The sequence below is a fragment of the Centroberyx affinis genome, unplaced genomic scaffold (genome assembly GCF_046629955.1).
Source record: "Centroberyx affinis isolate AG114_WGS23_722 - 3 ecotype Tasmania unplaced genomic scaffold, CSIRO-AGI_Caff_v1 ptg002746l_1, whole genome shotgun sequence".
NCBI classification, from domain to species: domain Eukaryota; kingdom Metazoa; phylum Chordata; class Actinopteri; order Beryciformes; family Berycidae; genus Centroberyx; species Centroberyx affinis.
In genome coordinates, this window is record NW_027280910.1 from 251264 (window position 1) to 390949 (window position 139686).

Sequence of the window (139686 nt, forward strand, 5' to 3'; positions counted from 1 at the left end):
ACAGTAAAACATTAAGCATACAAACACTAAATCAGTGGTTACCATCCTATGGAATGGGGTTTAATTAGAAGGAAAATGAATTATATTAAAGAGAGAAAAAGAAATTAGTAGTGTGGTGTAATTAAACCAGTCTCATGCTTTGTTTCTACTAAATGCACAAAAGAAAACGTCATTAAATCCTGCGTCCGCTGGGTCTCACTGGTGTAACAGACATGAAATGTGTGTTCGATTGATGCAAACACCGGTCGGCCTTTCTCCTACAGACGTGGATTCTAGCAGGAGTGAGTTTGGGAGGCCCTGAGGAGAACAGATAGGGAACCACTGATCACAAGGACAGCAAGTGAGAGACTGACTTCACACTCTCCATGTCTTTTGAGAACGGTCTCTGGTAGCTCAGGTGTGAACCAGCCGCTTTATTTATCCTTCACCCTCTGCCTCGTGGAGACAGAATGGTTATCTGCACCGCCATTAACCTGCTGCATAATTATTTACTCTTGTATAACTCATGTTCTCATGTATATCGGCTACATACAGTATGTACATAGTGACTTGGCCTCCAGCTATACTAAACAATCACAGCAGTGTCTGATAATCCTCTGACAGCATTGGAAATATATGGAGAGAGAATAGTGCCAGCAGAGATTGTATTTGAATACATTTGCATTTGTCATGCTCATAAGGAACCGTTGAGCTCAAACAATGACTTTGTTTGAATAAATGAATTCAAAAGTTTAATCCGTAAGGAAACTGAATGCAATGGTTTCAAATTGAATGTGATTCTTTTATTGAATTTAGCTTTTAACTATATTTTCATATTCAGTTTTCGCAATTCAGGTTAAGCTCTCTGAGACACATATTTGGGGGCTTAGGAAAAGCAAACAGGCGATGATTCAATCCAACTTGGTCTATTAGTCAGCTAGTTTTCACAAGGTAGTTGAAAAAACAGAATTTAAATTGAGAAAAATGAATTTGAAATTATACACTACCAGTCAAAAGTTTGGACATGTGCATTTTTCTTTCTTTTTTTTTTTTTTTTTACTATTTTTCACATTTTAGAATAATAGTAAAGACAACAAAACTATGAAATAACATAGGTGGAATTATGCAGTGACCAAAAAAGTGTTAAACAAATCAAAACTATCTTATATTTTAGATTCTTTAAAGTAGCCGCCCTTTGATGGAAGCCCCTTTCGTTGATGGAAAGGCAAAGGCTTTGGAAAGAAATCAAGCATTTAAGCATAAGCCTTTAGATCAAAATGGCTTTAAGATAATGAAAAACATAGTACATTCAATCAGGTGTGTCCAAACTTTTGACTGGTAGTTCAGTTTAAAGTTAAATTCATTAATCACCATATTCAATTCCAGGCCATTGCATTAAATTTCAAATTGTGCATCACAAATCCAATTTTTGAATTCATTTATGGCACCAAAGTCTTTCCACAGTTAGAGGTACAGTATGTCAGTACTCATGTGAAGTGGTTCCTATAACAAAACACAGAAACTGCTCTCAACATTAGCGGAGTCATCGTAGCATCTTACTGAACTGAGTGTCCTGCCCCTTGTGACTTACGCTGATGTTGGTGGAGGGCGCCGCCTCCATCCGGCTGCGCTGCTCCCGGGTGTCGTTCAGCGGACAGTCTCCGGGCGCCCGGCACCAGAACACCTGCCGGTACGACTTCCTGAAGTTCTCCGACAGGAAGGCGTAGATGATGGGGTTGACGGAGGAGTTGCTGTAGGCCAAGCAGTGGGCCACCATCCTGAACACGAAGGAGGCCTGGTTGAGGGGGAAGGAGCCGAACTCCACCCACAGGTGGACGATGTGGTGGGGCAGCCAGGACAGACAGAAGACCACGACCACCACGAAGACCGTCTGGGCCGTCTGTGGGGGAAAAGATGATGCCGGTTTATATGGAACAATACAACGTGTAAGGGAATACAAGAGACAGAGGCAACACTTTATGTGGATCAGGGTCAGGGCCATTCATGAACTGAACTGAGAATGCATGGGAAGGTCCAGTGCATTTCCTGGAGTTGGAACTGGAAATGGAATTGCACCCAGCTCTAAGGAAATAGAATTGGAATTGAATTGGAATGTAGAATGTGAATTTAATTGGAATGACAGAAGACAGAATTGAATTCCATTAAATTCCATAAAATTCCACTTCTAAGTGAGAGTTTGTCTTGACTCGCTAAACATTGTAAACAAAAAAACATGGAATTTCACTGAATTTCACTGAATTAAAATTCAACATCCTGAAATTCCAATTCAATCCCAATCCCAGTTTCCTGTAAGTTTTTTCAAATTCCAACTCCAATTCCTCAGTTGAATTGAACTGGAATTGATGATTGATTAATTCATGAACTGACCCCGACCCTGATGTGGACAGTCCAACGTTGATACTCAACTATCAGGTGACAAAAAGTAGATGCTTAACAAAGAGACACTTGCTGCATCTCTACAGTCTGTGTAACCCTAAATCTGACCTTAGCCTAACCCAACACTAATATTAACCCTTGTCCAGACATCAAATATATATATTATATACTGCCTTTCACACTAGCTTCACCGACACTCAGTAGACTTTTTACTGACACATTATAGCCACTTGATAGGAAGTTGAGTATCAGCATTGGACTATCTGGTAACACTTTACAATGGCCTTATTCCAGTGTATTAACCTGTGTATTAACCTGTATTAACCTGTATTAACCTAGGTTAATACACTGGAATAAGGCTATTGAAAAGTGTTATGACGATCCAAATAAAGTGTAACTGAGACAGAAAGAATTGCTCCTACTGACCTTCTTTTTGGAAGTCTCAGATTTTTTGGATATGTTCTTCAGCTTTTTGTGCAAATGGTTTAAAACCTGCAACAGATAGGTAAGAGGCGTCATGATGGGGCTTGTTTGATTATTCTAAATAAGTGACCTAACTTAGTTAACCTTACTATATTCTGTTCTTTCTGTCTCCATTTTGTAGATTTGAAAAGATCTTAATAACACTGATTGCAACAAGGGGACTTTTCTTTCTCTCCACGATTTAACGCAAAGCAGTCAGTCAACACTATGCCAGTGTTTCTGTATGTTCACACCATCAGACTTAAACACTTTAAACAGTCATTTCAGATTTATGAATGGACAAACAACTCTCCAATCAACTATACAATAATTGTCACTGAAAAATCAACACTTATTAACACAGGAAATTTTGATTTTAGGCATCATGACTTAATTTTCTTGTCATCTAAATTTGCTGTGTTGCGTGGATTTGGTCCAATCCAATTGAACCAAAATCCTGCAGATTTTGCTGTGCGCACTTAATCCTGAAGCATGCGAACCCACCTTTGCGTAACAGACAGATATCAGAGACAGAGGCAGGAGGTAACCAAAAACAAAGGTGCACACCACGTAGACCTTCCTGTGCTGGTCCGGCCAGTCCTCCCAGCAGAAGGTGGTGTTGTCTTTTCCGTCCACGATGCTCTGGTAGTGAGCCACCGGAGCTGCCATGACCAGAGACAAGACCCAGATCAGCAGCACCCCGAGCAAGGCGTGCCTCCCCACCCGTATCGAGGAGGACTTCCTGGCGTGGACGATGGCCACGTAACGGTCCACGGACATCGCCGACAGAGTAAAGATACTGACCAGCATGGAAACTGTGAAGAAGTAGTGGATGAACTTGCAGATGAAAGCCCCGAGAACCCATGTGGGCAGCATGTAGATGGTGGACTGGAAGGGGACGCAGAAGAGCAGGTAGGACAGGTCGGCCACGCTGAGGTTGAGGATGAAGATGTTGGTCGTGCTCCTCGGCTGGCCGGGCTTACTGCGCGCCAGCACAGTGATCACCAGCGTGTTCCCGAGCACACCGAGGATGAAAATGAGTCCAAATATGAGAAGGGAAATAAAGTTATCTATGCCCATTCCCAATAAAAGTTTACCTGGCAGCCTCACGGTGTTGGTATTCAGCGGTTGGCTCTGGTTATCAATCAGCAAGTCCATCTTCTCAGGTGACTAATCAATCTAAAGGAAAAGTCACATGTCGCCATTGAAGAAGCTTCGCCTTCACATGAATCTCAGTTTGTGACTGAAGCCTCATCTTGCACAGCTCTTCTCCAGGGGTTTCTCCTCGGTGAAGGTTGGACAGAGCCGATACATGTGCAGGATACTCCCTGCCTTCCCAAGCGACGTCACCATGCTGTGCGCATCGCATCCCACCAATAGCCTACCTGTCCAGCGCCCTGCAGGCATTAAATAGGAGTAAAGAGCACCGCGCTCTTACACTGCAAAAAAACATACATATTAACAAGTCACTTAATCTAACATTGAGTCTTAGTTTTCTTAAAACAAGTGAAAAAAAATCTGTCAAAGGGGGAGATAATTCAATTTTTTCTTCAATCCAACTTGTTTCAAGATTTTTTTTTAAATCATGTATCTTTTTCTTGATTGTAGTGATGCGATCTGCGTTATTCTGCCTCGTTTCAAGACACTTCTAGAAAAACCCTGGAATTATTTCACCCCACTGGCAGAAGGTTTCACTTGTTTGAAGAAGAAAAAAAAGATTTCAAGACTGAAACTTAAAAAACTTGTGAAGAGACCTTTTTTTTTGCAGTGTGAATCCCTCTATCTGCCTGTCAGGATCAAACAAAAACCTTTGCATTTCTCTAACAGCCCGGCCGTGTAGTCCCGTCATGAATTTGACAACCACTGTATGAAAATGTCATCCGTCATTTGCGGTCCATACTACTTTATTACATTTGATATATCCGCTATCGAAAAATCTTTATCAATAATTATGATAGGGACTTAAAATGTGTCTGTTGTAGGCTACTCACTGAGTTTAATGTCTCGTACTTTATGGTATTTTTATATCTCCTATGATGCCCATATAATATTCCAATAGGGGCTTATAGTGTTGCTGTGATACTTGTATAGTATCCTTCTAAAAATTTATAATAGGATTGCTGTTGGGTTTTTTTCCCCATAAGAGTCGAACAAATGCAGAATATAGACTCAGCTGGAAAATGGTTTGAAGTTCCTTGATCACCTTTTCTCACCTTTTCTCCTAATGTTATTGATCTCCTCCTTCCACAGCGACCAACAAACAGCTATAGCCTATTTATCATTATGCAAGCATGCGAGTTTCGGACAAGACCAGTACCGGGAGATTTGCTCGGGGGATAACCATCTGGAAATGACGACAGAGATGATGCGGACCCTATGTAACCCGAGAACAGACCCTGATGTTATCTGCAGGTCCAGCTGTCCTCAGACCAAGTGCGGACATTTGAAGTTTTTATTGTTTATGCGCATATGGTTTTTCTTTTTTTCTTTTTTCTTTTTTTTTTTTGCCCGGGTTAATCAGGTAACTGCTGCGGGAGCTACATGTGAAAAATCAGAAAAAAACATGATGATGATGATGATGATGATGATGAGAAAACAAAATAGAAGACAATTAGAATCTCTACTCCTGCTTAGCCTTTCTGAAATTTAATAGTAGTCATTATATCACTTCCATCATCAGGTTATTATACTTTTTTTTTTGGAGCGTGGCAGTTGTTTTGTAATTGGCACCTGAGCTCGTGCCCTGAAGCACCCTCAAGTTTCCATGGCGACTCCTCTAACTCCATCGACCCGCGGTGTTATCCCTCTTTCTGCCGAGAAGAAGAAGGAGGGCAGGCAGGCAGGCAGGCAGGCACACGTTTCTCTGAAGCCTCGAGACAGCATCCAATTCCCTCAATGTGCTTCAAGAGTGGGGGAAAAAAAAAATCATATTGTCAATTATTCGCTCAGCGTCTTGACTCTGAAACTAGAAACTATGAACTCCTTGATGTGAGGAATAGCACCAGTCGAGAAGAGAATAAGTTTAGTCTCATTTAATTTTTCAGCGGTGTGAATTAATTCAGCACCGCGGACAGCTCCCCCGTCAACCTGCACAATTCAATTTCAACTTCGTGTCAGCCAGAGAGACTCTTTCCTAATTTCCTTAAAGAATGAGATCTCCAGCAGCCACTTTAGAGCTTTGCCTCCTTTCTTTTTGGTTTTAGCAGCGGGTTTCTCTTTTAAAGCCTGTAAATGGTGATTCTGCTGCTTGCAAACCTCCAATGCCTGGATCATGGACTACTCTACTTTGTTTTAATATAGCCTACTGTATATTTTCATCTCTTGTAAAGGGTCTGAGTATGTAAAGCTTTATAAATAAAACGTAGTAGGCTATTATTATTATTTACTCTGTTATTACCCAAATAGGCTGTGTTTGTAATGGGATACAAGCTCTAAAATCAATTTGATGTTGAATTATAAACAGAAGCTTTCTCTCTATTGGGGAACTGTCCGTTTATATGAGGGCAATCCAAATAGTAAGACTATCTGCACAAACAAATCTCTTCTTTGTAGTGAGAGTAAGAAGTCATTAAAGGAGAAGTCAAGACGCCATTAAAGGACTCTAAGCTGTTGTTCAGTATAGGCTAAACTCTTAAAGCAGGCAGTCAAGAGGCTCTCACAGCTGATTAGGTACAGTATATCACATTGTCACAACACAAAACCAGTGCCATTACATAGTTTTTTTCCCCCCAGAACCTCCACGATTTTCTTTACCATCAGTAAGTAAAGACATAAGGAGATAAGCTGCTTTTCCTCCCAGGTGGTCAGTCCATTAGCTCAGGCTGGAGTCGGACCTGTTGTTACCATGACACTGAGCCAGGAGGTCAGACCGCAGCAGCAGCAGCACACCCATTCCCCCAATCATTTGAAATAGGCTCGCCTCTTGTGTTTTTGCCTCCTGTTTTTTCATCTTGTGTAAGATTACCTACCTTTACATGTGTGGGCATTCATGTGGTTTGGCACACATTTCTGTGTAAAGTTCCATCTGTCTTTAGTTGCATCTCTGCTTGTTTTCTAGTTCTGTTTATTTCATGTATTACCTATGTTTTACTTGTTCCTTTTTTTTTATTCAACTTTATTTTCTCTATGTAATTGTGTATTCTCTCTATTGTGTATTCTCTCTATGTAAAGGAATATTTGACTCTTGAAACTTCCTTCATTAACACTGAACTTGGGAAATAAGCTTTTAGTTTTTATGCACCAGACAAGTGGAACAGGTTGCAGGAATTGCTGAAACTAAAACAGATGGTTTCACTCAATCATTTTAAGCTTTTATTGAAGGATATGGTAACAGTGGAGTGCTCCTGTTTCTATTGATCTGCAAAGATTCTTTGTGTTATATGTATATGTATGGCTTTCTGTATTTTCTATATATTGTGTTGTTATATTGTGTTTTTCTTTTTCTCTGTGATGCTTTATTGTTATTGTATTGTATCAGGGCGTCATTGTAAAAGAGGGCACCCGCTCTCAATTGACCACCCTGAATAAATAAAGGTAAATAATAAATAATAAAAATTGTGGTACTGTTTCTTTGTGTTGTATTGTATGTAAAGCACTTTGTAGAAATTGTTTTTTAGAAAAGTGCTATACAAATAAAGTTATTATGATTATTAATCCCTATGTCACAGCACAGTGCAGTACCTAAACCCAACAGTAGAGGGAGTGAGGGAGGTTTGCCTCTGCACCTTCTTAACTGGGTTCAGCTGCACAAAGCGCTCCCTTCAGCCTGCGCTCCCACCTGCCCACTGCCATTTTTCAACTCATGGCAATATAATTTACCTTTCATAAGTGACACGTTGTGCTATGAAGGGCAAAGACAAACATGTGTGTTGTCAGATGCTGTTTGGAGCCAGAGGCGATGTCTTTTTAAACTTTTATTTACCCACGGACATTTGCTGGGTGTGTATGCTCAATGTCAGCAGCATCAATTGTTCAGTTACACACATTCACACAAACTGGGGGCTGCCCAGTACAATCTGTTGGCCACTGAGCTGCTCCACTGAAGTATATGGGGATTAAACCATTTGAATGGCAGATGAGGTGGGGATTAAGGTTATTCAGTCACATACACTCCCAGTCACAAGCTCACTTTGATACACATGTAACATAGATGGAAATATGGCCTTCAGCAGGGAGAGGACTGAGACACGAGACAAAAATCAATGGGGTTAACATGGCTGCTTATAAAGTATTATGCCAAAATACTAATTATCATAAGGGCTGGCAACATGTAATTTTTACTTCTGCAGGTTTTAATGAGGATATCTGAGGTTAAAATCAACCGACTGGTTCTACATGTCACAGGCAAACACTACTTCAGCTGGAAAGTTCATTATTAAAACTACTGGGGATAAGAGCATTTCCTAAGAAGAGACTGGATTGCAAGTAAATAAATACATAATGCATGGTGCCCTTTTATCTAAGAAAAAAATGGAAAAAGCTTGACACATTTTGTCAGGAGTCCTTGTCAGAAGTTTGAAGTAGCTTTGGCGACACCCCCTTTTGTTTATCTCATCTGCAGTCAGGTGAACGGTGTCAGGTGTTGGCCTGCATCTGAAAGACACTGCGATTAATGCAGTGAAACAAGAAGGGTTCCAGTGTATAAGTGCCTCGAAAAAAGAAAAACAGTGCAAACATTTGTCAAAGACTGTTGTTGAAACGCTGTTCTTTGGGAGCTGCAGTTACACAACAAAAGAGATTTTTAATCAAACGATTTTCTATCATTGTAAACAAGCAGACTCTCATGAAAGCCTCGTTTGAAGCAACAAGCCTGGCGCTCCAAAGATTACATCAGACAACACATCACATAAAGTTGATTGTCAACTGATGTGTCAAATTACAACTTCGTCTGCTCTATACTCAGTTCAAGTGTATCCCTCCCAAACCACGAAGAGATGAGATTCTCACCTCAGGAGGAAACACCAACAGTGATTCTGTTTCAAAACTCCTTTAAAGTTAGAAAGCTTGTGTGTGACTCTTTGTAACCCCGGATGACCTCTTCGCCTATAGATGACAGCATCGCTATGATCACCAGCACCATGATGACACCATGCAGCGGACGCTCAGGCCAAGAAAAGCCTCCCTGCTTCCTCATTTTTATGAAACAACATCTAATTGTATTGGACTATACATTTGGATTTGATCAACGGTGATAAATAGTCGGGATGTTTTCAAGTCAAAAGTGTTGTTTAAAGACTTTGTGTAATGCTGATTTGCTGTGGCATTTTGTGTCTTGATTGTCTCTGAAAATTCCCATTGTTTGAACTAATAGGATCAGCTGTAAGATGTGAGGTTTTTTTTTCCCACAGTGCGTCCTCAGACTGATCCTCTTGGCTGGTAAACAACTCAATGCAAATGTCTCTGTGGTGGAAAGCCAATGATTCCATCAACATTTGGCAGGAGCCGTGGTACAGGGCCCGAGCATAATGCTATCACTTGTTTAGCATCACAACAATATCATGCTCTCTTGTTTCAAACTCAGGGCCACAGGATATTTTTTCGAGGCGCTGCTGCTGTAAATGAAGGATTGTTGCAAAACTGGAGAGTGAAAAATGTCTTTCAGGGGTGTTTTTGTGGTTTTAAATGTAGTCAAAAAACAGCTACACACTGATGGTGTTTAAGCAGTTTTGAGCTCAATATTGAGAGGACACCTCAGACTTTTTCTTTCACTGGATACTACTAATTTAAAAAAGAAAAAAAGGGGAACACACATATTAATCTTTTCTTAGCCTACTTAGAGTTAATCTCAGCTCAAATCTAGTCATCTAAAACTGTTCCATTCAGTATCAAACTAATTCTACAGGGACACACAGAGGACTTCTAGGACTTATAAAAAGTGCTGCAATTATCTGCACTAATTGAGTCCAACCAAACTGTCTCATGTGTTCATTTTCTCCACATGTGATGGAACAGAGGAGGGCTTTCTTCCCCGGTGCCTCCCTGGTGGGTTCCTCTCTCCACAATGCCCAGTGAAGTAGCAGATATTCAGCTGCCTCTCTAGGTGGGTGTCTTGGTCTAGATCAACATTCCTGCCGGGGTTCAAGGATATCTCCCGTGTTTGTGTCCCACAGCTCTCTTCCATGGCCGCTATTGTTTCCACCGCGCTCCGCCTCGACCTCCCGGCCCCCAGGAACAAATCCAAGAGTCTTCTGGACACGAGGGCACAGGCAGTGTGGTCAGCCCACGCTCCGCATTCCTGCACCCTATCTCCGTCAGGTGTGTGGGCGCTGCGCTGAGCTGCGTCCCTATAGGCCGAACAGATGGAGCACTGTGTGCGTGGCAGAGCGGACAAACATGTCTCCCTCCCCGTGTCACCGCATTTATAGAGGAAACCGTCCTGCCATTTTGGCTCCATCTAGGCCGCATACTATGGTATGGAGGCACATGTTGAGATGAAGGACTGCACCCACCCGCTCAGCATCGAGTTCAAAAGGCCTCGAGTAGCTTCACTTTTACGATGGGATTTGTGTTTTTTCCTCTGACTTGGCTTTTCCTCTGTGGCTGGTTTATACTGAATGAGCTGAATTTGAGCCAAGTGAAGATAAATGCTTTCATATTAGCGTCTACATCATGGACAAGCAGAGAGCAGCTGGTTGGCCTGGTGCTCAGCAGACCTGGGTCAAATGTTTCACCCCATTAAGAATATGAGCAATGCTAATGAAGTTTAAAGTGAGCGATGTTAAAGGAGAATGCCGGTGTCATTTAGAGTTATGGCCCATTTATACAGCTAGTTTACATTGGGACAATCATTTTGCAATGCAATTAGATTTTTTTAACCTTTAGGCTACTCATTTTTCATAGCTTAAAAAACACAAGCCTTACTGTGTCAAACCAGCTTGAAAATAACTGCTGTCCTGGCTAACACCCTAAATAAGAAGACATAGATGTGACAATAAAGTGTGCAAGGCGACATGTTTTTGCGGCATCATTTCCAAGCAGAAACTTCCATTCCTTCTCAGGTGATTGACAGTCAGCAGAGCGTAGTGCTGATGTGAAAACACTCAACTCAACACAATGAAATAACGATAAACCAGAACCTCGCCAAAACCAAATTAAGGCTTCATGTTAACTGTGATGGATTATCTAGCTCAGGCAATTTTCAAGTCTGTGGAAGTTGTTTTTTCAAACTGCACAAGAACGAATGGCAGCAAATGGCTTCTTCTGACAGGAGAAAAACAAGCGCTGATATCTCCAACTATGCTGATTATGTGCAGACACCAGAAATAATGTGAAGGAAGTGATGTGAGGAAGGAAAACTAGACAACTGGCACAATTATCATTAAGCTAAAAGTGTTACCATGACATATAGCAGTGCAGTGAGTTTCTTAAAGTGATGTTTCACTTTGGCAGAACATGTTCTTTTTTTAGTTTTCATTTCACTTTTTTTTTTAAATTTTTTAGCACATACTATATCTCTATGGGAGTTCATGAAGGGTCAGCCACCAAAGCCAGCCACTCTGGAGGCTCAGACAAGAATATTTTCTTACTTTCAAAAGCTGGGAAAGCAGATCAAGGTAAAATTATTCATTTTGTGTCCCAGATCACACTTCAATTCCCAGGCCGTCTCTGTATCCACATAAACCCTGTGGGCCTGGGATCGAGTCCAACCAGAACCGTCTCTCCTGTGTCTCCTGCTTTCGTAATAAAGGAAAACAAAACCCTTGTTCTACTGGACTGTCCACTCTCCTTTGTCCTGTTTTGTCTCAATCCAACACTTTGAAATTTGTGTTTTGGGATTCACATTTTTCTTGATCTATCCCCAGATGTTATTTCAGCTCCTCATTTCCTCTGATGATTTAGAGCTTCACAGTCTGATCTAAGTTTGACTTGATTCTTAGTTTTAATTTCCCCCGTTTAGTATACTGATCTGGGATCATAGCATTAAAAACATATTTATGTTCTAAAATGAGAGATCCATAATTTTCTTTTATTTTTTTCTCTCTTGACTGCTGGCATGAAAGTGAAGCACATTCTGGTTAGTTAGTATTGAAGTTAGTAGTCATCTTTATATATTTGTTTATAGAATAGTTTTTTTGAGGACAGAATCATTTATGTTTTTCAAATATTGCTTGATTATTTTCATGTAGCAATTTTTTTCCCCAAAAAGGATATATATTGTTTTGTAATGAAAGCCTTCATATATATTTCTACCTCTGAAATGTCTTTGGGGGACTCTGTTTGCTCTCACCCTGTTCATCTGTTTTCATTTGCTATGTGTTCAGCTTTGAAAATAGATTCATGTGTGGCCTCACTCCTCCACATTTCAGTTGAAATCAGTTGAACTTTTCTCTAAAAGTTACTCTCTGACTTGAAATAAGAGGCAGCTACAACAAAAGGCATCTGTTCCAAAATATTAATATTCTGATGCATGGGTGTTTTCTAACACAACTTACCCTGCAACAGATCCTGCTTTGTTCCTTGGCTGCTGCAGCCACTCTGGATAAAACAACACATCCAGGACTTCTCTCTTTATGTGGCACAAAGGAAAATTAAAGAAAAACTCACAGCAAATCTCACGCATACAAACTTTCTTGGATATTTGGACTGAAGCACCCAAGATGAAAGATGAAAGAAATCCTACACATCGCTCTCACAACAACAATAAAAAAATGGTTTCGGATCAATAAATAATGTTATATTCCACGTCCAGTATGCATGTTTGCCTTCACTGTCCATCTTAGATTTAATCAAAACAACATAAACAGGTGATTTTATTTGGTGCAAGGTCAAAATTCAAGTTCCTTTGAAGTTCCCTGGGTCATGACCTTGCTGTAATAGCTGGTATGGTATGGTGTGGGTTTCATTGAATTTCAGTATGAAAACAGAGAAATGCAGACATTCCAGACATGCAAGCTAACCATAAGTCTTCACTCTGTTTTTTTTTATTACTGTACAACCACAGACACTTGGACCGTGTTCACAGGCTTTGACATCTTTCACACAATAGGCATTTCCTATCTTCTACTCCATTCCATATGTTAATCCGGCCGACTGTACATCCAATTTAAATACAATCCATTAGGAAGATATATGAGCCATCTCAACAATGGCCTCACAGTGCGGCGGGTTGCTTTGCATCAGGGTGTGAGTTCAGGCTCATAGATAACCCTTGTTGTCCCTGCGGCCCGGGTGAGGCAGATGGGGAGAGGAACAATGGCCGGCCCATGCAGAGGGCGGCAGTGACTGACTCCACAGGCACTGAAGGTCCAAAGAATGCCTGGAGCCGAGCCAGAGCCGCGGACCCCCCCCCCCCTCAATCCCCCCTCCCCCCCCACCGCTGCTGCAACAGCCGCCGCCTACCCCCACCTGACCCTCCTCATCTCCCATGGTGCCCCGGGACCGGCAGACGACACCTTCAAAGACGGCCCCTCTGCGTCAGACGGGCAGCAAACCATCCCTGAAGAGGCACAGCCGGGTGTTGGCACTGTGGGCTTTGGATTGGCTTGGAAGAGGAGTACCAGGAGCGCAGAGTGTGGTAGATACAGCAGACACAGAGCGGTCAGCCCCACCCAACTGCACCCACAGATAGCATGGCCACGGCGAGCACCTCAGGGCAAGGCGCCTTCGGGCTGGGCAGGAAAAAGAAGAACCCTGGCCTCATGGATCAGATTAGCAGCTTCTTTGGAGGGGACAAAAAGAAGAGGAGCAAGGTGAGCATCTGGGCAACACTTATTTAAAGGGATAGTTCAGGTTGTTAAGAAGTCTTATTTGGCTTTGACTGGATCTTTAAGACCATCCACAACAAACAAACAAATACAAAAACACATAAAACAGTCTTTTTTTAAGATATTGGAAGCAGAATGCTAGTGGAAGTCAGTAGGGCTAAAAATAATTTCTAACACAAATCTTATTTTATTGTTGATGTTTGGAAGGTGCTACATGTGTTTTTATTTTTAGACACATGATTTTCTTTTAGCTCCTTGGCTTCCACTAAAATAGTGATACAAGTGCTTTCTGGATTGATTGAAATGACTCCAGGAAATGACTCCAAGTAAGATAAACTTGTTGAAAAGTTGGAGCTGAACTTAAAACACATTCTTAATTACAGTAACATGCTGGGGGAGGGGAGTCATACAGACTCACACACTCACATCAAGGAGCTGCTCAGGTTTAGTGCCTTGCTAAAGGGCTTTTTGGCGGAGTTGCTGATGGAGCACTTTCCCTATCCAGAAACTCAGAGATTTGAATTGGAAACCTTCTCATAGCAAGACATTCAGGCAACTAGCAGCTGGCCAGTGGTTTGTATCTGTGGATTTGAGTGTGAAGCGAGGTGCTGCATGATAGTAAAGCAGCGTGCTGCTGGAAAAAATTGATTCATGCAAAGAAAACCTTCCCTAAAGATTTAAAAAGTAATCTTATTAATTTCCTTTGGCCAAACTAGCATTCATGGTGAATCAATCAATTACAAGACCATAGACTGGGATCCATTAGTGGTTGTAATTTTAGTGGTTGTAATTTTAGATAATGAATTTTAAGGGGCTGCTTTAGTAATATAGATGTGTTGCTGATGCCAATCACTTGCACTAACATCCTTAAATATATTAACTGTTCATTTCATAAAATGACTTATGTTTGCTGTTTGTCACAGCAATAAGACCTGCCACTCAATTCAAAAGATTTTAATCTCCACTCAAAGATTTGATCTCCAGTTATTGTCCAGGTCAGATCTTTCTTTCTTTTCAAAACTGTTCTGAATCTGAGCTAAATTAGGAATATTTAATCTCACTCAGTATGTCAGCTTTGCTCCCTATGTCTCCTTTGGCATATCGTATTTTGAATCCTCCAGCAACACTCCAATAAACACCCACTGAGATGTTATGGCCGAGTGTAAGTCTAAGCTAAGTATAGGTGCAGTGCCAGCGCAGTGTTGGTGAGTTTAGTATCTGATGTGTGATAAGTGCTGGTATGAAGAAGGCTGGTCCTGAGACAACTGACAAGCTGCTGTGATGGGAGGAGCCCACATGATAACCCTGAAGCCACCCGCTGCCACTCAAACCCCTTTCATCTAGCACCCAAGCCTGCTGTGTAGGCACTCACTCTAGCACCAGGGATATCAGATCTGTGACAGTTCAGATTCTGTGTAGTGGAAAATGTTACTTATTTTAGCAGTTATACTAAGATAAACACCAGATCCAGACCAGAATCCCAGGTTTCTGTTATGCACTGTAATGTATATATGGGAATATGGGCTTGCATGAAGATAGGTCTCCACATATCTACAGCTTTATCGTTTTAGTTTGGTCTATTTCCATTAATAAAACATAAAGAAAAGTGATAGAAAATACACAGTGATTGAGAAAAGAAATGTCTGTCTCTTTCACTTACTGGCAGACTACAGCATGTGAATGAATGGCCTCTGCTTTGGTGGTAGAGATGGTTAAATGTGTGAGATTGTAATGAAGCAGAAGTTGAAGTCTGGGTTAGCTGTGATTTCACACCCAAAGAGAAGGGACCTGTGAAAGACTGGCTTCACACTGAAGTGGTGTGATGGTGATGAAGAGTCAGCCATTTCCACTATATCCACACTATCGCTGTAGACACTCTGACGACATCCTTCTTCTTGAATTGATTTAAAATGGCAGCTATCCAACTTTCTAGCTTTTACATCATGTGTGATGAAATAAGTTCTTAATTGTACTTTCATTTTGTTTCTTTCTCTGGGACTTTGAGAGTCTTGATGCATTAAAAAAGGTAATTTGGGACCAAATTTAAGGAAAGCATGAATTAAAAAAGCTTACTCAGAGGTAATGACCAAGGAGGTTTTATAATGACAGGCTCATGCTTTTCTATCACAAATATTCCAGTACATGAAGATTTATCAATACTTTAAAGCTATACTGCACATGAGGGACTAAAATCCTGATTCCATGATGCACATACATAACATTTATTATTATTTTGCATCGTGTCATACCATCCTATGCAAAATGTTCACAGTTGCCTGACCTGTGTTGACCCTTGCAGGGGTCGTTCCGGGGTCACCTGGCCACCTCACCCCAGCAGTCCTCCTCCCGCCGCCGGGCCAACGAAAACGCTGTTGTGCATTTCTTCAGAAGCATTGTAAGTGTCTTGGATTAAGTTAAAAGCCTCAAAATGATCAGGTTTAATATTGTGTAGCGAGAGGAGATAATGTGCATGTCTTTACAATTATGTATTTAACTTAAACCGTGGACATAAAGTCATTTTTGTCATATGATGTTATGAGTTTTACTCTGTGAAAACTTTCAAATTTCTGGACTTATGAACTTGGTTGATTTTGATGTATTACTCTGAAACTGCCATGAGTTGCATCAGTCAGAATAGAGAATAGATCTGGCGTAAGTTGTCACAGTGTTTTCTTTTGATTTGTTTTGGAGCTAACTTTTGGCATCATTAGCATGACAGTGTTTCACAAACAGCACCCTAAACTGTTTTGCTCAGCTCCCTTGCTGATTACAATACTGCATGACTAACTCATTTACACTGATAACGGAAAGGGAAGTTGGAGAATTTTAATCAGAAACTCAAACTAAACCATTTATATTTCATTCAAAATGGAGTTTGTTGGTGTATATTTCCTGCCCTGTGCAATCAATCACACTGTTGTTGTTGCTTGGTGTTTCTCAGGTATCCTCTCCTCGTCCTAAGTCCAGGGTGAGTCTCATTTTCCACAATATTTGTTTTGCCAATCACTCCAGAGGTGTAGAGTTGCAGAGTTACAATGCAGAGTTGCAGAGTTACAATGCAGAGTTGCATCGTGTGGTGAAGTGATCATCACCTTTAGCTTTTATCAATCTGTCCTCTGAATGTTTTTTTTTTTATTAGGTGGTACATGGCATCACCCCTATGTGATTTTGTGCAATACTAATGCTTTCCATCATAATTACCAATGCCAGCTTTCAACAGCTGCAGTTTTGTATGACTTTTCATTATAACCAGGGATGTAGTGGAGCGTAAACCCACTTTACTTGAAACTTAAATGCATAGTTTACCTCATAGCAAGTACAGTAGTATTGGACTGCTGTAATTTTTATTTTGTAGAGTTTGTTTTAAGATAATCACCAACTGGAGGTCAGAGTTTACCCACCTTTTTATTTACCACTACATCCCTGCTGATAATGCCACCTAATCCCTATAAATGATGGATTCTCAGATGTGTGGTAGCTACATTCTCAATTTGCAAAGAGGCGGATGCTGGTACCAGTTCACTCTCCCTCTGAATCATCTCATCTCATCTCATCAAAACACTGTCTGTTTCTCTTTCATGTCCAGTGGAGGGAAGTCTTGGGCTTGGTACGTCACGCAATCTTCCTTCTCAGATTGAACAAAATCCCTGTGCTGACTTCACCGCTCTGTGTGTAACCACAGTACAATGATCCCCTAAGAAAGCGTCTCCAGAGAGCTCCTTTGCAATGTTTCGGCTCCTTTGTCTGCACCTGTTACCTAACCTGTACACTCTCCTGGCTCTGTTGCTTTTTCTGTCTCTGTCTTTTTTTGTGTCACTGCTTCACGTCTTTTATATCTGAGCCAGTGGAATCACGCTTCTCTGAACAGCAGATGCTGATTCACATCCGTTCGAACATATTAGCTGAAAGGCAAAACTTATTCTCCATCAAATCAGTTTCATTCACTGACAGATTGATTGAATGGTTCATTCATTCATTTAAACCATGTTTTCTTACTCTGTCATTAGTCATCAGATCATAATTGAAACAGACAGGCATCAGCTTATTGGTAAATTTATTATATTTCAATTCCCTCCCCCTCTGCTTCAATCCAGAGCGACTCGCTGCTTCTGGATGACTTTGAAACGGCTCAACTTTTTATGAACCACAGCCGGTAAACATTTTCTCTCAGGAACTCTTGGCCTGCATCACACTCCTCCTTTTCCTCCTCCGCCTCATTATCCTCCTACTCTTCTTCTTCTTTCTCTCGCCTATGCTTTTCTATAATCTCTCCATCCCTCTGTGCCAGCGATGACTCACTAATCCATTTGTTTTGGTTTCCCACCTCCTTGGTGTCTTCTTCGTTTGTCCAGAGAGCGAGCTGTTCTGCTGTTTGTGTGTCAGAGATTTGGCCCTGATCCTGGTCCTGGTCCATGTCATGTCCTTTGTGTCGGTCAGAACAATGTGAACTACAGCATGTGTTTGTAATCCATTCTCTTTCCCCTAAAGGTTGCTGTTATCTGAATCTGGTCCTTTCATATTCTCATATATTTCCCTCCTTTCCTGTCTCATTCATGTTACTCTCCCACAATAACAGATCACAGAATAGAGTCAGCTGTTTCTTCCATACAGTACTGCTGCTGTTGTGGAGAAACCACATACCTGCAATTGTGTTGTTTTTCTTTAACTTACCTGTAATGAAAGTTAGGTTAGGTTGTGGTCACTTATGTACTGAGCGAATTTCATGACCCTTAGACCTTTGAAACCTGTTAAAAACTCATAATATCATTTCAAAAGTACATTCAGTTCAGTTCAATTCACTTTTATCGTCCACCTGGGAAATTCAGCTAGCAGCAAGACACAATAAAAACTCAGTGACAAAACACAGATGCAATACAAATACAAATACAAAAAGGTCGATCCCAATGCAATTTAAAAGAATGAATGGTGAGTAAAGAGATATTTGTGCAAAACGTGCATAAAGTGCAAAATTTTGTGCATTACTGACAAAATAAGCATTTTTTTTCTTCATTCCTGAAAGACATACTTTTTGTAGGTGTGTGTTTTTTGTCCGACAACAGCAATACTTTCCTTTTCTGATTGGTATTCTGAGCACAGTGTAACAAAGCATTTAAAATCAATTAGCCTATACGCTGTTTAGCATTTTGTTAGTCTAACAACTCTGTGACGACCTTGGGTCAAATGTGTCTCATCTTACAAAAGCCAAAGCAGGCCATCGTTGTAAATTGAATTGAACCTTCTGGTTAAGGGTTATACAAAGCAACAACAGGTCCTGGTTTCAGGTCCAGCCTTTCTCCACCTGTGCTTATAAAGCATCTTGTTGTAGGCCTCGTCGCCGCGTGTTGAGAGCACCAAGTCGCCCCTCAGACGACGCAGAGACCAAAGCACACTGTCCAGACTCTTCAACCTGGTGAGCTCACCTGACGTTTGACTCCTCCTTTCCCCAAAAATTACTTTTCACCTGTAAAGAATGGACCTGACAAATATTGTCTCTTATCTGTGTTTGCCTGAATGCAACAGTGATGCTATCATCAGAGATCAGTGAGTAGTATTATGTGCAGTAGCCGTAACTATAATGATTCATCATTTCAGTTCATGTAGTCTTCATTCAGCTAATTTACTATTAGAGATACAGCATCAACATGCTTTTACAACAACCTATCATCGTAATAAATTAACAAGCTTATGTGCAACATTGGCACACTGGGTAATACCACATGTAAACCATAACTTCACTTCAGTTTCTCATTTACATATTCATTGATACTGCATTATTTCTGTGCATGTTGTCTACCTCAACCCTCTTGAGGCTTCATCTTCAGTGAGGATGATCCTCCTGAATCCCAATAAATGTGAAGTATTCGACAATCACAGTCAAATTCTTTAAACTAAATCATCAACTTGTAACATAGTTTTCACTCAAATCCAGATTGCTGTTGGACGCCATCATTAGTGATAGAAGATGACTGTTTTTGTCAGTCACCTTATCCTCCTCCTCCTCCTCACTCTTCTCTCTCCAGGGAGAAACCAAGTCCCGCCCCCCCCCTAAACGCTGGAGCACCATCTTCTAAGCTCTCCGCCGAGGACCAAACCACAGATCCAATACAGATGGGAGACGAGGACGAGGGAGAGGAAGGAGATCTGCAAGTGGCGGACTCACAACCTCGAGAAATGTTAACCCACTAACACACGTCTCCTATATTTTTGAGGCAGTGACACGACATCGGCGCAGTAATATCCAGTCTGCTGGGATGCAGGCGGTCACTGAGGGGGAGAACTGTACATGTACATGCCAATATACTCGCCGTAGTTGTCTTTTAATCCTAATTCTGAGGATGCGTTCTCTAGATCTTTGTCGTTATGTAGCTGTTTAAGGCTTTCAGGGGTTTGGTCATGCTATAGCAAAAACACTCTACTGTAAAATCTAGTTCTCACCTCACCCATCCCAGTATCTTGGTCTGATGGTGCTAGTGTCTGCTGTCTGCTGTTCAAGGTTTGTTCATGGCAGGTGTTTGTTTTTCTATTTGTCTCCTATTGTCTGCATTTTGTACACGAATGATGCTTTATAAGCCCTGCTGCCTTTTTTGGAAACGCTACTCACAAACCCCACACCTTTCGTTCCGTGTGTCGGCATCTGTGTGAAATCTGGACTGAGAGTGTTGTTGTGGTTGTTGTTGCTGTTGTTGTTGTTGTGCGTGAGTGACAAGTATGTTGCAAAGAAATGCATTTGAAAATACAACTGGAAAAACCTATATGTTAAGTAGTATGGACTCTAATATTGTTTTACGTAACAGTTTTTGTTTAGTTATGCCTCAGTGTAATTAATGAACATGTATAGTATGATGCTATTCAAGTCTATCAAGTGAATGAAATAAAAAGCCCTTTCTAAGTGCACTTAGTGTTATATAATTGAAAAAAAAAGTCCTAAATACAACTGGTCTGCTTTCTCATCTATGTGTTGCATCTATCTAATTTATTGCAACTGATTTGTTTGCATGATAAATTGTGTTAGTTTGAAGTTTTAATGTCATTCACGTTTTATTTAGAAAATGATAAACAAAAGGTTTGTTTTATCCGATGGTCAGATGGTAAGTTGATCAAAGGTCATAGCGGAAGCGGCTAGGTGGCATCAGGAGTTCGGTACTGAAGGACAGCATGTGACTTGCAAATTTGTCAATTTTATTTTGTGCATAATTAATTATATTGCCACTCTTGTTTGTACATGAGCTGTGTGTATGTTCACTGTAGTTGAGTAGTCAATAAAAGAATTATTAAGATGTTTTTCTGCGGTTGCTGGCATGTGGTGGTGCTATAGGGATAGGAACTGATACTTAGAAAACTGAGTGTTGTGTTTCCTCATAATGTAAAACTCTGTTTTGTATTGTTCGGCCTAACTTGAAATAAACATCTTTTGTCTTCTCTTAGAAGAGCTGTTACATGTTTTTAAAATCTGACAGAATTATATATTTTGGCCATATATTCTTATCTTTATTACATATACATGTTTTTCATTTTGAAGATTCAGCTGACTGATAAGATGCTACAGTGAATGCAGACAGCATAATAAACTTGCAGTTCCAAGATCAATCTTATAAGAAATAATAAAGCGTGCAGTGGTCGAAGCCAGTGTCCAGACGAGATGAGTTTTCAGGTTACAGTGGAAAATAAGGAGTGACTCTTATTATTCCCGTCATAAAACTCATCTCATCCAGAACATTATATCTTCTCTAAGAACCATATCTTCCATATAGCAAAACAGTCTTTTTCATACCTATCAAACTTGAATATTAACTGAGCAAAGATTACATTTGCTAACATTTACTCAAATCATTATTCCGTCAGGTGATACAAACTCTCAACAAAGCTTTTCAAACTAAATGTACACTCTGATGTTTATGACTATGGAGAACCTGGACACTGTAATATCATCACTGGACTGAATAACTAAAGAGGGAGAAACAGAAAACACCTATCTGCCTCCAACCATCACTGAAAAAACTCCCACTTACCCTTGCAATATCCCCTAAGGGCCAATCATACAGAATATCTCCAAACAATAATCCAATATCAGAGTGTTATAGACTTTGCCCTACATGGAAGTGAACAACAAACAAGAGTGAGTCATCCTCATTAGATTCCCCTGTCAATACTTAAGAGTGGGAAAAACAACGTTCACATCATTAGAAATACTGCTGAGACAGAACTTTTCAAGGACAACTGCCCCTAAAACCACAATTAGCACGGCCGCCTCCCCAGCATGCATTGTTCCTCAGATAATTGGCTCCATGGCTCAAAATCCGCAATCATACAAAGGGAGGTAACAGGCAATTTTCCTATACATGACACATTTTATTATTCAGATAAAGGGCTAAATATACACTGAGCCTTTATCTAGATGGTTCTTCTTGACTCTCTCATGATTATGGGCCCAAAATGTCGGCCATACAAAAATATCATGGATTAAATGAGATGTATATCAGTACTGTATATATGATTGGAATGATAGATTAAAATCTCAAAAGGAAAATTCCTTTGTTGAGCGATACTAGCTCCTAGACGGATGATCCTTTCAACACAAACCATCATGTTCTTCACAAGATTTCTAGACAATTTAAGCATTCTTTTAACCCACATCATCCCCCTGATATGAATTTCACCCAATAAATCCCGACACCCAACATCTGCTGTGCAATTCCACTTCCGACACCAACTCCTGTCTCAATTCGTATGCTTAAACATACTATACCTAATAGGACCTTTGTTCCTTGTTATGCCTTATTGTACAGTTGCTCTTTGATCGCTACATCCTCATATTTTCCTTTGAAGTGGAAATCTATATAGGCTTTTCCCCTGAATGCAGCTGAATACATCAAAACACAGGCCATTATCTCTCTCCACCTTTCAGGCTCACTGTGGTGTTTACAGCTGGTGCTGGGGGCGGTCTTCAAATGCGTTGAAAACCTTTTGCACAATTAAAACCTGTTATTTTCTGGAAATATCAATGAACAGGATGCTGCAGTGTTGAGCAACAGAGACCTCTTGTGCCCCATTAAAGTTCTGCAAAGCAACAATTCTAGAATGGACCACACTGTTCTAGAATGAACCACACTGTTCTAGAATGAATCAGAAAAGTCAAAACTCCTTTTATTATTATCATATCAAGATTTCCTTCTTCTTATATAATGTGAAGAGACACCAATATGGCACTAAAAAACATTTTTTCATACTCACATTTTTTTTCTAATGCAGGTGAATCGCATTTTCAAATAACTTATGTGCAAAATGCAACTTCACTTTATTTAGACCCAAGAAGTACATTCACAACACTGCTCCTTTTCAGATGTACAGTCTACAGCATCACTTACACATCAGCCCAACCGGGCCTACATGACACTGCACAAAATAAAAAGGTTCACGTGAAGCAAGAAATATGATTGTTCCTTTTTTCAAAATGCTCATGACATTCAAAATACTCATAAAGTGAATAAAACAAGATAGGTTCTAAATTGTATGGCTGCTTACAAAGAAGTATGCATTGATTTGTCTGCAGACTACTGAACCTTTCAGTTACATCGTTATGTACTCATGTACATACAAAGTAAGTGCTGTAAACCTCTGCGTCACACAAGTCATCGATTTCAGCTAAAACTCTCACTCGCCTCCTGTTTAAAAACATGGCTATCCAGATTTCGTGACTGAGTTCTTAGCTCGTCCACAATCCCAGACACGCTCCCCAACAAACCCCCCATCCCATCTTCCATCTCCCCGTGAAAATCCACTTCCTCCACTTTCACCTGCCCTCCCGTTGCGAGAAAAGCCTCCCCTTCGTCAAATCCATAACCGTAGCCGTCGTCCACGTCTGCCGCCGCCGCACTCGCGTTGTTACTGTTGGTCGAGGAGCTGGAAGCAAGTCTCTCGCATCGGGCCTGATGCCGCAGGAAGCTGTCCCTCCAAATTACTTTCTTTCCGCACAGGCCGCACTCGTAGGGCCGCAGCCCTCCGTGGGTCTTAAGGTGCTTGGTCAGGTGGTGCTTCATCTTGAAGGACTTGGTACAAACGGGACAGCCGAAGGGCCGCAGATTGAGGTGCTGCATCTTGACGTGGCGGTCTCGCATGCTCTTCAGGGTGTAGGCTTTGCCGCAGTGGCAGAAGTGAACTTTGCCCGTGTAGGGGGCGCCGGCGAGGGAGAGCGAGGATGACGAGGACGGGGTCGGGGGCGAAGAGGAGGGCGGGAACGCGGCAGAGGACGGGGACAGGTGGCGACTGGAGGTGGGGGTTAAGGAACCGGCCTGGCCCATGTTGGTGGAGGGCCAGTTCACCTCCGAGCCCGCCATGGTGAAGTTACTGTCATCGGGAGACGCAGGCACTAAAGGCCTCTGGGAAACCTGCCCCGTGCCGTCTTCGATCTCGTCATAGGTGTCTCCACCAAAGGTCCCTTCTGTGAAACGTTCAAAGTCCACGTCCTCCTCATCGTCATCTTCGTCCTCGTCCTTTCTGTAGCCGCCGCCGCCGCCACCCGCTCCATCCTGCGGCCTCGGCTCTTGTTGAGACCAGGGACTCGCCTGCCACTGCAGCCGGGTTGAAGGCGTGGGAGCCGGACAGGAAGGGCCGGGAACTCCTTCGTTTGTTTGACAAGCGTGGACTGCGGGCAAACCAGAGGAGGGATCACCTCCTCCCAAGTCCCTCTGCTCTTTCTCCTTGGTCTCCTCTGCACTCACTTTCCCCACGGTCTGTCCTGCTTCTTCATTCTCATTTGCACCTGGGTGGAAAGCTCCTGGAGAAATGCAAAACGCAAACCCAAGAAGGTAAATTCATACAGATATTCCATCAAAATATGCAAGAGAGAAAACACAGCAGGGAGAAAATTTGTGACCCAAAATGGAAAAACAGGCACACTGTGGGAGATTATGTAATGAATCAACACATTATTTTGCTTTTATTATTATTAATGAATGAATGAAAAACACATTTTAATCAAACTTTTTCTAATATAAACTGGAGAGTGGAGATAAATGAGCCAGGTTCATGCTGTTTGGTCACATATAGATAGATAGATAGATAGATAGATAGATAGATATGCTGTATATAGGGTATATGTTTACAGTGAAGCGAGGCAGGTGTTTCTTACCAGAGTGTCCCATTTGTGGTAACCCTCCCTTCTTCTCCACCACCTCTTCTCCTATTCCTTCATCTGCCTCAATCCCTCTCTTCTCAATTCTCCTCTTCTCTTGAGTCTCATCACTCTCCCCGGTCTCTCTACTCCTATCAAGCAGTCTCTCTGAGCTCACAGGTGCTCCCCGCTGTTGAAATCTGACTTTCTGCTTTAATGCCTCGCCACCTGGGAACCCCCCGTGATGCCTGCTATTGTGGCCAGGTCCATCATGACCAAAGTGGCTAGCTTTGGCGTGGCTGGATATCCACGCCTCTTCACAGCTAGAGTAATCACTCTCTGCATAGCCGGGGAGGGTGTCCAGTTGAGAGTCCGCTAAGTGCTGGGCTGATGAGGGCCTCGGGCGGCCCCATCTAGGAAACTGCTGCGGCCTTCTCCACGTAGCCAAGGGAGGCAGGGCGTCGGGCTTCCTCTCCTTCCTTCTCCCCTCCCTCTCCACGTACAAGCAGTCGGTGCTGCTGGGGGACTGCTGTCGAGAGGAAGTGCCGGGGTGAGCCGCGGCGGCCGCCTCTCCGGGGGCGCTTTCTGCTGAGGGCCGGGGCCTCTTCAGGATCTCAGTACACTTGTCCACAATGTGCCACATCTGGAGGAAACTGGCCACGGTGACGTAGTTGACAATGTCATCATGCACAATGCTCAGCTGGCCCGTGTAGGCAGAACTCAGGACACTCTCAAAGGCCACCGGGTCCATAACTGAAGGTAGGGACACAGTTGTAACATTCTTCAGTAACACCTGTTGAGTGATGAGAACAAAGCAGAGTTTTGAACATCTGGACAGAATGTGGGGCGATTGAATACAAAACTGGCCACAAAACAAAAAAAGAACCGCATCACCTCAGATGGTAGATTTGGAAAGTTCTTTTTTGTAACTTTTCAAACCACTTGATCATGTCAGTGTCCATATCGCACACTGATATAACCTGGCCCACCTGGTCATGGAAGTAAGGCGAGGAGGCAGCGAGCACACAGCGGTGGGCCCGAAACACCTGCCCTTGCACCTGGATGGAGAGGTCGCACAGCCGGCCCTCCTCCCGCTGGCGGTTCAGGTTGTCCAGGACAGCTGCACGGGCACCGGGGAAACAAACCTGGACGATCAAACCAGGTGGAGCGGAAGAAGCACTGCAGGTCTGATCCATGATCACACAGATCTATAGGAAAGATGAAGTTATTATAAAGTGCAAAATTATATATTTTCTTTTTTTCTGGATAAGGATGGTTGATTACTCTAAAAACATCTGTCCTTTGCGCAAAGTTTGTACAGTATGTGTGACTATTGCTGTCTGTGCAATGTGCAGAGTATAGCTACTGCTGTGCTGAACTTTCCATGTGAATCAGAAGACCAGCTGGCTGGTACTTGATTTCACCTGATGATCACTAGCATATCTAGCTAACATTAGCCATCTTTGACACGACATTCAAACTCGGCCCATCATTGAACTGTTATCGTTATAAAGAGTATAATTTAACATGAAGGCTGGTTGTTGCTACCCATGCACAGAAAACACAGCAATGTCCTTATGTGACTGCTCGACTATTTTTGTCCAACCTAGCACTGGAAGTTACCTAGCATACTAGCCACCTAGCGTTAGCTTCTAGCTAACATTAGCAAATACGCTTCCTCAACCCCAACAGTCATAACGTTAGCTAGTGGTTAGCTTAGTTACTTTACCTTTGTTATGTCGGTACGTCGAGCTTTTTACTGTAATGTGCAGCGTTACTGGCTATTTGCAGTTAAACATTATTATTTAGGAAGACAATATACGAAGTGCCATCGTTTGGCTCGTGTAAATAAGCAAGCTAGCAAAGGCTAATGTTACAGCTTGCCCGTAGGCGTTGCTAATGCTAGCTGGTTGACACTAGCTACACAGCATCAGCATCTTCACACATTACATGAGTGGGTGTTTGGTGTGAAAGTTGGGTGGAAGTGTTAAATGGCATTACAGCTGCCTCATAGGCCTGCTACGTTATTCTGGAATAGCATTAAAATCTGCATATGTGTTCATGTGCGCACAATCGAGCAATTATGATTTATACGACCCAACTTTTATTCTCAAAAACATGGCATGAATTTGATCACCCCGCCCCTCCGGAGTTCAGTTAAAGGGACAGTTCACGCAATATCGGTGCATCGAAATCACTTCTACCACAAAAAGCTCTTTCTTTTGTCGTCGGGAGTGCTTTCGCGTCAGGGCAGGCCCCTTCGCAGTTTCCAGTCAGCCAAATGTAATACAAAGGAGTGAATTTGGAGATACTGGCAGTAAACCAGCCGACAGACGGGAGGCCGGCGCTGCACCGGAGCTCGTCCTCTGCTCTGCCACACAGGCGTTTTACCGCAGTGCATCTGCAGAATCTGTGATCTGAGCGGCAGAGGTGCTGCTGCGGGAGCTGGCTCTGTCGCGGACAACAAGGGGAGATTCAGGAGACGGACAACAGCATGTCAACGTTTTTATTTTCGGTGTTTTTGGGCTGATTTCAAACCTTTACGGGCCCGTGTACGCTCGCGCAGTTTGATCTGCAATGCCAGCACGGCCGAAGCATCTCTTCTACGAGCCCGGGGTCATTAGATAGGTGAAATTAATATTTCCACATTCAGCTGGCATCGCCGAGTAAATAATTGCTCGATCAGAGGAGAGGACAGACAATTTTTTTTTTTTTTTTGCCGAAGACACGACTCACCTCGAGGAAAGGAGGCCTTTAATTCAGGACAGTAGGCTTTAATTTCAATGATTCAAGTTATTGATTAAGGATAATCATCTTTAGACCATTAGATTGGCCTATAATAAATACTGGTAGCGTATAAAAGGTAGCCCATTAAAGCATGCAATTAATTATTTATGCAGTAGCATGCGAGTTAGCTAATGCAGAACTTCAGTAAGGCGTAAGCAGGTTCATGTTGGCATGTTACACATGACGATTATATAAACACATTTTTAAATCTATAATAACCTTGTGCGTCCTTGCTGTCCCTGTAACTTGCCAACATAAAAGAGACGTCCCAATTTGATATCTGTCTCTAGAGCATGTGGCCCCAGGCAGGTCTAATGATTGCTCAGTGCATTTGATATTTGGACCTCAGGGAAATAGATAATCACATCTCAGGGTGTAGATCTGGGAACACTGTGAGTCACCAGATACTCTGATTATTTCATATGCGACTTGCTAATTAAAAGCAAAAACCGCTTGGATATATTGCTTCAGTGGAGATAGATCGGAGGCCTGTCTCAAAGCAGCGGTAAGCAGACCACTAGGCAATAAACACTGTAACCAACAATAAACTGTTGCTGGCTTGAGCCAAAGAGCTGAGGCACTATCAGTGGTTCCATAGGAGTCTTAGGATATCACATACAAATTTAGGGGTATAAGGGAAGCCTATAGATATATAGATATTTACATATATATTTTGCACTTTTAATGCACGTTTGGCTTCACTACTTGTAAGCTGCCAGTTGCTTGACCTAGGCATACATATATGGTACTAGCTTGCACTTTACTGGTCTATGGTGTCTTGCACAAACTCCGGTCTTCCTAAAATCAAAAAGTAAACCTTTGCAAATATCAGTTTGATTATTGTAGACTTGGACGTGCTCAGCTTATGATAAGATAAAAGGGTCTTTAAAGCCTCGGCAGCATCTGTTGGAGCTCCACAAAAGGAGTCTCACACCGCAGAGTTTGTGGTAAATTTTGTAATTTTTGAGGCCCATCGTCCCACAAATCAGCCACGCGAACATCTGGTGACATGGCAGCTGTACACCTGCTGCTGCTTTCCCTGCTGTGCGCCCTTTTTGGTGAGTTGAGTCGATTCTTGGATAGATCATATTAACCAAGACCTGAGAATATAAACTCTAAAGTGTCTCTTTCTCTCTCCCTGTCTGTGAACAGTGACCCGGTGCCATGGGGCCTGTGCAGAAGTGGATTCGGACACGGAGGCAGTGGCGGGCAAGGGCTTCAAACTGGGCTGCATCTCCTGCAAGATGAGGAGCGAGGTGGAGGGCTCTGCCACCGTCGACTGGTACTTCAGGGCCAAAGGAGAGGCCGACTTTTTTCACGTGAGTGCAAATCCACCTTTGCTCAGGTGTGCTTTACCCTGACGCCTGCACAAAACATAGCTGACACAACAGACTGTGACGTAAAGGAGAGAACAGTGCTTCTTCAAGGAGTTAGGGCTGTGCACGTGTCCTCAAAACAAACCCGTCCTACACCACATTCCCTTAACACACCACTTACTTGTATATGCACGCACATACAGTCCAGTGCACACTAGAAATGGGACGATCTGCTTATCTCACAATATGACTCCATACGCGATATGGGGTTCACAAATCAATACAACCACGATACGATGTAATAAATAAAAGTTCAATGACAACAAAGTCTGACTGACTGAATTATGTTTATTTCTGAGCCACAAATCTTCCCAGCGATGATATTGGCTTGCTAGAATGTAAACAACAATGTAAAAATGTAATTGCAAAGTGCAAATAATATAGTTTAAATGGAGAGCTTGAGAAATTGTGATGGTCAAGCATCTCATTTGCGATTACTACAGCAGAATAAAATGGAGCTAATATTGCGATTCATTTTTCTGCCCCACGATACGTATTGTCACATATTTGTATTGTATTTGATTTATTGAATTTCAATATATTGTCCCATCCCTAGTGCGCACCCAAGCTCTCTCTCTGTCTCTATCTCTCTCCCTCTTTCTCTCACTCACACACACACATACACACACACGCTCTCATACACACATGCAGTCCCCTCTCACATGATATCGCCCAGTGCTGAGGTCAGCGTGAGGTTCACGTAGAATCAATCCTGACATTTTAGACCTCAGAGATCATTAGAGCTGCGGGGACGGACGGAGAGAGAGAGAGAGAGAGAGAGAGAGAGCGAGCGGCACACAGCTGTGTTGACCTTGTACAGGAGGAGCCTCTCTTCACCACTGAAGTGCATCCCGTCATAATGACAACTAGCTGCATGTATGTTTCAACGTAGCGCCGTCCAACACAAATATGTAAAGAGTTTCGAGTTTCATGCCAAAGCGAGAGTGAAAAAACAAGTGGTACCGGATCTGACAAAAAGACTGATGGCATAGAAGTAATCCTATTGAAGGTATCGAATGTGACTCACGATGCCTTTTGTTTTGTTTGTCCTTGTTGTGGGTGCACAGGTACAAAAACCCAATAGGCTTAACAATGCAGGCAACAAATCAAAACTCTTCACAAGATCATGTTCTTCTTGACATATTTATTGTATAAAGGCCCGCACTAGGTCTTCATCAGTGCAATACCTTAGAAGTAAACAGAAGTAAAACATGCTGCGGTAACATATGTATGAGTCACTTCAAGACCTTTGTCACCAAAATATCGACAAGTTTGAGGATTTGATCATGTGGCTTTTTGAGATTTTAGTGATGAAATCTTCTCAAAGTTGATACTGTATGTAAGCAGTCTGGAATGAAACCTCTAGAGCTGCAACAATTAATCGATTAGTTGTCAACTATTAGGCAAGGCAAGGCAAGGCAAGTTTATTTATATAGCACATTTCAGCAACAAGGCAATTCAAAGTGCTTCACAAAAACATTAAAAGCATCGAGACAAAATGAAAATGATAAAATTCATATAAAAGACCAAGAAAAATTAAGTTCATTAAACTAATAATTAAATTAATCGGCAACTATTTTGATAATCGATTAATCGGTTTGAGTAATTTTTTAAGAAAAATAAGTCAAAATTCTCTGATTCCAGCTTCTTAAATGTGAATATTTCCTGGTTTCTTTACTCCTCTATGACAGTAAACTGAATATCTTTGGGTTGTGGACAAAACAAGACATTTGAGGACGTCATCTTGGGCTTTTGGAAACACTGATCGACATTTTTCACCATTTTCTGACATTTTATAGACCAAACAACTAATCGATTAATCGAGAAAATAATCAACAGATTAATCGACAATTAAAATAATCGTTAGTTACAGCTTTATATGGCGATAAGAACAGATCATCTCCCATGCATACTGTATGTGTGTGTGTGTCTGTGTGAGTCTGTGTGTATCTGTTCTTCCATCCATCCATTAATTCCCCATACCCACGTATTCCTTTTGAGGGTCACAGGGAGGCTGGAGCCTATCCCAGCATGCATTGGGCGTAAGGCAAATACGAAACCTGATACTGTCTTCCGTACACCAGCCTTGTGCATAACCCTGCTGTCCCTGTGCCACCAGATATACAACTACGACGAGGACGGCCCCACCATTAAAGACGAGCGCTTTGAGGACCGCGTGGACTGGAACGGGAGCAAGAGGAGCCACGACATCCAAGATGCGTCTATATATCTCTTAAACGTCACCTTCAACGACTCTGGCACTTACCGCTGCTACTTCAACCGCATCCTCTCCTATCAGTACTATGAGTACCAGACGATCGTCAGCAAGGTTGTGCACCTCACTGTGGTGGCTAAAGGTACGGTGGAGTTGGCTGTGCTGCACCACAACTAACCGTGTTGTTTGTGATAGGAGCATCGACCGCAGCAGTAGTAAGATTTACGAACACGGCCTGGAAAAATCCAAAGCATTCCATTCCAAAGTGAGATCCCCACCCTTGTAATCATCTTCTCTTACAAAGTGATTGCTGGCATCCTAGGAAAGCACTTTATGGCTTCCCAGCAAGTATTTGATGGACGGCGATGTGCAGGAATGTTTCATGACCACCCAAACAAGCACAACATTTTCACGATATGATGTTTTGGCGCAGTAAAAATCAAAACAGCTTTGCAAACTGGTTTTAACAGATATCAGAAAGGTATTCAGGTCCCGCATTCACAAAACGATGCAGGTAGCAGATTTGGACGACGTCTATTCAACATCAAAATGTTTGCCGGGTTACTACTGAAGTTCCAAGTCATCTTAAGACCTTTTACTACAAGGATAGAATCAGCTGTGTTTTTGAGATACTGGCTGATGAGTTTGAGCTTTGTTCTGCTGACGGTTCTCAAGAAATTCCTCAACTGCTGCATCCTGTGTCTCTGGACTCGCTGTTCTTCACAGAAAACAAATCCATCCTTTGTGTTCGCGTTTCCTGTTTTCCTGGATGAATGTTGCTGAAATGCCAAATGGTTTCTGCATAGTAAGTGTCTTGTCAAATGCTGCGTCTGTGCTGTTATCTGATTCGTTGATTTCTTCCCCCCCCACCCCCCCCACCCACCCCCCACCCCCCTCCTCCCCTCTGCGCAGCCACCAGAGGAACGGCCTCCATCGTGTCCGAGGTGATGATGTACGTGTCGATCATCGGCCTCCAGCTCTGGCTCCTCATAGAGATGATATACTGCTACAGGAAAATCTCAGCGGCGGGAGAGGAAGCGTTACGAGAAGCCGCGTAAATATTCATTCCATACGGTTATAAACATGTAGGCTGTTGTCACGTGGAAACCTTGCAACTCCAGTTTTGGTGATTTGGTTTTAACTTCAATTGAGAATTCTACCACCTCATGGGCTAATTAAATCCTTTTCAAAACCCATAGAAAAAAGTAAAAAATGCACGTCGGTCAAGCTAAAGACAAGGCTGTATTTCTTAGTTCTTGAAAAGCTGACATTTTAGAGATACAAGGTTTTTACCCAACAGTAAGAAAGCTCTTTTAAAAGGATGTGTGTGTGTTGTCAAGCTTGGAACAACACACATCTGTGCTACTCTTCAACACAACGTATGTCATGTTGTGTCGGTATGTGTTTTTATTAACATACTGTATATCGTGTTGGAAACTGACTCCCAAACTAGACATACAGATGTTTAAAATGACACGTTGTTTTTAAGAGAAAGTGCAGATTTTCCCTGAATGCTGCCTTTGTATTCTCATGTCTTTGTGTTGAATGCGTACTATAATTTAAACTGTGTTGACTTTATCATTATCTCCCTTGGGTGTTGCCTCCTTGTCTCTCCTCTTCTTCACCCCCGTCCACTTACCCCACTTATTTTTAGGCTTATCACTGTTTCCATTCTGTTTTGTGTGTTGTCACTTGTGTCTCTTTGTCTAACCTCTCACGCTCCCTCCTTCTACCTGTCGTGTTTTCATCCTGTCATCCTCCTCCCTAGTCAAAACCAAAACCTCCCTCCTGTAAGTCAAAAAGGAATAAAGACTCGTTGGTTGTCTCACAGCTATACCTTTCTTTGTTTTTACATTATTCCACTATCATAATAGCATGTCAATGTGTTAAGCTCAGAATTTCAAATTTCTGATAACTATTCTATTGTTTTTTTTCCTTCCAGAAATGCTGAATACTTAGCGATAGCCTCGGAAAGTAAAGATAACTGTGCAGGAGTGCAGGTTGGAGAATAGCCCAGGTATGTTGATGATGTCTTGGTGGGAATGCATATTAAGAGTTTCATTCCAAAATGGGATATCCGCCATTTAAAAAAACAAAAAAAAACAACAAAAAAAACAAAGCCACCTCCTCTTACAAAATGATTTCTATCACAAACACAAAAGAAATTATGACACTTTTTAAAGGAAAGCGGGTAAAATAAGTCGTTGACTTTTGAAATTATAACACATTTACAGACTAGATTATCAATATTTTAGAGGTATTTAATGATGAATATTAGGTAATGTTCTTTTTCCCAATGGAGTATATAACATTTTGGAATGACACTTTATGCATACTGTATCTAATTTAAATTGTATTCAACTATTTTTTATATTTGCATACTAGACTATCTGTAAATATTGTGGTTTAGAAAATGTGCCATTAAATTCACTAATGTGCATCGTCTTTTTCTTCAGGTTTCATCCTTGGACTGAAAAAAACCTCTTCCATCCTTTGGATTGCATGAAGACAAACTTGGAAAAAAAATCTTTCTCTCAAGTCTCTGTTACCGTTTTCCATGACACTGAACACAAATGGATATGATGACATACAAAGAGAGCATGGTACCAGCACTGTATATATACACTTGCGCGCAAAAGCATGTCCTGCACTTCTATTATAAACCATTATGCATCAATGAGCCTCATTGTTTAAAAGCATATGCGTACAGTATTTCTTTAAGTGTATGTAGTACTACATTTATATAAAAATATAAGTGGTACTGTGGGAGTCTGTTTGACTCCTTGGGATTGTGAACGAAAGCTTTTTACCGAATCACCATCTAATGTATGAATAAGACACACTAACAACATGTATTGTAAGGTTATTGATAAGGTTATTGATGAAATAGAATGTGATAGACTATGATAGACTGTCTTTCCAGTTTAATTAGTCTTGCTAGTTGTACATTCAATGAGATCTTATGATGTACTAATAAAAACAGAGAAAACGTGATGGAGAGTTCCTCTTTTGATGACAACAACACACATGATTTTTGCTTTGATTTGGCTGTTTTTAATATTTGAGTGTTGAACAATTGCATTGGGAAAAGTGCAAGAATAAAGGGGATTTGCTGTTATCACATAAATCTCATCAATCATAACAATGCAAACTTCTTCCAATCGATATGAAATGTATTATTTTCCAGATAGCTGAAGCAACCGCCATGTGAAGGGGGTCGGCTTGGTAGTGATAACGGCTTTCACATAAAAAAGAAAAACACTCCCAGAGAATCCGTCATGAAAAGGGATAATACAGATTTATAGCCTCAGGGTCAAAACAATCAACCATCCAGTCAGTGTGTAACAGCCAACTCCCAGATTTAAAGACCGCACTCTTCCAGGATCCACAGAAACCTCTCATCATAAACCAAGTCAAGGCTATACTAACTCACTGCCTAAAATCTTTGATTCATGTTCTCCCATCTCCTCAACAGCTGGCGCTCCTACAGTCGTAGCACACAGTCAGTGTCAGGATACTGAGGCAGGTTGAGCTGGTACTTCTTCTCCAAGGCGGGCGGCACAAAGCGGCCTCCCAGGAAGTGGTATCGTCCTCTGAACAGGGAGGCGGACTTCTTGGGTGCAGTGAGAGAGATGAGCATGTCAGGCTGCAGGCCGTCTGCACTGCCTTGCTCCACATCCCAGCCTGGAACAACACACACAGGATATTACAGTCCCACAGAAAGCATGGTGAAAGTGCACAAACTTGGGAAAAAATGGAATATAGAAACAACACATTTTTCATTACTTCTCCTCATTATAATGATGGATATAGTTGCTTTCCAAATAACTGATCGGTGTAAAAAATAAAAAAAAGACATATAATCACATTTTAGGTATTTAACTGATGCTCCTATCCAGAGCAACTTACAATGAGTGCAATAAGCTAAGTCACCTTTATTGATATAGTGTTTTACAGCACACAAAGCCAGTGTGTATGGTGTGTACCAAAGTAGAAAAGTAAAGTAGTAAAGTAAGACTTAAACTTGCTAGATTTCTGAGTGTACAAGTAACAAATGGTAGGAGTGCATTTTCCTGTGGTGGAAATCTGCCTGATTCCCCTTGTTAAGTGTTTTTTTCGTGATCAAATATTTTTTATTCAGGGATATTACAAAACAACATAGAGTCACTGGACATACAGTCACAAGAACCCTTGTAACGTGTTGAGGGGGAGGTGCAGGACCCACCTGAGGGGATGTCGATGCTCGCTACGGGCGCTGTGGTCTTCTTCAGCACATCCAGGATGGAGCCAAACGGCTCTCTCACTGCCCCCTTGAAGCTAAAGCCAAAGATGGCGTCTATCACCAGGTTGTAAGCCTCATCAATCACTGCAGCCTGGGAAGACATTTTCATCCACATCAATAAAGCAGTCGCTTAGCTGCACAGCCTCAAACTTCTGTAAACTGCAAACATCTGCTAATCTGTTAATCTGATAACCAACACACTAAATCTTTCATTATTATCTATATTATATGTTCTTTTGTTGTAATTACATTTACACACTTTCTATTTGTTCTGTTCTTATCTATATTGTATTCTGTGCTGCTGCAATGACCCAGTTTCCCCCGCAGCGATCATTAAAGTTTCATCTAATCTAATCTAAACTGAAAGATAGAAAATAACTGAGTTAGACTGCATGGGTCTAAGAGTGTGGAGGCATTTCTTCGCTTATCCACTTCCTCCATCAGCTAAGCCGAGCTGCAGCCGGGCAAGCTGGAGACACTCAGCATACTCACAGAGCTTTAAGTAACCGACGTGCACACTCATAAACACAATACACCAAAGAGCTTCCTTCGCCACTGTGGAAAACGCTGCTGCATAACTGATTACACATCAAACCTCAGGCATCTCAGTCAGGAAGGGGATCTCCATTTTCTCACACTGCGTGGTCAAACCCTGGAACAGCGGTTTGTTTGGTCTCTTTGGGTACAGGATGGTGGGCTCGTAACCCTGCAGGGAGACACACAACACCAGCGGAAAATATCAGTGAACTATAAAGTTAATAAATACGACAAACGTCACCTTAAATGTAATCTATCTGAAACATATTGCTCAGGTTTCCATTGCAAATGAAAAGAAGTTGTTCACTGATCAGTTTGGTTGAATGAAGCTTAAAACAAGTTACTTATAGGTGGCTTCAGAAGAAAACACTGCCTTTGCTGCGGTCTCAATAGAGAGCTAGGATCAGAAATAAACGGGGGCTCAGAGCAAAAAATGCCCCTGAAAGTCTATAAAATGGCTGTGAAATTAAAAATGAGGGAGCAAAAAAGGCCCCAGTAATGAGGAGAACTTTCTTGTTTTTCACCCTGTTCATATTTTATATTTTATATTTCATATATTCAGGTGTGACTGTGACTACAGCTCCTTGCAGGCCACCGTAGTTGATCTGATTCTGATCAGATTCTTAAAGTGTGTTCTGGGAGAGAAAAATGGAGAGAAAAATTGAGTGGTTTTAGATCAAACAAGGACAGATCCTGTACAGACCCCCAAAGCCACTTAATAGTTTTTGGAGTTTTATTTTAAAACGTAGCACTTAAAAAAGTGAGGGGAAAATAAAGGGAGAGAGAGCACTTTCAACTACAAATCAGGGGAAAGTTTATTTTGACTGTCTTACAGTACCATTATACATGCTCACATTATGTTCATTGGAAGCAGGACCAAAGGGAGGGCCATGCCCATTTTACATACATAAAAAGGAATATTAAAATGTATTTTACCTCCAACTATGTTGAGCAGCAGAACACGGAGGCCCTAAACAGCGAATACTCCACAGAAGACCATTGAAGTGAGCATTTTAAAGCTGTTTTTCCAAACATCTCCTCCAGGGGGAGCAGAGCCCCAGGTCAGTTTTGTGTTGGTTAGTTTAATTTGATCAGAGTGACAACCTTACTAATAATAGGAATGTTCATCTTTGCAGTGTTAGTTTCAACTGTGTATTGTGAGCAAAAGGTGTTTTTGTTACAGTCAGTGAGGTCATTGATCCCAAGTTTAACTATTCCAATTATATTTGTCATGATCTACACTTATTGTAAACAAGGGTTAAACACACACTATTTCAAACCGCTCCTCTTCCTGGTATGAAGCACCCAATAACCCCTCCCTCTTCTTCCTTCTCTCAAACACCAGTGAGCTGGTTCCATTCTGTTCAGATATGTCCTGTTCCCTCCCCTTTCACAGATCTGCCAGTTTAAAGATGGGTGTAAACAACATGTTGTGCAAGTGCAAGAGCTGACAAGCCCATTTACTGCAGATCAGCAAATTAACATGAAGAAAAGGAATAGATTTTTGGTTTGGAACCGAGCGCAACTTTTATCTCTTGTGAGAAAGTGAAACTACCTGACACACTGTCAGTGAGAAGTGAAATGGCGCAGCGAGGAATTCAGCTGGACGGGGTAAAATTCTGCTGTTCGATCTGTCTGGATCTACTGAAGGATCCGGTGACTATTCCCTGTGGGCACAGCTACTGCATGAGCTGTATTAAAAGCTGCTGGGATGGACAGGATCAGAAGAAAATCCACAGCTGCCCCCAGTGCAGACAGACCTTCACACCACGGCCTGCGCTGGTGAAAAACACCATGTTAGCAGAGTTGGTGGAGGAACTGAAGAAGACCGGACTCCAAGTGCCTCCTCCTGATCGCTGCTATGCAGGACCTGGAGATGTGGCCTGTGATGTCTGCACTGGGAGAAAGCTCAAAGCCCTCAAGTCCTGCCTGGTGTGTCTGGTCTCTTACTGTGAGCAGCACCTCCAGCATCACTATGATGTAGCTCCATTAAAGAAACACCAGCTGGTCGAAGCCACCATGATGCTTCAGGAGAGCTTCTGCTCTCGTCATGACGAGGTGATGAAGATGTTCTGCCGTACTGATCAGCAGTGTATCTGTTACCTCTGCTCCGTGGGTGAACATAAAGGCCACGACACAGTCTCAGCTGCAGCAGAAAGGACCAAGAGGCAGAAAGAGCTCGGGGTGAGTCGGCAAAAAATCAACCAGAGAATCCAGGACAGAGAGAGAGACGTGAAGGTGCTTCAACGGGAGGTGAAGGCTATGAATCTTTCTGCTGATAAAGCAGTGAAGGAGAGCGAGAAGAACTTCACGGAGCTGGTCCGCTTCATTGAAAAAAGACGCTCTGATGTGAAGGAGCAGATCAGATCCCAGCAGAAAGAGGAAGCGAGTCGGGTCGAAGAACTTCAGGAGAAGCTGAAGCGGGAGATCGCCGAGCTGAGGAGGAAAGACGCTGAGCTGGAGCGGCTCTCACGCACAGAGGATCACATCCATTTTCTACACAGTTACCCCTCGCTGTCACGTCTCAGTGGATCTACAGACTTACCCTGCACCAATACCCGTCCTCTGCGCTACTTTGAGGATGTGACTGCGGCTGTGTCAAAGGCCAGAGAGAAACTACAGGGCATTCTCACAGAGGAATGGCCTAAGATCTCATTGAAAGTGACTGAAGTGGATGTTTTACTGCCACAACCAAGAGAGCCCAAGACCAGAGCCGAACTCTTACAATATTCACGTCAAATCACACTGGATCCAAACACAGCCCACACACGTCTGTCATTATCTGAGGGGAACAGCAAAGCAACATGTACGAGAAAGCAACAGTTATATTCTAGTCCCCGAAACGGATTCGTTGAATGGTGTCAGGTCCTGAGTAGAGAGGGTCTGACTGGACATTGTTACTGGGAGGTGGAGTGGAGCGGGTGGGGAGTTTCAATAGCAGTCGCATATAAGGATGTAAGCAGAAAAGGGGATGAAGGTCGACTTGGATACAATGACAAGTCTTGGGCACTGGATTACTTCAACAACAGTTATCATTTCAAACATAACAGTATCACAACTCCCATCCCAGGCCCTCTGTCCTCCAGAGTCGGAGTGTACCTGGATCACAGGGCAGGTATTCTGTCCTTCTACAGCGTCTCTGAAACCATGACTCTCCTCCACAGAGTCCAGACCAGATTCACTCAGCCTCTCCATCCTGGATTTTGGCTTCGTTACAATGAAAGCACTGCCGAGTTGTGTAAGCCCAAGTAGACAGCAGTCATTAAAGCCGCAACGTGTGAGATTCTGTTTTAATTTGCTTTTTTTTTTTGTCTCCATCTTTGTTGCTCGGTGCTCATTGCTGTCGTGTTTCCGCACTGCACTTCCCAGAGATCACCTGTCAATCAAACAGTGTGGGCGGAGCATGGATTTCCTGTTGATGAAGTTTGAGTTTCTGTAGGTGTCGTTTTTTTCTTTGTCTGTTCAGCCATGGTGGCTCTCGCTGCTCATGCTAACTACCCAGTTCTTCTTCTAGTTGATTTGATTTGAATTAATTTATTTGATCATTTTAAAAAGAAGTTACATATATGCAATATAATGTAATGCACCTGGTTAAAAAACAAATCGAGAATAAAACACAAGAAAGTCCAAGAATTATTTCCTTATTTTATTCCAAACAATCCGTAACCTGTTGTATGGTCTATATAGTTTTTATCTTTGTTGCATATTTGTATTGTTGCTATAATATTTTCTGCTGTTTCTGTTCCACTGTATGGGCTTTAATGGAGCAGCACTTGAAGTCTTCCTGTTATTATAGCTGAATAGTTGTTAATATGTTGAGTTTGTTCCCGACACTTTGTAATTTTGTTAAGAAAATTGAACTACAAATGTAATCATTAATATTATTATAATCAATAGGGAGAGCACTCATTGTTTTCATCCACAGTGCTGACATACTGGTTTAACAGATTGATTGTGTGGATGAAGTGAATATGTAGATGGAAAGATTGAACCAGTCTTTTACCAGGTTTTGGTAACTGGATGTGTGAACAAAGTGAATGTTTGCAAATATGAATAAAGTTTTTTTTCCTCCCAAAAATGAATAAGGTTTTTCTTCTGTATTCTGTGTTTCCCATTGTAATGCTAGTGTTGTAGTGTGTATGTGATATTATGAGTTTATTATTGTGGCTATTTGATGTTGTGCAACACCTTTGGTGTTTATTGTATGCTGACTTTGGCCTTAAGTTGTTATTCTGCATTGGATCAGAGCCACCAGCCTGGCTGTGTGGTCATTAAACTGAATTGCATTGAATTGATTCATCTCAGGCAGTCTATCAAAGCTGCTAGAAATAATGTGAAATTTATATGACAGTATAACCGAGCCAATTTCCCCCTAAAACACAACAAAGTGCAGAGATATTGTTCTGTACTTTACACAATCTGAATCTGAGTGTTTTCCATATGATATTCATGGAGGATACAGTTATGCTGTGGAAAACAAGCACAGATCCTGTACAGACCCACGACGCGTGTGTTCAATTCAATTCAATGCACTGAAGCATCACGACACGGTTATCTGTTAAATAATTCCACTAACGTCACTTAGATACCACAGGTAACAACGTTACCTAATGTTAAAGTTTACAGGGCAACGGAAGACGTGGATGTATGTAAATTAACGGCAGAGAGTGGGGCTCAGTGTGTGTGGGAGCAATGCTCGGCTAGCGCAACACGTTTATCGGTTAAATTACCTATTCCACCAACATCACATACCACAGGTAATAACGTGACCTACCGTTAAGGTTTGCAGGACAGAAGAAGATGTGGATGTCTGTAAATTGACGGTGAAGAGTGCGGCTCTGTGTGGGATTCAATATGGTATTATCAGTGTATGAGACTGAATGTGACATTTAGCCCATAGGCGAGAGGCCATCTCTATAGTCACTAAGCATTAGCTGACTGACTGACTGACAGACAGACTGACAGACTGACTGACTGACTGATGCAGCCTCAAGCAGTAGAAAATGTCTCTGATTGATACGGTTTATGTGATGGTATGTTAGATTTAAAATAATACAAATCTTATTGGTAGAAAGCGAGTGTTTATTTGCCAACATGCAACGCAAATGCTTTATTTCGTAGTTCAATAAAATCTAAAAATCAGATCAAGGGGGTGAAAAATGCCCCTGTGAAGTGTATCCACATCCAAAATCTTGACCAGGGGGGTTTGATACAAAAGCCGAGGTAATAAAATAGAAGATACCTGCAACTGGTTCAATGCTACCTTAGTGGTTTAATCAGCAACGGTTTGTCAAAATGTTGCTAAATAAACTAGTGGAGCATTAATCCAGCGTGCTCTATCTTTTTTCCCCATTTCCTTGACACTGAGAAAGTGTCACACAGGTGTCAGAGAGTGAAGTGCAGTAGGAAGACTCACAAAGAGTTTAAGATGTCGGGCACAGACCAGGCCATCGCCTCCGTTGTTCCCTGGTCCACAAATCACAAGCAGCGTAGGTCTGGCCTTGACCAGAGAACTGGCTGGATAGGCCTGGAAGACAGAAGAGACATCAATACAATATCAATACAACACCGCACCACAACCTTTATCTGACCAGGCAAGGTGACTACATGATTTTACTTAGCAGACACCTGGAGGAACAGTTGCTAGGGAAGCAGGTTGATGTCTTCTCAATATACAAAACATCTTCTCAATAAAATCATTATAAGCAAAGACAGAATTCAAGATACACTACAGATACACTAGTTGCACACATACACAATACATCCATCGTTTTTGCTCATAATGTCAGTTATACAGTGTCGTCTTAATTAGGGCTGTGCAAAAAAATCGATACAGCTGAGTATTGCAATATTTTTTTCCATGATACTGTATCGATTTTCCAGCCCCTCGTATCGATAGATAAAAAAAAAAAAAATCATGTTTTAAACGGATTTAAAATGTCCTTAAATTTCCCTCAAATCCCTTTGAATTAAATAGTTTTGACTCAATTTGTCCGCTGAGTTATCAAAATAATGTGATGTATATATTAGACTACCCAGGTGGTACACAGCAAGTTGTATTTTCAGCTCTATTTTTAAATTAATTTTAAATTTTCAGTAAATTATGTAGAGTATTGCAATGTATCGTGATACAATCGTATTGTGACCCATGTATCGTGATGCGTATCGTATCGTGAGGTCCTTGCCAATACCCAGCCTTAGTCTTAATGCAAAATTCCACAACTTTTCCATGACTTTCCATAACTAAGTCGGAATGCACCCATGACCCATCCCACCCATTTCTTCCTGGTTTGTTAATGTTTGTTTTTCAGCTCAGAAAAGTTCTACAGGAGTAAACAGTCACAACAGTTGGGTTTCCAGTACAGTTAGGCTTGCTGTGGAGGAGTTGCCATACTAAAAACAGCTGAAAACCACCATCCGATGCAAAGAATGTGTGAAACAAGTTGTAAAATGCTTTCTGGCATATTGCTGTAAAATGACCCATTGGTAAAAGTCCCTAATATTCCATGACGTCCCCAGAGAATCCATCAAATCCCCTGACTTTTCCTGTCCGAGAATACCTCACTTAAAATTCAGTGATACCCCAGAAATCCCCTGACCAGTGGGAACCCTGTTTTTATCCTGATTATGAGTGCTGACCTCATGATGAAGCAAAACACACACAGCCTCTCTGCAGCACTATTGGGAGAATCATTCCTATTTCAAAATAAGAGCCCTTATATCATCATCTCACCCTGGTGATGGCTGTGGCACAGCTGAGCCCGGCCAGCTCCATCAGCTGGTCCACACTGAAGCCGTATTCAGTGAAGAGCTCCTCGTCGATGTGCTGGGCCTCCTCCTGCCTGTGGAACAACTGCAGGTCAGTCCACATACTGTTTACACACACATGCAGTCAAGCTCACACATCATCCATGGACACAAGCAGGCTGAACAACGGGCACACACACGCTCATTTTTCTCTCTTGTTCTCTCTCATTTGTACACACACATGCACACACAACTAGTGCTGAAACGATTAGTCCATTAATCAATTAGATGATCGACAGAAAATGTAATTGATTATAATTTTGATAATAAATTAACTGTTTTAAGTAAAACTACCAAACATTTGCTGGTTACAGCTTCACAAATGCTAAGATTTGCTGCTGTTCTCTGTTTCATATCATTCTAAAATTAATATTTGGGTTTTTTTTGGCTGCTGGTCAGACTAAATAAGCAAGTTTAAGAATCACTCTGGTAACTTATTATATAGATTAATATCATTATTATTATATATAGATTATATATAGATTTGACAAACTATGTTGAAAAACTAATCGATAATGAAAATAACAATTAGTTGCAGCCCTACACACGACACTATCTCTCTCGCCCATATATTTCTCTATGCGGCTCATACTGCTCAATGTACAAGGGATAAATAAAGCCTTTACCCGAGGTGTTTGATGGTCTGGGCCATGGTGGATGCTTGTCTGCTGGTGAAACACTCCTTCTTGTGGTTACTTGCTGCAGCGGTCAGAGGACATGACCCTGTCCGGGCGAGGACTGCTGAGGCCCGAGAGCTCACCAGGAAGCCGATCCCAAACAGAGTCCGCAGACTCAACATCCAGATGGATCAGAAACCTGCAACAGAGCAGAGAGACTGCAGTGATCTAGCTGAACAGAGGGAAGTCTAGACCTTACATCGGTTACATCGGTTTATTAAGAGAACCATACACAGGCTGTTGTATGGCAGAAGTCTACTCCAAACGTGCACCTTTTACTTTTAATTAGGGCAGGGCAATAAGTCAATATTATCATTTGTCATTTTTCAATAGAATCATATCGTGATACACAATTCTGCTGTCTAAATTAATAATAAAGAATAACTACTAGTTTAAATCTCTCACAAAATTAGATCTAAAACAAATTAGGGAACATTATTTTAAAGTTTGAGTTTTGTTGTACTTCATAATACCATCCAGTTCAATGAGAAGAACATCAATTCAAGTACTTCATGTAAGTAGTGAATACATCTTACATGAAGTTATACATCAATACTAAAAAAAAATGTGTTATATTATTGTGGTATTCATTTTAACCATATCGCCCAGCTCTACATGTATGAACTTTAGTGAACTCTCTGTCCCACAAGAGAGAGCAGTGAAGGCTGAGTGAACACCAGGCCTGCACCAGGCCAAACACTGGACCACCCTGTCCCACACAGACAGGACAGGACAGCCTAATGACTAATGACTAACCCTAATGGCTGACAGGCTTCACCACCTCTTCACTACTAGAATGACTGACAACTGACATTTCTGAAGGAACAGAAGTAGCAACAACTCCTCAGGTCGCTCCAACATTATATGGACGACAGAATGACACGTGTGTAAATATAAGAGGCTTTTTGAGTTTTGTGAATAAGCACAATACATTCAAAACGCAGCAAAACCAAAACACATTAATGGGGTCAGACACAGCCGGACAGCAGGCTAGTGTATTGACCTGCTAACGCACTTTTGTGACAAATGATTTTGTGTGATTAACACTCACCAAACGTTACTTGTTCCTGATTACAACTTTTAAATGCACCTTGGCCCGTATAAATAAAGCAATGATATGACTTACAAATCAAAAAAAATATGCTTAAATAAGGCGTGGGGGGCGTGCAGCAACACTTGAACTTCAGTGTTTATGTCAGCTACTGAGAGTACTTCCTGGTTTGAAAAAAAAGAAAAAGACTGATTTCAAAGTAAAAGTCCTCTGTCTATCGCCTATCCAGCAGACTGGTGGCGCCATGCGGAGGATTTGAGCTGTGTTTGCATCGTGGAGATGGATGGAGGTGCATATTGTAGGGCAGTGATTCTCAACCTTTTTCAAATCAAGGACCCCTAATTTAGTCCACATTAGGGACCCCCATTTGATGAAATTTTGTCTCTCAGACCAAATCTGAGAATATTTTTATTGTTTGATTTGATTTTCTCCATAATCCCATGACTATCTGTGTTGTAGGTAGAGAGATAACAGTGAAAATAGTATTTTCTTCTAGATTCTCTAATTGTGTTAACTTCTTGTAAATGAAATAATTCTGAAGTAACAATTCATCAGTTTGCTGGGAACCCCCTGGAACCCCCTCAAGGACCCCTGGTGCTCCCCGGACCACACGTTGAGAACCACTGTTGTAGGGAGTCTATAATCAAAATATAAAGATTGCATTTGTCTATTGTGGCAGACATCTGAAAAAAAAATCGTCAACACTGTTATGCTTGATGGTGTTCAACAATAAAATGTATTTTGTTTCAAATGAAGTTGGCGTTTTGTGCTTTGTGTGATACTCTGGAATAAACATGTCTAATGCTGACGTTGTAACTGTCAAATGTCATTATAACTTTGCTATGCTATGAGGACAGAGCAAATAGATTATCCTACAAGTAATCAAATAACATCTTTATCAAACCATTAGTACTGCATAAGACAAAGGAGGCAAATTTCTGAAAACACGAGTCAGCTTTATTGATATCAGCAAAAATATACAATTCAAGGCTACTTCAGTTCTGTAGCAAGGTTGGGGCCAATTTACCTTTAACTGAGAGACTGGATCTTATGCTAAATGTGATTTACTTTCAGTCTACTTTCAATTTAAATGCACTTTTCAAACTGAGTGAACTGAAAGTGAACTGGCCCCAACCCTGCTGAGTCAGTCGATATAGTGATGTGGAGAGAAAAAGGGAAATGCTGCTGCTAATAAATGGAGGATAATGAAATAAACCTGATAAAACTGATATAACTAGAAGGCAAGAAAGTATTTTTTTTTTATCTACCAGCCACAGTAGCTGTGGATATACAGTATATAGAAAAAAAAACAATGCAGCTGTCAAATACTCAAAGTGGCTGGTAAATAAAGTCATCATTCACCAACAAACAATTCAATGGTCTGACTGATTCAAAGCTCTTAATCACCATTTAAATTTAAGAAAATATCTCATAAGCATGCCTATGTACATTATAAAAAATGCATAACCTTTTATTGCATACATTATCTTGAAAATAATTCAAAAGTATATGAATTTGAAGTATTTTAATTGTAATTGAGTTTAAGTGCTGCAGCATGGATCCTCGGCCTCACATGATCGGGCAGCTCTCCACTCTGACTCCACTCTGAGAGAGGAAGGAAAAACAGAGTTAGTGACTATAAACAAAAACATAATATCGTATTTACTGTTGTTTGAGTGTAATATTGGAATAGTTTTGTTCCAAAATGAGACACCCTAACCCAAAAAATGCTTACTTTTTAAAGGACAATAGATAACTTTCCCAAGTTGATAAAGTGATAACATAACACAAACTAGTAAAACAAATATAAAACAAATCCACTGTATTTTAGTAATTTTAGTAAGGATAATGAATTTCTACTGATGATAATAATCTTTGCCCAAATGGATATATAGCATTTGGAAATAAAACTCTTCAATTTTGTAGTGTAAAATATTGAAAAGTTGATTTATTGATCTTATTATGTCATTAGAAAAACAAAGCTGTCACTACTGCTACTTCTCCTTACAGCCAAAGGTGCATGAACTAGAAAAACGTAGAAATGAAGAACAAATTCAGCTCTTGGAGGAAAACACTGGTCCAGAAAAACCAGAAAACCTTCATCAGGGGTTACATTTTCATGACAATGAGACAATGGATCTTAAATGCCTTTCCAAAAATAAGTGAGAAGCCATTTTGCAAAGGTATTTAAGAGCTAATGTTTCTTTATCATGCAACCCTGCTGAAGGCTTTCTGCCAAAACATTAGATTTTAAGTACCAATAAAGTCTTTCTTCAAACATCAGCCTCAAAAACTAGCTGAATTTTTTCCTTCCTTTCTAATTATGTCATGAAAACCGAATGCACTGCCCTCATTTAGTCATATTTCCGCTGTGTGTGTGTGTGTGCAGCGGCTCCCACCTTGCGGGGCGTGCTGGTGCTGATCACGTAGGAGTGAGGCAGCAAACCCTCGGAGATCCCGCCGCTGCGGAAGGAGCGGGAGGCCGAGGACACGGAGCAGTTGCTGGACTTTTCTGAAGGAAGGCCGCAGGAACCGCACACCACCGTCCGGCTCCGCAGGTTGTACTCACTGTCCCCGCAGGTGCTGTGGGCCACCTGGAAATAAAAGAGAGAGAGAGAGAGAGAGAGAGAGAGAGAGATTCAGCAGCAGTTGCTATCAGTGCATTTGTTGAGGAAAATCTTTCAATGCAGCAACAAGTATGGGGCTGAACTCATAGGGTTAGGGGTTTGATTGTCACTAAGGTCACTAATGCTAAATATGAATGCACTCTACTACTAAATAATACTAAGTAGGGCTTGATAGCTGCTATGTTGTGCCGATATTCGTCAAATTTATCTTCAAATTTGACCATTTTCATGACCAAGTATTCAGCGTTTCCCCATAATTATTATTGTCAGAGTGGAAAAGCCTCTGAAGCAGCATTTAGACCATTATGGGACACTAATAACAAAATGTGCAAAGAAAATAAAATGTCATTGTCATGTCATGTCATGTCATGTCATGTCATGTCATTGTCATGTCATGTCATGTCATGTCATGTCATGTCATGTCATGTAATTTCTCTTACCATGTCATCATCATCCTCTTCAAACTGGGTACGAGTGACCTTCCTCATTGCCATTTCCTGGATAAAAACAGAACAGTCAGGACGTTTATCACAAGATACGATGCTGTAAAACATTAGAGTACTATTCCAAGATTATATTTAGAGTTTCTTTGTTCATTTGTGATCCTTTATAGCTCAATGGAAAGACCATTACACTGGCAATGTGGCCCTCATGGTGCTATAAGGCACTTAGGATAAATGTATCCAGCAAATATGTTGTGTTATCTATTTAGAAGAATATGTTGCTTCAGTTATGTTATGTATCTATTTTAAAAATATATGTTTCTTCAGCTGATAGATAAATGAAATACCTCTCCACTGGCGCTGATCAGTGTGGTCTGGAAAACGTCTCCGGTGCCCCAGGAGGGCTGGTTCTTCCACAGCAGGTCAGAGGGAGGGTTGTGGCTTCCACCGGCACCAGAGGCCCAGATCTTTGACCACCATGCAAAACAGATGAAGTATCTATAACTGTAGTTCATCACTGTGTGGGTTTAATAATGCTGCTGATTACAGGTGCTGCTTACCGTGACCTTCTGGCCCGCCTTTAAGGTGAATTTAGCGGGGAACTTGAAGGTAATGGCTGCGCCAGATCCCACCTGCCGCTTCACCTGCCAGTTCCCCAGATTCTGGTCCTGTAGGAAAAATACGATGGTTGAATAAGTTGTTCTAGTCGATAAGGTAATTCGATAAGTTTATTTTAAGTGTTGATAAATCCACAAAATAGCTGGATAAATCTGGGCAGGGTTAAGTCAGTGAGAAATGCAGCAGCTTCAGCAGCTATTGTATTAATGACGGGGCCTTAAAGCTGCATTTGGCAACTTTGCCTGTTGGTGGCTCCAAATGGCAGCGAAAGGAAACTGTTTGAAAAAAATCTGACTTGAATACCAAGAAATCATGTAAGGTTTCATGTTTTGCTCTTCCTGTGAGCAGAGAAGTGTCCATACCTGACACCAGAATGTAATTTGGGCAAATAGGGTGAATCTACAGGGTTTTAAATAGGGGGGATGGGACACTCTTCTCTATTGCAGCCTCTCTTGGTGATTTAGGCTGATAAGACGGTTGTATTTTTACATAAAAATCTCACCTAGTGTAGCTTTAATGAATGTACCTCCCCCCAGACTGCAGCATAGAGCTGCTCAAGGGCAAACAGTGTTTATACTGGGAAACAAAGCAAGTGTTCTGCCACAATACCCTCAATAAATAAAGGGAAATTTAAACCTGGATGTCTCAAACACATCTCCCTCCCACTATATTCCCTTCTCTCACCTCATCTGCTTTGTTGCTGAGCCTGACGTATTTCCCGTCCTGGTCCACCTCGTCCACGGTGACGCGCCCGCTGGCCGAGGCCTGCTGGGTGATGCGTGTCCGGGCCACGGCGCCGCCTGCGAAGCTGGACGCCTCGCTGTCGGTGTCGTTGGGGCGGCGCCTCTTGGCGGAGGAACTCTGAGCGCTGCAGTGGACCGTACGGGAATGTATCCCCGAGGAAGAGGAACGACCTCCTGTCCCTCTGCCGGGGGGCGGGCTGGGGGACAGACGCAGCCTGCAGGGAAAAGACATGATGAGCCGTGAGAGGGAGAAGGTGCTGATTTATTGGGGAGAGGGGGAGAGGCAGACACAGAAAATGGACAACCTTGAATGAAATATCTAAGATGTAGATTTCTTATCAGCCTCCTCCAATTGTGTACAAGGTTATGATCCTGTGTGTATATCAGGTATGATCAGATGCAATGTTAGTACTGTGTACCTCTTTCCTAAACTTCTTAAACTCTTTCACTCCAGAACTTGAGTAAATTCACTGGGACCCAACATGCCAGCAGAAACAAGCCCATGACTCATTTTGAACCAGAGTTTGTTCTAATCTATACACATATTAGGCATTTTAATTGATAATCTGTGAGAGTTTAGTTTTTTTTTAATTTTGTCTCCATCTTTGTTGCTAAGCGTTCATTGCTATGGTGTTTCTGCACTGCACTTCACCTGCCAATCAAACAGTGCAACATCTTTTTCCTTGGATTTTCTGTTGATGCAGTTTGAGTTTCTGTAGGTGGCGCTCTTTTCTTCATCTGTTCAGCTATGCTGGCTATCACTGCTCATGCTAACTACCCAGTTCTTCTTCTATTAACTCCAAATAAACTGCTGTTGCCGCTGCCAGAAACATAAAAAAACATCACTTTGGGTAGGGAAAACACCTACCAGACTCCGGGTGTTTAGAAGAGCAAATGTAAAAGCTTTCATGACCTTGGTACAGGTTGAATCACTATTGTGTTATTTAAATCGGCAACAGAGAGTAGCAAAACAGACATTTATTCATATGAAAATGTCACAGATTATTACTTTAATTGACTATCCAGAGCAGCTCACAGTGAGAGAGCAGTAGGGGTTAGGCACCTCGTACAAAGACACCTCAACAGGACAAATGGCTTTCAGTGGATGCACACTGGCTGCTGCAGGGATCAAACCTGTGATCTTTAGATTACGGGACGCTCTCTAACCACTAGGCCACATACCTCTGCTCCTCTCCCTCCAGCAGCTTCCTGTAGGCACATATCTCCATATCCAGGGCCAGCTTGACATCCAGGAGCTCCTGGTACTCGTCCAGCTGCTGCTGCATCCGCTGCCTCATCTCAGCCATCTCTCTGTCTTTGTCTCCCAGCAGGCGGCGCGTGGTGTCCCGCTCCCGGGACAACGCCTCCTCCAGGTCCCGTATCTTCGCCTCGCGGGCTGCCAACTGGGTCACACAGAGGAATCACACAGTTACTGTTGGTTCAGAGTCCGTTTTACTGGCCAGGCAAGTTTGCACATACAAAAATTAGACCTGGTGGGCTGCTCATGTAGATCACATTAAACACAACACAAATTTATGAAAAGTAGTAGTATATTAGTATATAACTGACTCATAAAAAAGTAGTATACAAATTGTTGAAAATAGAAATTTAGGAAATAGATAGGAAACTAAGGAGGTCAGTATTAGAAAAAAAAAAACAAGAAAAAAAACCAAACAGAGATATATACAGATCCAGAGAATATTGCACTGGGCTTGAAAAAAAAGAAAAGAAAAAAGCTGGACTCATAGGTTGGAATGGTATAAATGGAGTATAAATATTTATAAATATATAACTATACAGCCAGAACAGAGTTGAGTATATAAGAACTGACTATAGAATAGTGGATGCCAGTGTTATTATTAAATGGACTTCACTGTTTGGATCTAACTACTTAACATCACCCAACATCAGCTACTCTAGCTGTTGGTCAGAAAAGCACATTTGTTATCATAAACAAAATGAAAATTGAGGCAATCAAAAGACTCAAGTGAAAACTCTGGAGCAAAAAGGGCGTAACTGCACTCAACAGCTTTTAATAGAATATATATTTTCTGAATCTTAACCTCTGTAAAAGTATGATTGGTTCCTATGTTATGTTTTGAATAAAAAAGCAAATGCAATCAAGTGAAGTTTTGATTTTGCTCGGCTGTAAAATTAGAAAAATGGTTAGGGTTCATACTGTAGCCTACATCTCTTTTCCTCTAAACCCTCATGTGAGGCATTTTGGCTAAAAGCATCTACCAAATGGCTTCAGCTATGAGAAGAACATGAATGTGAACCATATGTAACCATCTAATATTGTTTGAAATACCTGTTTCTGCAGCTGGCTGAGCTGAGAGGATGCAGACTCCAGGCGGATCCGTGTCTGCTGCAGCTCCTCATGTGCGGCTCCGACCAGGTGGCTGCTCCGGTCCGCCGACTGACGGGCGTTCTCCAGCTGACAGACACAAACAGACAGCAGGGCATGAGGGGCATGAAACCTCCACTCTAACCTGAATCTTCAGCTCCAAGCTCATTTGGCTTTATTAGTGTCAGTTTGTGGAACTGCCTCCCTCTGCAAATCAAAAACTGTCCAACCAAAGCTGTTTAAAAAGGAAGTGGGAATATTATTTTTGAACAAATTGAGACATGGCAGTATTAGGAAAACTAGTGCTAGTGCCATATGTATCCTATGATATACATGTTGATGATCTTTTGATTGTGTTTTTATACTGTTTTGTGTTGAATGTCAATTTATTGTTATTTTGTCTTCTATTGAGGACCACAGTGGAAATAAGTGTTTAAAGTAACACTTTCTTGTGTTATCCTCTGGAGTCAAACATACATGAATTGTTTGTATGTCATGCATTTTTATAAACTCAAATTAAATCAAATCCCTAGTGTCCTAGCTGGGATGGCTGGCCATGTCCCCTGCATACCTGAGTCATGTAGTATTTGAAACTTTTCATGATTTGTAGCCGACATAGGTGCCACATCAGTGCAGTTTGCCACATAGAAAAATACAATTAATGCCAGAAATATTAGATAATCACATCAAGTGTTGGTGAATTTAGCATACAGCATGTCATTGCTTTGTGGTTGATTTTTCCTGTTGTGGTAATCCCCACTAGTCTGGCACTCTACTCAGGCACCCAGATCAGTACTATTGCTCTGATGTACTTCAGAAGATCCCTTGGCACACATAGAGAATGGATGGTTAATAATGAAGACACATGGCCTTTTGCTCAATAAGATCTGCAAAGGCAAAGTTTGTTGATAAATATTTCACAACCGTGCCTTTTCCCCAGACAAACTGAATAGTTAAAGTTCAGCTTTTTACTTTATACCTACATTCAATTTAATAGATTACCTTGGAATTGTAGGTCTTCTCAATCTCGTCCTTGTACATTTTAATCTGCAGTTCATGCTGGCTTCGCATCTCCATCAGAGCCTCAGCCAGCTTGCTTTCAAAGTCTTGCTGGTGGCCGTTATCCAGCTCAACCATACGAGACTCGTGGCGCCGCTTCGTCTCCCGCAGCTCCTGTTGGACAGTCACCAACAAACTCATTGTCACTCACAACTACAATTACCTAGATCAGTGACTCTCAACCGTTTTCATGTCAAGGACCCCTAATTTAGTCCACATTTGGGCCCCGGACCCCCATTTGATAACATTTTGTCTCTCAAACCCAAATCTGAGAGTATTTTTATTGTTAGATATGATTTTGTCCAGAATCCCATGACTGTCTGTATTGGAGGTAGAGAGATAACAGTGCAACTATGACCAAAACAGTCATTCTTCTATATTCTCTAATTGTGTTAACTTCTTGTAAGTTAAATAATGCTGAAGTTTTACAGTTTTTCAATTTGCTGGGGACCCCCTGGAACTCCCTCAAGGACCCCTGGTGGTCCCCGGACCCCCCGTTGAGAACCACTGACCTAGATTATAACATAACATCTTGAAATAAGATTAACAAAACAGAACTTCATTTCATGTTATAGATGATAATAACTTTAATCCAGGAGTCTGACCTCTGAGTAGAGGTTCTTCTGAAAGTCCAGCTCCTCTTTGAGCGTCTGGATGCGATTCTCTCCATCCACCCTCCGCAGCATCTCGTCCTGCAGCTGCTTCCTGGCATCGCCCAAACCGCTCTCCAGCTAGGAAAGGCAACAGAAGCTGACTATTAGTACGAAGCAATGCACAAAAGTATGCAGTGAGTGAGTAGGGAGATCGGTGAACATTCACTTATACAGACAAACACAGGAATACACACAACATAAGAATTCACAAACTAAAAAACTAGAAAAGACATTGTTGTTGTCATGTTGAAACTTCATTATTTCAATTTTGGTGATTTACATGTTTCAGCTTCAATTGAAGGTCTTCTATGGGTTGAGAAAATTAAAAACCCCATTAGATAAACTCAAAAATGCATGGCGGAAAAGGTAAAAACAAAGCTCTTTTTCTTAGCTCCTAAAAAGTTGAGATGTGGGAGATACAAGGTTTTCATCTGACAGTGATGATATGAGGGATTACATGGCTTTTTATAGGTTAAGAAAATTCTACCGGCCTTGCTCTTATGAAACCATTTCAAAACGCCATTGGATAAACTCAAAAATGCCTAGTGGAAAAGGGAAAAACAAAGCTCTTTTTCTTAGTTCCCGACAAGTGGAGATTTGGGAGATACAAGGTTTTCACCGGACAGCAACGATATGACAAAGACAGTGGGGGATTATGAGGGAGAGCCGAACTCAAACAGCGACACTGGAAAGCTGGTGATCTTTGTGAGCTGATGGCAGGATGGATGGAGTCCAGATGTGTTTCCACTGAGGTTTAAATGGAGCGCGGGTCGACTTTACCTTGGCCACCTGGGTCTTCAGGTCCCTGTTCTCCACCTCGAGGGTGCGCTTCTCTCCCAGGGCCGTGGTCAAAGACGCATCCTTAGAGTTCAGCAGGGCCTCCACGTCTTTGAGCCTCAGGAGCGCTGCCGCCAAATCTGACTCCTTTTTTGTGTTCCTGGGGAGAGAGGCAGGGGCTCAGAGTGACTGGGCATGTCAGGATATGTACTTGTATAAAGTTGTAGAGTATTGCAGGATATTTTAGACTTGGATAGAACAAGGATGTGGTATGCATTCCATAATAATAACACATATATTTTGCTCTTCAATTTAAAACCAAATGGAAATCAGATTACTACAGTTTCCTTTACACGGTCTGATGAAATGAATATGGGTTATTTTTGGACAAGGATGTAGCCTGGATGAAGAAAAAAGAGGGGAAAGGCCTTGGTGTTTCCATGTGTGTGAGTGAGTCATAGGCCACAGCGATCTGCATCCAATCTGATGTGTCTGGTAGCCACAACCACAACCGCTGCTGTTTAGCTGAGACGCTGCTATGGCAACAGCCTGGCGTTGCCAAACACACAGCGGCCGCCATCTCAATATTTATGGAAAAATAATGAAAGCGAGAGCGCAACCCTCTAAACACTGCCACGTATTGTGCGCATAATGATTACTTTGGTGAAGGAGGAGAAACAGAGGAACGGGAAAGTGTTAGTCATCGGGCTCTGGATGTGGCAGCAGGGGAAGAAGCTTGGGATGGAAGTTGAATGTCAAACTGCAGTGAGCAATGAGGAGGGCATGCTAGCAAGGGAGGAGGCCTGGGAGGAGGCCCGGGCGGGGCGGCGGAGCGCACAGCGTCAGCAGAAGTTTCACAAGCAGCAGAAGCAGGACTAATGAATAAGTCTGTGGATATGGATGCATCAAAAACCCTCTGATTCACGCATAATAAACAGAGAAACCATATTATGCTCGGGTTTAGCTGAATAAGATTTGGTGGAAGATACGGTTGGGAAAAAAAAGGGAGATTTCAGAGGCTTGCAGGCAGCACTTCCCTCACATGGTCACCACAAACTATGTGGATCATCTGTGTCTTTTCATTTTGGTTAGAAAGGGCACATCAGGCCAATTCATTTTTGACCAAAACTTTTTATGTTCTTGGGGGCGGACTCCACTTTGCTCTGTAACGCGCTCTCGCATAACAAAACTGCAGAAGAAATAATCGTGGCTCTTGAAAGCCAGTCTGAATTACAGTCAGACGGTCAGTCCATGCTTTCCAAGGAGGCACGGAAACTTTGAGTCTAATTCTGAAGAGACCGCATCCCACACACACACACACACACACAGACACAGGGGTGCTAGTAGGAATTCTGGGGGCTCTAACATGATGTGACTCTGGGCCCCCCCACCACCTCAATCCATGTCATTTAGTACTATATCACCTTGCCTGTCTGAAGAACCCCTTCTTTTTTAGCCCCGCCCCCTTCCCCTCACAACTCACAATTAGACGCATCTAAATCAGGACTGGAGTGGTGCGCTGCGGTCTACCTGGCTTTAAGCTCCTTGTAGTCCTCTCGCACCTTGCCCAGCTCCAGCTGCAGCCGAGCGCGCTCCTTGGCGACGGAGTCCAAGGTCTGGCGGGCGTCGGCCAGCTCGGCCTCGTAGGCGGCCTTCAGACCCGTCAGCTCGCGGCTGATCTCCGTCTCGGACTCGGTGATGCGCAGACGCAGGCCGGCGTTCTCGGCCTCCAGAGAGCGCACCTTGTCGATGTAGACGGCCAGGCGGTCGTTGAGGTTGCACAGGTCCTCCTTCTCCTGCAGCCTGGTGATGCGGTTGGGGGACAGTGGGGTGCCTGCACCCCGGGGAGTGTTCTTCTGACTGGGTGTCGCCATGGCACCTATGGGCTATCTTTGTAGAAGCATAAACATCATTATTAATGCTCTGTCATGAGACTCAGAATCATAGTCAATTTGTTTTCCAAGCACAATAAATGTACAGGATCTTGTCTTGCTGGTGTTGGTGCACAGACATACTGACAACTTACATAGTAATGCAGTGTAAAGTCAGTGCAATAATAATCGGACTTCACATATGGTGCAAAAAGACAATAAGGACATAAAATAGATAGTAGACTACATTTCACATCACCGCCATAATTCAAAAAGAATCCAGAAAACAATGATGAAAAACTTTTCTAACTTTCCCCTTAAAACTATTCTTTTCTTTTTGAGAGAAAGTGTATGTTATATATAGTATATATATATGTATATCTATAAGTTATGCACTCTCATATGGTTATGACAAAGTGATAACAGCAAGCTTACAGGAGAATAGGAAACATATTTCTCTGTAAAATGATGCATGATTTTCAGAAAGCGATACAGCATACAGCACAGTTCAATAACGAGATACTCTTTCAGGCACGATTCATCGGTGTGACGTGATATTTATAAACAGCATCTGACAATTTGTAAACGTTCTGTCGACTGCCTTGATTGGAATGACATAAGAAATACAAAAGGCATTAACAATGGAAAGACATGGGAGGGGTTATCAACTCCACCCGAAATGAGAGCAATGTCCCTGTACATAAGATGCCACATGGACAGAGATATTTACCTTTTTAAAGAAGGTCTAAAGTAGAAAAAGACGATTCCCTGAGGATATTAGAAGATCTTTCTGATATTTTTCAGTTGTCCTGTGATCTTTGTGTTCCTCTCACTCCTCCGACAGTGTTCAGTCTGTTACTGTACTGCCTGAAAATCCATCTGAGTGCCCATATAGGAAAGAATGAGATGGGAGGAGAAGGAGAGGAGAGAGAGGTTGGCCTCAAGTTTGGCATAGGTGGTAGTCAGTCGCTCTCTCTCTCTTGCTCTCTCTCTCTCTCTCTCTCTCTCCTCATCCCTGGCCCTCTGTAATGAGTGTGCAGTCTCAAAGAATGACTGGTACTGTAGCCAAGAAATCCCCAAGAAATACCACATGATACCATAGAAAGAATATACAAATTGTAAGTAAATCTTTTGCCTGAAAGTTTAATTGGACTCATTTGCCCAAACCACACTGCTCACACTTCTCCAGTAAGTTAAGATGATGTTATGTAAAATGATTTATGTGTAGTTTCATTTTGATGTGTATAATGTTCACTGATGATTGATTTGTATTCTATTCTACTTTTTACATTCTAGTTTCTGTAGTTTCTAGTTAGATTCCATTTTATTCTAGTTTCTGTTCTATATGCCATAATGGCTTTACAGTGTAAATCAAAACATAAATATGACTTTGGCTAAATGTAATGTGCATTATGTTTCGATGTAAATAATGTGTTGTATTCTGGACATTCTATTCTATTCTATTCAAAACATAAATATGGTTGCTTGTAAATATGGCTGATGTGTAATTCAGGAGTGACAAAGCTGTTTTAGTCAGTTGTTGTCATCACAAAAACAGTTCAGCAGAGTGTGTGAGAGGACTGGTGTGACTCAGCCTGTCATGGGAAATCACGCTACTGCTACTTTGCAATGCAAGGGAACTCGGAGGATAATAAAAAAAAACATATTTTGTGAATCGAATCAACTATTTACAAAGAAACCCTTCTGATCTCATAGTTTGGTTGGTTTGTCTGATACAAATTCCACTGAAGGCATCAGCATAGTGATACAACGAGACTCAACATCACCTCCTAATGGCAGGATATCATGGAAAGGTTTCAGTTGCAGAAATGGCAACATGTTCTCAAACTGTTCTCCAACTCGATTTGTAATTAAATAAAATTTACATCAAGGGATTTTAATGCGAGTTTGAGGCGCTATTAGTGTTGGCAAACCAACATGGTCATAAAATACAATGGATTAATGCGGAGTGCGTGTGCTATGCGCTGGTTTATGGCACGGCAGAGGCAGTTTTTGTCATGTGGTTTGTGGGAAAACCCGTATTGGATCTCTGTGGTCACCTGGGCTAAAGACTTGAAAAAAGCGCTGTTTGAGACTGGCGATGTGACTGGTAAATAAATACACCTGGGTAAGACTGGCCGAAAATACCAATAACACAGCTTCAATCAATAATAGACAAACAATCCATGCGTATCAATGCTTTTAATAGTACAATAAACCAAGATCAAAGCATGACAATTCGTTTACAACCAACAACTCTTGCAACCCAAGAGTCACGTGAATGGTACATGACAAGCTCGTGGAATTGGTAAAAAAGCAAGAAAGCAGCAAACTCCTTAAAAAAAAATAAAACACAATTTACAGTTTTCACACAGTAATCTACCCAATAGTCCACTCCATGTCTTATTAGGCGCAACTCTGGTCTGCGGCTCTGCGCGGATAAACAGCAGCTGTGCGCCGAGGCCGTTGGGGAACAATAAGGAAACCGAGAAGAGGGAGAAAAAAAAACACAGGCAAAGATATACCCGATTTAAAAAAAAAATACCCGTCGATTTGTGCATCCAGCGAGAACATATCCGTCTGATTTGAACAAAACTACCGAGCTTCACCTCGCCGCTCGAGCCCCACCGCCTCCATCTATCTAACCGCATAAACAGCGAAAAGAGAGAGGAGAGATTTTTTTTTTTTTTTTTTACGCACAGACGCAGACGGATCCCTCCTGGTCTGCATCGGTCTCCATTTTACCTCCTTGCCCGGCCGCTACCTCACGTGTCCTGGACTGTCTTTCTCACATGACCCGTGTGTTTGTCCCCGTGATCAGCACTTCCATCTCCGTATATCAGTGTCGTTGAATATCGCCGTTTTTTAAAAACCCGCAAACCTTCATGGATATGCTCGAACAGAGTCTGGACAGCTCGACGAGGTGAGGCTGCTTCCTGCTCGCCATGGCTCCCCCGGCCTGGCCCGACAAAGTCACCATTTTCTCCCTGCAACGCAATGCAATATTAAGCTGTGTGGTGTGAATAACTTTTATTTATTTTTTATTTTTTTTGTTGCATTGTTTTCTTCCCACCCCGGTTGATCAATGAATGTGCAGCACGCGCGGGGTTGCTGTGCTGTATTTTGCTTTCATCTGCCCGCACGAGGGTATTTGTCGCAAAAAAAATAAGCGCCTTTTGTAGAGTTGTAACATTACGTGTGCTATGTTGCATACAAGCAAAGGCAAATGCACGGCAGCAATTTGCGTTTCTTTTCATGGGTAGCTAATATCTGAATGCATTTGGCGCTCTAATTCCGTATTAAATATGAATATTACTAATAATACTAACATACTAAAATAATGCTTTATCCCAGCTAGGAAGGGCGTAGCTGTGAGTATTTTAAGTGTAGATATTAGGGAATTTTGCCTCTCCAAGTGTGGCCGGTCAAACCACACACACACCTGGATTTTAATTCTCAAATACTGGAAACTTCTCCTCCTGAAAGTTGCACCGGGCAAACCTGAATTCTGTCACACTTCCACGCACATTTTTGCTTATTACTTTACTTATTCCATATTCCTATATTATCTCGTCGTCCCGCCGCATGGGGGCGCTGCTGAGCCCCAAGTTAGCTGATTTTCAGAGCTTGAGGTATAGGTTACAACACTGCTGATGATTGATGTGGATTTGTATTATTGAGGGCAGGTTTGAAATTGTCTTATTTTTCCTCCTCATTTTCAGTCACGAGAAACAGGAAACAGAAGAGGTTGTCCAGTTACAGGAAGGTAAGAACCGAATTTCTTCTTCTCCAACTAAGTGGAAAAAGAACAATCTACTTCTATTTTGAAAATAAAATCTGCAATTCAAGTAAAGACAGTACTCCTGCAACACAAAGACATTAAAGTAATAATTGCTTACTCCTGCTACAATATCGTTGTCCAGTTCCTTCTTTGAGCACACTGTGAACGTGTCTGCGGTCTTTTCCTCTGTGCTCACATCTGTTTTTTTATGGTCTCAGCCTTGAAACATGCACATGTGTGTGTTGTAGGAGAAGCAGTGGGGACGGAGGAGCAGACTGCAGTGACCATCGCCAGTGTCCAGCAGGCTGCCTTCGCCGACCACAATGTCCAGTACCAGTTCCGCACAGAGAACAGCGGTGGACAGGTGAGCAGCAACTTTCATTTGTTTTTGTTTTTTGTTTTTTTTATTTATTTATTTATTTTTTGACATTTTGATACAACGTGTTTTAATGGTGCAGTCGCTCCTGCACTGTCTCTAACAGCTGGAGTAGTAGCAGTAGTAGTAGTAGTGGTATTAGTAGTAGACTAGTAGTGGTGGCAGTAGTATTTGTAGCATTAATAGCAGAGTAGTAATAGTAATATTAATAGAAGTAATATTAGTAGTAGTAATAGTATTAGTAGCAGTAGTGGTGGTGATAGTAGTATTTGTAGCATTCATGGTAGTAGTAGAGTAGTAATAGTATTAGTAATATTAATAGTAGTAATATTGGCAGTAGTAATATTAGCAGGAGAAATAGTACTAGTACCAGCATTAGTAGTAGTAGTAGTACCATTAGTAGTAGTAGAATTAATAGTGGTAGTAGCAGTAATAGTGGTGGTAATATATAATATATGATAATACAGTACTGTGCAAAAGTCTTAGGCATATGTCAAATATATCCATAAAGCGAAGATGCTTTCAAAACTAATGAAATGAAAGGTTTCTGAATATCAAAAATTTACAATAAACGGCAGCCTACTGACACGTACTGTATATAATAATATATTAGTAGCATTAATAGTATTAGTATTAGCAGTACTATTAGTAACATTATTATTATTAGTATCAGCAGTAGCAGGATTAATAGTAGTAGTATTAGCAGTAGTAATAGTAGTAGTAGTAGTAGTACTAGTTGTAGTAGGATCACAAGCCTCCAACCAATCATTGTGCCACAGTCATTCTCATATCATCCAATCACATCCTTTCTAACCCAGCATTTAAACTGTCACGTTCGTGTTTCTGGTATCATCTGTTTCTCTGGTATCTCCCCACCACCTCAGCTCCTCTCAGTCTTATTAAAGGCAGGCGGTGTCTCATACAGCCTCTGTCTCATTAATCTTATTTATCGCCCCGCTGCCTGCAAGTCAAACCAGCCCACAGCTTCATTCTGCCCTGCACCTAATTTCACCCTCCTCATGTGTGTTATCAGGTGATAACAAGAAGCTCAGTGTTGTGAGTAGTAGAGTAACAGCTCGCTATAATTATTTTCTGCCTGTCTCCTGCCTCTTAGCGAGCACTTCTCTATTATACATACAGATTTCAAGAATATTTTTTTGATGTCTGTTGTCTGGGCAGTTATGTTTTGGCTCTTGTACTTACTTTGTGCTTACTTTGACTGCTTGTAATTTTGGCAATCTAGGAAGTGAAGTTAATTTTACTGTTGAAATGTGAGTTTCTCTGTATAAGAGTGTCAGATAATTATGTAAATTGTATTAGGCCATTCACACCAAGCATGTTCGGAGCGGTTTATCAAAACTCTGAAGTGTTTAATCCTTTAGATTTGGGAAGGTGAGAACAATGCAGTTCAAATCTCAGGTGGCACCAAGGAACCACACAGAGACACTTGACACATAAAAATGCAAGTCTCTGTTCTCTGTGGTGTGATTTGTTAGAAGTGAGAACTTAATACGAACCAACTACATGAAACGACTTAAAGACACAAGGTTTTATGGGTATAAGGAGAAAGATGTTGACATCTGATAGCCAGCAGCTACTCGTGCTCGGAAAGCCTAGCATAACAAAACAAATGAAACTTGGGAGTTCAGATGAGGTGAAAAGCCTCCTCAATATCTTTGCCGAGGAATGAATGTGGTGTAAACATCAGAGAGGGTCAATGAGGGGAAAAAAGAGCAGACGAGTCCTTCATGCTTGGCTGAAGTTACAGGGACTGGAATTGGATTTGCCGCCAAAATCTCTTAACCTTGCAGGAATGACGAGTTGCCAAAACTCTGTCTAGTAAACAAGCTACTCGTCAGTCCATGTGACTTCTGTTTACACGCCCTGGTTTGCTTGTAACTGGGCAGTGTGAACCTAAACGAACCGAGTACAAAAATACCAAAGAACACAAACTGTACTGTAGGTGTGATCCTACCCTTGAGTGTTAAACCCCCCCCTCCCCCCCCCCCCTCTGCCCGTCCTCAGGTGACCTATCGGGTCGTCCAGGTGACAGACGACCAGATAGAGGCGGCGGCAGATGGAACCGGAGCCGTCAGCGTCGTCTCCACCGCCGCGTTCGCTGGAGCCCCTCAGGCGGTGGCACAGGTCAGGAAATATTATACTCTATTATACCAAATATACTAGTAAATATACTCTAGTATTAAGACATTTGTAACTGTCCAGTTTTTTTGTATTGTGTATTGAGTGTACGGCTGGGCAATATATCGATATTATATAGATATCGTGATATGAGACTAGATATCGTCTTAGATTTTGGATATCGTAATATTGTGATATGGCATAAGTGTTGTCTTGTCCTGGTTTTAAAGGCTGCATTACAGTAAAGTGATGTCATTTTCTGAACTTACCAGACTGTTCTAGCTGTTCTATTATTTGCCTTTACCCACTTAGTCATTATATCCACATTACTGATGATTATTTATCAAAAATCTCATTGTGTAAATATTTTGTGAAAGCACCAGTAGACATCCCTACAATATTGTCGCAATATCGATATCGAGGTATTTGGTCAAAAATATTGTGATATTTGATTTTGTCCAGATCGCCCAGCCCTAATTGAGTGGTGCTTGCACACAGAGAAGAGCTTTAGTGTTGAAGCTATTATGATCTGCTCTGATTTTATAAATAATTGAACATACAAAAATCTGGAATTGAAGCAAGCCTTAAAGCTACAATATGCAACTTTTCACCTTGAGGCAGGAAGTGTGTCGTCAGTCCCGCCCTCCTCCCCCTCAGTCGGTCATGTTTACACTCCAACACCTGTCACTCATCTTGATGAGCTGTCATCTAGCCTGAGGCTGAGGCAAGCGGCATCAGTGAAGCCACAGCAGGCGCTGAAGGAGCAGACGGCCAACACAGCCATTCTGCAGTTTAAAATAAAAACTAATGCCATGTTCATCGTGTTTTTGAACGGGCTTTTGTCTGCCACGTGTTCAGCTTCACTGTTCTTTAGTTTCTTGCTTACTGGCTGTGACTTTTCTGTTCTGTGGCTGCTAGCCTCAACTTGGTAGCCACAACCAGCTCACCACTGGCCTCACCCACACGATTCAACCGCAGAAAGTGGTTTATGCCCCAAATTGTCTCAAACATCATTCACCAGCCACTTTCAGGCAAACAAGGATTTAGGCATGAACACAGAGACAGACACCGACCAATGTATCCTGTTTATTTATTGTTATTTTAATGTGAAAAGTTGCATATTGCTGCTTTAAAGTCCCCATGAATTGAACTCTCATTTCTTTTACTTCCTGGAAAACAGAGTATCTTTAATGGTGACCTCATGCTGCACCAGTAGGCGTAAATATACATTTCTAACCAATAAAACCATCAGATTTTGGAACAATCCTGCCCCTCTGCACCCCTCCCATCAAATAAAATTCCTTTCCTCTCCTCTTTTTCCATTGGTTTAGGAAGTAAAGATGCCATTCCATGGGGTCTGTAACATGTTTTAGTGCAGAGCATTGTTCTTCATTTGATGGTGTTTTGACTTGTCCCCGACTCCCTGTGCTGCCAGGCTGTCATCCAGAACCCCTTCAGTAACGGAGGCAGTCCTGCAGGGGAGACTGTGGGCGGAGAGACGCGTTTCGCCTATTTCCCCGCCGCCACCGTCAGCGATGGAACAGCCACGGCCGTGTCGGTGCAGGCCACCGCCGACCCGACGCTCACACAGGCAGGAGGTGAGGAGGCGACGGCGGGTCTGAGCCAAAATCAGATCTCCACCGCTTGTGGGGGGGAAGTGGTCAAGTTATTTCAAACGATGCAGTCTTTGGTGGGCAAAATTATAATACTTTCACAGGCTGGATCTTCTATTTTGAAAACACTGAATGATGAACTTCTAATGATTTTTAGCAAAATGCATAAATTCTGTTTAATGCTAAATACATATTGAATGTCTTTATGCATCTTTATCATAATTTGTTGACTGGGTTATTACTTTTTTTTCTTTTTCAGTGTTTCTTGTAGAGCTGTAACGATTAATCAATTAGTTGTCAACTATTAAATTAATTGCCAACTATTTTGATAATCGATTAATCGTTTTGAGTAATTTTTTAAGAAAAATAAGTCAAAATTCTCTGATTCCAGCTTCTTAAATGTGAATATTTTCTGGTTTCTTTACTCCTCTATGACAGTAAACTGAATATCTTTGGGTTGTGGACAAAACAAGACATTTGAGGACGTCATCTTGGGCTTTGGGAAACACTGATCCACATTTTTCACCATTTTCTGACATTTTATAGACCAAACAACTAATCGATTAATCAAGAAAATAATCAACAGATTAATCGACAATGAAAATAATCGTTAGTTGCAGCCCTAGTTTCTCGATTCACAGTTTCCCTTTTTTATTTTTTAAAGAGAAATTACTGTTTTTCTGCCTTTTCTTGCATCTCTGTGTCCTTGTCTGCATCTCTGACTGGTTAAAATAAAATCCAATAATGTAAATTTCAAACCTCACTAAAGCATCGCTGTGTTCTCCCTTCAAACGCAGGTCAGTTTTACGTGATGATGAGCCCCCCTGACGTGCTGCAGACCACGACGCCTCGCACCATCGCACCACGCACGCACACCTACACTGCGTGAGTATGATAAGATACTTCACACATCCTGTCCAGTTCATTCAACATTTCCATACCGCCACAATGCCTCTCCATACGGCTGGCCGACTTCTCATCCCCACCCCTCCCCCCCTGCAAACTCCACAGTGGATTGGATATTCCTTTACCTCTTCCTTCCCGTTTTGGCATGATTGGTTTGTGATTGTGTGTACAAATGAAGAAGAAAAAAAAAAAAAAAAAAAGCAACAATATTCATCATTCAAAAGATTCGACATTTGAAAAACGAAATCTGTCCCACTTACCTGCCATCCCCAGAGACCTTGGTGAAAGCGAGATGTTGCAGCATGGCAGTTCAAACTGGTGAGAAGATCTTTCACATCCCATAAGAAGAAGCACCCCCCCGCCCCCATCATGTGTGGTAGAGACAGACCTTTGGTGACTCGCTAGTCGTGACCAGTGCTAGGTGTTGTTCAGCGTCCCTGTGTGGTGATTTTTCATGTTTAGAGCCACTGGCTGCGTTTACATGCACGGAGTAACCCGGCTGTTACGATTACTAACGATTAGTCAGTTGACAGAAAATTGAAAGATTATAATTTTGATTTAATTGTTTTAGTCATTTATCAACATTTATCAAGTAAAAATACCAAACTTTTGCTGGTTACAGCTTCACAAATGCTAAGATTTTCTTGCTTTTCTCCATTTCATATCATTATAAAATGAAAACGTAGTTTTTTTTAGCTGCTGGAAACTTGTGATGGCCATTTTATATATAGACTAAATGACTAATCGATTAATCAAAAAAATATGATGAAATATTATGAAAATAGTTGTTAGCTGCAGCCCTAACAGCTAAATACAGCTAAATATCTTATTCAGGTTAAGCTGTTAACATGCACCTTTAATATTCTGTGATCGAGTCTCCCTGTGAATAAACCAGATAACAATAATATAATAATATTCCTGTCTAAATGTGTCATTGGACAGCTGCCAGCTCCCTCCTCCCTGTGTGACTGATGTTACTTCTACTTCTACAGGGGAGGAGATGTTTATGTCTGTATTGAGAGAAATAGTACCATGTTTTCTGTGGACATGAAGTTGTATCCAAAACACTGAGAGTCTGAGTTTGTGCAGATGGCAGAAGCCAGAAGTGAAAGGAGTAAGATGTTTGCATGACTCAGCAATTCAGTTAATATCAGAGTAGGCCAGACATGTTAACCGGTTTATTCTGAATCATGGCGTTTACATGCGTCTACCTCAAACCGGGTCACTTGAGTAACTGGGTTAGGAACAGTGGTCTTCGTGCATGTAAGCAAAGCCAGTTTTGGGCCAGTGGTCAACCAGTGGATTCATCATCAGTCAGATGGGTCTTTTGTTTCGATGCCTTTGACGACTCATAAACATATGAGATTTGTTTTAAATTTGGATCCTAGTTTAGGTGTAACAGAGTCACAGATTTGATGTAGTTAATAATATTTATGATCTCACTTCATGTAGAAATCAGACAGTCTTTTTTTTATTTCAAATTTCAATGTCTTTTTGAGTCGTGGCCTCAACGTAATAAAGAGAAAGTCAGCCTCTCCAATGTTGTTTTCCTCTTGCTGTCTCTCTGCAGGAAGATGGATGGTCCGCGGGCGCCAAGGGATGAGAGGCGAAGAGCACAGCACAATGAAGGTATATGGTCACTGGTATTGTGAATCACTGGAAATAATTATGTCTTAATCATATTATCCCTTTGTTTTAGCTGATTGTTCGTATATTTGTTCTTTTTTCATTTACAACCCCATGTAAAATGCTATACAGATGGGTATTATTGATGCATATTTGGGGGCATGAAAGAGATGCATTTGTTTGTTTGTGCATTTAATATAAAATGGCTCTTTTAAAAGTTATATTTTCTATTATCACAAAAGATACATGAAGCACAGCTTTGACAGTGAAACCACAGGCTTCTTTCTCTCTCTGCAGTGGAGAGACGGAGGAGAGACAAGATCAACAACTGGATCGTCACCCTGTCAAAAATCATCCCCGACTGCAACATAGACAGCAGTAAAACCGGAGCAGTGAGTGTAATACAGACCTTAATGCCTCTGACATCACATGCTTTTTCTGATGACATTCAAAACCATCCTCCTAAAAAAAACCCCATTAAATTTCCAAAACGTCCCTGAAAACAGTCCATTTATTAAAAAAAAAAAAAAAAAAATGACGTATGACTACAGTAACACTTGTCATTTTTATGAGATTTCTGCTTCTAAACATGAGATTTTATTAGATCACTGTGTGTCCACACTCGGCCTAAAAGTGGCGAGTCTCCTGTGACTATTTATTTAAATCAGTTTATTTAAATCTGTGTCTGCATTATTTTCCCTCTCCATCCCCATATACAATATTCTTGTTTCAATGCACATTGCAACACACATTGTAATGAGTAATTTTGAACTCAGTTGATAATTCAGTATTGCTTTCTGTTCCTCAGAGTAAAGGAGGCATCCTGTCCAAAGCTTGTGACTACATCCGGGAGCTGCGGCAGAGCAACCAGCGGCTGCAGGAGAGCTACAAAGAGGTGGAGAGAGTCCAGGTGGACAACGAGCTGCTGAGACAACAGGTTAACCTCCCATGCTCCTCTACCAGTGATTTATTGCACTCTTGGCTAGTTTTATATGTTTAACTTCTTATTTTGGGCAACGGAACACAAAATTTAGAGAAGCAGGCCTGTGACCAGAAGGTTGCTGGTTAAATATCCCCCAGATTAGCAGGAAAAAGCCTGGGCAGGGAATGTGAATAAACCAAGACTTGAGCCAAGACTTTAAAGGAAGATTCCACCCTAAAACACTTTAACACTGTTAGAAAAACAGCTACCTTGCATTTCTGGGCCCATTTTGTTGTTCAGAGGGTGGATTTTTGACGTCACGTTGAGATATTTCCGGTGCAAAAATGTAATAGTATAGCAGACGTTTAATATCAGAAATATTTTCAGCAATCTAAAATATCAGCTTATCTAGTTTTTCCTAGTGTCTAATAGGGATGGGAGGGATGGGACGGTATAATTGTCTCATAATACGATTCAATACGCAGTATGGGCAATTCAATACAATCACGATACAATGTAATAAATAAAAGTTCAGTGACAACAAAGTCTGGCTGTGCCGAATTTTGTTTATTTCTGAGCCACAGATCTTTCTAGCGATGGTACTGGCTCGCTAGAACGTAAACAACAATTTAACAATGTCATTACAAAGAGCAAATAATATAATTTGGATGGAGAGCTTGTGAAACTGTGATGGGCAAGCCGTCTCATTTGAGATTACTACAGCAGAGTAAAATATAGCTCATGTCACGATTCATTTTTCTGCCTCATGATGTATTGAGAATGAATTTTGATATATTGTCCCATTGTCCCCCTTAGTGTCTAATAATCTGTTTTGTGGTTTTCTAGATCGAGGAGCTGAAGAACGACAACGCACTGCTTCGAGCGCAGCTACAGCAGCATGGCGTAGAAGTCAACGGGGATGCAACACCACAGTGATTGTGGACTGATGGACTAGACACACACAAGGTCACAAACACAACGTCGCGTACTCCCACCCACCCGAACAATACGAGGAAAAGAAAACTGAAAGGAAGAAGAAAAAAAAAGAGAGAGAGAGAGAGAGAGCCAATTTGCATCTGAAATTGGACCACAAACACACACACACACACACACACACACACACACACACACAAGGCTGGAGAAGAGAAGAACATTGAAGGACTGCAAACTGACAAGACCTCTTCCACCTCCGGCTGTTCAAAGGCCACAATGCTGAAACTCATAACTCTGTAGCTTACTGAACCTCTCACCTCTGCTTCAAGGAATACCAACCTCCTCACACCCACCCAACGCTCGCACCAAGCTTTCTGTTTTTGTTTTGTTTTTTTTGTTTAAATTATGAACCTACTAGGGAGGCTTCACTTCAACAAAAAACGTCTTTCAGAATTCACCGTTTTTGTTCTACTGCAGTTCTGTTTTCCTTACGCTTTCTTTGACATTTGCTGTGTTCGAAACTACTAAGTGTGACATGAATGAAAACCCATACCCTTTTTTTTTGTTTTGTCCTTTTTTAATTTATTAGTCTTCAATGAACATGTATGCAGAAAGAAAAAAACTTGCAGTAGAGAGAAGTGCAAAAACAGATAGCTGAATTTTTGCATTTCCTCCCCCCTCTAATAAACGACGAACAAATAAGTAAATCAGGTACTTTGATCCATTGTCATCACTGTTACCAAGGCTAGTTTTACTGTCATAGGACCATGTGTGTGTGTGTGTCTGTGTGTGTGTGTGTGTGTGTGTGTATAGTTGACCGCTGTACAGTTTGGCGTTACTTTTTCCAACGTCTGCCTCTCAACATTGACACTCCCAAGCGCCCGGCGGAGCTCACACGCTTTATAAACATGGTCCAATGTCAGTATATTCAACAACGATAATACTTCCCTGGCAGTCAAAGTGCAAGGAGCTTTGATGAGACAGGCACGGAGGTTTTATTTTTTAGTGCAAGGCCTTAATAGAAGCCTGCTGGGAGACTTTAGGTGTTAACATAGCTCAGGTAATTGGGACAGCGCACTGGCAGTGGTTCCCAAACTCATCGAAGTCTTCACATAGAGTTTAGATCTCTTTTTGTGTCCCCCCCCCCCACCCCCACCCCCATTAGGTGCAATGTGTAGAGAGTTCCCAGACGACTTTCAACATGTGAATCGTTTTTATCGGGCATTAAATCATGGTTTGTTTGTATATCTGCTTATTGTTAAAGGTCACGTCAGGTGATGTAATGCACTGAATTGGAGCGGAGAGCTTTTTTTTTTTTTTCTGTCCTGAGGTTCAGTCGTGTGTCTGCTGCTCTCAGCTTGAGGCCGAACTCTTACGGCTCGCCAGTCCAATCGCATTCTAGTGGAGACCTGAGGTAGCATTGTAGATGATGATGATGATGATGATGATGATGGCGATGATGATGATGTTCACAGTTTTCTCCGTTATTTTTGTTTAAGTTTGGGAACCCTTGCTGCTCATGATGTAAAGACAGAAGATTGCAGAAGGACCATGGTCAGGAATGTGCTGAGGGTGATTTGGATCTGAGTGATGATAGTTGTAACTAACCAGCTTTTGTCTACACTGAAAGCGACCGCAGCATGGAATCTAACCACTGGCATGACTAATTCTGATACTACAATAAAACAGCAATGTTTATACCCGAGCGTTGTTTATTATTGAAGATGCCTTCATTATATTATGCTTCTTTAGAGCTGCTCAGTGGCAGAAGAACAGCAGAAGAGTGTAGTTTAACACAGTGGTTCTCAACGTAGGATCCGGGGACCACCAGGGGTCCTTGAGGGGGTTCCAGGGGGTACCCAGCAAATTGATGAATTGTTAAGCTTTCACCATTATTTAATTTACAAGAAGTTAACACAATTAGAGGATGTAGAAGAATGACTGTTTTGGTCATAGTTTCACTGTTATCTCTCTACCTACAATACAGACAGTCATGGAATTCTGGACAAAATCATATCTAACAATAAACATGTTCTCAGATTTGGGTCTGAGAGACAAAATCTCATCAAATGGGGGTCCGTGGCTCTGATGTGGACTAAATTAGGGGTCCTTGATATGAATAGGGTTGAGAATCACTGGTTTAACGGAGCAGCTGCCTGTTGTGAATGTGAAAAGCAGGGGCGGAAAAAGGCATGAAGGGTTAGCAAATCTTCCCTGCATTAATAAAATTACAAATGGTTGTCTGTCCTTAAACAAAAAACAGAAGGGACTAGAAGTGAAGGAGTGCTGGATTGGGTCCTTAGAAGAACAGGCCAATGCATGGGAAGCCTTTGTAGGTAAACCTTAAGATCCAGTCTAAACCAGTAAGTCCCAGCACAAAAAATAACCTGTCCATGGCACTCTGTCTCAGTGACTATATTTACATGGACAGCAATAATCTGAGTATTGGCCTTATCCTAAATAATGCAATGTTCTGATTAAGCTGTTTACATTGCTTGCTTATAGAACTAACCATATTCCCGTTTACATCCTACGGAGCAAAGTCTGATTAAAAGGACAAAGGAGACAGACAGTTTAAGCCTTTATTGAAAACTTCATGATATCCATTTCCCTCAAAATCCTGGGCATGGTGACAGCTTCATCCTCACCCCAAAAATCTTGGAACTTCTTTTTTCTAGTGTCAGTCAAGTTCGCAAATGTGATTACCAAGCTTATCCCTGCCCATGTAAGATGCCTTTATTTCACATGGAAAGAACAGATTATAAACACATTACACCAACATGTTGTGGCCTAGTCTGGCCTTCATCAGGGAAAGGCATTTTAATTTATACAAGACAGAGTGGTAGTAGTTTACAGACTTCCCATGCCCGTACATTGACCTATTTTGTATTTTATTGTCTGTGTATGCTGGTTGACATTTGTCTATAATTCACATTTGACCTTTCTCAACAGAAACTTCACATGCTGGATGTGGCCGCTCTCTTAGACATACTGGCTGTTGTGTTGACTAAGCAATCAGTGAATTCATTATACTTTTTTATAAATTGTGGGCGCATATAATAAACTAATAACAAATGAACCGAGTGCACCGTTGAGCCAACATAACCGACTGTACCCTTCGCAGCACACGCAGGCCACTATAAAGTGATGTTATCTGTGTTTACATGCACTCCGGCTGCATAGGAGCGCTGGTGCGTTTGCGTGGAGCGGATGGCCGGGACGGGCAGCTCATTATTACTGACAGGATATGGCCAGAGGACGGTTATCACTCAGCGGGACGCCGCCTTGTTTGAAGTCCCCAAGACCTGAGAGAGGGACACAGTGCTGTGTAATCTCTGTGTTTGCACTTCCGCCTGTCCTTGTTTATAACATTAAATTAGCCTGGCAGGAGACGATCTCTCACACCTGCCCCAGTCTGAACAGCCCTTGGGTTTAATTGCTTTATCCCAAGACTCTACAAAACACTCATCCTTGATTAATCAATTTCATTGCAATTTGAGATATAAGCAGGAAGGTAGTGGAGTGTAAAGCCACCCAAACTCAGTCCAAACTCAGTCTAGTCAAACCCACATTAACCTGATATAAATACAGTTATATTTATAAGTATATTTAATTATTATAAATCTAATTTTCATTCCAAAACACTTCATATCCATAGGAAAAAATTGGAAAGTCATCAGTCATATTTCAAAAGCACTGATTCTATCCTCAAAAACAGCTATTTTGGAAGCAAAGGTCTTAAGATGACTCATAAATTTGATAATAACCCATAATATACTGAGTTTTCATTTCATTTTGTAATGGCCGGCTTCATTTGTTTTCCAACTTGTTTACTTATGTCTAGACTGGTGGTTGCTCATCTTATCGTGTTCATCAACTGGAACTCATTGTTTACCTAACATTTTACTTTATTTACTGTTACATCACTGGCTCATAACTCAGTAGTACATTTTTATTGGATGTCAGCATCCTGTGAGTTACATAATGTGTGTCTTGGCAGGACTTGTGTTGACTGTATGTCATGCTTTCAGTCTTCTGCAGCAAAGGGATATCCTAAATATATTTTATATCTTTAATCCCATGGTTTGTGACAGGAACTGACATCTTCAGGCATACAAACCCATCAATATTCTCCCTTTAAACTGCACATCTGAAATGATTTTAAGGCATATAATGCAAACATGCATGGGTTTTCCACATTTACAGCTGTCAACGTTAAAAGTACAGATTTCAAGGTTTCTGAAAATATCTACGTATAATGTCATGTTAGCTAACAGGGAAACCATTGAATTTCTGCTTTGAAGCGCTCTAGCTCGAAGAAAACACTAGAATGAGCAGATAAAATATGTGCATCAATGTAGGACATAGGTGACACTTTTCTTATCTTGGAATCTCAGGAAAGTTTAAACAGTCAAGACTTTTAGGCAGAGGTGTGACCAAGTCAACTTTCCTCAAGTCCCAAGTCAGTGTCAAGTCTTGAGGCACAAGTCTCAAGTCTAAATGTAGATTACCAAGCCAAGTCAGAACAAGTCAAGAGTATCAATTTAATATCTTAAAGAAAACGAAATATCTAGGACTTTTCAAAGCAATATGGTTTTAATAGGATAAAAACTTGGTAAGAGCATCATGAGTTTGATTTCTATAATCAGTTTCAGCTTCGATAAATTCAATCATTCCATACAAATTCAGAAAACAGAATTTAAATTCAGTCGTCTGCTAGAACAAATCTCATCACTTTCAATCTGAGTCATTTACACAAACACAAGATCTCAAGTCAAGACTTTAGAAACCTTTTCAAGTCATCAAAGTACAAGTCCCAAGTCACCAGAACCCAAGTCAAGTCAAGTCTCCCGTAATTCCTCGAGTCATGTGTCATGTGACTCGAGTCCCCACCTCTATTTTTAGGGAAACTGGCCCATTGACATGTTAATTGCATTTCATTGTCCCCCACCAAAGGGGGGACTATGGATTGGTCTCCGTCCGTTAGTTCGTTCATTCGTTCGTTAGTCACACTGTAACGTTGACTTTGTGCCACTAGGGGGCGGTGTTGACAATGAATGGGGACTCAGTGGTAAAGCAATACAGTTAAAGTTATCATAGGTAACATAATAGTCTACACACGCTACACACTTGGAGACATCAGACTGGGTTGATGTGTTGAAGTGAGAGTCAATGGAGGATTTTTGGGCAAACCTCTAACCACAAGACACTGTAGTTATTGTACAGTTGTTGGACTGTTGTACTCATATTGCACTCATCACTGCACTACCACTGTGCCGTCAGTGTTGACTGCTTATATCATATTACCACTTACCTACTGTGCAATACCATATATCACTTATCGTTTAGCATTTATATTATTCATAACACTCACGCTCCTGATGTTGTATGTTATATTGTATATTGTATTATAAATTGTATTGTAGTGTACATTGTGTAATGTACGGATTGTATTTATTGCGTATTGTAGTTCTTATATTTTGTACTGTATTGAGTAAAAACAGGACAATTACAGTTACATTTCAAGATATAACTTGTAAGCCTAATTCTGAGGAGAGTAGGCAACAGAAATATATGGTCAATCTGTCCTTTAATTGTCCCATACGAACATGCTTATACAATTTCACTCATATTTCAAGTACACTCAGCAATCACTGACTGACCCAAGGGTGGAACTACATCACTGGTGGGGGACAACATGTTTACTATTTGCTCGTTTGCTTTCGGACTGTGGCAATGAAAGCATCACCATTTAATGTTTCATACTAAAGTTGCTTGTCAGGACACTAGTGAAACAGTGATGGGTACATCTGGAAATTCCCATGTCAGTTTCTCTAGTTAAAATGGAATAACAGCTGCTTCCCCTTCGTTATGTCCATCATATTTACATGAAATAAACAAACACACTTTCTCAGAACATACATAAATGGACCATTTCTCCAAAACTTTCAAGGCGGGGCTTCTTCCTTGTACTTGTCAGTCTTGGAGGGTCCCGGGTGCGGACAGCAGTGAGCGCCTCCACACCTCAGGATGTGCAGCTTCGCCACGACGCTCCTGCAGCAGTGACTCAGCATGCTCCGGACGGCCGCCGAGGAGAAGTAGAAGATGAAGGGATCCAGGCAGGCGTTGAAGGTGCTGGAGAGCAGCGCCACGTCCCTCCACTTCTCGCTGTCCTTCCGCACGAACCCCACCACATGGGAGGCGTTGTAAGGGCCGAAGCAGACGGCGAACACCAGCAGGGTGCCGAGGGCCAGACCGATGGCCCGCAGCCGCCGCCGCCTGCTGATGTTTGGGAGCCGGGACAGGATGAGGATGAAGTTGACGTAGCAGAAGCAGCAGATGAGGAAGGGGATGCAGAAGAGGACCAGGAAGAGCTCCAGGCGCACCGGCAGCAGGATCTTGAGCTCGTCCTCGCTGAATTCCAGGTAGCAGGTGGACGGAGGGAGGAAAGGGGCGGCGGTGGCGTTGGCGTCTTCGTTGTCACCGGGCGCCCCTTTGACCCACTGGGAGAAAGGCACGATGTAGACGATGCTGAGGTTCAGGGAGGACACCACCCAGAACAGGACGCTGGCCACCACGGCGTAGCGCGGCCTGCGGCACAGGGAGTACCTGATGGGGAAGGCCACGCCCAGGTAGCGCTCCACGCTCACGGCCGTCAGCAGCAGGGTGCTGTTGTAGATGGTGGCGTAGAAGAGGAAGCCGGTGAAGGGGCAGAGGAAGTAGGGCAGGCTCCAGGTCATGCCGTCCGAGGCCTCCTTCATCTTAAAGGGCAGGAAGGCGAGGAAGATGAGGTCGGAGATGGTGAGGTTGAGGAGCAGGATGTCTATGGGCGCAGCCTTGCGCCGCACTTTGCGACAGAAGGTGCAGAATGCCAGGATGTTGGCGGGGACCCCCATCAGGAAGGTGAGGATGTAGACGGAAAGCAGCAGGTGGCTGTTTGGCATGGCGACTCCTCCACCAGTTACTGACTCACCAAGACTCACAAACACTGGACAGAGGAGAACATTACTGGTGATTCATTAAAGCAAAGCATCCCAGATATCAGCCCCAGAATGAGATAATGACTGATCCCTATCTCTATGCAACAAGAAACAGATCATCTGGAACTTCAGATTTTAAAGGGGATGGATTTTTATTTTACTTAGGAAGTCTTTTCCATCCACCCAGAAAGCCCTTTTGTCAGTGTTTGTTGGCATTTAAAATAGTGAAGACAGAGGTTGTTACCGTTCCTTAGCAATGCCAGTGAAAGTCAGTGGTAATAAAAACTGAAAAATTCCATTAAGTGCAAGCCCTAAATATTTCACAATATAACTCACCATGTAAAAGCATTTAAATATGATTCCTCAAAGAAATTGTTTTCTACAAGCTTTACTAGCAAAGATTACAAACTTTTGCTTCTTATATCTCAATAACCAAAACCTGGCACAGCACACAGACTTTTTTGGATGGAGTAGAAAAAACTGATACTTGACAGTTTTTTTTTAAAAAAGCTTGACCTATGCTTTAATAGAAAATGCACAGGATTAAATAAATACAGGGATTGTCAGGTTATACCCTCTAATTTAATGTACCATACTGAAGGTACCTTGGCAGCACTGACAAGTAGAGAGTGTAAATCTAGATAAAACAGGATACATTTTTCTCATCACAAAATGTGACATTTTTCTCAAAACCATAAGAAAAATCAGTGTTCTATCATGAAAAAGCAACATGATAAAGCCTTCTAATTGGTTTTGATGGTGGTTCAATATATTCATATTATTCATGACTAAACAAGGAGACCTACAGCACCGTGAAACAGGAGCCTCATCAAAAATGACAAATAAAAGAAATCCCATGAAATGAAGCAATGAAACAAATCCACTGACATTGTTGAAGGGAAGAGAAGTGAAACATGTCCCTTAATGAGCTCATTATCAACAACGATGACTGACTCACCTCTGTCAGGCTTGAAACACCAGGATCTCCATCACTGAGCAGCGGTCCTGTCTGATCCTGCAGCTCGCCGGCAGCATGCTTTGTGTTCTGGCAGCACATTGTTTGATCAAATCAGAAGACTCCCCTTCATTTGCATGTCCTACTGAATAACTGCTATCTTGCCTCAGGTAGCGGAAATTTAATAAGCTTCTGGCACAATCTTTGTTCTCCGTGCTCTCCAAACATGATCTCCCAGCAACCACTTCAATGTTCTGCGTGATTTACGTGGAAATGTGTCGCAATAACTACTGGATTTGTGTGAAAGGCCTTGACAGACACAAAGGGAAGGGCAGATGTTACATGATTTACAGAAATAAGAGAGGATATAGAGGCTTTATCCTTCTATATTCCCCACCAGAGGGCAGAGTAGAATTTAATAGGTCAGGTTTAAAAAAATTAAGCTTGTACTTTATATTGGGAACAATACTATAGACAGTAAGTACAGGCTATGCAGGGAGAGTTCAAATTAAGTGCTGGAGCCTCCATCATATATCAGTGTGATCTGCTAATGATGAAGTCCACAGTAATGAAGTTATATAAAAGCAATGATGTGTTTTATTAATACTGATTGAATAGTCTGCATGCATAAGAGAAAATCCAAGAAAAACAATCCATCACATATCAGTGTTTGTGATTTGCTATTGATAAAGTCCAAAGTAATGAAGTTCTATAAAAGCAGTGATGTGTATTATTGATAAGGATTGTATAGTCTGCAGGTTTAACAGAAAATCCAAGAAAAACAATGGAAAAATATATAAAAACATAATTCTAAATATGAACGGATGCTCTATATCTGCAAGATTACCCATATGAACTATACATTCAACCTGATACAGTCATCCAGTTTTTATTTCACATGACTAGAAATGCTCAAAATATCCAAAATACCCAAATCTACAAAGTATTTAATTTTGGCACATGTACATAACATGAAACCACATTTTATGTCAGTGCAGTGGCTCGTAGATTCATAATTTCAAAAGCGAATTGGATTTTTTTGCTGCAGCAATAGTTTTTGCAGTAGAAAAGATTGACTGAACACAGGCTGTCTTACCTGCCAAAGAGCTTGGTATAGAAGTGCCAGACTCTCCAGGTTTGGCAGGTGGTGAGTTCAAGTCCGGCCAGCGTAGATGAAACCGTGACACATGGGCTAGAGGAACAGACTGGTCCAGATCACACCGGTCCACCGTGTTTCTCTCAAAACCCCACCCACCAACCCCGCTTTAATGTCGTCTCACTGAACAACAATGTTCTCAAAAACAAGACTATCATCATCACTGTCCACTGTAGTGAGGTGTTTACTGAATTATCCCTGGCACAGCACACAGACTGAAAGCTCCAAATCTGTTTATCAAGTGCTTGGAAATGTCATCAACAGTCATATAAAGGGATGAAGTGGGGGGTAAACACACTTCAACTCAGTTTATTCACCTTTATGAAATAAAGTTTAGCCACCTTTTCAGGGTTCATATGCATCTTCATGGTCTAAATTCATGGTATACAGTATAGAAAGTTACATAAAAATAAGGACCTTTCAGGAAAATAAACCATAAATTTGTAACATTCTGAATATCGACATATATAAATATATTTGTTTGTGTTTTTTGTTGTTCAGTTTGTGTTGATCATAGTCTGGGGTTCATAGCTTTTCCACCTTTGCATTTGACACGTCACAGGAAGACTGGACAATATAAAGAGATGCCGGCCAATGAGAAAGCTGCATCCTCGGGGGTGGGACGGGGGTGTGGTGCATCATCACAGGGCCATAAAGAGATTTCATTATATTCAAATGAAGTTTATGAATGGCTTTTTGTTCTGAAATTGATGTTCTACTGTATTTGTCATGTCAGGATGGTTATCATACTTGTTTACTCTTGATGTCTGGACTAACATCTCACCAAGCAGAAAGTGACATTAAAGCATCTCTCTCTCCACTATGACACCTGAAATTATATGGAAGACTATGAATGCCAAGCACACAACATTTACCTGTTTGACTGTTCTTTGCATTTCATTCTTTAAAAAAAGTCATGATGTTGGCCTCCCATATTCTATCACTGCTGTACTGTACAGCATGGAGACTGTTATCCTACTCTACTGGAACAGTGACCATGTTGCGCCATCTAGTAGCCACATGTTAACTTATCACTTTTTAGCTGAAGGTGCACAAAGTGTAAACTGGTAAGTTCACCAGGAAAGAGAGCATGCACGAGTCATTAAGTTAAAAATTAGAAAGTTTTATAGGCATACTAGATAAGGCAAATAAAAACAGAACAAAACAGAAAATTATTAGTTTGTAGATTGGCTTTGGAAATAAAAATAAAAAACATTATAGTATTCATGTTTCAGCAGAAAAAATGTGTCCAAGGCACTCTTTCCATACAAAAAGTAAAAAGCCTTTATTATTCATTTACTAATGCATAGCAAGCATGTTTAAAAAAGTTTAAAAAGCACCAACGCGTTGTGGCACATATATAGCCTTTGTCAGGGTGCAAGCTGTGAAAGAGTAACAGGTGCCATCTCTATTCAATGAGCACCTCTCCATACTACACTGAAACCAAGGCAGCGTTCCTCTTTAGCAAACTATTATAGTATTCATTCATTTGGTTTTGGTGATGAGCAGTTTTCTTTACAACAGAATAGTGCTCAAATATCAGACACATCTATATATTTGAGATGATGGAAGTGAGAAAACTGCACATTCACACCCTGCAAAACCTGCTCGTTAAGTTAATTGTGGTCTCCAAATGTTCGGCAGAGATGTGCAATATCTATTTCACTTCTCATATGCAAAAACCTTTTCAACTCTTATCTGTGTTTTTCACTTTTCTCAGTTTAGATAGAATTAGGGTTCATGAAACCCATTCAAAACTCTTTGCATAATTTCCAAAATCTGTCTTCAATGTGAAAATAAGTTTGCATTTTACTTTTTGAAAAGTCAAGATTGTCATCTAATAGTAGCAGCTCCTCTCAGAGTCACTGAAGAAACATAAGGTCACTGAAGAAACATTTGTCATATGACAAATTCATTGTCATATGACAATGACATATGAGTCATTGCATTTCCTTAGTATATGATTGAAATGATTTACTCACCTAAATACATTTCAAGCTGTGGATTGTTATTTAGTTACAAAACTGACCGTTGTGTTTCACTGATATATTTCTAGCAGAATGTAACTATGTGTAGTGTAGCCAACAGGAGGTTTGAAAAAATCATTACACTCAAAAGTGTATCAACAGTTGTCTTATGGAGATCGTGTTTCACCTCATGGATTAATTATCAATTTTTATTCTATGCATAAACAGAGAACCCACACAGTACATTTGAACAATTTATATTTTATTAAGATTTTATCATTATTTTACAAAATAAACAGAGTTAACGTCAGAAAGCTAATGACTGAGTTTAGAAACCAATCAATTCATGTAGAAACAGGTTTTTATTGAAACTTCCAAACTTCCGTTGGCTGTTTACCCTGCAAACCCCAGATACACACTTTAAATCTGTAGTTCAGTGGAAAACCTAAAATATTTAATTTGAAAACTGAAAATTTCCACTGATCTGTTCAAAACTAATCCTGGTTGTTTGATTACTGACTTTCAGAAAGATCACCTCTTCTGTTTCAAACACATTCAAAGTGACTCACAGACAAAACTATTGAATTACGTTTCTTCTAATTATTGACTGACAAGTTGGCAACACATTCAACCACTCCCAGTGTACAAAACACTCGTGAAATATTCCATGATGAGACACTTCTTGTTATCAGCGTAAACCACTGAGACAGCAGGATATTTCAATTCTGTACAGACCGATTTTATCAACATCTTTCTCTTTGGGAACATTTGGACCAAAGAGAAAAGGCAGGTTATAGCACTGTGAGGAAGTTATTCTGCTTTGAAATGAGAGAGGCAGAGAGATTATTTTAAAAGTTGTCAGTTCAGCTGCCAGGAGGGAGTTCACTGGATGTGAAGCAGATAGCAGGGGCACTGCTAGAATTTCTGGGGCTGCTAGTAAAACACACACCCCTTCTACAGTTAGGGCCGCATGAAGTCCCCCCCTGTCTTCTGTCATGCTGTTCACAAATGTTTTGTTTCATCTTCATTCCTCCTTTTGACTTTGTCACAGCTGTTTTAGCTGGATCCCCCCTCACTGTGACGTTACTCCTGACTTACTTTAGTCAGCTCGGCCCCCGGCTGGCTTTTCTCAGACAGCGTAGGAATCGCCCTGACGTTTACGATAGTGTCCTGCATGCCGGTATTACGTCGACGTCGAAACCTCTCTGTCCTGCTTAATCGACTCGACCGCCCGCAGATCGTTCCCATGATGCCCCGCGACATTGCCGGCGACAGCATCAGCATGATCACGGGCTCCAGGAAAACGTTACAGGAGCTCGTCAGGATAGCGTCTCTCCTCCACCCGATATTTTTCCACAACACAAACCCGACAACGTGAGAGGCGTTGTAGGGCGCGTAGCACACCACATACATAGCCAGCGTGGAGAGAGCCACCGCCAGGACCCTCCTCTTCCCCACGGCGGGCAGGTTGGAGCGCCACACCAGGGTCACGCAGCGCAGCGTGCAGAAGGCCGTCACCACCAGGGGCAGCAGGAAGAGCAGGACGGCCATCTCCAGGCGCAGCGGCAGCAGCACGGCCAGCTGGGAGGCGTTGAAGTGGTCGTAGCAGGCCGAGGCGTCGCCACTGATGGACGAGACAAAGTGGGCCCCTCCTTCTGCCACCAGGGCGAAGCCGAGGTGGAGGAAGACCAAGGCCCACAAGGCGGCGCTGATGAAGCAAGAGATGCGAGCGCGGCGGTATCGCTTGTAGCTAATGGGGAAGGCGATGCTGAGGTAGCGGCCCACCGTCACGGCGGTGAGGAAGAGGCAGCTGCCGTACAGCGAGGAGAAGAGGAAGAAGCTGTAAACGGGGCAGACGGGCACCGGCAGCCTCCAGTCCTGGAGGAAGGTCTCCAGCGCCTTGACGGGCAGCCAGGCCACCAGCGCCAGGTTGGCCAGGCACAGGTTGAGGGCGTAGACCACGTTGGGCGTGGCGCCGCGCTTGCGGGCCTTCCGCACGTACACGAAGAGCACCAGCAGGTTGGCGGGAAGGCCCAGCAGGAAGGTGAAGCAGTAGACGGACAGAGCGACGCAGTCATCGACGTCCACGAGCATCTCTTCACTTCAGGTCATGGATACAAGTCAGAGGCACGAGAAGCTCAGCACACAGGTGGATCCAAATCACCATGACAAGGAGAAGAGGTGAGAGGAAAGCCAAAAAAGCAGACAATAAACACAGGGCGTACTGTTCCTTCTTCTTCCCTCCTCTCCCTTTATAAACTGCATCTTCTGAAAGGCAGATTCTCCATTAGAAGCAGCAAGATCCTTTTCCAACCAGGTGAGCAAGCTGCTGCTGCTGCTGCTGCTGCTGAGCCGGGCGTCTCCCTCCCACATGTTCAGCCTCAACACTGACGAGAGCCAGCACCCGGAGGCAGCATCTCAGGTGACATGGAGGCGGTGGCGGTGATGTGATGTGGGCATGGAGGGGGCGAGGCGCACACGACATCATGACAGAGAGGCAGATAAGGAGAGATATCCACTCATGCAGAAGTAGGAGGGCATTTAGGAGGCACCAGGCTGCCTTAATTGCCCTCTCAATGGAGGGCAACACACAGATAGCATCTGGGCCCTTTAGTGAAATGATTCAGAATAATTCGGCCTGTCAGGAAGCGCGTGGCCATCCCGTTAAAGCCCAGCCAGTCTAAATGAACTGGAGGGCCGGGCAGTAAAGTCATAAAGTGCTGAAGCTGATGGTCAGTGCGAGGGAGAGGAAGGGCCGGGCTTCGGGATATGGTGACTTGTTTGTGGGTTTTATAGTAACAGAGTTTCTTTGTGTGTGTGTGTGTGTGTGTGTGTGTGTGTGTGTGTGTGTTGTGAAAAAGGCTATTTGGGGGAGGAAAATGGAGCAGAAAATCAATGTGACTTGTTGTTGCAGGGGCATTTTTTATTATTTAGAGAACAGAATGACACCAAGAAAAGAGCTTCAAAAGTTAAAAACAGGGCTTCTAAATCTATTCCTCCCTTTTTTAAAAACAAATTTATATAATATCTAGAGTTCTGATATTTTGAAAATTTGTGTTTTCTTTGAAATTGCTGCATATATTTTACTTTATATATTGACTGAAAGTGATTTTACCCCAGCCCATACATTATATCTTACATTTTGTCAGTATTTCCATTTAAGAAGCATCAGAGGTCTGCAAAACAATATTGTAAAAAATAATGTCATATTTTAGTACCATGGTCCTGATGCAGTGGGGTTTCCCACATTAGAGCAATTTATTTACTGGCAGGTATGTTGTCATTCACAAGTAAAGTATGATAAATTAACTTTCAAGTACATTTCTGTGATTGTCTTAACTTTCTGGTGCTCACTGTATTATCCTGAAACTCAGGTTAAAACATAAAAACTGATTAACTATAATCATATGAGCCTGAAGTGGTAAACCAGAGAGAGGTTTTTCAGTTTTTCAGTGTGGTTTCAGTTTGGACTCCAAACTGAAACCACTGAAAAACTGTTATTCCAAACTTTGGAGTAACAGACTCATCAGTTGTAGCACAGAAGGAAAATGAAGTAATGATTTAGGATTTTATGTCTCCAGTTACCAGAAACATTAAAATCCATACCTCAATTAGACCCAATGTGAACCCAAGGAAACACCCCAAAACCTCTTCATAGATATTGTGTTATATTTTATAGCTTGGTTATGGCTTCTTAGAAACATCTCTCTTTCTCTCACTCTAATCCTCATAAAAAGAAAGCAACTGGCAAAAACAAATGCATTTGAAGACATTTACAGAGATGGTTACAGAGGTTTACTGTCTAACCCTGTTCAGTGCGTGTTTACCAGATTTTTTATCTAAACCGCGCATATTGTATGAGTCAAAGTTCACGTCATAATCACCGTCTGCATGCCCCAAACAGCTTCCGCTGATCAAACAGAATGATGCGGACAAACAGAGCCATTAAGGCTAATGGTCGATAAAAGTCATGACAATAACCAGGCAAGAACGTGAGCGCTTTTACTTGCTCGCTTCATTTTTCTCTTTTTGCCTTTGATAAAATAATCTTCAGCCAATAACTAAATTGTAAAGCAGATAACCTCAAATAGATAAATACAGTCAAATAGCAGAAAAGTCAATATCTTCTTGAGCAAATATTTTATTGAGGCCAGAGGCAAACAATTCAGCAATCCACATTTTAAACATAATTTGCAGTTGAACGATTATATTAATCTAATATAAATACACAAAAAAAACAAAACATGTTCATTTGATGCAACACAACACAGAGCAAATCTCTGATAATCTAAGTAATCTACTCTTTACCACACACAATGACAACATTTTAGCAAGATGAGGACATTTCTTGTTGAATTAAAATAAAATAGTAGCAAAGTGCCATGTCCTACATCACTGATGAGGATGACAGTTTCATTTGTTGAGGCAACTACACTCAGACTGATATCAATATTTAATTTTCAGGATGGACAGAGCAGTTTTCAGTCATCAATGCCATGGGGTTTTGAAAACATTCTGCCCATCATGAAAAATAAATTAAATATCCAAATATGTCCTTTTTGAGTTTCTTAGATCCCCTTCATCGTCTCATTGAGCCAGCAGCTTCAGGTTGCTTCTCCCGCTGGAGTTTGTGAGCGGGACCGGGACCAGCACCAGCGGGGTTCTGTCGGTGCAGGCAGCGGGTGCGAGGCGGGTGCGAGTGTTCATGCTGCGCTGCTCCAGAGACAGAGCCTCCTGTTTCCTGGACAGATCCTGCAGCATGCGGGCGTGGTGCAGCTGCATCTTCTGCAGAGAGTGTCTGGGTGAGCAGGGGAAGGGACAGATAGAGGAATAGAGGGGGCGATGAAGGTTTTAGATTTTTTTCCATTCAAAACACTGAGAACCCAGTACCTTATGTTCTACATCTGTATATATTTCTTCCATAACTCCCTATCAGTGTAATCAGTCAGGTTTCAACAGACAATCATGTGCATACTGTATAGTAAAGAGACCTATTTCCTACATTTGTTTTATTTTTTATATACTATTTATACATTTTAATATACTATTTATCTACTGCTTTCTCTTATGTACTACTTCTAAAAGAGACCAATTCTCTACATTTCTACTTTTAATCTTTATGTACTACTTCAATATTTTTGTATTGTGTTCTGTTTAATGTGACCTACATGAGCAACTCACCATGTTGAATTCACTGTATCTGCAAACTTATAAAACTGATTGGCCAATCAAACTGATTCAGATTCTGATCAGTTTTTGCTGAACCTTTGAAGATCCAGCCAATGTTGCTCATCAGTGTGGTAAATAAAACCGTAGATAAACTATGACCTCCACATACTTCATAAGAGCATATGTTTGGGTTTTTCCCCTTTTTTTCCCCTCATAAATGACATCATTTTGACACTACTCACTATCATGTAGGCTATGAATTTACGTCAGGAGGATGCAGTAAAAAGCTCTGACTCACTGAGCCTCAGACAGCTTCTGTTTCAGAGCCTTGATGGTGGCTTCCAGCTGCTTGACTTCACCAACCAGACCATGCTGAACCTGCAAGCAAACAGGAAGTAAGGAGCCAATCAGAAGCAGTTCTGTCGACTGTTACGGGTTGAAGCCTTTCACAGCTCTATCAAAACACAAAATTAATTTTCAGGCAACCTAACCTGGTTCAGATTGTAATACTACCATACTTTGTACAAGGGATGGGACACATACTTGATACGATTTAATACGCGATATGAGATTCACAATTCAATACAACCACGATACGATGTAATAAATAGAAGTTCAATGACAACAGTCAGTCTGACTGTGCAGAATTATGTTTATTTCTGAGCCACAAATCTTTCTAGCAATGGCATTGGCTTGTTGGAATGTAAACAACAATTTAAAAATGTCATTACAAAATGAAAATAATACAATTTGGATGGAGAGCTTGTGAAATTGTGATGGTCAAGCATCTCATTTGTGATTACTACAGCAGAATAAAATGTAGCTAATATCGGGATTCATTTTTCTGCCCCACGATACATATTGTTACATTTTTGTATTGCGATATGTTGAATTTCAATGTACCTTACTTTTCAGTTACTGTCATCAGGTTCTCGCTATAGAAGATTAAGACTAATAGATTGAAGTATTCATTCACACCCATTGCAATTGACTATATATCCTTAGTTATTAAAAACAGTTTTTTATTCACTTGCACTTTACAGAAACAATTTGTTTTCATGTTTTGTAAATGTACTTATGTATGCATTGTCTTCTGAGTGTTTATGCCTGACTGCACAACCCACAACTGAGATAATTCCTCCGTCAGAGAAACGTCTGTATATCTAAAACCTCCAGGTCTGCCTCACCTCGTCTCTGCACAGGTCCATGCCGGGTCTGTTGGTCCTGTTCTCCAGTCTGGTGTGAGCCAGCTTCAGCGAGGCCGTCTTCACCTGCATGTCCTCATCCAGAGCACGGATATCACTCTCCATGTCTGTCATCTCATCCTCAGTCTGACAGAAAGACACAGAAGCAGACGGAAACACCTGAGTATAAACAGCCCCCCCTCCCCCTGCCCATACCAATACATTGAAAGCATTCAAATCTCTCACATTTCTCACTTGCCACTCCAGCTCATCGTGGGCCTGCTCTTCATGGTGATTGCGCTTGCGGATGGCAAACTCTGTAGCAGTGCGCTGAGCATCCAACTCATTCTGCAGCTAAGAAACAAAAGATAGAGAACCACTTCCCCCCAAATCTGCTACAGTATCTTACACCATCAACCAGAGGAAAGCAGAGATGGTGCATCATATTCTCACGGTGTTAAGGAAATGAAAGAGGAAAACGCTTTTAAACCTGGAATAAAGAAATCCTATAACATACCCTGCTTCAAGAAGTGTGTTTTATCCAATCCTGGGACAAATCCTTTATCCGTTCTATCCAAATCCTGGGTTTATACTAGACTAGTTAGGTTGCCACATGGGTGGAATTTGCCACATAGGATGAAACAATGAATGCCGGAGTATACTTTGCTGTGATTGGCAGCTTTCCTGACACTATCAGATTCCCTCTGATGCGGTAAACCCCACCCACCTGGCACTCCGAGCAGGTCAAAACAAACACAGGTGTAGTTTCAGCTCACATACCTGGGCTCTGGTGAGACTGGCATCCTCCCTCAGCTGCTGGGAAACCTGCATCGCCTCCTGGGCTCGAGCCACGTTGTACTGGCTGAACTGGACCCACTCCTGAGGGGTGGAGGAGCTGTAACAGAGGGTTTTTTGACAGGGTGATGCTATATTCTGTCTGACAGTGACATTTCTGCATTTCTCAAGTCAGCTGCTGAGGCTTTAGTTTTTAAACCCTTATGGGAAGTTGACTAAAGAAGGATTATTCACAGGTGATCCTCTTTCTCAGGACTGAAGTACCTGAGTCCAGTCTCAAAACCACTTTTCTGACATCTTGGACTTTGTCTACTGCCTGTGTTGACTTACACTTGTCTTGGTCTTAAACACGACTGGATATTGACTCAATTACCTAGAAATGTTCAAAGATATGATTCTGGTCTTGTGTTTTTTCCCCAGCAGTACGAACCTTTTAAGGGACTAATCTTTACACCTGGGTATAGTGTTTAATGATCCTCAAATTTCTATGCATGAGTCAAAATCCCATACCTGAATTTGTTTTAGTAATCTAGGAATGTAAATTTATTCTGCTGTTGCACCGTAAGTCACTCTGGGTAAGAGTTTCAGCAAAATGCTTAAAATCTAGATGTAAAATGTTGAAAAATGACCACTGGGTGTCCTGTACGATGTATATAAAGTATTTTATTTCATGCACACGCTCATCCCAGCTCACCCTGTGGGTATGCGGGTGGGGTTGGTCTTCAGGGAGATCTGAGGCGACTTCACAGTGAGTGACAGGCAGGTCATGTCAATGTCCAGGGCCTCCATCTTGTTCTGGAGGTCGAGGGTCAGCTGGTGCCGAGCCTGCTGCAGAATACTGGGTACAGAAAACAAACATCCTGCACGCTTAATTTACTGGCTTGGCTTTGGATGGCTTGGCTTAAGACTTTTGGAGGGGAATGGAGTGAACGGGGAGGAAAGAAAAAAGCAAAAAGAAATGAAAATAAAATGAACAAACTGACAGACACAGCACCCTCCTATGTAAAGGTCATGGATTCTTTGCCTCACTTATTCATGGTTCAGTTTGAACAGTTGCAGAGTGCTTGCTAGCATGAATCATGGAAAAACACGCCCACAAACACACAAACAGAAACAGTTTTATTCTCAACCGCAGCATTGCAGCACAGTTTCCCTCACCACAGCTGCTCGAAGGCCTTGTCGACGTGCTGCTGGAGAACTCGCTGCACCCGCTCGATGAGCTCCACCTCCGTCTTCAGCTGCTCCTCCACCGGGTCGCTGACCAGCTCGTACCCCCGCCGGCCGTCCCGCAGGGTCAGACACTCCGCTCCCACCTCCAGGGGCACGACGGTCGCAGCCAGCGCCTGCTCCGTCTGCTCTTTAGACTGTCCCAACACAACACACACGTCAGTCAAGTTTCTTTAAAATCCAAAATGTGAAACCCCTTTCTACTCACAGAAAAGTTCACATGTCCTATCTTGAATAAAATCACTGAGAATGAATGGTGTGTGTCGTAATCTATTGAAGAGGAATCACTTTCACTTTACATTTTGAATGGATTGAATTGAAAGAGGACTCCAACCCTGACAAACACGCATTATTGTCTTTTTATCATCTTTTTATCGTCTTTCTATTGTCTTTTTACGTCTTTTATCTGTTATCTTAACTCTATCTTAATTTTATCTTACTTTTATTCTATTATTTTATTTATTTTGGTTTTCATCCTACGATTATACCACTATTTACTTGAATGTTTGCTCTTTTCCACCTCTGTCCTCCTATGAACTTAATCCCTTTTTATTATTGTTTCATTGCCTTTTAAATTCATAATTTGAGTATTCTGTTTTTATTTTGTCTGTCAAAGCACTTTGTAAACTCTGTTTTTAAAAGTGCTATATAAATAAAGTTATTATTATTATACACACACACACACACACACACACACACACACACACACACTAGAGGTGGGGACTCAAGTCACAATTTTAATTACTTGAGGCTTGATTTAATGCATGGAGAGAAAATTTGAGACTTGACTTGACTTGGGTTCTGGTGACTTGGGACTTGACTTCGACTTGTACTTTGAGAACTTGAAAAGGTTTCTAAAGTCTTGACAAAAGATCTTGTGTTTGTGTAAATAACGGAAAGATTTGTTCCACCAGACCAGTTTTCTGAATTTGTATGGAATGCTTGAATTTATTGAAGTTTAAACTGATTATACAAATCAAACTCATGATGCTCTTACCGAGTTTTTATCCTATTAAAACCATGTTGCATTGAAAAGTCCTAGATATTTAGTTTTCTTTAAGATATTAAATTGATACTGGACTCTTGATTTGTTCTGACTTGACTTGGTGTTCTACATTTAGACTTGAGGCTTGACTTTAATGACATGGACTTGACTTGGACTTGACTTGTTAATCTACTCTTAGACTTGGGACTTGACTTGAGACTTGTGCCTCAAGACTTGGGACTTGACCAAAGCTGACTTGATCACATCTCTGACACACACACATACAGTACTCTAATTCACAATCCAGAACAACTCTGAATTAAACAAGACAAGTTCTCTGGGTTGTTTCCAAAGTTTGGACATGTGACATCACCAGGGTCAGAGCCTCCATCTCTCTGTCCACCTCCTGTGCGCAGGCTTCCAGCGCCTCCTTCCACCGGGCGACGTCCCACACCCTGTCACTCAACCTGCGGCTGTTATCGCTCTCGTCCCAGAATGTCTGAGGAGGAGAGAGGTTGTGAGAAAATGACTGGAGTATAATGGAGCATTTCTCAGTCCTGTGACGCCTGTGACAGCTCGGCTTCCTGGCAGATGTCCTCATAAAAAACCCACCTTGCTGCTGGTCTCGTTGCGCAGGGTTTTCCCTTCCTGCCGGATCGCATTAGAAACATGCCGCTCATGCTCTGCTGTGGCGGACAGCTGCTGGTTGTTGCCGAACCATTCTGACACACTGTGGCGCAGACCGGGCTTCACAGGAAGAGTCGACATCCCACTGCTGTGGCAACCAGCAGCAGAGTCAGCATCACTTTAATCACCAAGTGCAGTTAAATGCATAGGAATTTGCTTTGGTGAAACATATGATACCTTACAGTTTCACTGAATATACTGACACGCATGAGGTTCAAACACAAGGACTCACAGGAAAAAGGGACAGTGCAAGAAATATGATGGATTATATCTATATCAGTCTCCATGCATTCAATATTCTGAGAAACTGTCAAATGTCAAAACAACAAGATTTTGTTTTCAAAATTTGTTTCAAATGAGTTTCCTAAAATCACAATTTTGATTTCAAACAGGCTTAATATGGGTGGATTGGCTCAAGACAGTGGTACCTGACTAACTTGGTAAAGTTGTTGAACCTCCTTAGTGACTTGTAAAATGTAAAATGTTGATGTAGGTGATGTACAACTTCACAATTTGCTGGGATGACATACAGACATATGACAGTAAGGTGAAGGTGAGAGAGACCCTCGCTTATTCTTTGTAGGTATGCAAAATGACTTGGTGATGCAGTATTACCAATAAATGACCAGGAGGGGGAACTCTCTGAGTCAACTGAGACAAGCAAGGTACTTTCATCAGGAAAGGGGACTGACAACAGGGCAAAAATGAGAATGACTTAGTCAACTATAAGGAACAAAGGCATCATAATAGATACCGCTGGTTATAATTATTGGAAACATCTACTTGGCATGCGGGTGTATCATGGCCATAGATATGTGTATAGTTAGTCACACAACTTATGTAAATTAAGTTTATCGTATAATTCTTTCACTAGATATGAAACTTGATCCCAACCCACAGAAACCGAGTCTGTCTCAGATCAAAGTCGATTTACAAGTTTTACTCACCGGAGTTCTAGAACGTTCAGGCAGTCTGCGGTGCCGGTGTTCTGGACTGTTCAGGTATCCTAGCAACGAGCCGACGCACCTATCAAACCAAGCTACTTAATAATTAAAATACCATGGCAACGTTCAACAACAGGACGCTTTCATTGATTCATATGCGTCTATGAAACGTTATGACGTCATTATGACGTACAGTGTGGTAAAACTAGTTCTCAGCTCTTTTACCAACCAACACTTGATATTACCGCAGCAATATAAAAAAAATCCCTCGAAAGTTTTTTTTGTGAGGTCATTAAAGTTACAGTATCATGGCAATGTCGATTAAAAACGATTTTATTGATATGAGTCTACAGTTAAACATTGTATGACGTAACCAGCCACTTATAAATTGTAATCTCTTATGTCGTCATGAGTCATGATGGTACCCATAATACTTTTAAACTATTCCATTGCTGTTTATTATTCAGAGTGTAGATTTTGATCAGTCTCATGTAGAAAATTCCTCAGTTTGCTTATATGTGCTTATAAAAGTTCCTTGATGCAGAATTGTTCAAATATCAAAACACACTCACACGTTTCATACATAGAGTATTTAATCAAAACAATTAAATATGACAACCAAATAAAAAGGCTCAACTTAGGACCAGGATCAGATAAGTGTTAAGACAAAAAAAGGTCTCGACATACAATTTTACTTCTAAAAGTGACACGATTTCATAATCAGGCAAAAAAATGAGCACATTAATATACTGTGAAACCAAAACATCACTGTTCAATTTCTTCTTGAATATGATATGCAGCCAACCGTAGAGGTGTAGGGTTTACAGATTTGTTTTTGTGGGGAATCCCTTACATGGGAAACGGGCACTCATGGGGTCACAACTCAACCGCAGAACCAACTCATCTCTGTAAACGTCTAAATATCCCATCAGAAAATTTACAACTAAAAAAAAAAAAAAAAAAAAAAAAAGGAGGGGGGTCGGATAGCGACATGAATACATTCTGGGAAGGCCAGAGGTTTCAAAACGCAAGGGCATGCAGCTATACTGGCTTCACCGACTGCAGGTTTAGCCGGATGAGTTTTCAACTGATCAAATCATACTGGATCTATGGAAAGAGACTCGCTGTCAATGTGTGACACAACGGAAAATGATTGCACAGAAATTTTAAGATTGCTTAGTTATTGCTATCCACTGAAGATGAACACCGCAAACGATGGAGGAGAAAAAACAATATTGTTGTTTACAGACAGGAGGGGAAATAAATAATGCTACATGTACATTGAGCTACTCGTTACCTATGGAGCCATGAGTGTTCCTGTATGAGTTTCCCCGCTTTAGAAATGTTAAATTTGTGGGTTGTGCTTAGAGTGCCCGTCCACTTAACCAATCCCCACAGGCCTTTTGGTCCTGTCAGCTCCAAACTGATCAGTTCTGCATATTTTGTGTTCTTGGCATATGTCAGAGGTATACACACACATACAAACCATACATGTACGCACACAATCACACCTTACAGTATTGTCATGTATCAATATATACTTATCAATGTAGACATGGGCAAATCGCCCTAAACGTTTTTTTTGAATGTTAAGATTTCTTCTTTGATTTACTTGTTTTCAGCACCATCAGGAAAGGCACAGTCTATTAAGGACGACTCTGTCCTGGGATGAACTTTCAGCCCTCCTCCCATGAATATGCAAAAGCGAAACAGACCGACACGAGCAGGCGAGAGTTCGATGTGCACTGTACAGTATATAGGCATCGAAAAATGTAATATGCCCCATCAGAAGCCGGCCAATCAAAGTGATTCACTTCCTTGACGAGCTTTCAAGAGATGATAAAACAAAATTCATAGTAGAGGGAAGTCTTCACAGGTCCGTAGTTCAGTGAATAAAAAAAGAAGTAGAGGAGGGGTGAAAGTTCATCTGTTCACTACATGACAAAACAACCTTCCCCCCCCAAAAAAAACCCCAACAATCTCCACACAGTAGGTCAGTGCAGCAAACACATCAGTTTTGCTTTCACATAAGTAAACCTATTGCATTATCAAATTTGGATAATTATTAGAGACTAGTAAGATTATTAATGTCATAGTTAATTACAGCCATTATGGTTCTGTCTCATAAGGATTTTGTTAGAAAAAATAAGTGGTGTGTGCATTACATTAATATCTTTAAATATAAATATATCTCCTTTCAGAATTAAAAATGCTTTTGAATGGTGTGAGAAAAAGGCATCTGATGTCCAGCGCTGTAAGACAGGCAAGGCCATTATTCTCATATCAATGCCCTGCCTAGGCTCTAGAGCTCAATTACGTGGCAATATGAGTGGAGAGGATTCCCGTACTAAGGCTGTATAGACGTTCAATATTATTCACGCAAGCAGAGTACACAGCTAGCTACACACTAGCCCACAATGTTAAACATGCCCGCAACTATCATTACTGTTCTTCAAGTAAAATCAAATGCTGGTAATGTCTGACATCAGGAAAACTGCTTAGCTTCGACTTCGACAAAAAACACATGGGGGGACAAACTGTACTGATGCTCTTCTGTTTAAAATCCTATCACTGTTCTCCAGATTTCAGCATACAAACATCTCAAGTCTTGGGGAGAGAGTCAGTTCTAAATCTAGTTAAAAGTATTTGACGGTCTCTTTGCCAAGACTCCAACGCACTTCTCACCATCTTGTGTCTGTTCATACCTTAAATACATGCATCTTTTTAAGTGCAGTTAAATACCATATCCTCATAGTCTCTCTGTATGAATATATAACCTATATGTATTTGATGTATTAAATAAATGTTTTATTCTAATAGATGTGTACTTATAGCAGCTAGTTTGGTTCTGATGACATGTGGCGAGCGCAGTAAGCGAAGTGCGGAGCCCATCAGTACGATGCTCCTGCTTATGCTTTAAGGCTATGAGAGCAGGGAACAAGCCACACTGACCCCCCCCAACCCCCCACCCCCCATCCAACCCCCCACCCCAGACCCCCACCCCAGACCCCCAGGTCGGGGCAGACGACCCCGGGCTTCCTCCCCCCTCTCACCCCCCACCAGGCACGTTGGTTTGGTCCAAGTGGAACGTGAAGGCTTCATCTAGAGTATACTGCACTGCGAAGGCATGAAACGACAACACCCTCTAGGGCTGGGCATTGAAAAATATCGACACCGCAACCAAGTTTTTTGGCATCGACGACTGTTTAAAAGGCATCGAAAGGTGTTGGTAAGCTTCACAATGTTGAATTCTAACATGGAGACGTCTACGTTTTCTTTATTTCTCTAAATTTTTATCAAGAAAACTAAATTGAGCATGGTTACGATTCTAGTTTGGTAAGCCAACAGTATGTACAAATGTAGCACAGAAAATTATTTTCTTTATTGTATGAACTATTGTTTTCCCCAAAATAGATTTTTAAAAAAGTACTGTTTTGGAAATGTATTGAATTTCAAGTACTGAAACCGGTAACGGTGTCGAGAAATTGCCAGCGATACCCAGCCCTAATCCCCTCTGAAACCAAAAGCAGGAGAACTAGGTGATTAAAAAACTCTGAAATCTGAAATATGAAGGCTTTGACTGGAACAGTGCAAACAGCGAGTCCTACCAGTGCACCGTGTGAGGACACACAGCCGAGTCGACCGTCTCCGCCTTCACTCGGTCAGATGTAAGCCTACTCGGAAAATTCACATTTACATTTGTGCTGTCCAAGCCCCCCCCCTCCCCCCCGCGTCGGGCAGCAGAAGATTTCTTACAGTATGCTTCAATGAGATTCTGAGACCGTTTCACTAAATGCGTCAACAAGAGGCACCCAAACCAACATACGATTTAAAACCTTCCGTCTTCCTATCGATTCGCTCTCTAACCAAATCAGGCACTTTTTCCGTAATCTCATCCCATCCTCCAAACACCATCAGACCGATCTGAGCACCGCCGATCACCGATTTATACATCAAGTCTGTGGCATCAATCCTTCTTGTTCACAAGAATGTCAAATACTGAACATTCCTGAATCCAAATTCATTGTCACTTGCCCAAATTCAATCATAACAGACCCCCCCCCCACTCCTCCTCCTCCTCCTCCTCCTCCTCCATGGGGAAGAACCATCTTAGCATACAAATACTCATCGGAAACATTCACCGTGGAACCTGCTCTCTCTGCATTAACACCTTATTGCACTGAAGGAGTTCATGACAACATAATTGGTCAGTTCCTTATGTAAAAACTGGGAAGAAGAAAACAAAATAAGAAGTTGTCCGTGGTCAATAAAAGATATAAACCGTCCACTGTGCTCTATTGCTGAACATGAATGTTATTTAAGTTACAAAAAAAAAAAAAAAAATCTCATAAATAGCAAGAGGAATAAAACACACAAGGAAAGTTTGGTATAACACTCTGTACCAAGCTGAACTCTAAGCGAGAGAGTTTTGAAAATGTCCGTTACGTGGCCATGGCGTAGTTTTCTAACAGTCCTCTAAATGCATCCTCGCCTCTCAATAAGGCATCAAGCGTCACACAATCCCTCCAACAATGGCTGCATGTGGCTTTGTATTCAAAAACAATATCAAGATTTCATTCAGTGTTTATATTGGTAGAGTGCAGAGTTACGCTTCTTACTGTCTGGCTGTATGACTGTGAGTAACCATTGGCTTAAAGGGAGAGAGAAGAGTTAACTGGTAAGGCAGCGTGCCGTTTTGAGAAAAGGGCGAGGCTGTGTTTTACGAGCCTTCTCGACTAACAGGTGTTGCCATGGCAATCACACGTTTGCTGAACAGACAAAAAAACAAACAAAAAAACAAAACAAAAACACACACACATACAGTATCGTATCAAGACAAGCTGAAACACACAAACAAACATGTAAAACCGTCTACAATATAGACCAGCAAGTTTAGGCTCACAAGGTGCGGAGCGAATCAGATCCTCACTGGTGCCGCTCGGCCCCCGCCCATGCACCAAAGAAATCATCCATATTATATTCCCTGTTACTTCTCTATGCTCTGTTGTTCTGACAATAGACGAAAAAAGAGAAACAGCAAAATAAAACTTTGAGCTGCTGTCAAAACTGTAAGGCGAGGACATGACTTGCGAGCCCAGCGAGCGTTAAAATGGAGACACGGAATCCATCGTGATTTAAAATACAGCAGAGGAGAGGAGGAGGGGGAGAGGGGGGATGCATGGGCGGGAGCACAGAAACGATTGGCTGGTTTCGAATTGCATAATGTGGCTGTACTCCTCTCTGGCTTATGATATCCTTCGGCAGCCGGGCGTCCTCGTGTTTCAGTGACCGAAGCTGCACCAGCACCAGCTCCCTCTGCGTGATAAAGGCGAGGCTGCTGATCTAAAGTGGGACACCGAGGCTGGCTGACCGGCTGTGTTGCATCTTGCGAAGGGTGGAGGAGCGCTCAGGCGAAGTACATGGTCCTCAGTGTGTCGTGGTGGATCTGAACAGCCTTGGCCAGCGCCTGCGGGTCCCTGCCGTTGCTCTGCCCTGAGACGTGGCTGCCCTCCGCACTGTGTCAGAGGGGGAGAGGGCAAGCAAAGAGAGGGAAATAAGTAACTATAAACCAAAGAAATGAGAAAAGGATCTACAGTATTGGCATTTTAGTAGCATCTGCTCCCCAAAATAAATTCATGCTACTGAGAAAATTGATAAAAAGGAGCACATGTGAAACTTGAGCTTCAAAGAAAGGATGGGCATTTTTTATTATTTTACTTCAAGAGCCAAAGAAACTGAGACACTTCACTCCTCTACACCTGGGCACTATGAAACTTCATCATGGTGTGGTAAAAAAAAAAAGATCACCTTTAAATTAACTGATAATTAATTAGGTCAATATGCCATCTCCATTCATTGGCAGTGGGACTGTACACAATCTGTACTTGTTAAAGAGCATCCTCCTAATTTTCTTTACAGAGCTCTAAAAGTTTTCATCATTATCGGACAGCTTTGAGAGGGAAATGTTTTTATAAGAAGATAAATGTTTTATTTTAGCAGAATATTAGTGTTGCCACTGCATCGCAAAGTGTGATTCCCAATGATCAGTATCGAAGTGCAGAGGAATTGGCCTCTAACAGACAGAATTTTTTTTTTCAAATATTAAAGTCTTAACTCTCACCTGTCATGCTCTTTGTCGACCAGGTGGTAGCGGGCGCGGAAGGCCACCAGGTGGGCGTAGTAGGCCGGCGCTGGGATGGAGACGGAGCGCGTGCAGCGGACGTAGGTGTGGCACAGCTGGTAGGTGAGGAGCTGGAACTCGTCGGCGGTGAAGCAGTTGTCGTCCCACAGGACGTGGTAGTGAGAGGGCCGGCTCGTACCCTGGAAAGGCAAGCTCAGGTCAGTCGCACCTCAGAGAGAGCACACTGGCTCCATTGAGACGATACAAACAGCTAAAACTGGGTGCAGCAGCAGACCAATTGTAATGGAAAGGTCACAGGTTTGATCCCTGCAAAAGATGTAGGTGCTGTGTCCCTGAGCAAGACACACTATTCCTACTCACACACTTATTGCAAGTAGCTCTAGAAAACAGCATCAGTTAAATGGCTAAAATGCAAATCTAAGTAGGGCTTAAAAGTGGGTTATTTGGCCACCAAAAGTGGGTTACAATAGTTGGTTGGGTCTATACATTAGGATGTAATGCAAATGTAGCAAGCAATAACCGTAATGCACCATTTTATTTGGGCTCTGGACTGTAAAATATGCTGAAATGAAAATGAGTTATAATGAGTTTAACATTTTCTTTTGGCAATGAGTTAAGATTAGATCAGTAAAATCACTGACAGATCAATCAATAGCAAAATACCTGTTAGTTGCAGCCCTAAATGTAATGTACGTGTAGACTGTATTGTAGACCAAAGCAGGCTTCTTCAAAGTCCGAGTTGGTCCCAGGAGGTTTACCTGTATTCCAGCGTGACTGCAGAGGTAAAAGTCGAACTCGTAGGGGTGGGTGATGTCTGTGTCCACCGTGGTGCCAGCAGGAATGTTTCCACTTCGCCCAACCTGACAGGGAAACATCATTTAATAAAGTAAGATAGGAGGTCAATAACGGATCATACCGTTCACCTGAATTCACCTACCAGTATGCATTCACTAATATTGGCCACAAAAAAGAAATCCTTTGCGTTGCTCACCCGCTCGTTGCGATCAGCACAGAAGAGACGTGTGTGGTGGCGTTTCTGCACTACAATGTAGGTAATCCCTGGCTGGTACTCCTTCTCCAGACTGATACAAGCCTCTCTGATAGCCAGCAGCTCATAGTACAGCACCTGCATAGGAAAATACAGTTTTCAGAATTAGAATCACTTTGCCAAGAACAATATCATTTCAACAAATGTACATGAATTTTTCTTAGTGACACTGGTGCTCCTCACATACAGTGCAAGGCATGCTATTGACAGTAGACTATACATATCAACCTAGATACATTTGCAATCAACACACTTATGAACCACAACCAAAAAAAACCATTCATCATTCACTCATTAACTAATTTTAAATGAGTCCCATTTGAGACAACTTGCAACAAAACACCAAGGAAGAGTGGATCATGTGCTCTCTCCTTAAAAAAAACAAGTCTGGGGTTGTTGGCCAAGTTAGACTCATGGACGTTTTTTTTTTTTTTTTGTTACAGCTATGACTCAGTTAGCCAATAAGCAACATAAGCTGTATTAAAAGGGCTCAGCAAAAAAGGAAAGAGAAAGAGTTGCTCTACCTGTCTGAACTGGCCCTCCGAGACGCCGTCCCTGTAGAAGATGATTCTGGTGGGCTTGTAGCGGGTCGACTTGTAGAACTGGATCAGGAGCTCCCGGACCATGGAGGCCAGGTCCTGGATGACTTCCTGTCTGGGCCTCTGGACCCGCACCGTAGCACAGTACCTGCTGGGGTGGGCGTCCATACTGCCCACAACCTACAGAGGGACAGCGGTGGGCAGAAAGGTCAGAAACATGGTTCTGGTCGGTCTATACAGAAGCAATGGCAACTCCACAGAAACTGACAATTAACTAATTTTCTGTGGTCTACCTGCAGAATTTGGTTTGCACTCATTTAGTGGCAGTGGCTCCCATTGCAGGAAAATATGAATATAATAAAAATTCTTCATGATTTTTTGAATGAAATCGTTAAGCCAATCACATACTACCTAGCTCAAATCAAGCATTAACGTGGTTGCTAGTAGTCCGCATCCATTTCAGGAGGAGATACTCTATGTGCTGTGGTCATCGACAGAGCTTGTTATGTATATTCTAACTGTGAAGGAAAGACCCTTTGGTGGCAAAGTGGCATTGGTTGATGGGAAGTCTCACCGCTGCAATAGATGGCTTTTTCCCATCTCCAGCTGGAGGGTGAGTGACATCGGCCCCGAGGAAGATGACAGGCTGCTGGAACACAGAGGGTCTGGATGGACGACAGAGAGGAGACACAAAAATTAGCTTCCATCCAATCTGTCATGAAGTGAGACAGTTTAGCCGAGGCTGTCACTTTTTGACAAGCTATAGATAGACACAGAGATGCTGGAGTGAGCCAGCAAAAAGACAAATATCAGAAAAAAACACACTAGTGAAGTACACACCTGTCCTAAGCTTATACTTTCCCGTTTAAACCAAAAATTAAGAAGAACACATAAAGAACATCCTATTAGTGAGTCAATTAACTAAATCAAGACATCCAATTTGTATTTGTGTTAGCCTGTCACAATGTTACCCACCCGCTACCAACAGAGATCTAAAGTGGCAAAAATTTGAAAAACCTTAATACCAATAGACGGAAAAGACTGACAGCCTAGCAAGATAGCTTTACCCAGCAAGAACCCGGAAGGTCTTTGTTTATCTCTATAGTATTTTTGCTATGTTGTGGTTTTACCGTTGGTGAGGCACCAGGATGTTGTTGATGCCTCCCAGTTTGACGTTGATTTTGAGGCAGAGGTTGGAGAGAGTCTGAGGAGACGTCTTCACTACGTTCTTCACCTGGACACACTGGGTGGCCATGCCCAGCAGGGTGTCTCCCACCCGCTTCACCTCAGCTGTGGGACAAACAGATTGGACACTTTACCTTTATGTTACTACACTGTATAGCCATATTCCTTCAATTTTGCAGTCATCATTTTTGCATACTGTATAGAATTACATGCCTAACAAAAAACATTTTTTATGGCTAAAGTAATCACAGGCCTTAATCAGTAAGAGGAGAAAATGTGAACTTATACATGAACAAAATACATGAACAAAACACAATGTCTATATTTTAGCTTGCTTTTGAAGAAATTATTATTATCATTATTATTATTATTATTATTATTATACCATAGACAGGTGTCTTGCCAGGCAGGATTACAATGATGAGCTGCAGCCCGGCGTAGGTGTTCTTCAGGTGTCTGAACATGGGCTCCACGCTGTCGGCCCCCTGGGCGTATTTACAGAAACACGGCTGGCCCTGGATTGGCATCCCAGCATCCTTTGAGATCTTTCGCAGCTGGTCAGTGAAACCCCTGGGAGGGAAGCCGGGTAAAAGAAAATAGAAAAAGACAGAATAAGGATTATGAGAAATAAAGAAGACAACCCAATGCAAATGAAAGACCCAAGGCTTGAAATCAGCACTCGCCACCAGCAAAATGTTGGTTTATTGTGGTTGTAGCTGTTAAGTTTGTAATTCTACTTGGCATTTTGGGAGCAACTAACTGGTGCTCAAACAGTTGATTCTATTCTAACACAGATTTTAAATGTGCTATATGTAGAATTTTTCATTTAAATATTGACATTGTCAAATTAATGATGATACCTTATTAGTTTAATTACTGTAAACAAATTAGACTGTGGGCAAGTCTCTATCTCACGACAGCGGTATTGTGAGTGCTAATGTTTCTCAAAATTAAGCCCTCATGTCCTATAAACCCTGTTGCTGTCTGTCACAAAGAGGATGTCGCTATTTGTTCCATTTGCACTGGAAGAACTGCGCCCTGTTCCTGTTTTGTGCTGCAATCCAACAGTTTTCCCACAAAATCCAACCCGGTGGCTCACAATGTGAAATGCAGTGTAGAGGCTGACAATCTGCTCAGCAATTGAGTTGTTAGTTTATGGCAATTATACTAATGTCCTAATAAATTACTGATGTTAAAACAAGTAGCACCTGCTGACAAAGAAGCTAGTGTGTTAGTGAACTGGAAAAACATGGACGCAATAAATGTGTGACAGACAAGTTTGATTGATTTCTTTTCTTTAAATATGTTTTTTTATAAGCTCCTTAAACTTTTTTCAACTCACATGCAGAAATTTGTAATGTCTTTCGCTTCGCTTCAGCGTTTTATCACTTCACAAATAACCTAAACCAAACAATTACATCATGTTTTCTGTGAACTCACTTGAGAATCTCTTCGCGGCACTGCCTCTGGGTGGCAAAGCAGGCGATGGCCCACATCTTGATCTCCACCCCGGTGTGGAATTGCTTTCCCCTCATGTCCCACACCCCATGGCTGGGTGTGGCTACCGTGCGGTTCTGCAACGACAGTGCAGGGTTGATCTGCTGGGGCTGGCAGTCACACAGACACATACATGGACACATAGACACTGATTGGGTTCAAAAGATAGGGACAGCGGGCTCTCATGACGGTGGGCTGATGATCAATGTACATGGGTGAGTGATCAATCAGCTAGTAATAATATCAGAGATCAATTCATCCTAAGTTTGCTCTATGCCAGTTTCTGATTGGGTTGAGCAGATATATACATATATAGTACAAAAATAATCTGTTACCTTTATGTCAAAAAAGCATGCAAAACAGTCATTTTAAACTAAAAACATGGTACTCAACATGCTCTCTCAAAACAGCATGCATACATACAGTTAATACTGTATAAAAGCACAAAGCTAAAGACACACAAGTCAAGGTTCGTTAAGAAAGAAAAGAAAGAAGGGAAGAAAGACAGATAGAAAGAAAAAAAGAAAGAAAGAAAGATGCAGGCGGAAAACCGATGAGAGGAAATCAGATGAGTGTGGTTTAGAGTGAAGGCAAATCAAGTGAAAGAAAAAGAAGCTACAGATACCAATCACAGGGATTCCCCCAGAACAGATGTTAGGCTCAGAGATAACAGGCTATGAGCGAGGCCACACATGCTCTTTGGCAGATTTATGACATACTGATGACGGAGTGATGCAAAATATTTCACTAAGCCCTACCTTGATACAATGCAAAAAGTGTTATTTGAAAGCACGACAATATCATCAGGGTTTTCCCCCTTTGGCACAGAAGTACCAGCCACCTAAAAAGCCATGTTAAAAATGTTAGAAACTTTTTAAATCTATTTTTCCCAATGTCAAGACCAAGCTATGAGGTAGATTAGCCTCGGCTGTCCACTAGGCCTGTAAGAAACTGGGGGAAACCCTGCAGCCACAAACACACACACACACACACACACACACACACACACACAGACATGTTGAGGGACACTCATGCGTATGGAGCGTGATTTAAAGGGAAGGTACCATAAAATGTTCAGAGCTCACCCTGCCGCCATATTGCAGCATGGGGGCCGGCAGGACGCGGCCCGTCACCTGAGCCATCTCATCACGCACGCGGAACTGGAACTCCTGGACAAACGGGTCGGCCTCGTAGTTCGCACTCCGCACCTGAGAGAAGCAAGAAAATATTAATAATAATAAATAAATAAAATAAAACAAAAGCAGACAATATCAAAAACAGACAGAAGGAAGGAGGAAGTTTTCAAAGGGGAGAAGTGAGATGTGAGTTCAAACAGAAATCTATTGTATCTACATGTATATTTCCTCCAGTCCACAGGATACTCACCAGCCTGCTGATCTCCTCCTGTCTGTCTGGGGCAGAGCGAGCTGTGGCTTTGATCATAGTAGATGTCTGGTTGTCTGTTAGCTTTTTAATACAGCGCTGTCCAGCAACGATGTTGCACACCTAAATGGAATTACAGGAATGCAGGTTAATCCGGCTTTTCAAAACACAGAGGTCCATCATTAATAAGTAGTGAGTTAGGGGTAAAAATCGGATTTATGGAATGGCACTGATCGCGCTGTGATGGACCGGCCAGTATGGCAGGTGACCCCTATCGATTTATCGAAGACAAATTTTACCAGCATTTGGGACTTAATCTGGCTGATACTGCTGCCACTAGTTCTTACCTCCAGGGGCAGGTAGGTGTGCTTCTGCTCCTGGCCCACCTGCAGACAAGGGAGGTGGGGGTACTTCAGCTGCAGACTGTACTTCTCTCTGAAGTACTGCGCCACTGTGCGTTCAACTGTCTGACCGTTCTCAAGTTGCAAAGGAAACCTAGAAATTTCAGGGAAACAAGAATATGGGAGAGGTTGAATTTATTTCTCGAGATGCAACTCCGCTTAATCAAAGCAGATAACGGCTTTGAGTGAGGGTTAAACTTACGTCTGGTGGCTGGCAGGGCGTCGTGTGACATTGCAGACTCTGTACTTCCTGCGCATGGTTCCACAGTGTGTCACTTCCACTTTAAGACCTGTATGTGAACAATGTGAACAGGTATCACCAAAATGTAGCATTTTAGACTGATGCTCTTATCCAGAGTGACTTACAATGAGAGCAACACCTGAATAAGCCTAAATAATTCCTAGATCTCCAAAATTTAACATTCATCTGTGCTCCTTTATACATAAAATAAACTCTGAGTAACATACATCTAACACTCAACAGTCTACAACAACATCAAATATTAACAGGGGCTTCCTAAACAACAATACGCACAAAGCAATAAAGGCCTGCAACTGCAATGTAGCGAAAACAAGCAGAGACTGCAATCCTCTGCGACATGTACCTTTGATCTCTTTGGTGAACTTGACCCTGTGGGAGTCAGTGAGGGGGCGGGGCTGCTCGTCTATGTTGTGAATGTCCAGGACCTCACACATGAACTGGATGACTTGCTGGGCTTTGTAAAAGGCTGTGGCTGACACTGAAAAGGTAGAGGACAAGATCACACTGTAAAAATGCATGAAGGTACAATGCAAAATATGAATTGCTCTTTGGGGCCAAATCTATAAATGAACTGATTAACAAGTAGGCTGAATTTATGACAGAAATGCATCATTATTCAAACAAACTTTCAAGATCAAACCCTGCAACAATCCTCACACACTGTCGAAAAAAGCTACTGTCTTTCGTGACCATTTTCTTTAAGAGGAAACACTAAAAGTTAAAGCAATTCAAACAAGCTTGACACAACAAAACTAAAGTCTGAACAGACGCAGAGACCCAGGGGCATTTTGAGTTGGCCACAAGCGGCCCCCAGCAAGATGAAGAACAATTTAATTTCACTTTTATTTATTAGCCTGCACTATAAGACACACTATATTGAGAGAAGGGAGATCCTGATCCTATGTTTCACAGTCAGTGTTGTTATCTCTCCACGTCTGGATGGCAATAACCACCGAGTCAAATCCTGAAACATTTTCTTAAACAGGGGAACCTTCACAGAATCTCTCCAAAATGGAGTGGGGTTTGGTGGAAATACACATGTATTTGGGTATTCTTGTCAAAGTTGTTGTAGTTACGCTTACTCACCATCAATGTTGAGCATCATCTTCCACATGGCTGGCCGTACTGACTGATGGAAACCAAACCAAACCTCCCTGCCTCCACCTAGCGGGTGGTCATAGCCCTCTGGGGAGGAGAAGAAGGAACGTCCAACTGGGGTATACCTGGTAAGGAGGGGGGGGGGGGGGCGGGGCACACAGTTAGCACACAGGTATGCACAGCACAGCACTAACACTACAGTGGCATGCAGTGATTTTACTGAGCGCTGTTTAGGATACTGGATTCACCAAATGGCATGTGTTGTGGTAGATTACACATTATGGCCAGTTATACTAAAAATATATTCACTTGTGGTACTGTAGGCACTTGGGATAAAAGTGTCCACCAAATTGCACTTTCTATGCTATGTGACAACACGTGTGTTTGAAATGCTGCATAATAAATAATGGGAGCTATACCTCAGGATGCTAGTATCTTTTCCCTGTCTTGGATCATATTTCGTGGGCAGAGAACTAATCAACAGAAAATACTCTTCTCATGCTTAATTCAGTATCATATAGATTGCAAATCTACTCTGAATCAAGCCTGTCACCTAACTGACACTGAAAATCGTAATAGAGTATAGGTAAACTACATAGTCCCCAATGCCCTGGTAACATGTTTTTTTCCTTTTAGTGAAGCATTTCTAAATTCTGGGGAAAGAAAAAGGTGATCTCATCTGGAATGATAATGCAATCTTTTAGCACAAAATGCAGATGCATGATAATCCAGATTATTTTGCTGGATATTTTAATCACAATTAATTAATGTTGATGATTCGAGGAACAAAATTATTTTACTTTACTTTTAGCTTCTATACCAACATCTTGCCTATTAAACTACAGTGAGCTTCCTAAATAAAATTAAATGTTTCAATATTGCCAATATGCCAACTAGAGGTCTGACATTTCTATTATTTTATGCAGACCATGCTCCTAAATTTCTCCCCTGCGCTCCTTTAATTTCCATTCAGGAGCACCTGTGTAAATCACCGTAGATCAGAACCTGAGGGAGGGAACTCACTTCATGGAGGGCAGGTGGCGAAGGACAACGTCCACGGCGTGAACAGGGTTGGTGCTGAGGGGTTTCTCCAGGTCCAGGGGTTCAGGAATGCCGCGGCCCGTCAGGACCTCGTGCAGCATGTGCCAGCTGACCAGTGACACAAACTTGATGGAGACTTTAAAGGGGCGGTCCTTCCCACCCTCCCCTGGCAGCGTGACATCCAGATCGACCTGAAGAGGAAAACAAGGGTTATCGTGCTCTGTGAGGGACCTTCAAACCCTGAAGCATACAACTATAAGTTTTATGCACCTCTTTTAGTTCTTTTAGGGTTTCCCATAAATAGGCTTTACTTGAGCGGGCTGCTCAAGAAGAATTTTACTCACCCAAATATTTTTTTTTCCTGTTAGACCGAGTTTGTCACATTGACAACTGCGCTGAGCCAAACGCCTGGACTTCCTATGTCAAGCTACACTGTAATTTTGCTGGTCCAGAATGCACAAAACATCACCATCATAAAGTCAGTATTGAGTCTTACCCCGCTGGTGGCAACGGGAAGTGGGTTAGCAGTATAGAGGCTCCTCTTCCCATCGTAAACTGGCTTACGGTCCCCAAAGATGGTCACCTTGAAGTGCTGAACCATGGAGTCCACCACCTCCCTAGAAAGACCACCAGGACAAAAGCCGTCACACCACCACCATCAACACATACCCTCGGTTCACACAACTCAAGAACACTTCGAGTTCAGTCAGTCAACTCACATATTGAATAGGCCACTTTAATTGACAATAAAATACAGATTATATTTTGGCATCAAGGCTCTGTTTTATCGCTTCCTGCAAAGCGCAACTTAAAGCAAGTGCAGGGAGAGATCAATACATCTTTCTTTATGGGGAACCATAAAGAAGCAGAGATCACAGGTGGATTCTGGGGTGTGAGATGCACAGGCAGCAGCAGCAGCAGAGAATGAGCAAGTGAGTTTGACAGCTTTAATAGGCTGTATGCAAGCTCCGCTGATACAGCAGCTGATCCAGAGCACAGCTCCACTCAACTTCTCTGCCTGAACTAGCTTTGCAACGTTTGCTTCATTTATGTAAAGACAAGGAAGTGTTGGTTTCAAAATATTAGTTAGCTGTTCGATAACGTCACAGGAAGTCCTACTAAGACAGTCCTATTTCTACTGGTAAATTTCCTCATAGATCTAAACTGGAAGGAAGTTCACAGACACGATCCATGTTAGTAAAAACAGGCGTAGGCCTCAACCAGTTTCAGCCTGTCCTGGTACCTGTTGACACGCCGTGGACACTTCTCAGGCTTGATGTCGACCTCATACAGGTAGACATCGATCTTGGGGATTTCCACCTGGAAGCAGTTGGCCAGAAGCTTGATGGGCTTCCCCATGGTGCCATAGCCAGGCCGCCGTGGCAACGCGAACAGGGCTTGGGCTCCAACGGCTCCTATAACAATACATACAAAAAAAAAATAGCAAATACATTATTTACAGCACTTTGTAACTTTGTCAAGAAAATTATATAAAAACTGTTGTTGTAATACTGATACAGTAATTAGTAGTGTTAGGATTAAGCTTGTATAGCATCTAACTCTATAATCCAAATCTACAGTGTGAATGTGAGTACATTTCAAATGGTCTTTCCTTATCACGCAGGACAGTTTCGGATAGAGGGAGGCTAAGGAAAACACAGTTCCGGTCTTAATATTTCTAAATTGTACACTGGCATTTTAATGTTTTGAGTGTCTCTAATCCAACAAATGTTTTAGGCCATTGTAAGTCAGGGGTTTTATAGCAATACAGCTAAAACTAGCCCCAATCCAATCATCACTCATGTTATGGAGGAGGGAGGGCTGTGTGGTGAACGTTTTCAAACAAGCCAAGAGTTTTGAGAGGAAGACAAGCCGACTATGGAGGAAGGAAGTGGTTGATAAGGAGGAAAGAACAGAAAAGGAGGGGCCGGGGGCCAAGACAGTCAAGGATGTTAAAGATTGCTCCATATTCGAGAAAAACTGACGAAACTGGAAGAAATGGGCCAACGCTGTTTTTCCACATCAATCTGATATTATCGACTACATAAAAAGGTTACAGAGTTTGGTGACATTTGCATAAAGACCCGTTCAACAGTCGGATATTCCTCCTGACTGGCGTGGCCTTTGTCAGACAAGAGGAGAAGTGGGCGGCTGTCACGCCACACCAATTTGCTACCAATTTTCATAAATGCCTAACTGGAAACTACTCAGCCAAACAATGACATCACACAGCTACACACATCCCACGAATGTGAGTCAGAAGATCCACACACTACCTACAACGGCAAAGGTGACGGGGACACACACAGCACAATGGCCAAAGTGACATACAGTGTGCACATACACACTGAGCTCAAACAGTAAAAATAGCAAGCGGTCCATTAGTTTACATTGGAAAAACAAAGTCACAGGCAGATTATGTGTAAAAAAATAAAAGTGCCCTGCAGTCATGATGAATGTGGCCTTGGAATGAGTGAGATAGAGGGACTGTGGGTGGAAAATATTAAACTGTCTTGGCTCGCAGCAGCAAGTGCAGGGTCATGGGCTGACCGTGCCGTAAGGAGGCATTGTTAAGACTGTACTTTCTGCTGATGTGTCCCCAGGTTGCTTCCTCCCATGTGCCGTTGCCATGCCAATGGCACCCATGTGGCTGCCGTTTCTCCATGGCAACTAAAGGCATGCTGACAAGAGGAGGAAAAACAGGTGCACCAAGATTTATCTTGTTTATCTCTAGCTATAGACCTAGGAAAAGAACTGTCTATTTTAAGTCATTTTGAACAATTACCTGAAATCCTTGATAGGAAAACAACCAAGTGACAACTAAAATAATCTAACATTATATTTCATCAGGACTAATGTGTGCAAAAACCTGCTCAGATAGACAACTGTATCAAACATGCAAGACAGACAGCAACTACTGCACCGCAGTAATGACCCAAAGACACAACTGAGTAGGCAGCAGTGGAGGAACTGATGGCCACCCACCAGCCTGCCTCATCCTACAAATGCACTGTGCAACTAGAAGTAGTCCGCACAGAGCTGACATTCAACCCACACACTGAACTCTGCTTCACTGCTGCTCCGGGAATCAAACAGTATGATGCTGAGCCGATCTGTGTTGTTCTGACAGACTAGTCAGGTACAGCGATTCTAACAGAATAGTGACAAAAATAAAATATGGCCAATTTCACTTATCAATCCACTACAATAGCACTGATAGTTCAAACATGATATCATTATCATGTTCCCTGTGTGTCTATAATTTCAACAGCCAACCACAGCCCCAACCACATCAATAATATACAAGCAGTGATGCCTCACAAATTACCTTTGTTGCCCTGGGCAAATGTAAATTGACTTATGTCCTGCCATGTTCAATTGATTGGTAATTAACACTGGCCACAGTGAACTGAACACTATTCAATAGCTAGGGTAGCCATGGCAGCAGCTGGTGTGAAAGGCACCCCTTCAAACGGATATGAACACACACACACACACACACACACACACACACACCCCTACATGAATGCAAGTGAGCCAGCCTCTCACAGGCTTCAAGCACACCTGATGGGATCACCACCTGCCTGTGACAGCCGCCAGAGAATGACGTCGGCAAAAGCCAGTGAGACGGGTTTGGAAGCCACACGCACGCTCGGCGCAAAACTGACCGGCAAAACCACCAGAGAAACGGTTAATTGTTCACTGGAGCTGAGAAGTGAATTTGAGTTGCGCTTTAGAGTTGAGCTGCTCTTGCATCAGTGTTCATCATGGGGCTGGTGAAACTCATCTACCGTCGTGTTACGGACTTGCTGTGTGACCATTAATTACCGTTAAAAACCATTAAGTCTACACTAACTTATAGTTTAATGAGCTAGATCATCAAACTTGGATCTGGCACTACTCTGTAAAGTCACTGACACGGTCTGAAAATCATGAAAGCAGAACACCTGTACATCCAACGCAATTTTAAGAATGGCCATCAGTTTGAAGATCCCACCTGTTGTTCCGATTTCCATTCATGAGGTCTCTGTCCGGATGACCCGGCTCCCAGTGATCAAATCTCTGTGCAGGATACTCTGCGACTTGGTGATCGAGCGCTGGCCGCTGTCAGCCCCACCGCTTTCCCAATCCACACTCCCCGGCTTCGGTCGCTGATGTGGAACCGGGCCGCTTGGGGGGTCCGCTTGGCCGGAGGTCCTCCCTTCCCTTGGCTTGCCGCAACTGACAGCTCGAAGTTGAACAAAATATGTCCGCTTCCGTTCCTTGAAGCTCTGTTTGTTGAAGCTGAAGAAAGAACAGCATTATTTTCAATTTTGGAAATGTTTGTGACAGCTGAGCCGCCGAGTTGGATCAATTTAGCTAGCTTTAGCATTAGCTAACAGCGTTAACGTTAGCTTAGCCGACAACTAGCTACTCACTAGCAACTCCAAACACAAGGCTGACATGGATGTTTACCTGCTCAGTAACTGGATTTGTTGTGGAGACCGGTTAACGTGACAATCCAGCGTTTTATTATATCAAACGGCTATGAGGGCTTCACTCCCGGTGTCCTCGCTGTCGGTGAGAAACCGGTCTGAAATCTCCACTTACGCCGCCCTCTGTCAGTGTCAAGTCAGCCAGAATAAAAAAAAGACAACGTCCGGCAACGACATTCAAAATAAAAGCCTTATTAACGAACGCGTTGCAGGTTCATCATATCAGAAGATACATGCACCATAATACAACACAATCGTTACAGTATCTATTTTACAGCTACAGTTTCATTCTATGTACACTGTAATGATTCAAGCGCCTTTTGATGCGATTTTTATCCCAATAATTATTCCCCGACATTTTTACGCTTTAATTTTGAAGGTAAAATCGCTCGATTTCCGGTATTATTCTTGCTATCTTTGGCTATCTTCACAGAATTTGACAGAGCTCCTCTCCTCCTCCGCCGAGGGAAATCCGTCAGGAAATACCAACTGTAGAAAACAACGTCACTTCCTATAAAGTTTTTTTTCTCAACTATGTACCTAATTTTTAAAATAAAATGTATATCGCATCTTTATGATGTAGCTCTTGCAATTGTTATATACACTGTCCATCCTATGCAAATAAGCCATAATAGCGCAAAACTGTTCCTGAACTAAATTAGATTGTGTAAAACTAGATTATTAGCATTTTTACATGGAGATACACACTCCAGTCTGTAGATGTCTCCAAGGTTATTTCTGCTACATCCAAAAACCACAGAAGAAAATAACCAGGAAACTGTACACTTGAGCTTCAGGAGTTACTTCATAAACTCTTTGCCTGGGAGAAGCTGATGAGGCAGCAACACACAGGTGTGACATGTGAATGTTATTATAATCTTCCCTAAATTTGTGCCATAAGGTGACTTGTTTGTGGTGAAACATCCACAGTCTTGCATGTGTGTTCTCCTGTTCCACAACTATTCACTGTAAGCCCATGATCTACAGTCTAAGCAAATCGGTCTTGCATCTTCCCCTCTTCTCGTCCCAAGCAGAATGGATAAGGTGATCAACTGTTTCAGCAAGAGGCCGGATGCTGCGGCCAGGCTGATCTGCTTCCCCTGGGCAGGAGGGGGCTCCATACACTACGCACGCTGGGGAAACGTCCTCAACAGCTCCACTGAAGGTAACACCTTGCACTTTGCACTGTCAGTCTATCCTGTTTACTGTATGTTCACCATTTCTCTGATGTTTGTAAATGTTGTAAATGTCAGTTTTTCATCCACGCTGAAATAGATGCCATCAACCTTGCTAAGTGGCAATAAAAAGAACTTGAACTGCCAGAATTGTTTTGTTTTTTGTATCCTTATATCCTGAATTTAGAGTGTAGAGCATACGACAGCAGGGTTGTTTCTCTACCTAACGTGTAAATGTTTTGTTTGTACCTCTTTCCTCTCATTTTCAGTGTACGCCGTTAAACTTCCAGGCAGGGAAAGTCGAGCCAAAGAGCCGTTCTTTCAGAGCATGCAGCAGATAGTGGATGAGGTTATCGGTGTGTTGCTACCAGAGCTGAAAGAGAAGCCGTTCGCCCTCTTTGGCCACAGGTATGACGAGAATAAGGTTTCATAAATAAAGGATCTTTTTCTTTCTTGTTACTCTTCTTCCTCTTGTCTCCTTTCTGCATTTTTATTCCACTACTTACATTTCACAGCTTGTTTTTCTGTTTACTTCTTGTTTGCACTGTCCTGGTCTGTCTTAGTTTTGGTGCCATGACAAGCTTTGCTGTAGCAGAAACTCTGAAGAGAGTCCACAACCTGGAGCCGGTCCACATCTTCCTGTCTGGTGCCTCTGCACCTTATGTGAGTGAAGCCACACAGTATCCAGTCCAATCTTACCTTTAAAGGTTCCATATTATTCAGTTTTTAGATTTTGTTTTACTATGGCTCAGTATAAGAATTGTGTTCTTCATTATATTTTTCAAATAAACGTGAATCACAGGCAAAACAGTCAAAATACTTGACCCTAATTGGCAGCATCTCCTCTAATTCATATGATATAAACCTACTAATTGGAGGCTTTCCAGTTCAAATGCAGCAAACTTGCCTGATTGGATGGATTTTGAATAATTGCTTAGTGAAGGAAAACAATCAAGACCAAGTCCAGCTGTGATCCGATGACTGGAATTAGTCTGAAACTGCCTGTAAAAAGGATGGATTTGAAAATGCAAAAACTTTAAATTTACTCCCTCAAATGAAATAAAATTTAACAATGTTTAATTAAACATCATTGATAATAGATGTATATAAACAGAGGAAAGTTTGAAGGGTTCGGCATTTGTCACACACCATTCCTGTTTTGTCCTTTGTGATACAGTCAGAAACACGCATCAACGCCCCAAAGAGAAGCGACCTATCAGATGAGGATTTTCTCAAGTGGTTGATTGCGATTGGAGGAACTCCTCCTGAGCTGCTGGCCAACCCCGAGGTCCTGAAGCTCTTCCTACCCGCCCTGAAGGCTGACCTGCACATCGTGGAGAACTACAGGTGGGCCGGCATCTCTGTTGGCCTCTTAACTGACCGGCCTATTCAAAAATAGGCTAAATATGAGTTAAGATTCAGTAAACCCAGGCCTGGTCCTCTGTCCTTGTAAGAGAGTAATAATGCTTGAGTATTTGCTATGGCTATAAGCTAAATGTAATATCTGATTAATATATTCATCAAATTCTCATTGTGTCATCAGGGGCTCAGTAACATAGATGTAATAAAGGTTTTGTTTTTGTATTTCTCCAGGTATAACAAGCCAGACAGTCCGCTCCTCTCCTGTCCAATCACATGCTTCGACGGAAAGCAGGACGTTCCTCATGACTTACAAGGTCAGTCCTCTGATGCGTCCTGCATGGCTGCTTTTCCATGGGCTGCCTTTCAGTAACATTTACAGCCATAACACCCCATGATAGATCGGTCTGATATGTCTCATGACTTTATGAGCAGAAAACATGAATGAAAGACCTAACAAGAGCAGCTGAGTGGCTTCATCCTTCCTTCCTAATTCGCAAATTCCCGAAGTTTGCGATTAAAGGTTGGCAGGTTGGTTCAGGAGGCCAGTAGGAGGCTAGTAGTTGAAATTTGTAGACTGTGCCTTTCACACCAGCTGTTGCCATGGCTACCCTAGTTATTGAATAGAATTTTAGCACAAGTATTGGAAGATAGCTAATATTAGTATTGGAAGATAGCTAATATTCCCCAAAAATACTGTGATACACACAACTCCGCAGGCAGTTGTTTGCTGATTGTGGTTGTATTTGTCCTTGTAAAAACATCATATTAATTTCTTCTATGATCATGTGCCTTCCACCCAATGCATGCTGGGATAGGCTCCGGCTCCTGTGAACCTAAATAGGAATAAGTGGGTTAAGACAATGAATGAATGAATGAATGGATGGGTGAATGAATGAATGGATGAATATGTGTAAGTTACCTCACTGTTCATATGTAATTAATGGCTTCTTATTTATTTCATTAACAGCTTGGAAAGACATTTCATCTGGAGATTTCACAGTCAGAATGCTGGATGGATCTCATTTTTACTTGAAAGAATCCGAAAATGAAAAAATTATATTGGACTACGTCACAAAGCAAATAGAAACATCAGAAATGGACTACTTGTAGTGAAATACAAAAAGTTATAGATATTTATATTTAATGTTAATGTTAATGTTTTTTTTTTTTACTAATTCTATGTGATGGAATGGGATACAAACATTTCAGCAGTATCACGAACTGTGCCAGCAAGATTTCTTCTGTCTTAAATGTCTGGGGAATATTCAAAAGTCATTCCATACAGTTTCATCGGCTCCACATCTAATAATAAACAGTATTTTTGAGTCCACAAAAAACATATTTTTTGATGTACTTCATTTTTATTGCTAAATCCATATTTTAAAAGGGTACAATCCAAAGCCATGTCCACTCAGTCAATGTAGTCTTTGTTGGGGATACATAACATAAGATACTGTATATATCCTAGTAACCATTGCCTAGTGTTCATATTTGAGATGTTGGACATGTTAACACAATAACAAACCTTATTGGTGAATAAATATTTCTTTATCATACAAGTGACATTTACAACAGTCTTATCCTTCAAGTTTAATATTTGAGCTCAAGTATTCTTAGACAAATGAGAAAAACCACACACAATAATAATTCAAATGATGAAATTGGAATTGATTTCATATTCCTCTCTAGCCTTTATATTACTCTTAATTAAATGCTTTGTTTTCTTTATCAACAATAAATCTACATATCTACAATGTGCTTGAAAAAGATCGTTGCCTCACATTTAGGGATAAGATGCTATAAAGGAAAAGCAGATATGTTCCATATTAGGCTACACTTTCTCTGCTAGTGTTATCCTCCCACTACAGGAAAACACACACAGACTGAACTCATGCTGCTTAGGGATTTGACGAGTACTTGAAATGTACAGAGTGGATCAACATGAAAAAATAAGATAATGTTCAACAGGAGCTGGTAAATAACAGGCTGAGTGTCTCTCGCCCTGCATGTACCATTCCTCTGCTCGGTCAAAGGTGAAAGTTGGAGCAACAGGAGAATCTGTTAAAGGTTATGTGGGATTGTGAATGTTTCGTCTGGAAATTGATTAAACAATGGAGTGGAAAAGAAAACATTCCCTAGTAAAGATTTTGAGAGTAGACAGTGCAAAGTCTGAGGTTGTGTACTGTGTCTTTGGCAACCGGGTTAGGAGTCGGTGTCAAAGGGAGACAGAGTGTGTGGTCCGTGGGTGAGGTGGGTAGCTTGGGGGCTACATGTGGGTGCTATCTCTCTGAGGTGGCGGGGGCTGCTGTGGCGGCTGTGGCGGCTGTGGCGGCTGTGGCGGCGGCCCATCGGGTCTCTCCTGTGTGGCGGGGAAGTCGGCCAGCAGGAAGGAGTCAGTGGAGTGGGTGCTGAGGCGGAGCGGGGCCAGGCGGCGCAGGTTGCTGGGCGTCCAGGGCAGCCTCACCTGCGCCCGCTGGGACGGAGCCACCGACGGGCCGCCGTCCGCCTCCGCCAGCCAGGGAGGGATCTGCATCGGGGCCATGGGGTCGATCTCCGGCATGAAGGCTGGGTTCTCGATGCCGGCTGGACCCAAGGGGAAAGAGAGAGAGAGAGGAACGGTGTTTAATGGGCTGTAAAGGTCAGAGAGGAGGTGAGCGCGGGGCGATGGATGAGTTTTACCTCCTGCTCGGTAGGTGACCCTCATGGGGAACGAACCACCGGACGCCTCGCCACCGGAGGCGCTGTCTCCCTCCGAGAACTCAAAATCTAGAATGAAAAAGGAGATGGTGATATTTTAAAAAGTAGGTTTTCACAAAGCACATGGACAAAAATAAGCGTGTAGCTTTATTCACAAAAACTGAAACGTAGATACAGACCTTCATCGCCAAACGGGTGGCTTTTACTTCTGTCCATTGATTTTCCATTTGGCATCTGCATCAATGCAACAATGAACATTTAATCATTCACTTGTTAAACTAGCAAAGTGCAAAAATATGATAAGGCATGCTATATTACAGTGGTGCTCAACGTGGGGTCCGGGGACAACCAGGGGTCCTTGGGGGGGGGGGTTCCAGGGAGTCCCCAGCAAAATTATGAATTGTTAAACTTCACTGTTATTTAATTTACAAGAAGTTAAAACAATTAGACTGTTTTGATCATAGTTTCACTGTTATCTCTCTATACAGATAGTCATGGAATTCTGGACAAAGATCATATCGAACAATAAAAAATATTCTCAGATTTGGGTCCAAAAATCTCATCAAACTGGGGTCCATGGCACTAATGTGGACTAAATTAGGGGTCCTTGATATGAAAAAGGGAACCACTGCCATATTAGTCTACACAAGTTCTGACTGACTATTATGATAGATTATGTGTACGTTATCCCCTAAATGTCAAGTGGACAAGAATACTGAGGCTCCGACCTTCTGCTGCTGGTCTTTCTTTGGGTGCTTGGTGATCGTCTTGGGTGGAGCGACACCCATCTTGGCAGACTTGAAGGACTCCAGACGACTCCTCATGGTCCTCTGGAAGATCTCCTGCACCTCGTTCTCATCTTTGTTGACTTCAAAATGGCTCCTGCTGTACCTGTGCCTGTGCTGTAAGCCCAAAAAAAAACAGCAAGGGGTTTGAAGGGTCAGTATGAGAAGTTGGGAATCGACATTGAGAAGATGGAGACAATCCGTAACTAATCCAAAGAGTTAATTTCTCATTAGTTTTGGCCAAACCATTTTTAGTATGACCTATATCTCTCATGTTTGAATTTATGTATTTGTATTATTATTATTATTTGTATTATGTATTCAACCCACTCCTTGTAGTAATGTGACAGAAGAAGCTCACCTGTTTCCTGCCCTTGTACAGATGTTGCTGCAGCAGGTGGTGAGTGTTGATGTCCTCCGATTCCCTCATACTCTTGATGTCCTGCTCGTGCATTTCCAAGCTCACCGACGGCACATTGTCTCTTCTACAGGGCAAAAAGCATACAAGTCACTTAATGCCTTCATCATACACACCTACAGCACTTACACCTGACTCCTTTGAATGAGAATAACTAGATGGTTGCCAGGCTGCACTACTGGAGAGGGTGCAAAAAAGGGCCCTCATGATCATCTCCAGAGGCTGCACCCCACCGCCGCAACTCCCAACTCTTCAGAGCAGGAGGGAACAGGCAGCCATTCAGCTGGTCAAAGAGATGACACACGCACAACATCCACTCCATGACTTGCTCCCACAGACAAGAGCAGATAATACAAACAGACTGCTACGGAACAGCAACAATTTTACACACGTCCAGTACAGAACAAACAGGCTGAAAGCAGCAACCCTGCCTACAGCAGTCAGACTGTACAATACAGAACTGAATGGAACAAAAGATGGATAGCTGAAGTCTTTGGGGTCTGTTTTTGTTTTTGTTTGTTTGTTTTGTGTTGTATATTGTTGTTTTTTATGGCATTTTAAAATGTATGCATGGTTGTACGTAAGTGTATGGTTGTATTTTGTAAATGCGTATGTACGAGTATGAATGTATGGGTGCATGTGTGTATATAGATATGTATAGTTTTACATTTTTATGAGGTACAATCATGTATAGATATATTTCTATTTTTATTAATGTAAATTCTGCTTCTATTAAGTTGTTAACTGTGAGCATGAATACTAATAAACTCAAACTCAAACTCATGGTTAGTGCATGATATTTCAAAGTAGTTTGGTTTATTCCAAGTGTTGAAAAAGTGTTGCTGTGACTGCTTTTGGTCACTAGGGGGCAGAGTCTGAGCATTCACACCAAGGCAAGAGAATTGATCTGATCTTGTACCTGGATTTGTTGAATGAATATATCAATACCAATTTTCAAGTTATTGAAATGCTCAAATGCTTTAAGTCTATTTATATTCAAATATGTCTATCCGCAAACTCAGAACTGAAGAGCATAAGAGGAACAAAATTGGCAGGTGTTTTTTTGTAAATAAGTGCTGTTTACGATTGCTGTTCACCACCGGCTGACCCTATACTGGCATGTATTTACACTTGCTATATGGTGCAGTCTAATTTTAGCTTCCCCAGTGATTATGGTGTAAATAGGTTAAAAGGGGGTTTGCTCACATGATAGAGGAAACCGGCACGTGATCGTCGGACATGTCTCCCATGATGTCAGGCATGACCTCTGAGAAATCCTCACCGAACTTCTTCTTGAAGTCAACGATGGCGGTGTCATTACGGATGAATTCCAGAGAGCCTCTGCGTTCGCCCTGCAACAAGGAAAAGGAGGAAATACTTATAATCTGCCATTAAATCAGCAATGAATACTATATCTGTATCCTTTAATGCTGGTTTCTATGGCTGTTGGTTGCTGACAGTAAGGGTAAAAACTCACTTTTCCCCTACTTTTTAACTTCTGATGTAGTCTATCCTTAATACTTTGATGTAGGGAATACCTAATTGAATAAAACATCAAGAACAGCATTATATGTCACCCTCACCTCAGACACGTAGCTCATTGCATCCTTGAGGTTCAGCTGGTGGAAGACATTGAAGAGGTAGTCGCGATTCTTCCTCGCCGATGGTTTCATCAAAAGCCAGGACATCCACTTCTCCTCAAAGTTATTCCACCTTCACAGTGGATTGAGAAAATGCTTTAGGCTTGTTCACACGCTGAAATCCACGGTGTATAACAGTACAGTGAAGCCAAGTTAAATGGTTAAAGATGATTGTTCACATACTTGTCCCTCATGTAGTTGTGTCCTATTTGTCCAGATATGTCTTCTATGGCAACAAGCATGTGGTCAAACACCTGAGCAAAATAAAGAGATATTGGATCATAAACAGGTACTTTCTTGCTGCTGTGTCTGCAAAAGGTGAAATGGTTTTATTTTGAGCTTTACCTTATTCTGTACTTTTTCTATAAGTGTGAGCTCGTTCACTGCAGCTCTTTTTACTTTCAGCCAGGTTACCAGAGGTTTCATTGTTATTCCCTGCAACCGAGACGCAGATTATCAACAGGTTTGCCCCATATGTGCAAAACTAAGATGTATTTCAGCTGCTGTGCAACCACCAAATATTTCCCTGGGCATCAATAAAGTTTCTATTCTATTCTACATTACATAATCAGAGAAAAGTTTAACCATGTCTGCATGTTGAGGGAAACTGCAGGACGTTACCTGAAGGATGACAGTGAAGTACACCACAATGAGTGTAGTGCAGACCATCAAATTCTTCTCCTTGATCTTTTTCTCGTCGAGCATCATAGCCAGGCCGTACGCAACGGCCCCTCGCAGGCCACCGTAGCTCATAATCACCTGGTCAATAACCTCCAAGGGGACTAGCCGGAACTTGTTCAGGATCCAGGTCAGTAAAAAGACACCTGTAGTATACATGCAAACACACATAAACACATAAAGTATTATTCTAGTATTTATTTAGTTATTTATTTTATTCATTTGCTTTTTTTGGTGTCTTATTCAGTTAATATGTTCTGTTACTCCCGCCTTATTACCTGTATATAACCCATTTTTCAAAAATACAAATAAAAAAAAAAGCAAACACACATAATGCACAAACACACAATCAGTCTTGTGACTTTTCACTTTTGACTATATGTATTATTTCCAACCTAACCTAACAGTGGAAGACAAACTCAGTCTCACCGATGAACCTATAGACGAAGATGAAGAGGAGTGTGAGGAGGATGAAGCCCGTGTTCCACACCCACAATCCCCTATCGATGGCCGAGATGCCGAGGAAGACAAAGATGATGGTTTCTGATCCATTAGCGAAAACCTTCAAGGCGTATCTGACCGTGGTGACGGACTTCTCGTCCATGTTTGCATTGATGTACTTTTGGCAGCACATGCCACAGAAGACAATCCTACAGAAACAAAAAACAAGGAAATGTTAATCAGACAGCTAAGATATCATGGGCTGTAATTGGCTGAAAGAGGAATAATGTCTATGTCATTCCTATGTCTTTACTGTCACTTTTACCATCTTTTCCAATTAATTCCCTGTGGAAAACCTCTAGATTTTACATGATGATGACATCACAGGTTGAAGTCTTAGTTTCCTGGTTTATGACTTTGTTTTATATACATGTAATTGTAACCACAGGGATACCACCTACAAATTCTTAAAATAAATGGAAATCCCATTTAATTGTAACGAAGCAAGGACACATAAGTAATAAAAACTAGATAAACCCTTTTTGAAGCACTCACGACAGGATGGCAGACAGGGAGAGCATCTCGGCGGTCAGGTAGGAGAGGTATCCCAGGACAAAGATGAAGCCCGGCTCGATGATCTGGATGTTCTTAGTGCATCTGGTCAGCATGGAGATCAGCAAGCCGAACACAAAGCCCATGAGGGAGCCGCCGAACGCCACCACAAAGAAGGAAACTGGATAGAGAGAGAGAGAGTGAGAGAGTGAGAGAGGAGGACGTGTGGATTGAAAGCATTTCTTCTCATGTTATCTAACTTAATGTACAGTATGCCATGTGGAGAACGCTTTTATCGTGACTGCATATATGCCTCACTGGGAATCAAGCCCCTAATACCTGGGTATGAGTCACACAGAACTACAAGATATTACATGATTTCCACAGCATTTGCACAGTAAGAAACAGAACACTTTTCAGCACAAATGAGTGAATGAATGGGTTCAGTTCATACTTATTCCTTTGATGATCTCCACAGCATCGATTTGGGGACCTCCCAGGGACACAAACGCATCGAACACATTGAAGAGTACCTGAGATAAGAAGAAAAAATCGATTTGTCTTCCTTCATATCGCCCACATACAGTGAAAACCTCCCAAATCTCAACTGTAACTGCCTGTTACAGTTGTAGATTTTGAAAGGGTTTCATAAGCCCAAGGTTCGTATGGTTTTCTCAACACATAGAGGAGCATGTAAACCTTCAGTTGCAACATGAAAATCACTCCTTTGATAGACACACAGTCTCCTGTTCTTATAAGCATTTCTTCAGACAGGTCAGAGCCCAGTACATAGTCACTGGAAAGGTGAAAAGAAAACCTTTTCATTCCCTTTCATTTTCCCTTTGTTCTTTTGGCAATGAATATAGAACTTAATGGTGTGATTCATAAGACAAATACATGTGATATTGGTCCAGGTTGTAATCAAGCCACCTCAAGGAGCACTTTGATCGACCAGACAGGGGGGGGGGTAAAGTTCACCCAAGGCGCAAAGACTTCAGACGAGGTACGAGACCTTTATTTTGAAATGCAGAATGTTTGCTTTACACTTAACGTCTTGGAAGTGTATTTTCCAGTGATGGATGTCTCTGCAAATTCACAAACTGTTCTGCTTCTTATGTAACATCAAGAAAATGCTGAGGACATCGGTTGTGAGAAGTGGTGATGATGAAAGGACAGGGCAAGCACTCTATTCTATTCTATTCTGTTCTGTTCTGTTCTTTTCTATTTATAATGCCGTCACTCAAGCTTGACAGCTTCTCATTGCAGCAGCATACGAACCACTGTTACGCCGTCGTTGAGGAGCGACTCTCCGAACACCATGATGAAGAGGACCTCGTTGACGTGGACCTCCTCGAACACGGCGATCACAGCCACAGGATCCACAGCAGCGATCAGACTGCCGAAGAGCAGGTACTGCAGCAGGCCGATGTCCAGCTCGCCTGCAGCGCATGGGACAGGAGATTTACATTCATATCGTATAGGCATTTAGATCATGTTCTTAAGCAGAGCAGGTAGTTGAGAGGATTGAACCCTGTGACCTTATAGGACAGTATCTCTAACCACCCTGTTGAATATAATTGCATACACAATATAGTTGATTTCCTTTAGTTCCTAATGACTTCAGAAGAACTGGAGTGATCATGTGTCAGTGAGGTGTAGCCCTCTTAAAATCCATAATTGCATCATAACAGCCCCTTATGAGTCAATGCTGCCTCTTTATTGGCTTTGTTTATGTTTTGACTCATTGGACTGAAGTCATTTCTTCACTCTCGGAGTGATCGACCAAAGTTTTGATCCATGGACCGACAATTCAAGAATTTATAAGAGTAAACCTAAATGTTCTATGGTCAAATAGATAGTGGATTTGGGTTTTAAGTATAAAAATGACTTTTTGGCCTTGTTAGCCAACTTCCATGTCATAATATACGCCTATTTAACAATACATGGCAAAAAATGATTTTCTGTTTTTTTATTTTTATATCAAAACCTTGTTATTTCTTTCCTAAAAACAGTGTATCTACTTCATGGCGTACCAGTAGATGTACGTAAAAATATTCAACCAATAATGCTGTGACAGATTTTTGAACCCCCGCACCCCATCCACCCCTCACCCAACGCCCCTGCCCGTGACCATCAGATAAAACTGCCTTCCTCTCCCTTATACGCCATCAGTTTACACCATCATCCCTCCCCACGTTACGCCCCACCCCAACATCCTGTTTCAACCAGAAATTACAGAAATACGATGCTCTCAAAATGTCAAGTCACTTCAGTGTGACTTGAAGCATCTGACAGGTGTTCAGTCACATGGATACCTGCTCTATGCCAGATTCTAACCCAACATTCCCACTATACCCCAAACATCCCAGAGAGATATTGACCCCAGTGCAGTGAAGGCCTCTCTTACCCATGGCTCCTCCCATATGACAGCCCCACAGCGACAGCCCCACTGTGGCGGCGTTCCAGCACGTCCCGATGACGGCGTAGGTCAGGATGGCCCCCATGTTGCTGAAGAAGAGCTTGTTTGGCATGAAGTAGCCGGCGTCCAGGATGATTTGGGGCAGCAGGTAGAAGAAGAAGACGGTCGGCGTCAGAGTGAAGGTCTGCACCTTGTCCGCCCCCCAGATCATCCCACCCAGGATGAACCCAAAGCAGATGAGCAGGGCGCTCTCCGGGATCACGCTGGTCACATGGTGGTTGGCCTCGATGACTGCGGTGATAAAGACAAGGGGGTGAGGCGAGCGGGAAACCAAAAGAGAGGTTGAGAACAAGGGAAAACTCAGTGACATGGAAGATCAATTCTAGATGTATCTAAGTGAAAAAGTGGACACAGAGCATCATGTCAAAAACTGTTTGAAAAGAAAACAGACAATAGTAAAATTCACTCCCTCCTGACATCATCAGTCTAGAAGTGAAAGGTGTTATTACTTAAACTACTTTGGTTCATAAACCAAAATGGATTGTTAACCTTTTTCTGGTGTGTTACCACATAACAAGAGCCAAGGGATTCTTGATAGACAAGAAAAGACAGTAAGTATGTTTTAATAAATCCCAGTTCAGTTCAGGATGAGACTAAACTTGTTTTATTTCAGGTCCTGGGCTGAGACAGTAAAAGTTAGTTAGTTAGTTAGTTAGGAAATTATTTTCATAGTTGATGCACACACAAAAACAGTTCAAAGACATGATACAAAATAACAGAAAAAAAAACACAATCAATAAACAGAAACCCCAAAACACATTGACATTGTACAGTGGTACAGAGACAAAAACATACTGACATTGTACAAACAAGTTACAGAAAGTTAATATCCGGGACGGGGGGGTGTTCCTATTTAAAGCTTGTATGGCAGAAGGGACAAAGCTCTTGCTGCACATGGGTACTCTGTATCTACGACCAGAGGGAAGGAGGGTAAAGTGCTGGTGAAGTGGGTGTTCTGGGTGCGATTATGTGTGCTTTACGGGTCAGAGTTCTCCTTCCTTCCCAGGAAGGCGTTGACGCTCAGCATCCCAACTAAACCATAAAACTAAAACTCTTGAGGTTGCAAAATTTGCAAATGATCAACTGTTTCATTGGACTGAAAAAGTCACTTTTTGTTCTCGGCATATCATTAACCAGTATGGTGGTGTGTATGAAGGTACAAAAATCTCTCTGCATAACTAAAGAGCCACTTTCCGTTAAGGTTACTTGGCTTAATGGCTTTTTTATGACACAGTCTCTTTATAGCTTATTTAATAATTGAGCCTACTCAATTGAATCTAGCTATTTCAAAATTTTGATTTATCATTCAATGCCGTAAGCGCTTGCTGAGATGTTTCATATAAACATAGTTAAAGATTAAGCTAAGGACACTTTAGATTGATGGCCTGACATTTTCCATAACCGTGTTTATATATTCCTGCAGAACTCTGTAACCAAAGGAAAACATTCTGCTTGTTTCCAAAGCTGTATGGAAAGTTGCTGGTGGATTGATGTGTTACTCATACCCAAGAGATCCATGACTGTCCCCGGATCTGAGATAAGCTATTCAAAAGCTAAGAAAACAAATAGATGATCAGTGTTGACAAATGAATATTCAGCTTTTTGCTCATCAGTGACATTGCAGCACATGAGTTACCTCACATGTAACCTTTAATATTCAACATAAACCTCTAAGAATAGATATTAGACAAATGATTCAGCATTATCACAAGTTTTCTGCACGCTCAACAAGCGTCAACCTCTTGACAATCAGTGGAATGTCTAATATGCCACAAACGTGTGAAAAGGAAGAAGCTCTTGTCCTCTGGAACAGCATGCTGTGTTGATAACGCTGACACAGACGGCTGTTGGCTACTGTAACAGTAAGGCTATTAATGGCACATTATTGTAACATTAAATCACTTTTCATTCTCACACTTCTAGCAGATTTATAATGTGTGATTCTTACTGTGTGTGCTGCTGATAGCCAGACAGAGTAACATATCTGGCATTCCTTTCACAAAAATACATTTTTCATGGAAACTATTGTTACTATTTTACACTATCCCATCTTTCATGTATATGCCAACATTGGGAAAATCAGAATTTAACAATATTTCACATTGTCTTTTTTGATGTGTGACAGCAGTACAACACTGTAATTGTCTTTTAAGATATACATCATAAGGATGCAAGTCTTGTTACACTATAGCTGGAGTAAAAAATAGCAGCATCTTCTCTGACAGAGCAATTAGCAGACTGAACATTCATCAAACTATAACACAACTTTCAGATGTTGACCCTGCAAGATCTGAGCACCTGCTTTGCCATTTGGTCTCCTCTTTGTGATAGCAGTAAACTTCTGTCTCTATCTTATGTAATTCAGTACTTGTCTTTGATCCGAATCTACCAGTCTACATCAAATCAAAACTCTTTTCTAGCACTTTTTAAGCCCTAAAACGTCATGTTACATACCCATTTTAGCCACACCGGCCACCAACACCCATAATGCAACTAGGTAAGGGGTCTCCACATGGTGCCACTGAAACTTCACAATCGATATCCCTGTGATGCTGGAGCCATCGCCGTGTCCGGTGTGGTTGGAGTTCGATCCCGACGCCTCAGGCTCCGGATGTGAACGTTGACGCGCCGCCTCACCCTTCGCCCCCTTGACCCCCGAGACCAGGCAAGCCAGCAACACCGACAACCCCAGCAGACAGAGGTGCGTGCGTCTGCGGCCTCGCATTTGATCATATAAATAGAATAGATAGACTGAAGAGAGAGAAAGTCCTGTGGCTGACCACTCCTTGTGTCCTCACACCCCCAGAAGTTACGTGGAGTCTGGTTCTGGCATCACAGAGCGGTTTGGAGGCGATCTGTCTGTGCCAAGGCCGCACTGAACTGACGGACAGTTTGTTACACTTCTTATCCCTTGTTGTGTGTGGGTTGTAATCGTCTACTTCTACTGTGACACTCACTTGTGTTTCCTCTCCCTATCTCCTCTCTCTCTCTCTCTCTCTCTCTCTCTCTAGTGTGTGTTTCCTTCTATCTCTCCATCTCTCTCTCTGTGTAACTCTGTATCCTCTTCCCTCCTACTGTCTGAGGTCAGCGGTGCTGTGAGTTCAGAGGTGTGCAGAACCACGGACTCAGCCTTTTATATGTCTCTTCTCAGACCAAGGTTGTGTGTGTGTGTGTGTGTGTGTGCGTGTGAGAAAGTCGGGGGAGGGGGGGTGTAGTGGTAACGGATGTACGAGGATGTACAAGGGAGGTCTGGTTATTGAGTCACCTTTCAAACACTCACCACTCATTGCTTTCTTTCATCTTTTTGTTCTCTACTTCTGCTTCCACTCAAGTTTGTCACGGTGCATAATAACAATAATGATATAACACTTGGCAAAGTTATACAAAGAGCTGTATTAATGTCCTATATAATTATGCAATGTAATGTTTTGGGTTTTTTTTTTGCATTAATATAGATTGTAGAGATTTGGTGTATTGTATTAGTTGGGACTAAGACAATTATTAAGAGTCAATGTTTTTTTTCATAGTTTATATTGGAGCATTTTCTATTTGTGTGCGTGTGTGTATGTGTGTGTGTGTGTCTGGGAATGAGTGAGTGTGTGTGTGTGTGTGTGGGGGTGTCATTTGATCGAGGCCAGTGCTGATCTAATACCTGTGTGCGTGCAGAAACTTTTCCACTGCATCTAAGTTCTGTCTCACAGCTTTGCTTTAGTAATGATTGACGCTCACATTACTCAATATTGGTTAAAGCCTCCTGTCACCTCCTTAAGGTGAGAGAACGGTGAAAACGTGGAGACAAAATCCACTTTCCTCAGGCTTTCCCCCCCTGAGCTGCTATGAGCTAACTGCTACTGGGATATAATGTAATATGATTTTTTTTCCTTTGTTTTGGACTGAAAGACAAGGCACAATAGCCCCATTGATTAAGAGGCAACTCAAATGGTAAGATGGCCTGGTTCAATGATTTGATACCCAAGTTCTCACACAGGTGTGAGCCACTGTGCCTTTTTTTAGAGCAGGATATAAGAAAACACATCTGAGGCTGCTCATGTCCTAATCAATCGTTTACTACATGAAGCGTCTTTCTGTGTGCAATGAATATGACATTTAATTGATAATAATTACTACCATTTACCATTAATTAATTTATAGTCTACTGAATCAATAAATGAACTGCATATTGGATAGTGACATGTTGTTTTCTAATTTACCATAAATGCTGTAAGAGAGTATTAATTATCTTCATCCTTATGAGAGTGTTTAACTTCACAGACCCAGAAGCGAGAACCGATGTCACGCATGAATTCCCATGTTCAGCCTTATTAACTAATGACCTAATATATCATTTTGAACAGTGGCTACCCCTTAACTTAGGCTTTCAGTCATTATAAAATAACCAAAGCTCTGTGTTTTTTTTAAACCTGAGAGGTCAACTTCACGGTCAACTTCACAGTAAAAAGGTGGGGAAAGATAAATGATTATTATTTTCAGACTGGGAGTTACAGAAACTACAGCGTGACTAAAGGCCTTCCATTTGTTGTGTTACGGTTTGAAAAGTGGGAGGACAAGCTAAATGATCCATTTCTACTCACTCAAGATGTGTCATTTCATTTCTCGCTACACACCGAAAAATAAAGGTGTGAGCTGGAACCTAAAATGGTTCTTCAGAGTGATGCCATAGAACAACCACCACTAAGAACCTTTCAATAAGCTTTTAATATCCCAAAGAACCATATGGTACATTAAAAGGTTCTTAATTCTTAGTTATTGGATGATGGGTGATGGCATAAATGTGGAAAATAACCAAACCGCTCCATATTATATATTGTGCAATTGCAAAGAGCAATTTAAGGACAGATAAACAAAAACACAATTCAGATGTGTAAGCAAAGGAGTGCAGAAATTGTTCTTTAAAGAATGGAAAGGTCTGAAAGGTTCTTTGTGGAACCAGAAATGGTTCTTCTACGGCAGTGGTTCTCAACGTGGGGTCCGGGAACCATCAAGGGTCCTTGAGGGGGTTCCAGGGGGTCCGCAGCAAACTGATGAATTGTTAAACTTCACCATTATTTCATTCACAAGAAGTTAATACAATTAGAGAATGTAGAAGAATGACTGTTTTGATCTTATTTTCACTGTTATCTCTCTATCTACAATACAGATAGTCATGGGATTCTGGACAAAATCATATCTAACAATACAAATGTTCTCAGATTTGGGTCTGAGAGACAAAATCTCATCAAATGGGGGTCCGTGGCCCAAATGTGGGCTAAATTAGGGGTCCTTCATATGAAAAAGGTTGAGAGTCACTGTTCTATGGCATCGGTCCAAAGAACCATTTTCGGCACCTTTATTTTTCTGTGTGTAGATTTTGGCGACACCTACAAAAAGCTCCAGAGTGAACAACAATAAAAGTGGATCAAATACATTTTATATTTACATTTCAGGCATTCATATGGCCTTTTTCAGAGTAACTTCAAATGAGTGAAACAGTAGAATAAGCCTAATTTCCAAGATCACCGACATTACAAGCAACCAGTGAAAGGGTCAGAGCCACAGAGACTTGACAATAAATGTGACAAATATTCATATAATAATTAGACTGATCCTGTTTGATAGAAAAGTGCTAAAGAAATAAGAAATGAAGAGAAAAGGTACAAAGTTGTTGTTTTTTAAACTAGACTGAACTTGAGGAATGTGACAGGAAAAAATGAATGAAATGAAAGAAATAAATTGTCTTTATTTGCAGTTTGATGTGATCTGCACTGACTGAAACAGGTGAAAAGAGAGATTCCCAGCCCACAGGATGAAGAAACCAACCGCCTCCATTTATTGTCCATTGTCAATTGTTATTAAAATCAAGCGGAGGGAATTGACTGAGAAAGCTTGCAGTGAGGAGGGTGAAAGAAAGCAAACATTGTAAATCTGTAAGGAGGGAGGAAGAGGCTACACCTTTTCTCATTCTGAGGAAAATGCACTATTGTCTGCACGTCACTGCATTGCAGTGAGTAAGCATAAAATCATAAAAATTATTTATAGTGTATATAGATTAGATGTGTAGAACTGATGTGCTCCAGTTCCTTTGAAATCTACTTTTTCAGACCAACCTTTATCAAACAAAGGTTATGAATGAATCTCAATCTCAATATATTCAAATTGTCACACTTGAAGTCTAACCAGATGTCAACAAAGTGTCTTGGCTCAATGTGCAGACATTTTCAAAGTCAAATACACCGACGCTGTTCCCTTGCAGGATGAATTTGAGCCTCTGCCGTCGGCCCTTTACGTGAAAAATCAGACATTTAAGGACCCGATTATCTCCATATCCATAAAAAGTTTATCTGTGGATGAAATAGCACACTTAGTGATAACACTTGGAGATGGCCTCTAATCTTTTGTGTAAATGTTTGCATTCTGCACAGCCTTTGCCCTTTTTACACAATATTGATTAAATTATTTGAACTGTGAACTCTACATTGTCTTGTGGAAGTGTGGGGATTTTCTCTTTTGGAGCTGATCTCTAATATTGTTGTTATTGTTGTTGTTGTTGAGGACTTAAATTATGATGCTGTTCTTTGTAACTGTTTTTTTTTTTTTCCAATGAACGAAAACTTTGACTTTGGCGAGGCAGTTCTCACACTATGGGATCACAATGATCTGAATTATGTTGAGTCCAAACAAATTCAAATGATCTACCATCTCCCAAATTGTAAAACATGGTTGAATTTTATTCTGCAAAAACCCAAAATCAAATGTCAGTGTCTACAGAAAGGTCTGTTAAGGACATCAGAGGCATTTTTCACTGTTACCACTGGAAATCTCTCAAGTGGTTTACTATCAGTACAAACACTGTTGTAACATTTTAGGGTCTGTTATGCCAATGGCAGAGGAGATTAACAATGAAGGTGCCAAAAGTGACACGCATACTGTAGCATCCGGACCAAAAATCAGCCTGTTGTGTCTGCTTTTTTGTTTGGGGATCCACAGACGCATTTCCTTCATAATATGCAGGCAGCTGCCGTCCCATATTTATGTAAACTGAGGTACACACAAACAACTGCACGCACACACACACACACACACACACGTACGCACGCATGCTCATACATTTACATTGTCCACAGCGCCACAACTCAGTTGTGTCTGTTGTGTACACATGAAATGCTAATGACCATGTTCAGCGATCACAACCGCCCACATCTAAACAGAACAAGAAAGCTGCTTCAGCTTCATTAATTACAGAGGTCAAGCTCTCTCCTCTCTCCTACAGCCAGATATCGGTGTCCAACTCATTAATTCAGAGCCATTATTTCATTTTCTACACTAACAACTGACAAATTTAAATCAAAGCACCTGAATTTAAAATACAGACACCTTAGAGAACATGTAATATATACTAGTAGGTAGACGCTTTTATCCAAACCACCTTCCAGTACCATGAATGTATAGACTTTTCATATTGAGTTCAACCATTGGCAATGAAACCCTAGTTCTGCACTCTACACATTGTGCTACAGGACACAATGTGTCCTGTAGCACAGCACTGAGCAATTTTACATTGATTTGCCATTGATTTGCCATTTAAAAGAAATGGTTATTGATGTCAAGGGTAAAGTGAGGCTACATAAGGTTTAAATGTGAAAGTCGACGTCTACATCTTCTGGGGTGTATATAACAAAAATAAAGTATCAACTTGTACATATGGACTTCTCTGGTGCATATTTTCTTTTGATATTTACAGCTATTTATGCATTGTTTAAAAATGTAATATCAGCTCCTGTAATATCACATGTTGAAATCACATCTAGTACTCAGTGGGTTAAATCCCTATTGAATGTGACCTCTAATTTGACCACTTTGCCTTGTTCATCACAAGCACAGAGAACAGAACGGTGTTTGCCACTTTAAGAACTGTGTTTGTAAAGTACTGAGCTGTTCTCAGATCAGCCCCCCTGTGGACAGTTAGGTTAGTAGGACTCACTGAGTTTGCAGAGCCAGCTGACCAGCACCCACAGGGCCACCAGGTATGGCGTGGTGACGTGGTGCCACTTCCAGCTCACTATGGGCAGGGTGGTGATGGGCGCCCCGTGTCCATGCTCTCCGTGATCTGTCTCGTCGCCGTGACCAGCTCCTCCACCTGTTTCATGGCCCGAGTCTGTCCCATGGTCAGTGCCAGAATCGGTGCCTGTCCCATGGTCAGTGCTAGAATCGGTGCCTGTCCCATGGTCTGTGCTAGAATCAGTGCCTGTCCCGTGGTCAGTGCTAGAATCGGTGCTTGTCCCAGTCCCAGAGTCAGTGCTTGTCCCAGTGCTGCCTCCTGTGCTGGCCTCAGTGCCATGGCTGTCCTCACTGGCCAGGCTCGGCCCACTGAAGACCATCAGCAGCACAAACAGTAAAAGTACAAATCGCCACACAGCTGCCATGCTTGGGTAAAGTACTTCACAACCTCTTAGGCAACTGAGAACTGAACTATTGAATCAAGTGCTCAGATTAATCTCAGATCCTGTGTGAGTCTCTCATTCCTTCCCTTATGTCTCTCTCCCTCTCAGGTCTCTCTCACTGCGCTGCTCTCACATACATCCACATCTTTACCTGGTCCAAGCATGGCTGCTCCTTCTCTGCTCTCTCTCTGCCAAAGATACACCTTTTCACAGCAGGTGAAGCTCAACCCATACTGATGCTTTTCTGTCTCCACCCCCTTTGTACCCAGACCAGCTAGTTTGGCCACTTCTTCAATGGAAGATTTGGTCATACTCCTTGGTGCGGCCATCCTCTCTTTATTGGCTGAGAATGCCTTTTGAGCATGTTTTAATTAATGTTAAGCTTTCATTGGGAATAAAACAGTGCGATGCCTCCTACAATGGGCTTCATTCACTCAGTCATTCACCCCTCTACCCCTCGTCGTATTCGTGTGTGTATGTGCCTCTGACTGTGTGTGCGCATGTGTTTGTCTGAATTTGACATGTATGTATGAGTAACTGATGCAATGAGGAGGACAGGCAGGCAGTTTGACCCGTTTGTCTCCCTCATTGTACAGCAGCACCTGCACCCCTACTTCCCCTCCCACGCCACACTACATAACAGCGACTGTGTTGAGCCTTCATTGCCACTATACATGTGTGTTTAGGCGACAGAGACTTGTAAATGAACCTTAGTTTGGACACGTCGTTTCTTTTCCATGAGCTGCTAATCAAGGTTTACCCTCCAACTAGGCACGATCCCTTTGGTTACAATTTAAACAGCCATATCAGCTTCTATTCTCATTGAAGGGAACCATGGGAGACTCCCAATTGTTAATCTGAGGATGTCTGATAATAACTTTAGGACGTTGAGGAAATTAACCAATATTTTACCAGAAATGCCCAAAGACAAATGCACACACAGGAAATTGTTTAAATAATTAGTTTCCTGGTTTTCTTGTTCACCTGAGTGACACACGGATATAGCAAAGTCATCTAGCAATAAGTCTAGAAAAGTGGGGATATTGGACCATTTGATCTGTTGCGGTTACATAACTGAAATTGACATGAATTCCTAATTTAGCTCTCTTCAGTGGGACTGAAATCTCTGGTTATTTAATTTATATGATGTGGAATTTAATGAAAAATCTCCCTCTTGCACCATTACTGGTTATTTTGTAACTAAAATAAATAATATAATCCATCAGGGTATCTTTGTTACTCAGTGGGCTAAGGAAAATACTATCATATAGGCTTAAATTTGAATCTGTGCTGTGTCATTCCCTCTCTTTTCTCCCACCTTCCCAGTTACTCTACAATGTGTACTTCATACTAGAGCAGAAAATTTGATTTTTCTGCAGTAGGTTCTCACACATGGAAACCAGCACTGTCTGTTTCATGCCGGCATGAATTCTCTTGCAGGACACCAGCATGGATCTTGGGACAGGTGATTGCACGGCAGCACTGTTGACAGTTTATGAGTAAACTGGCTGCGCCTATTGTTACCGTGGCTCAAGATAGGCTCTGGGCCTTATATCTAAGGTCAGTGGTAATCAGAGGGTGGCTGGGGGCAAGGGCAGCGTCTGTGGTTTTGACTTGACCTTTTAGGTTAGGCATCAACAGGAAACGTGTCGGTAGGAACCAGATCAGACCAGCACCAGGCCGATCAAACAAGAGGCATAGGGGTTTGGGTATAAATGCATGTTTGACCTCTCAAAAATGTTATCAGAATTAGAATTAGAGGCTAAGGGAGGTCAGGTCTGCAACAAGAATGTATTAGTTTTACCCTTTTTTTTTTCCCATTTTCTTTCCCTTCCTGGTTGTTTATTGTATATTGTTTGAAATGGTCTAACCACCCAATGTGAAAAAGGTTTCATCACAAAAAATAATTAGAATTATATAAGTCATGAAGAACAATAAATGTACATGAATTTGCCTTGGTGGCCTTAATGCAGGGTGATATTGTCAGCTTATAGAGATTCACAGTATGTACCTGTAGTCGGTGTTATTCTGCATTGTGTGTATTTCAGTGATGACACTGTCACTCTGGATGTCCATATCAGGTACTTTATTGTTAGCCAACTGTGATAGCAGAGCAGATATAAATGATAAACAGAAAATAGCCTCTACACAATGCTGTCTGCACATTCCCAGTGGAGATCCAACACAGGTGCAAACTCACACAATGAGTGACACACAAAATGTACAAACAATAAAAACAAAACCACGACAGTAAAGTGCAATTCACAAAAAAACATAATACAGCATGTAATAAAATGACAATAAGAAAAATAAAAACAAAATACCTAACCACATACAGTACCTGCTATTATATATATTCACAATAAGGGTCCCTGTTTATAATCTAGTGTAAAAAAACATCACTCTGCTACATCCACCCCTACTGTTTTATATTATATATATTATATGAACAGGGCTCACATCAGCACCTCCCAAGAAAGATCAAAAACACAAAAGTAAGAATTCCACATGCACAACACCCAAATGTAACACGATTCAATCCCTTCATTCCAAGCCAGAAAGGCTGACCAGTCTAAAAAAAACTATCCTGTGAAGGATTAGGAAAAACATGAGGTGATCAATCTCATCTCAGGAAAACATGCCATGTACACGTTTAAAACCACAAAAAACAACAAATGTTACCAGCTCGTGTCAAATGTGATAGACAACTACAACCATAAAAAGGTTACAAATCCCCCCAAGTATGACACAAAGGAGATCCAAAAGGAGATCCAAATGAAAAAATATATATATATATATCCCTAAGAAAGACGCACCCCTTGTCATCAAGAGACAAGTTTGACTTTTTGTGTGGACATGGTTTGAATGAGCCTGTTCACAGGTTTAACAAGTCTACCTAGCCTGGGACGGAGCCCCCCTCTCGGAGAATCCACTGGTGCCCCAGACAGAGCAGTGGTGTCAGTATGACCCTCCGACTCACACACAGGTATAGGTTCAGTACATGGAGGTATACCTGAGGTCAGTACATCCATAGCAAAAGAGTTCACAGTGGTTGTGTCAGATGACCGATCAGTGTCCTGACAGACTATTACTGAGTCTGAATCCTCTGAACCAGCATCAGCATGATCCATCTCATCAGGTCCATCCCTAACATCCACTCCATGGGTTGATTTCACCTCACACATTATCCCTTCATTCTCCGAGCCAACACCATTGTCCAACTCCATATCACGGTGATCCTCTTCCGCAATCAAATCAGGTGGCACACACAGACCCACCCCGTCACCATCACACTCTTCAACATCTATCTGGGACTCAGGGAGGTGAGAGACCCACCGGGTCACCGAACTGTTATTACTGTTATATACACACAAAACTGAATTCCCAGTGGAACTCAGAGAGTTTCCAGTGGAACTCAGAGCAGATGATGGTCGATTTATCCCTCTCACCTCAGGCTGCTCACAGGAAAGATGAAACGTATCCCGGACATCAGACACATGCAGACTCCTCACCTCCTTCAACAAGATGTTGTACGCCGTTCTCGTCGACCTGAGCATGACCCTAGGCTTTACAAAAGGCTCACGGCTCAGTGAATCTGCCACTGTATTCCTGGGCCCTGGAAGGTACTGGATATCAAAATCAAATGGGGCCAGCTTAGCCACCCATCTCTGCTCATATGCGTGTAATTTTGTCTTGGTGAGAATATATTTGAGTGGATTATTGTCAGTCCACACTGTAAACTTATACCCACGCAGCCAATGACTAAACTTATCGTGGATAGCGGGAAACTGTGAGCTGGATATTTTGACCGTGCATGGTTCAGAGATTTACTTGCGAAAGCAATGGGCCAAGCCATGGCATGACCATCCTGCACTTGAGAAAGTACAGCTCCTAATCCTCTAGTAGATGCATCAACAGACAAAACGAAGGGCTGTGAGAAATCAGGGTGGGATAACAAAGCCTGGTCAACTAGAGCAGCTTTTTGAGACTCAAAAGCTTGTTTACCAGTCAGCGGCAGTGAGCTTCCGCAGTGGAGTGGGTCTCTTTCAGCCTTTGTCTCTGTGTGCTGAAAAAGTGGCTTACTGTAACAACCATGGGACAGTTCCTGATGTAGTGCTGATAATACACTACCATGCCAAGAATTTAGGGGATCTTTGGACGGAGTGACATCATCCAGATCCATAATGCCAGACTCAGTTACACCTGTTTGTCTCAGGCACGTTATTGTTAGCCACCTGTGATAGCAGAGCAGATATCAATGATGAAAGAACAGGCCGTTTACACAATGCTCTCTGAGAGAGAGTGGTGCACAGTCATGTATGTGTGACACACAAAATTTACAAACAATAAAAAGAAAATCACGACAGTAAAGTGCAATTCACAAAAAAACATAATACAGCATGTAATAAAATTAAAATAAGAAAAATAACACAGTAAGGGTCCCTGTTTATAGTCCAGTGTAACTACAGCTCTCTGCTACATATACACACATGGTACATGGACAACAGGACCTACACACAGAACTTGTACCTGTGTGCATCGCAACATTCATATAGAGAAATACAGTAAAATCACCTTAATGACCCTGGTTGCTGACTTGCACGTAATGTGACGAAAGAAAGACTTACGAAAGATAACGCTGAGTCAGATAGAGGAAGAAATGTAAACGAGAATCGGACTCTCCCCTCAGGTTGAACACAAAGAGAATAAAACGTCACTTGTCCCTAAGGACTCAAACCCCCACTGGGAACAACACGACTTGTTTCGACCTGTGGCGTCTTCCTCATTCCTACCATCACGGTCATTTACAGCTTTTCTATATAAAGACTGGGATTTTCATAGGTGTGTTTGGGTCGGTACATGTGGCAATAATCAAATACCTTCCTGATCGATTTGACAGGGTTATCTCTATTAATGAATGATGTGAAACGCCCACTGACTCAGCTTTTTTTTTTTCTATTATCATAAAATATTCTTCATCCAAACAATGTGGTTTTTCTAAAACCACATTTGCCACATTTGTTGAGACTGTGTGGTAGTTTCTCTTTTGACAAACACAGATAAGAGGGTGGTGTTATTTTGGGCAGAAGTCCTTGTAGTGTGCATTTTTTACTACAGCAAATCAAAGTGACTGTTTTTGGTTATTCTTAATCTTTTCCATAAAGATGATACTGTGTTGAAGTTTCTGTTATGGCTAAACAGAAGGAGGGGAAGGGGAGGGGAGGCCGTCTGAATGTACAGTCTTGGCACATAAAATATAAATAGTATCTCTCCCACTGCTGGAAATAGCTGTTTGGGAAATATTACCTCAATCCTGTTTTCATCCGCCACGCATTTTGTTTACGGTGTCACTTTGAAGAGAAGTGACAGACTGAGAAGAGACAGAATGAGTTCCACCTGCATGGAGATGAAGGACGTGTGTAAGTTTAGGGTTCAAGTAAGTGACACAGAAATGTTGAATCAACATAAGATCAATGAAGCAACCTTTTCTGTTTGCACCAAACTGATATTACCTAACTTACACAACTACCTAGTTTCATCATAAAGTTCTATACTAAACAGCAGGTGATTGCTTTCTACAATCTAAAACACAACCAAACCAGTATGCTTTCTACAATATTTAATATCAGCACTGGTGCTGAGTCATAGGCAGAAAGTGTCCACAGTGTGTATTATGAGAAACACACACACTCACATTGTGGCCACAACACCCACAACACGTCATGAAGCACCTGTTTGATTCTACAGAACGATGAATCATCTCCAACCAGGAAAGTGACAACACAAAGTCTAACCTCTGAAGTTTGGCCAGCTAATGAGCATCTTTTCATGACCACTCCTGTGTGTATCACGTTTTAATGTTTAATGTTTTTTGATCATTTTCAGAAAGCCTTGACCTGTCCAAAATGACAAGAGAGTAAATGGAGGAGTTTTCTATGTTTCAAATAGTCAGTGCAGTGAAGACACGTTTTGGGTTGCTTGTTGAAGGATTGCGGTATTTTAAAAACCCCTCTAACTAAAGGTGATTTTTAGCACTAAGTCAAACACTGCATAGTACATCACACAATTGATGGGTTGACATTTAAAGGAAGGCCAAGCGAGGACGACACAAATCAGGGTCTGAAAAGCAGGGATGGACATGTCAGTATTCTGTACTGTGATGATGGCCTAAGGCTGAAAGCTCAGCAATAAAGCGCTGTGTGTTGCAAGGCGGTGTGCATGGAATTTTTCTGTTCTAATATTCTGTGCTGCAACACAGGAGTTTACCAAACCTCAGCCTGCATTACAACAACTGCTATATATAGGAATAAATAGGCTGGATGACTTAGGCTTTATTCAGATCCATCAACAGAGGGAGCCAAAAGAAAAGGATAAAAAGGAGACAGAAACTAACCAGAGGCACTGGAATACCTGTCATTTATCATCATGATCAGTTTCATCTGTTTTGTGGTGTAGCAGTTAAGGCCTTCAAAGTTTGAAATTTTGTCATTTAATTATAGTGTATAGTGCATCATTTCTCCAAGTTTTGTCTAAATTGGACCAGTAGTGTCTGAGTTAACATTTTTTAGCTTTAATTATAGCTCCCCCATTAGGCCAATCAGTGTATTTTTTTAAGCGTTGGGACACAGTGTGAAGACGCATCATCCCTCCAAGTTGGGCCAAATCAGACCAGTGGTGCAGCAGTTTCTGTGTGTAGCAGTGCTGGCCTTTTGGATTGTATTTAAATTTTCCCTTTAATTACAGCGCCCCCATCAGGCCGATGGGGGCGCCTCTTCCCTTGTCCTTCTCCCTATAGCCTCTCTTGATTCTTTTATTTGCCATCATTTCTTAATATTTAATTATTCACTGTCTTATTCATTCAGTCATTCATGTGTTTTTTTTGTATATCTCGTTTACTATGCAAAGCGTTTTGAGTACTTAAAAGCTATATAAAATACTATATAAATAAAATGTATCATTATTATTATTATTATTATTATTATTATTATTATTATTATTATTACTGAAGATGCATATATTTTTATTGAAGATGCATCATTCCAAGTTTGGTCAAAGTCAGACCAGTGGTGTCAGATATCATGTTTGACACCGCCCCCCTCCAATAAATAAATAAATAAATGAATACAAATAAAAAATAAATAATAATGATATGTTTTAATATTTCCATCAGTAAAATTAGATTTGAACCAGTTACTAAAGTGTCAGTCTACCTGTTGCTCATTTTGTCCGGGTTGCAGCAGTGTGTGGCGCAGCTCGCGCCCTGCTCACATGACGCCTACCCAGCATTCTGCGGGCGAACCAACAGAAAACTGTCAGCAGATGAAGGAAGAGGATGCCATTGGTGAGTAGGCTTTAAAAACACCTAGGAAGTCACATTCACACACAGTTTGTAATGTGCGGCGTTTCTGGTTTCTGACACGGCGCGGACTGTGAACGGAGGAGTGACCGGTATCAAACACTGTCTCTGTAATGCGGTCTCCACTGAAAGGCAACAAAGTGATCGACAGTCTTCCAACTTGGTCTGCGGATTGAAGTTGCCGATATCAAAGGTTTGCTACAACAGTGATATCGGCTCGTTTATTTAACGTTTAGTTTCACAACGTGAAGGCAGAGAGACACGCTGGCGAAATGATGGCGCCACATTAACGTTACCCACCAAGTATGAGTGTCGTTTTAACAGTATGGAAGAAGATATCGCTGCTGAAAGCTGATATTGTACCGGAGACACTGGACAGTGGCGAGCCTGTTGCCAGTTTTACGTCACCATCTATCAGCTGTTTGGGTTAAAAGTGCTGCTGTCTGACAGTGGTTTTATTTTGTCTGGGAAGTAGTGTAGTCATAGATACAGACTAAATGGGCAACAAGCGAATCCAAATATTGTGTAATGTCAAATAGACAGTGAAAATTATGTTGAAAGCCTTTTTTTTGTAATTTAATTTCATTCCCCTATGTGCATAGTTACACAACATAGAATACAGTGAGAGAATATAAGGCTGACTGACTGTTTTGATCACTTTCTCCCCATCTGCAACACAGAGTTACACAATTCTACATCAAAACGTAACTATGATACCAAGAATAATGTTTTTTAATGTGACTATTTAGAAATGGAAAAAAAAGTGATCAAGCAGGTATTCAAATTGTGATAAAGCTACCGGTGTTTATGAACAGTGTCCTGATTTCACACTCTGCCCCGGGCTATCCAGGCTTACTGCTCACAGCTGCTGTTGACACTGTAGAGATTTTGCATTTTTTATAACTTTAAAGCTGCCCCAGGCAACCTCACATGTAGGCGGCTCCAAACGGCAGGCAGGTAGATCTTTGAAAAATGTAAACTTCAATACCCAGAAATCATGTAATGCGTTGTCAGTAAACTGCACACAGCTCGCTCGTGTTTACAAATCTGCCCGGTCTGTGATGCTCCACGAAAGTGACGAGAGAGGAAAAGATCTAACGCAGATGAGTCCATCTTTCTCTGGATGGAGCGCTCCCTTGCTGCTGTTTAGGAGACAGTGGTTCTCAACCTGGGGGTTGGGACCGACCTGGGGTTCGCAAGATAATTTTGGGAGGTCGCGAGATGATTTATGGGATAGGAAAAAAGCATATTTCTACTATACAAATGTATTATCATGTCTATTTTTTAGATTTTTCTCAAATTTTTGCTATTTTTCTTGTGAAACACTGAATAGTTTTCAGCCTCTCGGCCTCCTCTGATAATGCATCAAGTGAAACAACCTGAAAAGGGAAAATCATTCTTTGGTTGAATTCGCTTGCACACTTGTGACGGGGGTCGCGAGTAGACATTGCTTTCGTTTTTAAGCCATGAGCCAAAAAGATTGAGAACCACTGGTTTAGGAGACAGTGGGTGCATCTCAAAGCTCCAAAAAATCACTCCTCCTTTCCTCCATGAGCCCCAAATTGATGTTCATCACGCCACCATGTTGCTTGCTGCCCCAGTAGTGGAGGAGATGAGAGAAGCCGCTCCTGAAGTCTCCCAGCATGCACAGTTGTATCCTCCTCAGGAAGTCTTTTCAGTTTTGGGTGGTGACCTCACTGTGATCACACCCACAATATGACATCATTGACCAAAGTTGAAAACACATGGCAGGGGAATTACCAGTTCATAAATGGTGTAATGTAATAGTGTATGCATATAAACTTTGATTGGCTATGTGTCGTATTGTGGGCTTGATCACAGTCATCTTATACCATGTCTGTGTTTTTATTGACATAAAAGAGGACTCAGCATTTCACACTCCATAGCGCCTATTGTTTTTTTTATTGTTTATTAGAAGGATCCCCATTAGGTGATGCCTTTGCAGTCAGCTCGTCCTCCGGGGTTCAACACATAACAGCCTGGTTTCAAAGTACTATCCTGCAGCTGTACCGGAACTTCAACCCTTGAACAAACAGATAACAAGAGCCTGTGATTATAGAAGCAATGAGGTTGGCTTTAGGCGATAAGGTCATAATGATTTGTGTGTTTACACTTAGGCTGATGGTCCATTTTGTGAAGGAATACACACAGTGCACATCACATGTCTGTTGTGTCTGGCTGAGATAGGTGCAAAGGTGGATGTAAAGGCAAGTCATACATACATACATACATACTCGGTGTCTCTTTCTCCCTGCCTCAGACATGGACTACAAGGCTGTGTTTGCAGCCTTGGAAACGGTGTGTGAGGAGAATATTTCCGCTCTGTGTGGGCCTCCCGACTTGCCATACGGTGATGTTGCCAAGCGCCTGGTCACATCCATGAGACAGATTCAGGAGCACGGCCGCGCTCTGGAGCCGGTGGTCGGCAGCTTCACTGCGGTCTACCACCATTATGACTTTGACGCACAAACGCCTGGGAATGGCTACCGCACCCTGGTCAAGGTATAACTGGTGCCACCCACCACCGCTCTGCACTTGTTATGTGAACTGTCATTGCTGTGTTCAAAAGGGATCCATTTTCTGTTTGACTTAACAGATGCTACTGTATTTGCTATTTGATCTTGATCTAATCATCATTATATCATTGTCAAATTAATTGTGATACCTTGGTATTAGGGCTGCAACTAACGATTATTTTCATTGTCG

At 41.8% G+C, this 139686-nt stretch overlaps 15 protein-coding genes across 26 annotated transcripts in view; 6 read left to right on the forward strand and 9 right to left on the reverse strand.

Moving 5' to 3' along the window:
- Window positions 1-1522: 1522 nt before the first annotated feature.
- On the reverse strand, window positions 1523-3996 carry galr1a (galanin receptor 1a). The gene is made up of 3 exons (XM_071535641.1): window positions 3343-3996; window positions 2803-2868; window positions 1523-1879 (listed from the first exon to the last, which is right to left on the reverse strand). The coding sequence occupies exons 1-3, from the start codon at window positions 3994-3996 to the stop codon at window positions 1523-1525; spliced, it is 1077 nt and encodes a 358-aa protein (XP_071391742.1).
- Window positions 3997-13279: 9283 nt separating this feature from the next.
- On the forward strand, window positions 13280-20945 carry mbpa (myelin basic protein a). The gene is made up of 6 exons (XM_071535679.1): window positions 13280-13526; window positions 15841-15936; window positions 16483-16509; window positions 17128-17148; window positions 18868-18951; window positions 19562-20945. Exons 1-6 carry the CDS (start codon window positions 13407-13409, stop codon window positions 19610-19612), a joined length of 399 nt encoding a protein of 132 aa, XP_071391780.1. The 5' UTR covers window positions 13280-13406; the 3' UTR covers window positions 19613-20945.
- A 1794-nt stretch (window positions 20946-22739) lies between these two features.
- On the reverse strand, window positions 22740-26731 carry zbtb22a (zinc finger and BTB domain containing 22a). The gene is made up of 4 exons (XM_071535682.1): window positions 26381-26731; window positions 25641-25859; window positions 24670-25444; window positions 22740-24315 (listed from the first exon to the last, which is right to left on the reverse strand). Exons 2-4 carry the CDS (start codon window positions 25845-25847, stop codon window positions 23180-23182), a joined length of 2118 nt encoding a protein of 705 aa, XP_071391783.1. The 5' UTR covers window positions 25848-25859; window positions 26381-26731; the 3' UTR covers window positions 22740-23179.
- Window positions 26732-26884: 153 nt separating this feature from the next.
- Window positions 26885-34009, forward strand: scn1bb (sodium channel, voltage-gated, type I, beta b). Its single transcript, XM_071535654.1, has 6 exons — window positions 26885-28496; window positions 28591-28757; window positions 30934-31171; window positions 31942-32083; window positions 32972-33046; window positions 33486-34009. Exons 1-5 carry the CDS (start codon window positions 28448-28450, stop codon window positions 33039-33041), a joined length of 666 nt encoding a protein of 221 aa, XP_071391755.1. The 5' UTR covers window positions 26885-28447; the 3' UTR covers window positions 33042-33046; window positions 33486-34009.
- A 52-nt stretch (window positions 34010-34061) lies between these two features.
- Window positions 34062-44519, reverse strand: naxe (NAD(P)HX epimerase). 2 transcript variants are annotated; one of them, XM_071535653.1, is made up of 7 exons: window positions 44384-44519; window positions 43282-43504; window positions 42582-42690; window positions 41265-41375; window positions 35907-36017; window positions 35255-35402; window positions 34062-34713 (listed from the first exon to the last, which is right to left on the reverse strand). In XM_071535653.1, exons 2-7 carry the CDS (start codon window positions 43452-43454, stop codon window positions 34514-34516), a joined length of 852 nt encoding a protein of 283 aa, XP_071391754.1. In that variant the 5' UTR covers window positions 43455-43504; window positions 44384-44519; the 3' UTR covers window positions 34062-34513. The 2 variants fall into 2 exon arrangements, with proteins under 2 accessions (XP_071391754.1, XP_071391753.1); XM_071535652.1 differs by having other exon boundaries at window positions 34063-34713; window positions 43282-43471.
- Window positions 37429-39920, forward strand: LOC139657730 (E3 ubiquitin/ISG15 ligase TRIM25-like). Its single transcript, XM_071535677.1, has one exon. It carries the CDS (start codon window positions 37430-37432, stop codon window positions 39098-39100), a length of 1671 nt encoding a protein of 556 aa, XP_071391778.1. The 5' UTR covers window position 37429; the 3' UTR covers window positions 39101-39920.
- Window positions 44520-45339: 820 nt separating the features above from the next.
- Window positions 45340-56390, reverse strand: LOC139657718 (lamin-A-like). Its single transcript, XM_071535651.1, has 13 exons — window positions 56252-56390; window positions 55181-55540; window positions 53654-53810; window positions 52826-52951; window positions 52164-52334; window positions 51126-51251; window positions 49997-50217; window positions 48756-49029; window positions 48014-48121; window positions 47801-47920; window positions 47451-47507; window positions 46783-46977; window positions 45340-45988 (listed from the first exon to the last, which is right to left on the reverse strand). Exons 2-13 carry the CDS (start codon window positions 55522-55524, stop codon window positions 45953-45955), a joined length of 1935 nt encoding a protein of 644 aa, XP_071391752.1. The 5' UTR covers window positions 55525-55540; window positions 56252-56390; the 3' UTR covers window positions 45340-45952.
- A 1366-nt stretch (window positions 56391-57756) lies between these two features.
- On the forward strand, window positions 57757-69512 carry usf2 (upstream transcription factor 2, c-fos interacting). Of its 7 annotated transcripts, none has more exons than XM_071535655.1 (11): window positions 57757-58444; window positions 59244-59287; window positions 59521-59666; window positions 61704-61823; window positions 63253-63415; window positions 64228-64315; window positions 64610-64654; window positions 65907-65965; window positions 66260-66360; window positions 66771-66899; window positions 67731-69512. In XM_071535655.1, the coding sequence occupies exons 1-11, from the start codon at window positions 58407-58409 to the stop codon at window positions 67818-67820; spliced, it is 1023 nt and encodes a 340-aa protein (XP_071391756.1). In that variant the 5' UTR covers window positions 57757-58406; the 3' UTR covers window positions 67821-69512. The 7 variants fall into 7 exon arrangements, with proteins under 7 accessions (XP_071391756.1, XP_071391757.1, XP_071391758.1 ...); XM_071535656.1 differs by having other exon boundaries at window positions 66260-66354; XM_071535657.1 differs by having other exon boundaries at window positions 59551-59666.
- Window positions 69513-73765: 4253 nt separating this feature from the next.
- LOC139657726 (free fatty acid receptor 3-like) lies at window positions 73766-74761 on the reverse strand. Its single transcript, XM_071535672.1, has one exon. The coding sequence runs from the start codon at window positions 74759-74761 to the stop codon at window positions 73766-73768; it is 996 nt and encodes a 331-aa protein (XP_071391773.1).
- Window positions 74762-79958: 5197 nt separating this feature from the next.
- Window positions 79959-80969, reverse strand: LOC139657727 (free fatty acid receptor 3). Its single transcript, XM_071535673.1, has one exon. It carries the CDS (start codon window positions 80967-80969, stop codon window positions 79959-79961), a length of 1011 nt encoding a protein of 336 aa, XP_071391774.1.
- Window positions 80970-83462: 2493 nt separating this feature from the next.
- On the reverse strand, window positions 83463-89901 carry tekt2 (tektin 2 (testicular)). Its single transcript, XM_071535686.1, has 10 exons — window positions 89870-89901; window positions 88848-89010; window positions 88609-88734; window positions 87182-87387; window positions 86718-86861; window positions 86009-86123; window positions 85475-85582; window positions 85232-85375; window positions 84343-84422; window positions 83463-83673 (listed from the first exon to the last, which is right to left on the reverse strand). Exons 2-10 carry the CDS (start codon window positions 89001-89003, stop codon window positions 83463-83465), a joined length of 1290 nt encoding a protein of 429 aa, XP_071391787.1. The 5' UTR covers window positions 89004-89010; window positions 89870-89901.
- A 4082-nt stretch (window positions 89902-93983) lies between these two features.
- Window positions 93984-109046, reverse strand: ago3b (argonaute RISC catalytic component 3b). 2 transcript variants are annotated; one of them, XM_071535688.1, is made up of 20 exons: window positions 108918-109046; window positions 108460-108746; window positions 105706-105877; window positions 104959-105079; window positions 104445-104653; window positions 103410-103546; window positions 102667-102801; window positions 102264-102351; window positions 102008-102155; window positions 101664-101783; window positions 101342-101485; window positions 100221-100354; window positions 99166-99350; window positions 98726-98885; window positions 98170-98260; window positions 97581-97775; window positions 97000-97134; window positions 96767-96868; window positions 95988-96187; window positions 93984-95382 (listed from the first exon to the last, which is right to left on the reverse strand). In XM_071535688.1, exons 2-20 carry the CDS (start codon window positions 108476-108478, stop codon window positions 95274-95276), a joined length of 2604 nt encoding a protein of 867 aa, XP_071391789.1. In that variant the 5' UTR covers window positions 108479-108746; window positions 108918-109046; the 3' UTR covers window positions 93984-95273. The 2 variants fall into 2 exon arrangements, with proteins under 2 accessions (XP_071391789.1, XP_071391788.1); XM_071535687.1 differs by having other exon boundaries at window positions 100221-100387.
- Window positions 109047-109691: 645 nt separating this feature from the next.
- Window positions 109692-112605, forward strand: olah (oleoyl-ACP hydrolase). Of its 3 annotated transcripts, none has more exons than XM_071535647.1 (7): window positions 109692-109789; window positions 109972-110102; window positions 110382-110520; window positions 110676-110775; window positions 111290-111459; window positions 111706-111788; window positions 112442-112605. In XM_071535647.1, exons 2-7 carry the CDS (start codon window positions 109973-109975, stop codon window positions 112582-112584), a joined length of 765 nt encoding a protein of 254 aa, XP_071391748.1. In that variant the 5' UTR covers window positions 109692-109789; window position 109972; the 3' UTR covers window positions 112585-112605. The 3 variants fall into 3 exon arrangements, with proteins under 3 accessions (XP_071391748.1, XP_071391749.1, XP_071391750.1); XM_071535648.1 differs by having other exon boundaries at window positions 109703-109789; window positions 109969-110102; XM_071535649.1 differs by lacking the exon at window positions 109692-109789 and having other exon boundaries at window positions 109967-110102.
- A 1126-nt stretch (window positions 112606-113731) lies between these two features.
- On the reverse strand, window positions 113732-129795 carry slc9a3.1 (solute carrier family 9 member A3, tandem duplicate 1). Of its 2 annotated transcripts, XM_071535646.1 has the most exons (17): window positions 129437-129795; window positions 129143-129376; window positions 121093-121395; window positions 119964-120124; window positions 119140-119218; window positions 118689-118866; window positions 118122-118342; window positions 117636-117838; window positions 117360-117449; window positions 117198-117268; window positions 116958-117087; window positions 116581-116726; window positions 115318-115441; window positions 114900-115073; window positions 114351-114405; window positions 114154-114240; window positions 113732-114057 (listed from the first exon to the last, which is right to left on the reverse strand). In XM_071535646.1, exons 1-17 carry the CDS (start codon window positions 129582-129584, stop codon window positions 113741-113743), a joined length of 2721 nt encoding a protein of 906 aa, XP_071391747.1. In that variant the 5' UTR covers window positions 129585-129795; the 3' UTR covers window positions 113732-113740. The 2 variants fall into 2 exon arrangements, with proteins under 2 accessions (XP_071391747.1, XP_071391746.1); XM_071535645.1 differs by having other exon boundaries at window positions 129143-129795.
- A 7129-nt stretch (window positions 129796-136924) lies between these two features.
- lipea (lipase, hormone-sensitive a) overlaps window positions 136925-139686 on the forward strand; it is a 10935-nt gene continuing 8173 nt past the window's right edge. Inside the window, exons 1-2 of the mRNA XM_071535667.1 lie at window positions 136925-136944; window positions 139241-139482. Of these exons, the coding sequence (XP_071391768.1) occupies window positions 139243-139482 (240 nt within the window). The 5' untranslated portion in view covers window positions 136925-136944; window positions 139241-139242. The remainder of the gene's footprint in view (window positions 136945-139240; window positions 139483-139686) is intronic.

Excerpts from the sequence above, each read along its gene's own strand:
- galr1a (XM_071535641.1), bottom strand. The coding sequence starts at position 3,996 with ATGGACTTGCTGATTGATAACCAGAGCCAACCGCTGAATACCAACACC. Across the intron at positions 2,869-3,342 it reads TATCTGTCTGTTACGCAAAG|GTTTTAAACCATTTGCACAA; the intron begins GTGGGTTCGCAT and ends TATCTGTTGCAG. Across the intron at positions 1,880-2,802 it reads CTGAGACTTCCAAAAAGAAG|ACGGCCCAGACGGTCTTCGT; the intron begins GTCAGTAGGAGC and ends TTTCCCCCACAG.
- mbpa (XM_071535679.1), top strand. The coding sequence starts at position 13,407 with ATGGCCACGGCGAGCACCTCAGGGCAAGGCGCCTTCGGGCTGGGCAGG. Across the intron at positions 16,510-17,127 it reads CTCCTCGTCCTAAGTCCAGG|TGGAGGGAAGTCTTGGGCTT; the intron begins GTGAGTCTCATT and ends TTTCATGTCCAG. Across the intron at positions 18,952-19,561 it reads TGTCCAGACTCTTCAACCTG|GGAGAAACCAAGTCCCGCCC; the intron begins GTGAGCTCACCT and ends TTCTCTCTCCAG.
- zbtb22a (XM_071535682.1), bottom strand. The coding sequence starts at position 25,847 with ATGGATCAGACCTGCAGTGCTTCTTCCGCTCCACCTGGTTTGATCGTC. Across the intron at positions 25,445-25,640 it reads CGCCTTACTTCCATGACCAG|GTGTTACTGAAGAATGTTAC; the intron begins GTGGGCCAGGTT and ends ATCACTCAACAG. Across the intron at positions 24,316-24,669 it reads ACCACAAATGGGACACTCTG|GAGCTTTCCACCCAGGTGCA; the intron begins GTAAGAAACACC and ends GCATTTCTCCAG.
- scn1bb (XM_071535654.1), top strand. The coding sequence starts at position 28,448 with ATGGCAGCTGTACACCTGCTGCTGCTTTCCCTGCTGTGCGCCCTTTTT. Across the intron at positions 28,758-30,933 it reads GAGAGGCCGACTTTTTTCAC|ATATACAACTACGACGAGGA; the intron begins GTGAGTGCAAAT and ends CTGTGCCACCAG. Across the intron at positions 32,084-32,971 it reads GAAGCGTTACGAGAAGCCGC|AAATGCTGAATACTTAGCGA; the intron begins GTAAATATTCAT and ends TTTTCCTTCCAG.
- LOC139657730 (XM_071535677.1), top strand. The coding sequence starts at position 37,430 with ATGGCGCAGCGAGGAATTCAGCTGGACGGGGTAAAATTCTGCTGTTCG.
- naxe (XM_071535653.1), bottom strand. The coding sequence starts at position 43,454 with ATGTTGAGTCTGCGGACTCTGTTTGGGATCGGCTTCCTGGTGAGCTCT. Across the intron at positions 41,376-42,581 it reads GTGCCACAGCCATCACCAGG|GCCTATCCAGCCAGTTCTCT; the intron begins GTGAGATGATGA and ends TCTGTCTTCCAG. Across the intron at positions 34,714-35,254 it reads GAGCATCGACATCCCCTCAG|GCTGGGATGTGGAGCAAGGC; the intron begins GTGGGTCCTGCA and ends GTGTTGTTCCAG.
- LOC139657718 (XM_071535651.1), bottom strand. The coding sequence starts at position 55,524 with ATGGCGACACCCAGTCAGAAGAACACTCCCCGGGGTGCAGGCACCCCA. Across the intron at positions 50,218-51,125 it reads TCAGCCAGCTGCAGAAACAG|TTGGCAGCCCGCGAGGCGAA; the intron begins GTATTTCAAACA and ends TGTGTGACCCAG. Across the intron at positions 47,921-48,013 it reads AGGCGGGCCAGAAGGTCACG|ATCTGGGCCTCTGGTGCCGG; the intron begins GTAAGCAGCACC and ends TGGTGGTCAAAG.
- usf2 (XM_071535655.1), top strand. The coding sequence starts at position 58,407 with ATGGATATGCTCGAACAGAGTCTGGACAGCTCGACGAG. Across the intron at positions 59,667-61,703 it reads CAGAGAACAGCGGTGGACAG|GTGACCTATCGGGTCGTCCA; the intron begins GTGAGCAGCAAC and ends GCCCGTCCTCAG. Across the intron at positions 63,416-64,227 it reads GACGCTCACACAGGCAGGAG|GTCAGTTTTACGTGATGATG; the intron begins GTGAGGAGGCGA and ends CTTCAAACGCAG.
- LOC139657726 (XM_071535672.1), bottom strand. The coding sequence starts at position 74,761 with ATGCCAAACAGCCACCTGCTGCTTTCCGTCTACATCCTCACCTTCCTG.
- LOC139657727 (XM_071535673.1), bottom strand. The coding sequence starts at position 80,969 with ATGCTCGTGGACGTCGATGACTGCGTCGCTCTGTCCGTCTACTGCTTC.
- tekt2 (XM_071535686.1), bottom strand. The coding sequence starts at position 89,003 with ATGTCGACTCTTCCTGTGAAGCCCGGTCTGCGCCACAGTGTGTCAGAA. Across the intron at positions 88,735-88,847 it reads GCAACGAGACCAGCAGCAAG|ACATTCTGGGACGAGAGCGA; the intron begins GTGGGTTTTTTA and ends TCTCCTCCTCAG. Across the intron at positions 83,674-84,342 it reads CAGAAGCTGTCTGAGGCTCA|ACACTCTCTGCAGAAGATGC; the intron begins GTGAGTCAGAGC and ends CTGCTCACCCAG.
- ago3b (XM_071535687.1), bottom strand. Across the intron at positions 103,547-104,444 it reads CGCCACCTGCCCTCCATGAA|GTATACCCCAGTTGGACGTT; the intron begins GTGAGTTCCCTC and ends CCTCCTTACCAG. Across the intron at positions 101,486-101,663 it reads AGGAGGAGATCAGCAGGCTG|GTGCGGAGTGCGAACTACGA; the intron begins GTGAGTATCCTG and ends TGCTTCTCTCAG.
- olah (XM_071535647.1), top strand. The coding sequence starts at position 109,973 with ATGGATAAGGTGATCAACTGTTTCAGCAAGAGGCCGGATGCTGCGGCC. Across the intron at positions 110,521-110,675 it reads TTCGCCCTCTTTGGCCACAG|TTTTGGTGCCATGACAAGCT; the intron begins GTATGACGAGAA and ends GGTCTGTCTTAG. Across the intron at positions 111,460-111,705 it reads CACATCGTGGAGAACTACAG|GTATAACAAGCCAGACAGTC; the intron begins GTGGGCCGGCAT and ends GTATTTCTCCAG.
- slc9a3.1 (XM_071535645.1), bottom strand. The coding sequence starts at position 129,584 with ATGGCAGCTGTGTGGCGATTTGTACTTTTACTGTTTGTGCTGCTGATG. Across the intron at positions 117,839-118,121 it reads CTTCGTCTATAGGTTCATCG|GTGTCTTTTTACTGACCTGG; the intron begins GTGAGACTGAGT and ends TGTATACTACAG. Across the intron at positions 117,269-117,359 it reads TAGAAAAAGTACAGAATAAG|GTGTTTGACCACATGCTTGT; the intron begins GTAAAGCTCAAA and ends TATTTTGCTCAG.